The sequence below is a fragment of the Lotus japonicus genome, chromosome 4 (assembly GCF_012489685.1).
Source record: "Lotus japonicus ecotype B-129 chromosome 4, LjGifu_v1.2".
Classification (NCBI taxonomy): domain Eukaryota; kingdom Viridiplantae; phylum Streptophyta; class Magnoliopsida; order Fabales; family Fabaceae; genus Lotus; species Lotus japonicus.
The window spans coordinates 61,124,888-61,269,066 of NC_080044.1; the positions used below are offsets into that span (position 1 = coordinate 61,124,888).

Genomic DNA, 144,179 nt, shown 5'->3' on the forward strand with positions numbered 1-144,179 from the left:
GTGATACTCTTGTGCTGTTGGAGCAGCGATGTGTGTTGTGAAGTGTGTCTTTTGTCGCAGAATCGACTTTGCCTTAGGGTAAGATTTTAGAGACTTTAATTTACCTAGAACACGTGGCGACGTGTCGAGTGAGATCGGAGACGTTGGTTGACTAATCATCCTGCATTCATGCAACATTAATGGGGTATTAACACAGGACGTACTCTGGACCTCGTCGGATTCCAAAATGGTCATAAGACCCGGATTTCCGTGATAGAGCGTCTGTAGACGTCTCTTGTAGCAGACCGAAATGGCAGACCTACGGGTTACGGCTGATCTGACTACCGTTGTTGTTGGAGTAAGAGGCACGCGGGCCGAAATGGCACCACCGTGGCTGGTGAAGGGCTGATCCGTTGATGTCCATCCGTTCCGGATTGCATATTGGTTGACTGGGTTAACCTGCATACATATCATGCAACATGCATACTAATTTAGTTGTTGAGTGTGATTGCTATTTGATTATCTTACTTGTAACATGCTAAGTGTTATTATTGCGTTCATGTTATTGTGGAACCTGCAACCCTAGGAATGATATCTTTAGCTATAAGCCTAAGTGGCTATCTATTACTTGTACCTATTGGGTTTATTATCTACATAGTTCTTTAGAGTTGACCCTCGCGTCTTCTGTGTGTGTTTTGGCGGACAACGCTTTTTGTCAGATGAACATTGCGGATTGGTTCGCAATGGTCCACCCTTCGGGGGGGATTAGGTACGAGATGATCGACCAGGACGACCCCGGGTCGTGGGTGGTTGACCCCGCGAGCCACCGAGCGACGTATTCGGGGCGTATCATGGAGGACCACGTGGATAGTGGAGGACTCTTGAGGTCAGGAGTGTTGAGGCGATGCTCTATCAGCTTCAACTTGCCACCGGGCGTTCACTGTGGACCGGGTCTTGGAGGAGCACCGCCGCCACCGTCATCTTCAGAGGAGGAGGATCCCTCAGAGGAGATTCCAGCGGGAGTGCCTTCGGCAGGGTCTAGTGCACCCTCCGTTGCGATCATTGATGATCAGGGTTCGGGCCCTAAGCCCGTGAGTCCAGCATCGGAGAGCGTTGCAGGAGCGAGGGGAGGACGGATAGGGTTGATAGACTTGGTCGTTCTGGATTCTGATTCAGACGACGATCATGCTAGCACATAGTTTTGAGTGTTGGTATGAGCTCCTCGAGTTAGGATTAGTGTAGGAGTAGAGTTTTAGCTCTGACAGTCTTGCTTCAATTGTTACTTAGGGGACAGGGTAGATCCGCCTATAGATTTTTGTGTGGTTTCCTTACGGGAATCACAGAGAGTTGGTTGGACTTAGGAGGTCTTATTTTCAGGCCATTGGGTCAGCTGATTCTCAGTTTTGAGGGATGGTGTTGCGGGCACTTCACCCTTTTCATTTGGTTTGTATATATTGCCTACGGGCGTTGCACTTTTCTTTCCGTCACTGGAGGTTACTCGTGACGAGGTTATTACTTACAGCGGGGGCTGTTTATATATTGTATATTAGTTCTATTGCTTTTCGTTGTTGGGTTTTATTTAATTCCGTCTTGTCTTAATTATTATCAAAAAAAAAAATATTCACGTTTTTCCGCATTAAGTTTATTTTGGTTACTAAAGTGACGCCACCGAAATCGGGGTGTTACATTTAAGCTCTTATTTTAACTAGCTTGGGTTTGGATGTTGCTCTATGTTAAATTGGCAGCAGAGAGTCCTTGGTTTTTACCCATAACTTGGCCTCTTCTTTTTCTCGTGATGATGTTTAATTGGCCTTAGCCTTCAATCTAATAAGGATTTTTTGTTGGTCAGAGTTATTGGGTACTTGCATTCTGTTATGTTGCATTTGCAGTCACAAAGGAAAGAGTTATTGGGTACTTGCATTCTGTTATGCTTCAATCACTCTAGTTTCTTGCAATTGCAGTCACAAAGGAAGAATTATTGAATCAGAGGAAAGAGCAAAGCAGGGGTCAAGGAGCCGCAGCCCCAGGAGAAGGTATGTCATGTGCTGTTTTAGTGGCTGCTGATTTTTGTTCTGAGAATTTTGGAAGTTGAAAGCACCAATTTCAAATTGTTTTTCGTTGTGATAGTAGAAGTTGGGCAGTGATGTTTCAGTTACACGCGATTTGTGTTAATTTCTGTCTCTATGTTCCAGATGGACACATTTTATAGCTGAAACCATCTCTGATCTTTGGAAATTTCACTGCTTAATTGAATGCATTCATTTTTGTTCCATCAAGCTGTTTAATATTTGTCAATTCTGCACTCCATGTTAATGTTAATTTTCATTTAAGCATCATAACTTGTTGAACCAGCAGCATTTTGTATAGTATTAATTAAGGTAGCCTCAGCGTGGCACCATGCTTATAGTTGACTTCACCTGATTCCTCTGCTGTTACTTTTGATGAAAGAATTAATCTTTTTATGCTAATTTTGGACCTGCTTTGGTTAATGTCTTATTCCTCAACCATCAGTATGAATGAAATAGACTGTAGATACAGACCAGCATGATTGGCACCATTCTTATGTATTCATTAATGCCTGAATATTTGCAGGCATCGTGATGATCACAGATCCAGCAGAGACAGGGATTACAGGAATTTTGATTGCACACTGTTTTCATATTTTAGATAGGATTTCTAGTTTTTGATTTCGGCGAACTCTTCCAGCCACTCCAGCTCCGGCGATGTCGGTTTATCAATTTCCTGAGGGTAATAAAAAAAAGACTCAATGGCTTCAGCCCAAAGTAAGTGTAGTGTAGATTATGGTTGCGTCTTGATGTTGCTGTTTATACTACTTAACACTGGCTGTAGTATGTACTGTTTTGATATATATTTAGTGTATAAAAATCTATTCATTTGTAGGCAAGGTTGCAGCCTAATGGGAATGATTGTGGATATTATGTGATGAAGAATATGGTTGACATTGTCTCTGCTAGTATTACTAAGTCTTGGATGGAGGTATTACAAATGTTTGTCTCCCTATTTGTCTCATTGTTTGAGTTTTCATCAAAATGTCACAAAATAGGTATTTTAACCTATTCTACAAATTATAGGTATTCAATGATCCAACGGCATTAACAGAACAAGAGTTGTATGATTTGCGAAACAGTTGGGCAACTTGCTTTCTTGACTTGTATAAACCTTAGAACTTATTTGGTATGTATTTAAAGTTTGTGCCTAAACAGTCTGAATTAAAGTTTGGGCAACTTGTTTTTTACATTATAACTTGGATTGTTGATCTCTGTATTTATTGCATCTGTTTGTAGGGTTCAAAGTTGCTCATCTCCGCTGCTCTCCTAATTTATGCTTATGGTGCTGGTGGCTTTCCTGCTTGGTGCATTAATTTGCTGAACTGTTGCTGTTTTGCTGAATTGTTGCTGTTTAACTATTTTGTCCTAATTTCATGAGCTGTTGCTGTTTAACTACATTTAAAGAACTAGAATTGCTGAATTGTTCTAGTTCTTTTAGGCTATTATGTTTTTTTTTTGCTGGGACCTTGGATGTTTAACTCACTTGAGAGAGTGTGTTCTCAAGTTCTCTTTTTATTTAATAAATTTTCATTAAAAAAATATGTATATTCAGGTCAAATTCGTGTAAAAAAAAAAAAAAAAGATAAAAAATGGTTGAGCATTCACATCGGTTTTAAGTCTAACCGATGTGAAAAGTGTACATTTCACATCGGTTTTTAGTCTAACCGATGTGAAAAGTATACATTTCACATCGATTTTACTAAAAACCGATGTGAAATGTATACTTTTCACATCGGTTGCTTGCCTCAACCGACATCAGTTGTAAACCCGATGTGAAAAGGTTAGGAGATACCACATCAACATTGTTTACATCGGATAAAAACCGATGTTAAAACTCAAAAATACCCGATGTGAAAACTAGTTTTTCTAGTAGTGTTTCTCATAGGTCATTAATTTATAGACCCCCTTTATTTAAAATAACTAAAAGACATGGAAGGTGAGCAGTGAGTTTGTGAATTTCCGAAGCTTCAAGCTCAAACATACTATCTTCGGTTCTATTTATAAGAAGCAAAAAAAATTCACAGCGTTTAAGAAATGTAGATAAACTAGTTAAAATGCATTAAATTTTTTTTCTTGATTTAGAATAAACTTCCAAAATTACCCTTTGTTAATGAGAGATAATAAGAGATAATAATTAATTAGACATATTTTACTAGTTACTAGTTAGAATTAATAAGGACATAATTGAGAAAAAAAATTAATATAACATAAACTTTCATTTAGTTCTTATAAAAATGACTAAAACTTTTCTTTTATTTGATTCTTATAAATAGGATCAGGATAGTATAAAGCTAAAATAAACTTTTATGTGTGAGAACGTGTTAAACATAATAATAAAAATATTTCGTATACCCACTACTCAACGACTTAAAATCATTAATGGACTCATATGATAGGTTTAATTTCCCATCGTGCATGATTTAGACAGGTAAGCAAGTTATAAAGAAAAGGAAAATCAGCTTTGGACACCAAAATGGAGCTGCAAAAAGCTGATGAACTGAAGACTGAAGAGACGGAAATTTTAAAATATGGCGGTTGCGGGAATTGAATTTGGATGACGATGTTTCCTCAGAGTACAATACACTGTTCTCTTCCTTAAAAATTGTGACGCAGGTGAAACAACTAGGAATCTTTCACTAACCTTTGGATTATAATCTGGTTTGCCATTGACGCGTGTCCATTAGCACTGTTCTTACGTCTTTTCGACACAGCCAGCCGTTAATAACGTACGGTGATGTTGTCTTTTCTCTGTGTAACTGTAGGTTATAGGAACCTTGCCCACTTGATAGTTGACACGTCGCATGTCACTGTGACTCCTACTGTGACAGTTTTGAGATGCTTCTGTTTGGACACCATTTATCGAGTAATGATATATACACACCTCATCTTTTAAACACTTCATTTCCACCTATTTTTATTTATATCTCTCTCTTCTTATCATCTATCACATCTCATACTTTCTCTCTTTTACTTTTTCTTTTCTTCATATCTCTCTCATCTTCCACCTCCTTCCACCTCAAAATGAGGTGTGAAGAAAACATTTTCCCCATTTATCTACACATCTTCGTATGCTTTATTTTCATTTCCTTAGCTTGGATTTGGATTCTCTCTCTAGGAGGAATTTATTATACACTTCTAAAAATTTGTGCATTGTTGCACATTTGCTTTTTAACCTGCAATAGTAAGTTTAGTAGGTTTTTATTTTAAATAAAAAAACATAACTATTTTAATTTTTAATTTTTTTATTCCAAATTCATTAATTTACATTAAAACTTAATTAATAAACAAATTCCAATTTAATTAGATTAGATTGACCCAACACCTTCATCTTCTTCCTTTTTTTTTTCATCGGCATACTACATTTCAACTTCATCTTCTTGAACATAATTTCACCATGAAGATGCCGATCAAAAACAATTTCACCATGAAGAAAATAATTGTCCAGACCACCAAGATTTTGCAGATCGACCTCAACCTCCTCTCTAACTGGCACACATCACAACAACCACCACCCACCACCTTCTCTAACCACCGCTATCACCCATCAGATCGAAGAGAAGATAAGAGATCGAGAGGATGGATGCACGAGATCCAGACCTTGGGTTCACAGATCTGTCATGGGTTCGATTGGTTGAGGCTCGATTCTAACAGATCTGTCTTTTGATTCTAAGGGATCAAACTTCATCTCTTTCTTCTTTTGATTATGAGGTCGATTTTGTCAATGGATGTTCGAGATCTAGATCTCGGGTTCACAGATCTTTCATGGGGTGAGTTCTTTTCTGGGTTTCTTTTCTGGATTTCATGGTTGATGGAGCTTCTGGGTTGGGATTTTCCGTTTGGATGGTTCGGATTTCTGGGTTGAAGGAGTTCTTCTGGGTTTGAAGATGGACATCACGATGAAGATGCTGATGAATAACGGTGCAATCGTCTTTTTTCGCAGATCAAACCCGGATCTGGGTTTCCTCTTCTCAATCTGGGTTCCTTGTCCACATATGTTATTGCCCAGATCAAGCCCAGCAAATTTTCAGATCAAACCCAAAACACAACACAACAAAAGCTGCATAATTTACCATCCAACAATCAAACCCAGAAATGAGAAAACCAAAATAAACCCACAAATAAGGTCTTAATCTTTTGGATCTGCGACTTCTATGCTTGTGATGGTCTCACTTTTGAAAAAAAAAACATTTTTAAAATATTTATTAAAGATAAATGTTTAATTAAGAAAATATGAATTTTGATTTTTTTTTTAAAACCTGTTATAGTGGGTAAAAAGTGCTTGGTGCAACCTTACACAAGTTTTTAGATAACCATAATAAATTTTCCCTCTCTCTATTCCCTTTATCCGTCATAACTAATCTTGCTAATTAATGTATATGGGTCCGTTTAACGTGCACCATCTAAGTAGGTGGTGTACGCGTACTGCAGTGGGTTATTTTTATGGAGTACGCGTACACCACCTACTTGGATGGTGCACGTTAAACGGACCCAATGTATCTTGACCATTTTTGTCAAAAAAACACATGAACATGGTCGATCTAGATATTGTGAATTCTAAGGTGTCACAACAAAGATGAATGCATCCATTGAATGGATCCAATTGAACAAATGATCGCAGACATGAAATTGAAGAAGTATGTGAAGAAGGGTCATTAATAAAAAATTATTAAACTAATAGTAGGAGATCTCGGAGTCAATGATCTCAAGAGAGTTTTTGAAGTAAAATGGAACAACATTCTCCGAGAAAGTCTAGACAATATATGCTTCTCCTCTCTGTGAAAAGAAAGAAGAAAGTTCTAAAAAGCAGAGAAAGGATAAAGTTGTTCTCAAACAAACAATGTTAGAGAATATTGTTCTATTAAAAGAGTTGCTCATGTTTATGTCTCAATATTTAGAGGTGTTTTTAGTAGAGGGAACTCCTCAAATGCTCGCAATAATCATATAAAAGTTGTGCTGAAGATTGCCTACAACTCAAAGTGGTGCTATAAAGTGGTGCTATATAAGCCCTATAATCGTGTCAATAATTCAATCTTCACTTTTTTTATTGAAGACTATTAAGGAATCATATCCAACCATGATGTCCTAATGGTGATCTCGGTCACCATTGCAAATATAGAAGTTCGACGAGTGTTTGTAAGTTCGGGAAATTTAGCTAACAAGATGTTCTACAAAAGCTTTAAAGCTTTGGATTTTGATGATGGCGACTTAATCCCTTATGAGACTAATCTGGCAGAATGCATTTTTATTTGATAAGCATCTGGCAGAATACATAGGTGATAGAATTGCTCCCAAGGGCTATGTTGAAACAATAACGACTCCTGGAAAGAAGTAGCCTAAATGTTAAGGAAGCCCTAATATATTTTCTATTAAAAGGGATCCCGACCAAACCTATGAGGAGTCAGTCATACAGAGTAATCACGAATATCGATAGAGGATGAGTTGGAAGACTCCAAAGTTATGATTTATAGAAAAATAATTGGAGAGCTCCAGGAGAGGGCATTTAAGGATTAATCATTCTATTCTCTTTGTTGTGATGTTAGCTACTAGGATTTCGGTGATTTTCCTTTGTCTGATAAGCAACTAAACATCCCCCCTCTCTCTCTCTCTCACTCGATGTTTTGACATAGGGGATGAATTGAACCCGTGTTTATATATGCTTGTCGTTTAGTTTCTTAATCGTGTATGTTCTTTTCTACCGTAATTACATAGGACGTAATTAACTATATTAATAATAGGTTAGTTTACTCCTAGTAGGAGAATTAATCTATGGAACTAAAAAGGTAATACAATTTAGGGAACTAATAATGAGTCGCTCCTAGAGAAGGTTTTATGATTAATTTTATATGTTTTGTCAATGGCTTAGCCACTGCGAATCATGAACATCTCTAGGTAGCTCCTTTTGTTTAAACATTCAAGCAACCACTCTGCATGTGGATTATAGCTAGCTAGGTAGTGTCATTGGGTAGGTAGTTCGGTATAGTCTGGCAACGTATTGACACTTGAGAAATATAGTTGGCTCATATAGGATTCTTAGATAGCATGTATAAATCCGGGGAATATGATTCAAATACTTAACTATCTCGATACTTCTCTTATTTGCTTTCTTATGCTGTTTTACTTCTTATATTATTTCACCTGAAAGATTACAACAAACACCAATCTTATTTGTGTAGACAATGAGTTCACTTTTAGATTAGATGTACATACCCTAGTCCATTGGGTTTAATAACTGAGACTTCATTCATGTATTACTTTTGTGATAGAGTGTACTTACTCTTTATATGTGTGCTTTAAAACGCAACAAACTCTACCGCACAACTTGACGACTAACTTAATTACTTAAAGAACTTGAATATGCACGTTCAACTTGAATAACAAGAAATAATAAGATCCTACTCTTCTTGAACATGACACGTGTTTGGCTGAGTGTATGCCAGCATTAAAGTTTGTACTGACGAGAGTGAACACAACCTAGTAAATCCATATTTCCTATTCAAGCGTAACCTAAGTTCAATGAAATGGTAAAAATGTCAACTAGTTAGACTAAATTTTCACGTGTTATAATTGGCTTAGTTCAGGTGTGGCTAGCTAGTCTCTGATAAAAGATGAATGAAGTGGAATCAATTATGGAAAGTTAGGGACCTAGATTATATTTTTGGCTCCTCTTGTGACCCTATATATAATTGCCCTAAAACTGAACTATTAATTTTAACTTTTTGTGGTACTTAGATAAGGTACCATATATAACAAGGTATATGAGAAACCATGTCAAATTAGTATGCAAACATTGTTCCAATTTTTGACTTGGCTAACTGATTAAACATATTTTGGGACTACACAGTACAAATATGATATAACCATTTATAAGGTAACCTTTTTTCAGGGTTTCCACTTTTATTTCTTCTCTTGCACTATTGTTTTATCCCTTTTGGTACCCTAAGCAAAGAGGCCATTTAAGAAAGCATTCTCATCTCTTAACCAATACAGGAAAGAGTGCTCTAGAAAGAGAGAAGAAAGATGGGAAGAGGGAAAGTTGAACTGAAGAGGATAGAGAACAAAATTAACAGGCAAGTGACTTTTGCCAAGAGAAGAAATGGGATACTCAAGAAGGCTTATGAGCTCTCTGTTCTCTGTGATGCTGAGGTTGCTCTCATCATCTTCTCCAACCGTGGGAAGCTCTATGAGTTCAGCAGCACCTCCAGGTATATAGATATACACATAGCTTTTCCTTATTTCCAGGTCTAAACCTTCTGTTTCTGTTTTTGTGTGTGTGTATCTAGTGTTTGAATAAATGTGCAAGAGATAACATATTCATGTTTGGGCATGTTTGGGTGAATTTTGTGCAAGATCTGTGCTTCTTCTCCTCAACTCAACATTTTACTGATTGATACAAACTACAAACTACATATATATTACCTCCAATACAAGTTTTTCGCTACGCTTAGAGCGTGTTTAGAAGCTCTTCTTTAGTTGATTTTAAAGTCAGAAATAAAATTTTGGGGAGAAACTCATATGAGTAACTTCAAGCTCTCAAAATCAATTTTGAAGAAAGAAAAATTGATTAAAAGATGTTCTATAAGATAAGCAAGTCCAGCCTAAAAGGAATTAGAGAGAAGATATCCTTTTTGTCTCTAAATATATTTCTTCCTTTTTGATTCCCAGACTTGTGGGTAAAGTTTTGATCTTTCCACTCTGATTGTCTTCTAGAATTATTTGGATCTACGGCGAAAAATCATGGTGAACCAAAGTCAAGGTTGATGAAAAGAACTTCAGTTAGCTTATTTTAACTTCAACTTTGTTTTTCAGTGTCTAATAATCCAAACATATGCATTTATACACACAAAAAGGAAAAAAAAAACTTTGTCCCATTTAATTTCTACCCCATCTTGTGTAGATCTGAAAGCCCATGTCCCTATATGAGGAAGGAGTGTCAAAGAAGGAAAATTTTCTTTTTTCTGTCTCAATCAGAAGTTGTTTTTGTTAAGCTTTGCTGTGTCTATTGGAAGATGGGTTTCATGTCTTCTCCACTAGGGCAAGATCATTAAAGGAATAAAGAAGAGTTCAAAAGGAATTAATCATCTGTTATAAAATTATTTTAGGGGGTGTGATTGGTTACCTTTCATTCCTCTCAAAATTTTGCCAAAGTTTATAAATTTGCTTATTTTGGGTCATTTTTGTTGATGAAGATGAAACCATGAACTAGCCCTAATAAGAATCTGATTTGATGTTCTTTATTTTCTTTTTAATTTCTGGCCTACATCGTATTAGGGATAGAGCATGCCAGGATTTACTGTTATGATTTGGTGTCAGAGATGGGATGTCTGATTTGCAAACCTGTTTTACTTTGCATTACAATTTAAGGATGGCAAAGAGAGAGAATGAGAAAAAGAGCATCTTTAGCTTCTGAGGCAGTAAAACAAAGTCTATCCTTCAAACCGTTGAGGAATAGCTGGTTTGATCAAAAAGTGAAAACAATACATTGTTCTCTGTCATACAAAACAATTATTTCCTCGATCATGAGATATTTCATTAACTCTGAGATTTGGATGAATGGTTAAAAATCACGGTTAGCTGATTTTAATTTTGTTGTGATTTTTTTTATGTATCCAAACTTTCATATAGTTTTTTTTTTAGTTTTTGACCTTAATAACTCTTTGTTAAAATGGTAAAGGCTTGGATTTTTTAAGGGCAATTTTATGTCAGAATCATGTTTTTATTTGTTATATTAGATAATTTTTAGTACATGTTATTGGTTAATTCTATTGAATAAATACTAATTCACCCATAAACTTATTTTTATCTATAATAAAATGTAATACTTAAAATATGATATTTATAATGCACTTTTTATGAGCTAAAATAAATTTGTAAAAAAACACTTTTAATTTGTGATTCTCAGTCTATCATCGTAGACAAAGTCAATGTTATTTATAAAATATTTCTTACAACTATTTTAATTTACAATAATGTTATCTTCACACCTCTGTTTGAGGTGGAGAGAGGTGGAATGAAGAGAGAGATATGAAGAAAAGAAAAAATAAGAAACAGAAAGTATTAGATGTGATAAATGATAAGAGAATAGAGATAGAAATATAAAGAGGTGGAAATGAAGTGTTTCAAAAATGAGGTGTGTATATATCATTACTCTTTAATTTATGAACTAAGTTTTTCTTAATTGATGGCAGATAAAACCATCTTTTACATGCCACGAGATTAATTCCAGCACACAAAAAATCCTACAAATTAATAATAAATGTGCGTATACTAATAGTATGCAAGTTTTTACACATACACTTAATTAGATTTATTCTTTTACCACATTATAATTAATTAAATTTAAAATAAAATAAACAAAAAAGATAGATGCCTGTGCAAATTTTTTTCACCTTTAGGGAATTATAATTAATTTCTTAGTGCATTAGCAAAAGGGTTTGGTGTTCATATTACAGAATTTGCTTGGTTGTTAGAAAGTCTTGTCCTTGGCTTTATGACTTTGATTATTAACCTCAGGTAGCCATTTTGACTTGGTGAGTACATAGTGTTTTAACTTTTAAGTATCTCGATGCGTCTTGGTTTTGTGAAAATATTGTCTCCAAAAGCTCCAAACATTATATTATCCTCATAATCATCTTATTATTGGATCATTATGATCTCTAAAAAGTTTCAACATTTTTCTAGGTTTTTGTAAAAAGAACTTATTGAATTAGCTCCAAGGAAAACTGCAATGAGGTCATCCACATGAACCACCCTATAAGGACATTATAATGAAATCATACAACCAATCATATATTAAATTAAACCATCTTAGACAAAGATTAGAAGCAAAAAATTGGAGTATGACATATACATGTTTTTTTTTTCCTTCACATTTTTACAAATTTTGGTTCAAAAAGTCATCAGTTTTCTCAATTTCAAATCAAATGATTCCTCATTTTGATTGAGCTTTTCATCATGTGATCACAGCATAATGAAAACACTGGAAAAATACCAGAAGTACAGTTACAGTGCACTAGAGTCCAGCAGTCCAACCAATGATACTCAGGTAATTAACTCTTCAGTTAATTCCAGAAATAATTTTGTTTTTCTTTATGTTCACCATCAATTATATCAATCACTTTTGCTTTGGTGAGATTTTCCATCTATGTGATTATAGCTCTACCAAATATGAAGTAACTGCTTTGTAATATGTATGAAAATCTATTTAATAGTTAATATGTCCCTGTGCAGAACTACCAGGAATATGTGAGACTAAAAGCAAGGGTAGAAAACCTGCAACGTTCACAAAGGTAATTAATTAACTTAAAGTAAGATTCTATGAAGATTAATGCACCTAGATACTACCTTATGTTTTTAGTCCTCAGCTATTTTTTGTTTTGTTTTTTGAGTTAAGTTAAATAATACTTTAATTTATTCAACATATCATAGGAGTAATATTTTTGAGCTAATGATTCTAAATGCTGAAGGAACCTTCTCGGAGAAGATATTGCTCAAATGAATACAACTCAGCTGGAGCAGCTTGAGAATCAATTGGAGGTAGCATTGAGGAACATCAGGTCAACAAAGGTAACATTGGTTATTTTCAATTTGAATTATCAGTGTTTTGAGTTTGTTTAAGTTAAAGAGTGCCATAAACTAGTCTCGCTTACTGATGAAGATAAATTCTAACTTTTACATGATCTGACAGTTCTGTTATCTCAACATTGAGTCAAATCCCTGGTCCCAATGCCTTTTTATTTGTCAATTGAACTGGCATAGGAAGAAGACTTGTAGCTAATTTACTATTCACAATTTTACATTTGGAAGCCTAGAATGGAGGACATCCTCTACTGCAAAATATAGGGACGATGCCAAACCATAAGTTTGATGATGACTGGAATTCGATGAACAGGAAAACATATAATGGAATATATTTTTGTTGTCTCATTTGATTGCATAAAGTACGTGAAAATTTGATTATAGAATATTTCAATTATTCATTGGCCATGAATTAGGTGATTGGTATTTGGTGTATTTCCCAAGATGTAGCCCGGGGGAGATTGTTGTTGCGTCTACACCTTCACTTATTGACTCAAAAAAGTTTATAAAGGGACATGTACTTGGGTCCCGTTTGGAAAAACAACTTAATTAAGCGCTTGTGGTCATAAGCGTTTATTCATAAGTTATTTTAAAAAATTAATCGAAATAAATTGAAAATAAGCTATATATAAGCATAAGCTCTTTTTCATAAGATATCTTGAATAGCTTATGAAAATAAGCTCAAAACAGCTTATGACCATAAGCTGTTTGAATAAGCTCTCCTAAACACTGACATAAGCGCTTATGTTGTCAGATAAGCTCTTCCAAACGGGGCCTTGAACAATATTTGAGTGTTCTTCTACGCTAGCTCAGTGTTTTGCTCATTTTCCCTTTGTCATGCCTCTTGAGAACCCATGCCTCTTGAGAACCCATGCCTTTGGCTCCAACTCCTTCAAAAGCGACTAACCGTCCTCATCAACTGCCTATGACCCCTAAGAAGCGTCCTTGAAATCCATTGATACATCCCACATATCAATTGAACATATTGTCCGCCTTCTCATCGAACATTAGTGTTGTAAATGTGAACGCTAAAACATAGGCTGAATATGTGTTCGATCCATTTCAAGTTACCGTCTGCCAGACCAACGCTACAACCATCCTCATCAACTGCCTATGACCCCTAAGAAGCGTCCTTGAAATCCATTGATACATCCCACATATCAATTGAACATATCGTCCGCCTTCTCATCGAACATTAGTGTTGTAAATGTGAACGCTAAAACATGGGCTAAATATGTGTTCGATCCATTTCAAGTTACCGTCTGCCAGACCAACGCTACATTGGCTAGTGATTTAGCATCGAAGAAGTTGACGCCTGTGGCAGCATTGAACAAACATTAATTGGCGTCGGTCTATGTGACACAAATTTGAATTTTGACGTATTGTGTTGACTTAGTGCAGATAGAGCGACACTAAATAAATTCTTTCTTGTAGTAACCATGAAGTAGTACTCCCAACTCTTTAGCTCCCAACCAACTCATGTATCACCATAACAGCTTACATGAGTATTGGGTACTATGCTTTAGCCAATCCTTTTGAGTAGAATCTGCATCTTTCAATAACTTGTTGTCTTGAGAACTCAATATGTTGATTATTAACTAATTTAGAAGCTATATCTACTCTAAAAGGATTGACACATTCTCCTTTCATATCATTGACATTATTTCTATCACATTCTCCCCTTTTTAATAAGCTAATTGATAAGCCATATAGCTGCAAAAGGAGGAGGTTCCAGGGGTAATTGTTTCCAAAGCTAACAGTACACAATTGTAAATCTTGTAACTAGCTGCTTGAATTAGTGTTCTTTTTCTTTGCAAATACTTTCACATTTCTCTCTCTTTTTGTTAGCTAGAGTTTTAACATATGTTAGATTTTTTCAGACTCAATTCATGCTTGACCAGCTCGCTGATCTTCACAACAAGGTATCTCCAAGTTCCTTTCTTTCATTAATTAATTAGTAGACTCCGATTAATACTGCATGTCCTGTTCTTTGGTGTAACCTTGGCTTTCACTAATTCAATGCAGGAAGCAGTGCTAGTCGAAACTAATCATGTGTTAAGGAACAAGGTAACAATTGTTTCCAAACCCAATGCAGATCTTTGATTTGGACCTTAAATCAGCATATAGATGGCACTCATGCGTATATGCTCTTCCTAAACTTCAATTGTTAAAATCTTTCTGATATATATTTTTCTCTAATAGGCAACTTTTTTTGTATATTGAAAGATAAATTACACCCTCCTAGGATTGATCCCTCCTCTCCAACTCATATGTCTCAAGATCTTACCACTTGATGATCTATCCTTCAGGGACAACTAATAGGCAATTAATGTAGTTTAGCTATTACATTGCTTCTGATCAAAATTCTCTCTGTTGAAACAGTTGGAAGAAAGTAATAACTCACATAATCCAGTGGTCAGATTGGCTTTGGAAGCTGGAGTGCCTAACATCCATTACACTCGCTTCCCTCCTCAATCAGAGGGGTTTTTCCAGCATATGGGAGTGAATCCAAACTTGCAAATTGGGTAAAGTCACTGATCTAGTCATAAAAATACTTCTCTGTTTGTTTAAACTAGATGTATAATCCATTGCGTCAATCACATAAGAGTCCATGAGAACCACTATGAGTGACAAAACTCTCTCTACCAAGTATTTAACACAGCTGCATTCACATGGATACAAACAAATCTGCTTAAGCTAGAACAATTCCGGTCAATCCCAGTGTGTGTTTTGCTGTAGTACATTGCAGTAAAAGGTTTTATTTATTATATGCAGGTACAATCCCAGCCATGATGATGTAAATGCTGGAGCTTCATCCTTAAATATGCATGGATTCGCCTCTGGGTGGATGCTGTGACAACATTGAGTTTACTTGCAACATAGACAAAGAATGGTAGTGGATTTGTCGACCATATAATTCCTTAAAAGTTGATATATATGTTTTAGTTTTAGTTTTCTTCTGCATCATTTATCAATGTTTAAATAAATAAATTTTGCAAGTAGTATGGTCATAAAAATTTGAACCTGAAAAGTTGTATATTTGTACTGAATTCAAAACTTGTAACCTTTAATCATATGTGCATGAGATTAGAACCTTGTATGTGCTATGATATAATAATGTCAAATCTATGTATGATCACCTTTTTATTTCATATCCTCTTTTTTTCTAAATTAGTTGTGAACCAAGAGTTATTTTAGGTAAAATTATCTTGATTTAAATAGTTCAACCGTTCAATAATGTTTTGACATGTATCTTAAAAAAAAATACTCATAACATATGTCAATATTATTGGGTCACCTAAAATTAGAGTGATTTCATTCAATATTTATCTTGGTTTATTTAGAAAATTGCATACCTAATTCCTACCTGTCAAAGAAACATTTATATTTTTTTTTTGGAGAGAGTAAATTAGATTTCAAGGAATACTACATGGGCCTTTTTCCCTCTTTTTACTGATAGGGAATTCACCTTTGTTAATCACTCAGTTGGGAATATGTATGCTGGGCTTCTTTAGGTTTGTATTCTATCTATCCACCATGCACAAATTTAGGCCTGGGAACTTTTTTTGTTTTTCTAGTGACTAGCCTAGGAATCTTTTTTTGAAGATAAAAAGTTGTTGTCTGCAATGGTGGATGTGTGTGGCCCAATAAATCATGGACAGGGGTTATATTCTACTTTGTTTGGCTGGCCATTGAAAATTACCGAATGGAATTTTTCCATCCATCCCATTGTTCCTCTTTTGAATTTGTGACTCCTCATTCAGGGCATTCATCCCAACTTTCTATCCTAAAGGCTAAAGCTTTCACTTGAAAATCAAATCAAATTAGAAAATTCAAGGCTTAGCTAATCAAGATCTTTTGGATAAAAGTCGACACATATGAAGGTGTACTCCTAAAGGGGGACAATAAAGTTTTAGATTGTGTATTCATCTCCATTAACCAAACACTCCAATGTGTTAGAGTATGATGGAGAACCGAGAAGAGGGAATCAAAAAATGGACTTGATTAATTGAAAAAATTATATTAGTGATTTGACACCACATTTTAAACGAGTCAGGGATGGACCTATTGTTTACACGGATTTTTGGTAAACAAATATCCTCTTAGTTCGACTAAAGGAAGTTTAGATTTCAGGGTCCTTTTGAGAAAACGCTTTGCCAAAGTGTTGTGTGTGAATGAATGTGTTTTCGACAACAACGAGCAACTCAGGTGAAACTAGATTTCATTGAACACGAGTCAATTACAAAATAGTCAAATAAACTAAAATAACATGAAAACTACATGAACTGCAGATTTCGACAAACGAACTACACAAAAGAACTGGAAATCAACAAGCTGAAATGCAGGGAAACTAAAGTGTCGGTTCTGCAACATACTCCTCCATCATCACGTTTTGCTCCTTGAGTCTCATTGATGCGGACATTAGAGCTTTCTGGTGAATTTTTCAGAGTTTGAGTTGGGAACCATGTTTCTGAATCGGATTCTCCTATTTATAGAATTTCATGCTCTGCGTGTCCTTGACGGTTTTCTCCTCAGTGGATGGGTTAGTGGGTCTGGTTTCTCCCACGATCTGATGCTTGCTCCGGAAGTTCTGCGCATGGTGGTGGAGATCGTGTGCTTCAACTGCTCCAACCGTTTCCTGACCACGTTTCCTGACCAAGTTGCTTTACCACCAACTCAGAATCCCCTTTCACGACGACGTTCTTTGCCCCCAGAGCTAGCAGGATCTCGAGGCCTGATATCAACGCCTCATACTCGACTTCGTTGTTCGAGCAATTACTCTTGATCCTAAATTTGAATTTAGTGGGGATGCCCTGCGGGGACATGATAAACATCCCGATTCCAGTTCCATTCTTATGGCTGGAACCGTCGAAATATAACTTCCAAGGCTGTATGCCCACATAGGTTATGATCTCTCTAGGCATGGTGTGATCTGCCAAGAAATCGGCAACCGCCTGCCCTTTAATCGCTTTTAATGGGACGTAAGTTAATGAATATTCGGTTAGGGCCAAAGCCCATTTACCAATTCGACTATGCAAGATTGATTTGGATAACATGTGCTTTATTATATCATAATGAGAAAAAACCATTACATCTATTGGCTTTATGTAATATTTCAACTTTACACAAGAGAAGTACAGGCATAAACACAACTTCTCGATCATAGTGTATCGAGTTTCTGCGCCATTTAACACCCTACTCAAGTAAAATATGGCCCTTTCGTTGCCTTCTTCATCTTCTTGAGCCAGCATACTCCCGATGGTTTCATCTGTGGCGGAAATATACAGCTTCATTGGCCTCCCTTTGATGGGTGGCACCATTACAGGTGGATTGGACAAGTACCTCTTGAGCTCATCGAATGCCTTTTGGTGCTCTGCCTCCCAGCGGAACACACCCTCCTTTTTTAGTCGGAGAAGCGGAGAAAATGACTTGGTCTTTTCACTAAGGTTGGTAATGAATCTCCTTAGGAAGTTAATCTTTCCCAATAACGATTGTAGTTGCTTCTTGCTGGTTGGTGGACTTGTGTCGAGAATGGCTTTAGCTTTATTTTTGTTGATCTCGATGCCCTTTTTGTGCACCACGAAACCCAAAAAATCACCTGCAATAACACCAAAAGCACATTTAAGGGGATTCATCTTCAAGCATATTTTCTCATCCTCTCAAAGGATTTCCTTAGATGCAATAAATGGTCATCCCTTGATGGGGATTTCACCACAATATCATCAATGTAAACCTGCATGAAAGTTTCGATAAAATCATGAAAAATGGTATTCATTACCCTTTGGTAGGTCGCGCCAGCGTTTTTCAACCCAAATGGCATGACCACCCACTCGTATGTCCCCAAGGCACCAGGACATCGAAAAGCTGTTTTCGACACATCCTCTTCTGCTATGAAGATTTGGTTGTAGCCTGAGTAACCATCCAACAAGCTTAAGTATTCGTGACCAGCAGCTGAATCCACCATCATCTCAGCAATAGGCATGTGATACTCTTCTTTTGGGGTGGCAGCGTTAAGATCTCGAAAGTCAATACAAACTCTCATTTTCCCGTTCTTCTTGATCACTGGAACCACGTTGGCTAACCAGTCCACATATCGAGCCGTCCTGATAAATTTACACTTGAGGAGTCTTTCGATTTCTTCCTTGATTTTCACCAACACATCTGGATGGAACCTCCTGGGTAATTGCTTGACTGGTTTCTTGTCTTCTTTGATGGGTAACTTCAATTCCACCAATTCTCGACTAAGGTCAGGCATTTCATCGTAGTCCCAAGCGAAACAGTCTTTGAATTCTTTGAGTAATTTCACCATTCTATCTTTTAATTCTGGGTCAATAAGAGCACTGATGTACGTTGGCCTCTTTTCTAAGCCATCACCCAGGTCCACTTCTTCTAAAGGGTCTTGCGCTTCCATTTTCTTGGAAACATCGACCACTGGCTTCTCGAAGCCTAATGGGCCGTCATCGTAGATGCAATCTAGCCTCAAATTGCAAAGGTCCTCGAATTCGCATTCATCGGCACTCTGCTCGTTTTCTTCTATGCACGTGTTATCCTTATTTGTTGTTGCCTCCTCTCGAGATGTAATTTCGACAGGCAGAATTGAGGCATTGACTTCGTCAGTAGCCATTTCTTTGGCTATTCTTGCGGCCTCTAGGGCCGTCCTTATTCTGTTTTCGGCTGCGTAAGCCGAGATTCGAGCCAGGCTCGAATTAATCATCTCTAACATCATTTTGCCACTCAGTAATGGCATCCTTTTCTTCATCACTGTGCCATCCACTCATGGCATCAGGTTTGTATGCTTCATTAAGGTTTAATCCCCTGATGGGATCCAACGTCACCGAGTACTCTGAGTAAGGGTTGAAATATTGACTAGCCACTGTGTCTAGAGGAGCGATTGTGGCTAAACTTTTCTCGAAATTCTTTTTGCCAACGTAATTTGTCTCCGCTAAGTAGTAGCTCTGATCTGCTTGCACGTTCTCGACAACCCCATCTGATTTCCAAATGGAGATACGTTGGTGAAGGGTTGAGGGCACTGCCCCCACGCCGTGGATCCATTCTCTCCCCAATAGCAGGTTGTAGTTGGCTTTTGAGGGTACCACGATGAATAATGTGGAACGGGCCACCGTTCCTACGGTTATGTTCAACATAATTGCTCCTAAAGAAGAGTCTGTCTTCCCTTCATAATCGGAAAGGACCATGTCGTGAGGGATTAGGTCTGCCTCAGTTTTGCCTAACTTCTTGAGCATAAACTTAGGCATTAAATTAATTGTGGCCCCTCCGTCGACAAGAACTTTATTGACCCCTTTTTCGTCGACCTTGGCCCAGACGAATAACGGCTTCAAGTGGCTTTTCATCTGCTCCGTTGGCCTCTGGAAAATAGCCCTTTCGTCTTCGACGGATCCTTTTTGCATTACGTAGTAGCACAAGGGGTTGTCATCTGGCTCTTCTTCATCGTAGTAGTCTTCTTCACTTTCGGTGACCTCTGAGATTCTGTCGAATTCAGCGGGTAAGATAGACACTATGCAGATGATGTTAAGATCTTCCCCATCACTGTCGTCGAAATCCTCGAGCATGTCTTCATCCTCATCTTCGACAACCTCCTTCCCTTTCTCCTTGGCTGGATTTGGTGGCACGGTTGTTCCTTGTTTGATGGCGTGATCCAGTTGATTAATAATCGACGCCACACTGGGTTCATTACGAGGGTTGTCTTCTGGCTTTATGTCCCATAATGAACGGAACTTGCCACCCCTTTCCCTTTCCGCTTTCCTTTTCCTCAGGAAACGTCTGAACTGAGTGCTGGTCATTTGTTCAGGAGCATAATAATTCCCAGAGCCATAGGAATAGTTCCGCGACACGCGGGAATTGTTGATGTAAGAAGACCCCTGGCCTAAGTCGATTTTCTGCCACTTGGGGTATGGTTTTGGCCTTGGAGGTGCTGGCTTGAACCATTGATTTTTTGGTAACCCAGCATCAGGGACATAAGTCTTGTCCTTGCCTCTTAACTTTTGGCCTTTATGGCCATCGAGTTCTTGATCTCTCTCAACCCACTCCTCGTGGGGATACTTCAGTCTCCTGGATACAGGAGCTTTCTTTTGGTAATGCCTTTTCATTTCTGAATCTTGGTAGGCCTTGGCTGCAGATTTGTCGAAAACGGCGCTGCATCTAGGGCACAGCATGACTTCTTTCTCGCCATCTTTGCTCCGGGATAGAAACTCGACAAGAGTTTCTCCAGCCTTGGGGTAAACCTCTTCTAAGCTCACCTCTTTCGCGACCTCTGGCTCTTCGACAGCTACGTTTTCTTCTTTTGCCTCTCCAAGCGTCAAGCCCAGAATTAGCTTTTCGGAAATGTCGACCATGCCAATGTAGAAAGGCTCTACATAGTTGGCCTCAGCTATCTGCAGTGGATCAGAGTCGATCTTCATTTGACTCTTGGCTTTTTCATCATACTTGAGTCTCCCTGAGTCCAATGCCCCTTGCACAAGGTCCCTGAAACGAACACACTGTGAGGTCCAATGGCCAAAAAAGTTGTGATATTTGCAATATTTCTTTCCTTTCCTTTGTTCAGGAGAAGGAAGTTTTTGGTTTTTAGGGACCACAAGCAAACCATCAGACACAAGTATATCATAAATTGCATCACATTTGGTCACATCAAAAGTATAAGTTTTCACAGCAGGAATTGTGTTCTTGGGGTGTTCGTCCCCAAGCTTGTTTTCACGTGGTTTCAATGCTTTACAAACATAAGGATCGCCTGGCTGAAGTTCAGCCAGATTGACATCGTTTAATTCGACGTCTGCAGGGACTTCGCGATAGACACACGGACTTTGACACACTGGATCAGCGTCTAGGTATGCTACTTTTTCCTTCTTTGGCCACTTAGTAGTCTTGGCCCTCTCCTCAGACTTCTCGGCCTTTAGTAATTCGATGTGCCTCACTCTGTCTGCGAGTAGAGACATATCTCGAATATACTGAGTGTCGATTTTCTTTCTAATAGAATACTCTAGACCACCAGTGGCTAAGACAACTAGCTCGTGTTCGGGGACATGAGTAAAGCATCGAGATTTAAGCATCCTAAACCTGTTCAGATAATCATCAATAGACTCTGCTGGCTTTCTTTTAACACTCGCCAGATCCTTCAAACTCACTTTGCACTCTCCCCTAAAGAACTGTTCATGGAAAATTCTTTCCAACTGGGCCCATGTGTGGACTGACCTAGGAGCGAGGGTAGTGAACCAGGTAAATGCATTCTTAGTTAAAGAACTCGGGAAGTACTTCATTTTTAAATTTTCATTGATGGCTAAGTCCCCTGCTTCGATTTGGTACCTAGCTATGTGTTCTACAGTGGACTCTCCTGAATCCCCCGAGAACTTAGTGAATTTGGGGACCTTCCAGCCTCGAGGAAGTTCGGACTCGAGAACCTCCTCTGTAAAGGCCGACACAAAATGGGGTCTATTTGCGAAACCTACGTTGAAACCATGTTGGTTCAACAATTGTTCCACTACGGCAGCAACATTTTGTTGCCCCCCAACATTCTGGTGTCGAATTCTTTCTAGCACACCATCAGCGTGTTCTTCCCTGTTTACCATATACACATTTTGCAATGGTGGCTGCACTGCCTCGTACAAAGGGTTTGCCCTCATCTCTTGGTGTTGCGGCGCCTGATAGAGCACAGGGGCAGGGACGTGGTTAGGCAACGGGATTTGGTTAATCCCTGATGCCGGTTGGATTTCGACTGGTGCCCCCAGGGCTGTCGTCAAACGATCCATCTGTCGTGCCAAATGCTGATTATTGGCATTATTATTTTGGAGCACAGGGTTGATTAGCTCACCTATCTGTCGAGATAGCATGTTAACCATTTCATGGTTACTATCATCTACTTGCTGCCTAATGGCTTGAAGTGAACCAGTATTCATACCTGTAGATAAATAAATTTGTGAACTAGATCCAGGAATAGGAGGGCTAACTTGGCTCCCTAAATTTAGCATTGTTCCATTTGCCCCGAAGGGGGGTATGCTAAAAGGAGGGACATTCTCGGGGAATGTCGAATATGTGCCCTGTATGCCTTGCATTATAGACACGGGCATACCATAAGGCATATCTCCTCTCGTAATAGTTGGAACAATTTGTGCCTGCACTGATGTAGATACAGGCATTTCTGCCATTGCAGAGACTGCCGCATTCTGGGTTGGCATAGTGATGCCAGGTCCCATCCCAGTAGACACTTCTTCATTGTTATTACCACTACTCCCCCCGGGGCTACCCTGATTGCCCACGTTAGACCCTTGGGGGGAAGTTCTTCCTCGATTGCTTGTCATACTTATAGTCTTACCACTTCTCAGGTGCATATAAATCACAATCAAGGCAAGTAGCAAATACCAAATAGCATGCAATAAACTTAAACACACAAAACGCTTCTGTAAAACTTAGTTTTCACAAAAACGGTCCCACTGGGCGTGCCAATTTGTTTACACGGATTTTTGGTAAACAAATATCCTCTTAGTTCGACTAAAGGAAGTTTAGATTTCAGGGTCCTTTTGAGAAAACGCTTTGCCAAAGTGTTGTGTGTGAATGAATGTGTTTTCGACAACAACGAGCAACTCAGGTGAAACTAGATTTCATTGAACACGAGTCAATTATAAAACAGTCAAATAAACTAAAATAACATGAAAACTACATGAACTGCAGATTTCGACAAACGAACTACACAAAAGAACTGGAAATCAACAAGCTGAAATGCAGGGAAACTAAAGTGTCGGTTCTGCAACATACTCCTCCATCATCACGTTTTGCTCCTTGAGTCTCATTGATGCGGACACTAGAGCTTTCTGGTGAATTTTTCAGAGTTTGAGTTGGGAACCATGTTTCTGAATCGGATTCTCCTATTTATAGAATTTCATGCTCTGCGTGTCCTTGACGGTTTTCTCCTCAGTGGATGGGTTAGTGGGTCTTGTTTCTCCCACGATCTGATGCTTGCTCCGGAAGTTCTGCGCATGGTGGTGGAGATCGTGTGCTTCAACTGCTCCAACCGTTTCCTGACTACGTTTTCGACCATCGTGGGGAGAATTTGACTTGGTCAATGTGGCACATGTTACATGTGCCTGTGTTTAGCAGTAATTGTTGTTGTCGAGTTTTGCTGCCCCATTAACTTAGTGCATTTCCCTTTTCCTTCCTTTTAGTCAGAATTCGACTACTCTGAGTATTTTGGGCTGAATGCGTTTTTTTCTTTCTTGGGCCAAAATATTGGGCCAACACCTATATATATATATAGTGATTTAACGCTTGGTTTATTATGAGGAACTTTGACAAAAAAAAATAGTTCATAAAAAAATAGTTTTCCAAAGAGAGCGAGCATGTGTTTGGTTTGTGTTACTGTAGCCCAGAAAGTTTCTGCTCATGAGACCCATCTACATTAAGCACTCTCCCCAAATAGCGAAGAGAGGAGTTGATATGTTTTTTTTTCTTTACTAATTTGTTCTCACTATTGACTTTCATAAACAACCAACAGTTATTTTAATTTGGCAAAAATGTCTTTCAAAACATAAATTTCTCTCTATTTTATTTATTATTCACATTATTATTTTCTTCACATTCGAATATTCCAAATGACATACAAAATTATTATCTTCTTCACATTTTTTTCTTTATTCATCTTTTTTTTTATCTTCTCTCTTTTTCTCTCCTTAACCAGACAAAAACGTAGGGGAGGCCATCAATAAAGTGAGTACTAGAGATAAGTACCTAAAGTTTGTGTGAAGAAATGATGATGTTTCATTACACATAATTTATCAAAATGGGAGAAGAAGACGAAAACATTCTAGAGTTTTTCCCCCAAATTAACTAAATTCAAACATAAAAATAAGAATGAACATACTATTATAAAACTTAAAACAAAGTACGAAATTTTAAAAGCGGCTACATTAATAGTCGTGTCCAGAAGGATATCTCAAGTGGTAAGAGCTAGAGACATAAGGGTTGGTGGGATGAAAAGTGAATAATTCATTGTTCGAACCCCGAAGAAGACTAATTTACTAACATTACTAACAACTAACATTTGTCTATAAAAAAAATTAAAATTCGTAATTTTATTACACACTTTTATGATCAAATTAATCATAACTGGTAAAAAAAAGATTGCTCCCTGATCATGTCGTTCAAGTTATAAACTCAAAAACAGTTGAAAACAAATTTTAAACGATTTTATCTCAGGTAAGAGATTATTGAAAACAAATGTTAATCTCGAACCGTTTGAAGTGATTAGTTATCTTCAAATCCTTGCAGGACTAACTATACTTAAAAAAAAAATCACACGCAATTATAAATGAAAATATTGCAATATATTAAGCCAAATAGAAACAATTTTGTTGGTCCAAAACGGGCAAAAGCTATACGGCAGAACTGTACAAGTTAAGCCATCAACAACTTATACTGAAAAAGTAAAGACATGACTCACCTGAGCAGGAAGGGATTGCACTGTTTTAGTGAATGAGTTTTCATCAACTGTGCATAGCACAATACACTGAACAATATTCAACAAGAAAAAAGGAGAAAAAAACAAAACGAGAAAATGGAAGAAAGAAAAAATGGAGCTTGGCCTTGATGCTTTTATTTCAATCATTCATCAAAGTAGTGCCTGAAAAAGAAACCCTTGTAGAGAAAGGCCTATACCGTCTCATGTCCACTTTAGGTTTGATTGGCCAATCTGGGCATGGAATAAAGGGAAAACTTGTGAACAAAAACTGAAAAATTAATTGTTGACTGTGTGAAATTATAATAAACACAGTATTTTACTTAACAATATCATATCACTTAAGAGGATTTTAGTTCATTTATTATAAACGATTCACATCTACATTTTAGATGTTTGCTACGGTGAATTAGATGATAGCTCATTCACCGGCGCATGAACACTCATAGTCACCCGTTCAATTTATTACTTTTTAATAAACGACCACAACCTTTTATTCATTATATGTTATATGGGATTTTTTTACGAGATGAATCTATTGACTTCAGGAGTAAATTAAAAATAGTTCTCCAAATCTATAAAATTTCATTCTAAAATAAAGGATTTGATTAATGCTCAGTAAACTCCCACGTGACTTCGAAAACATTTGATCACTGTTCACATACTTTAAATTGCTCACTCTCGACCGTTCTAAGCAGTAACCCTAGATTGGAGTTATAGTGCTTAGCATGGTCACATTAGGGGTATTGATTGGCTTGCACGAGAGAACCAATTTAGGGTCCTCCAAAATTTTAGCAAATGATGTAAGTCATCACCGAATTTACATAGAGAATTACAACCAACAAGCTAAAGGTAATGTACATAACATCAAGGAAATCAGAACATACTAGTACACTTATTCTTATAAATAATTATATCAATATATTAAGCCAACAGAAGATTTCAATTTCAAACAAATTAATCACCACAATATCAAAGTAGTGAAGTACATCACACATAATTGTAATTTAACATAAGAAAAATGTTACATGCTAATGAAGTCATTAAAAGCAACTGACTAGTAAATGGTTCTACAAGGACTTAAGATCAGTTATGAGTACACTCCACACCAATTACTATGGCATTGAAGGCTAAAGAACATCCTCCTCAATCTGAACTTTAGGGTTCCTTAGAAAAGAGGAATCGAGATAGCTCAGAATGTTAAAATTTAAATTGAAAGTACTCATGTCATATCTCATTGGATATTGGCAATACTCTTGAAGAAGCTTCCAATTGATAGGTTAGCAGTGCAACCATCAATGAACAACATGATGAGTCTGATTTGAAATTCATGATTTTTTCCAAAATCTTAATGTAGTTTCTCCACCTTTGTTATGTCATGAATTACAAGAAGATCACTCGTGTCTGGACTGGGCGCTCCTACCACATATCTCAATTTGGGCGCTCCTACCACATATCTCAATTCTTATATTTTTCACTCCATGTTATAAGAAGTTCACAATATACTAAAAACATTAATTGACCAATCAATCATCATAGGATATGTGCTTCATGGAGTGTGCTTCACTAGTTCAATTCGGTTAGCAACAACCGAAGATGTGATTTTAATCTCTCTCAGATAATTTTACTATTGAAAAAGGAGATTCATGATCACCCATTTCAGTATATATGGTCTTTACTGATCCTAATAAGCAATGTAACCGAATATAACTAGTTCTTTCTCTCTATCAATGAACTCTTACTATTGTCATGAAAGTATGACTGTAATGCTCAACACTATCTTATAACCACATTTCACAATAATTAGCAAGTATATGTGATCTTAAGACAAACAATCATACTTATAGTTGTTTCATTTCATCAAATAAGTGACGCGATGAACCCAACAACAAAGACCAGTAAGAACTTGGCTAAACGAGTTTGGAGATCAAAAGTTGAGTAGGAAAGGTGAGGGCTCCAAAGCGCAACACAGCATGAGCGACGACAGAGGGGATGGAAGGTGATGGCAGTTACAACGACGACAATGGTCAAACAATGACGGAAGTAGTGAGGCTTCACACATAGTCACGACGGCGAGGCAGTAAGATGGGTGGTGGAGGGAGGAAGCAAATTTGGTGGCCGGAGGAGAGAGAGTGGGAGAAGAAAAGGGAGAGAGCGAGTGCGATGAAGGAAGAGGACAAGGGAGGATGGAGTGGTGTCTCCAGCGGAAGGACGAAGAGGCCAAGGGTGACAAGGAATGAGGGATGGGCGAATGAGGGTGAAAGTGGCGAGGAAGGAGGGATGTGCTGAGGGGGATGGTGATGAGGGGTAGGGGTAATTAGGTGGCATTGACAGAGAGAGGAGGTAGAGGGTGAAGGTGGCAGAGAATGAGGAAGGGCGACATAGGGTGTAGTGCTTATGAGGATTTGAAGGAAAGAAATGAGGTAGAGAAGTCAATGAAGACTAGCCAACACAAAGTCGGGCAGTGAAAATAGCGTCGACGTAAATCCTCTACTAATGTACATAAAATGTCTTTTGGAACTAAACTCTGTACGATTCGTACTACGTGAGTTTCAGTGTAATGCAATAATTATTATTTTTAACTATGAAATAAAATTTAATATAGTATAGGGTTAACTAAGCTTTTGATTCTTGTAGGCGAAATTTAAATATATTGCCTCTCATCAGAGTAAAGGTTGAATATAATTCCTAATGTTTGAGAAATTACCATGTTCCGGTCCTCGTCGAAAAAATGAACTTCGATGATAGTGTCATGTGTACGACGGCGTTGACATGACATGTCACATACTTTAACCTATACGAGGGATCGAAATCAATTTTCCAGAGAAGTTATAGTTATATGAGCTAGCAATGACCCAAAATTCATTCACTTATTCACTTTATTTTCACTCCACTTTTTATCGATTTCACTCTTTCCTTTCAATTATATATTATCTCTACTTTATTTCCACTTTTTAAAGGTGAGTGGATTTATATTATACAATTTTTTCTTACATCAAAGTGGGAGATAGAAAAGGACAAAAAGAGATGAATTCATGACATAAAAAACTGATAAATTGTAATTGAATAAATGTGTAAAAAAAAATTTATAGTGTTAGTACACGTTAATTAAACTTAAACAAATGAAGATATTGTTGTAGTATAAAAAATTGTAAAAGTAAAGAATAAACGCGCGCGGTGATATTTTGTAAGAATAACTTAGAGACTAGTGTGGGACAGTGGGCCTACATAATATAGGACAGTGGTTCTAGCCAATCACATGTCGACAACATCTTTGATGAAACCACTCAAATTTCTCAAAACCACCATTTTGATCCTATAGCGGTTTCCCCCCCGAATATTAATACTGGCCAATCATATTCCCTTTTCTTTTTCTTTTTATCATTAAAAACACACATAACAAGCAACCAAACACAACAAAATGCCTTGACTCTTCATTTCCCCTATCTTCTTCGATCGATCAATTTCTCCATTTTCTTTGCTTATCCAACAAACACTGAAATATGGTTATGATGTGTTGATTTAAGTGTAGAAGAAGGAGTTAATTTGAAGAAAAATGGGCCGGGGAAGAGTGCAGTTGAAGAGGATCGAGAACAAGATCAACAGACAGGTAACATTTTCAAAGAGAAGGTCTGGTTTGCTGAAGAAAGCCAACGAGATCTCAGTGCTTTGCGATGCTGAAGTGGCTCTCATCGTTTTCTCCACTAAAGGAAAGCTTTACGAGTACTCCAGCGACCCCTGGTACGTTGTGTTCATCATCACCATCATCATGTTCATGTTCATATTTCATATCATTAGTTAACTCTTAATATTTTTTCATCTCTCTGAAATATATATTTATTTGTGATACGTAAATATCAAATTAATAGTAGGCTTTCGCCTTGCAATCTTCATACACTTTGCACTTTTGTCAGCAAACAGTAGCTATGTACTCGCTTTTATCTTATTTTGGTTAACCAGAGGTGTCAAGATAGAAAGGACGGGGAGCTAGGCCTTGAGTTAGCTTAGATTGATACCATCATGGAAACAAAAGCCATCCCAGATATATATGATTTGGTTTTCTTTCATTCAATTGATTTTGTTTTAGGTTTAAATTCAATCTAAATTTCAAAAAAAAAAAATCAATCTATTTTCATTTCAACCAGTGTAAGTTGTATCTTAATTTTTTTTGTTTTTTGAACTTAACTAATAGGGGTTGTGTATATGATCCATTGGGTCAAATTTGTTAAAAAAATGCTTAGTTGCATAATTGGTGCCCCTAGCTACCTTTTTGGAGTTAATTAAGTCCCTTACTTTTAAAATTAAAAAAATGTCAATTTTCTCAATTTTTATAAGCATTAAAGTATAAGTTTTTCTTTTTTATTTTTGAATTGGTAGAGTTTATAATGGATTAGAAATGTGTGGTACAATTTTAATAGGTTATTAGTAAGAAAATTAGTGAGATTTTGATTTTTTAAGCATTTCATAGGATTAAGATTGGATTTTAAAGATGTGGGAAATTGAGATTTTTTAATAATTAAAATTTAATATTTTAACTACTGAGTTTTTTACGAGACTAATGTATACAACGATTAAATTAATTCAATTTCCTTTCGGATGTACCAAAAAAAAAATTCAATTTGTGAAGATTTTTCTTAAGAGGTTTGAGAGTATTGAATAGAATAATAATGATAAATGAACTTGAATATTGTAATAATTAAAAAATTGAAGGCGTTAATCTGAAAAAAATTAATGACGGCTAAAATCATACATTGTCGAAATTAGGTGGACCAAAGTGCGATTAAGCGGAAAAAGAAGTTTCACAAATGCTACTGTTTTATTTATACTTCAACTCTACTATATAATTTATAGGCCAATAAATTAAAATTTTTTAGTAATAAATTATGATTAGTTTTTGACTTTTTGTCACTTAGATTTTACAGCAATGTTTGATAAAATATAGTTTTCACTTGAATGTATTTTTTAAGTCTTTAATTGCACTTCTAACCTATTAGTTTGGACTATATGTTTGATTTTAATATTTTGATTTTATTTTAGATAATTGAGTAATTGTTTAAAATTCAAGTTGATTTGATAAGTATGTCAAGTGGCATATATATATATATATATTATTTTTTTTTGAAAAATAAAGGATTATGTATTATCATCCACACAAAAAAACCCTTAAGGACAAAATCCTTAAAGGGAGAGTACAACCCCAATAAAAACGAGCCAGCTTGACAGTACAACCCCAATAAAATTATACACGATATGCAAGTGTCATATATATATGTACGATTCTTAAATTTTCATTTAAAAAAATTCAGGGTTTATATATTGGATTGAAGATATGGAATCATTTTAAAAGTTTAAGGTTAGAATTTAAGTGAATTTCAATGAATTTTGAAAGATTTGTAGTATATGAGGTTAGGGTTTAAAGATGGAAAAGTGGGATTTGTAATATTTTTTTGTAATTTAAAAGCTGTTGAAATATAATATTTTGTTAAATTTTGAGCGGAATATATAATAATTATTTTGATTTAATTTTTCATGATTTTGCTTAGAAAATATAAGTGTGAGAATTTTAAATAGGATTAAAGTGAATTTCAGTGAATTTTAAAAGTGATTAAAGTGATATGAAAGGAGATGAGTGTTCTTTGTGACGATTGATTTCGATAAAATTAATTATAATAAAAGTAAAGTAATTTATGTTTTGAGATATTTATAAAAAAATAAATTTGTTGGAAAACGGTATGAAATTGAATTGTAAATCTCATAGTTAATTTTATTTCGGAATTAATTTCAACTAAACTTTTCAAACATTAATATTTTCATTCAAAGTTATACGCGATGCAATTAATGTTAGGAAAGGCTCAATGCATAACACTACTGCATGAAATATCTATACCAGCTGTGTTTCTTGCTGGCTGCTATAGCTATGAATTCGCCCACACACTGACACTTTACCCACCCAGCTCTGTGCTCTATTTGGTAGCTAAGCAGCACCTGACCTCACCTGACGTTCTTCTCTGCCTATGTCGGTAGTATCTATTTTATCGAAGATAAATGAAGAAATTAACATTTACTTTCCACATTCTTTTTCTAATACTGTTTGTTTAATTGGATAAAATCTATATAGTTCCCACTAAATTAGGTGACTCAATATAATTTAATGGATTTTCTATGAATTTTATCCCATGAGAAAAATAATATTAGAAAAAAAAGTGTCGAAATAATCATTTTTCTCTTTTATAGCCATTTTTTGCTCGTAAGTCATAACGTTACCTTTTACTTCCCAAGGTAGCTAGTATCATTCACCTCCTTAGTTATGTCACTCATTCACCCAGATTCTGGAATTTGAACCCCTAATATTGCGGGTAAAGTCTGTGTTGAGTCATAGGTAGCGTTTGGTGATAGAATGGAATATGACAGAACATAACGGAACGGGACAGAACAAGATGGAACATGACAATAATGTTCTGTGTGTTGTGTTTGGTAACTCTAAGTCATTAGAACAGAACCATGATTTTAATTACGTATATAACCCTTCATGTTTAATACTCCCTCCGGTCCTATTTATAAGCAATAAAAAAAAATTCACATAGTTTAAGAAATGTAGTTAAACTAGATAAAGTGCATTAAATTTGTCTTGAATCAAAATAAACTTCCAAAATTACCCTTTGTTATTAGTATTTGAAAGTGGGAAAGAGAGAGAATAAATAATGAGACACATTTTACAAGTTATAATTAATAAGGGCATCATTGGAAAAAATTAATTAATATAGCTCAAACTTTCATTTGGTTCTTATAAAAATGACCAAGATTTTTCTTCTCTTTCATGCTTATAAATAGGACCGGAGGGAGTATTTGATTGAGTAAAACAAATTGAACTCAATTAAACATTTTGCATAGAAACCGTTTGTTATTACTTACTTCATGAAAATAATCACTTATTTCTTTAAAATAATCACTTATATATTGTTTAAGTTGTTTTAGTATGCTATTGAAAAAAAATAACCGAATTATTTATTTAAGCTATTTAAGTGCGTTTGTTTAGATTAAAAAATATTAATTTTTAACTATAGTTTTTTTTATAGAGATTTTGAGAAATTCATAAGTTGATTCGTGTTTGACTATTCTAATTAAAATCACTTTTTTTTAATCTTCTCTCATCTATCATCATAGATTTTCATGATAAGCTAAAGCAACTGTTTCAAATAATCTGTTTTCAGTTGAAACAAACACAAAAAGTGATTTTTTTATTTATTTTAAAAGTGATTTTTTGATTAAAAAGTGATTTTTTTGATTAAAAAGTGATTTTTTGATTAAAAATTGATTTTTCCAAAATAAGTTGAATCAAACGCACTCTAATTGGCTCATTTATCATTGCTTACAAAAAGTGATTTTACTTTTGAAAAAATAATTAATTTATTTTAATTGAGTTGATTCGTGTTTGACTACTCTAATTAAAATCACTTTTTTTTATCTCCTCTCATCTATCATCATATATTTTCATAATAAGTTAAAGTAACTGTTTTCAAATAATCTGTTTTTAGCTTCAGCTGAAACAAACACAAAAAGTGATTTTTTGATTTTTAAAGTGATTTTTTTATTAAAAAGTGATTTTTCCAAAATAAGTTGAATCAAACGCACTCTAATTGGCTCGTTTATCATTGCTTACAAAAAGTGATTTTACTTTTGAAAAAATAATTGATTTTATTTTAAGTGATTTTTTTTTGAAAAAATAGATTTTCATTTAACTTTGTCTACAAATATAATAAGTGCTTACAAATATATATTAGAGATATTTTTGACCGTGCAAAAATTTTAAGAGAGTGTTTCGTTCTGTTCCCTTCCTGTTCTAGGAATGGACATTGAAGAGAGGCATAGTACCTAGAGGTAGAGGGATTGTGCCAAGAGAGAGTGAGAATGAGAGAGAGTGCTGAATTTCAAGTGTTATTTCATCAAATGAGCCAAAAGTCCCCTCCAATTGATAACTACCCCCTATTTATAGAGCTTGGGTACTACCTATTGGGCCAATTGGGCCTCCGAGGTCAAGGCCCAACTGAAGGCCAGGGCCCCGCCTCAGGGCGGGATACATGCTGGGCGTTGCCCCTCTAGGGGCTCGCCCAGTCCACTAGTCCACAAGACACCGAGCTCGAGGTACGAGAGCTAAGGGTGTCTTTTAAATGCTGTTTGTACACCGGAATCTACACTGCCAACATGGCTTGAGAAAAGAGAAGTTAACTATACCGCCAACATGGCGTGAGCAAAAGGAAACTAGCATTTTCAGTTGCCCAGTCCACTGACTTGACGAGCAAACCAAGCCGAGAGCACCAAAGCTCCCAAGAGGAGAAGATTGACCAAAGCCTCCTCCAACGCCGGCACATCCAACCCTGGCGCTCAGCCCACCACTGCTGCTGCGCCTAAAGGCAAAAATGTCGCTGAAGCCTCTGTCGCCGCAGCTACCGAGCCAACCGCCGTACCGGCTTCTTCTCCTGCCTCCGCCGGTGCGACCGCTGCTGCTGCCGCTGAGTCCTCTATTGGCGCCACAGTCGCCTCCGCCGGCGTTAACGCCACAAAAGCTGCTGCATCTTCCGACACTCCTATTGGAGATAAGGAAAAAGAAAATGAAACCCCAAAGTCTCCTCCTCGCCAAGATGCGCCTCCTAGCCCGCCCTCAACACATGATGCGGGCTCCATGCCTTCCCCGCCTCATCAAGGGGAAAAATCCTGTCCTGGCGCTGCCACTACCTCTTGAAAGAGTGTCATCAAATACCGTACCCGCTCAAGGTACTTGATCAGATTAGGATCTTTGACCTGGAAAGTTCCCTTCACTTGATAACTACCCCCTATTTATAGAGCTTGGGTACTACCTATTGGGCCAATTGGGCCTCCGAGGTCAAGGCCCAACTGAAGGCCAGGGCCCCGCCTCAGGGCGGGATACATGCTGGGCGTTTCCCCTCTAGGGGCTCGCCCAGTCCACTTCCGTTCCACCCTTTTTTAGGGAACCAAAGTGTCCCGTTCCTGCAGTCTTTTGTCTTGTTCCGTTCTATCTTAAATACATGACAAACACAGAAACGGAACTCATATGTCCTGTTCCGTTCCCTTCCCATCTGCCTACAAAACGCTACTATAGTGTGCTTTTCTTTGATTCATAGTCTGCTTTTATCAGAACTAGGCGCCGTTGCATAATCTCATATTATGATACTTGTCAATGTAGTTGTTATTTAGTCTAAAACTCTTAGTCCAAAAAATTTCATTTTAATTCTGATTCAGCCCAATTAATCCTTTTTTATATTATTAGTTATGATTTCTTATTAATTTAATAATAGAAAACCAAAATTTTCAGAAGTATATAAATATATAAATATTTAGAACCGTATATTGGAACCGTATATTGTCAATTCCCATTTTTCTAATTGTAAAACCAAAATTTCCGAGAGCTGTAATGTTTTCATTTTTAAATGATGTATAGAGATGACTATAAGACTATATGCAAATAAAGAAACATATGTGAGCTGACCACTAAAAGACAAAGCTATTATCCCTTTTGCTGCTTGCATGCAAAATGCTATCCTATTGGAAACCTTTATTAGTCTGCTTGTGTAAAGTAGATTTCTTCCTCCAGATACTAATGTGTTTATGGGTTGTTGGTTACGCATAGTTTATGGCTTATTCCAGAAGTTTAATTAAATGTTAAGATAAATAACAAATGATTTTATACTATATTTAGGGTACAGTTAGATTTAACTTATTGGAGACTAATGTCCATATATAAGTCATTATATATTTATTCCTACAAATTCCACATTTTAGTTGTTCAACCCGAGCTTGAGAAAACGTGTTGAGAAGCCGCCACATGACTAGAAAGATGACCAAAATTCTTGAATCCTAATCAAGCTTTGCCTAACTTAAATTCTAAATCACAGTTATTATTTGCTTTCTTTAAATGTCTTTTCATTCAAACGTTAAATAATGTATCCTTTTATTTTAAAGTACAAAATTATATTTATTTTTCAGAATCTCATGAGATATATCTCTGCTGACTGTTACTTTTATTTCTTTTAACAGTATGGAAAGAATTCTTGAACGGTATGAGAGATATTCATATGCAGATAAGAGGCAGGCTGATGCAAATGATCAGGCTCCAAGTGTACGTCTTCGCCTCCTTTCCATGAGTCTTGATTTTATTTTTCTTTTCTTCCGACCGGGTTTTGCTTGGTTTACTAATTGATGTAAATTAGAGATTATCCTATCCTTTCTCTAACAAAAGTTTGGGACAATTTAATGTGCCCGTTTGGATGCAAACAAAAAAGCACTTATTAGAGCATATTTAGTGTTTTTTAGTAGATAAGTTCTAATTTTAATAAGCACTAATAAGTTGCTATCCAAATAACTCTTGCGGCTTTCCTATAAGTTGTTTTGAGTTTACTTTTATAAGTTGTTAAGATTAGCTTATGCTTATCTTATAACCTATTTCCATTTTATTTTAACAAATTTCTCAAACCTTATGTGATAAGAGCTTATTTCTATAAGCGCTTAATGAGTTGTTTAACAAATTTTCACATTCATTCATTCAAAAGCGTCTAAAAGCTGTCTTGAGTTTATTTTTATAAGGTGTTTAGATTAGTTTATGAATAAGTATTTATACTTACCTGTATCTTATTTTGGGTTTATTTTAGTAAACTTCTCATATTAGCTTATGAATAAATGCAATATGCGATAAACACTTATTGACAATAGCGCTTAAGCTCTTCACTCAAAGATATTTGGTGCATACATTCCTAGAGAAGTTTCTAATTCATGAACTACAACACTCCCTTTAATTTACAATTCAAAATCAAGAAGGTATATGTTGAGTACTGATTTCATTACCTGAATGCATTGTTAGGAAAATTGGGTTCTTGAACATGCAAAGCTTAAGGCTAGGATGGAAGTCTTACAGAGAAATCAAAGGTAATAAATATGTGCGAGCAAGGGCTGCTAGTGTTGATTGTTGTGTATAATAAATTATGCAATGAGTATGACAGTGTAAGTGGATTTGTTTCAGGAATTTCATGGGAGAAGAGCTGGATAGCTTAAGTCTCAAGCAGCTTCAGAATTTGGAACAGCAACTTGATTCCGCTCTCAAACACATTAGATCACGAAAGGTAAAGTAAAACTTTGCTACCCACACAGTTTTGGCGATGTAGTTTTGAGGTTTGAACTTAATATCATAGTCATTATGGGGGTATGCAGAACCAAGCCTTGTTTGAATCTATTTCAGAGCTTCAAAAAAAGGTCAGTCTTTCTTGCCTGCATCTATGTTTTTATTGAGTATATATTAGGATCAATGTTGTCAGAATTGATTGTGAATGAAGTAATTTTAGATCGATCAACAATGTTGGAACTGATTTTGGATAAAATGGATTTTGGTAAAATTTATTATCCTAAAATTGAGTTGAAAGTGAAGTTATTTATGTCAGGTTATGTTTATGGCAAAACTGATTTCTATAGGATAATGTTGTGAAACTCAATTCTCTAAATTGATTGACAAAATCTATATAACCACCCAAAGGTGATTCTTGTCAATGAGAGTTGATTCCAAGCAGTGTTATAAAACTCGGACCGGACTGGCCGGTTCGACTGATTGAATCGGGAATCGGACCCCTAACCGGTCCGAGCCATTAAATGGATCGGCCATGCAATTCAACTGTTATGAACCGGTTTGGACCGGCCGGTTCAAGGGATAAACCGGTGACTCGGCCGGTTTTTATTTGGATCGGTGATTTTTTTTTTTGTCAAAACTGTTTTTCCTTGTGATAAATATAATTTAACAAAAAGTATTCCAGATGGAATTCGAACTCAGTCCCATGAGAATATAGGCAAGATACATAACCACTTGACCAAGTTGCTCTATGGTCAATCTTGTACACATTAAATTATTAATAATGTATAATTATAAATGGAAAACACACAAACTATAAAAATTTATCATACCTAGGAGTTGAACACAGGACCTAGAGGGAGGAAAGCTATCAAAATTTCCACTAAGCCACTTTGCTTCTTATAAAAGAAAATGCATATTATTTTATATATATGCTATGCTAAGGTTAGTTTTATAAATTATATGATTTTTTAATATGAACCGAGTTAAACAATCGAACCAGTGACCCAGTGGTTGAACCATTGACCCAGTGTCTCGACCGAGTCGATCACCGGTCCGAGTTTTATAACCCTGATTCCAAGGCTTCTGAATGTGGTACCAAGCACACACTATGTAAACTTCAAAAGCTAGGATTTACAACTTCATCACAGAATTGATTTTGGAGTTAGTATAATTTTGAAATGATCAACGGCCTAAATGAGTTCTAACATCTGTGAGCTGAACAAGACATGCAATGAATATGGCATAGCATACTATCAATTACATAAGTGATAAGGAACAATATTTCTTTGTCCTCTCCTTTCCTTTAAAAAGAAGAATGCAAGATTGGCTATAAGGTTTTTATAAAAATTTGGGTCAGGTTTGACTCTAGTAGACGTCAGACCTTAGCACATACTTTTCAAGTCCAGAACTACACATCTAGAATATCATATTAGAATTTGAATTAAGCCAAATTCTACTCGAAAAGCTAGCTCAAATGTGAGGGTTGCTATGCTTTATAAGAACTTATTTAGTTATATCTAGTCAATGTGATACCTTGACAATTTCGTTACAGTAGTATGAATGATCTGCGCATTTCCAGTGAGAGTCGCTTTCGACTATACTATTTGCTAAATTACTCTTATTAGTGAAAACTTTTAGGTCAAAACATTGGCAAATCAACTTGGATGTTGTAAATGCTTGATCGATGTAATATTTCTAACTTCAATTTTAACGATATGTACACAATGTTTTCATTGACAAAATGTTTTAGATTGATCAGCTGTTAAGTCATACAAGTACTTGTGTGAAATGATGCAGGATAAGGCACTTCAGGAACAAAACAACTTGCTGACCAAGAAGGTACGTTTTTGTTTTATCACAGCTCAATTATGCTGTTTGGATTCAAAATCTCACAGTTAATGACAACATGATTTGAGTGAAAAGCAGATAAAGGAAAAAGAGAAGGCCATCACCACCCAAGAGGAGCAAGAGGGGCTTCAAAATAGTGCAAATGTTGCCTCTGGCCTAGTAACTCAACCATTGGAGTCCATGAACATTGGGTTAGTGTCTTTTTCATTGATGCATGCATGAAATCTTAAAGGCTTCAAACTGACCAACTCTCTCTGTTACCTGTATATGCTGTAAGATGGTTTGAATGGGTGAATCCTCATTCATCTGAAATAGATATAAATACAAAAGCAATACAATCAAAGTCAACTAGCTAATTATGCACGACATAATTATAGGGATCCAATTGCTTAATTACAAGAAAGGAATATATGCATATCCTATTCTATCACACCCCCGCAGTCGAAGCGGGAGGTTCACTGACGCTGAGATTGGTCCGAAAATCATCAAATAGAACTCGAGGGAGACCTTTGGTAAAGATATCCACAATCTGGTGACGAGAAGGAACATGAAGGATGCGTGTCTGACCACGAGCGACCTTCTCTCGAACGAAGTGAATGTCCATCTCAATGTGTTTAGTACGCTGATGCTGGACAGGATTGCCGGATAAGTAGATGGCACTAACATTATCACAGTAGACCAAAGTAGCCTGAGAAAGAGGAAAGTGAAGTTCCAAAAGCAGGTTGCGTAGCCAACATGATTCAGAAACCACATTAGCAACGCCTCGGTACTCAGCCTTAGCACTGGACCGGGAAAGCGTGGGTTGTCTCTTGGACGACCAAGAAATGAGGTTGGGACATCCCCCCCAATCTACATCAGTGTAGGAAATAAGCTTCTCGATAGGAGAAGGATGAAGATGCACACCAAACTGTAAAGTGCCCTGAAGATAGCGAAGGATGCGCTTCAGTGCAAGCATATGCTCTGTGCGTGGGGCATGCATGAGAAGACACACCTGCTGAACTGCATAAGAGATGTCAGGACGGGTGAACGTGAGATACTGCAAAGCCCCAGCAAGACTCCGATATAAAGTAGGATCATCACACGGAGTACCAGCAGAAGTACTGAGTTTCTGTTTGGTGTCAACTGGAGTGGCAGAAGGATTGCACGATGCCATACCGGCTCGAGCAATAATGTCACGTGCATATGTGCTCTGACTGAGAAAAAGTCCACCTGCATGTCCGGTGATGACAATGCCAAGAAAATAGCTCAACGGTCCCAGATCCTTCATAGCAAACTCTGAGGCAAGAAGGGCCATGATAGATTTGCGAAGGTCATGAGAAGAGCTGATGAGGATGATGTCATCAACATAAAGCAGGAGGTAAGCCATGTCAGAGCCTCGTCTGTAGATGAAAAGAGAGTGATCAGAGGTGCTATGCTGAAACCCAATGGTGGAGACATAGTCGGCAAAACGCTGGTACCAAGCGCGAGGCGCTTGCTTCAACCCATAAAGAGATTTCCGCAAGCGACACACATAATCAGGATGAGTACGGTCACGGAAACCAAGGGGTTGATGCATGTAGACTGTCTCATGCAGATCACCATGGAGGAAAGCATTCTGAACATCTAGCTGGTGAATGGGCCAAGACCTGGAGAGGGCAATGGTGAGAACTGTGCGAATGGTCGCTGGTTTCACCACAGGACTAAAGGTCTCATCACAATCAACACCTGCAATCTGTGACCGGCCATCACCTACAAGACGAGCTTTATAACACTCAAAACAACCATTAGCTTTCGTCTTATGACGAAAAATCCACATGCAGCGAATAATATTAACATCACTAGGACGAGGAACCAAATCCCAAGTCTTATTTCTAATTAAAGCATCAAATTCAGACTGCATTGCGGATTTCCATTTCGGGTCTGAAAGACCTAGCTTCGGGTTTTTGGGAAGAGGTGAGATGGTGGGATCATCAATGGTTACAGAAAGATTGAAGAGTTTTCCGGGTTTGTAGATACCACGCATGCTGCGAGTGGCCATGGTACAGATAGGAGGTACAGGCTGAGTCGGTGAAGCAGGGGAAGGAGAAGATGGGAGGGAGTCAGAAGAGGAGGAAGAGGTCGTGGGGAGTGGTGGTGTGGTCACGGATGGAGGGACCACAAGAGGGGGGTTATGGTCAGGACTAGTCCACTGGTGAATGATAGAGGGATGTATAGGATCTGAGAAACAGTCATACTTGGAGGGAGGAGGGGTAGTCATGGTGGCAAAGGGAAACTGAGTCTCATCAAAGATGACATGTCGGGAAATAATGATTTTTCTGTGCGACAAATCAAAACACTTATAACCTCTGTGATGAAGTGGGTATCCTAGGAAGACACACGGGGAGGAGCGTGGTTGTAGTTTGTTAATGGTAGTGGAAGGAACCAAAGGATAACAAAGACAACCGAACACACGTAGATGTGTGTAAGACGGGTCACGACGATACAAAAGTTGAGTGGGAGAGAGTTTAGACAGAGATTTCCGGGGAATGATATTAAGTAGATAGGTAGCCATTTGAAGGGCATGATGCCAAAAGGACGGAGGAACAGACGCATGAACGAGAAGAATGCGAATCATGTTGTTGATGGTGCGTATTTTGCGCTCCGCCTTGCCATTTTGAGATGATGTATGTGGGCAGGAGAAGCGAAAAATAAGACCATGAGCAGCACAATAAGCATGAAAAGAGTTCTTGTCAAATTCTCGTCCATTATCACATTGAAGACATTTGACATTTTGGGAAAAGTGCGTGCGAATTTGATTCGACAGAGAAGTGAACATTTCAAAAACTTGAGATTTAGTACTTAAGGGAAACGTCCACAAGTAATCCGTAAAATCATCTAAGAATAATACAAAATACCGGTGACCAGCGGAAGATAAAATAGGCGAAGTCCATAAATCACTGTGTAAAATGTCAAAAGGCATCACAGTAACATTATTAGAAGAAACAAATGGCAACCTAACATGTTTTCCAAACACACAAGACTCACAAACGGTGCTAGAGTTCAAATGCTCATAACTAATGAACTTATTACTACGAAGAGACTGCAAGGCAGAAGAGATGGGATGACCAAGACGATTGTGCCAGAGACTCTGAGCTAGACCAACAAATGGAAAGGACTGAGTGATTGGGTATAGGTCGCCAGGACTATTACATCTCATGAGTGGAATCCCCGTCTGAAAATCATTAACCGAAAAGCCATATGGGTCAAAACAAACAGAAACATTGTTATCGGTAGTAAGTTGTCGCACAGAAATCAAGTTTTTAACAATTTGTGGTGTGTGCAAGACATGGGAAAGGGTCAAAGGCTTGTGTTTGTGGGCGGTGGGGAGGGTGGTGTGTCCAGAACCCTGAATTGGAATACTCTGTCCGCTACCAACATACAGTTTCTGATTAAGATGACTTAAATTAGAATAAGGCGTGAGATTACCTTGTGATGCTGCGACATGAGATGATGCTCCAGTGTCCATGTACCATGTGCTGTCCGGAGGGGCAAGTGTCATGGTGTGCATGGCAGTGGCAATGTCAGTGGGCACGGGTGAGGCCGAAGCAGCATAAGCCTGAGGACGCTGGCCCAGAATGCCGGGTTGCCGAGGAGGAGCAGAAGGACGAGTCCACTAAGAGGTAGGGTATGGGCACGGAGGTGGGGCCCATCCCTAATGCTGGTATGGAAAGTACTGCGGATGAGGTGGCATCGGAGGAGAGGTGTCACTGCGGGATCCGCCAACGCTGCCACGATTCCCACCACGACCCTTAGAGTTGTGGGATCGAGAACGGTTGGAGGACCGACGATCAGAGCCCTGAGGAGAGGCATTAGAAGCACGCGATTGAGTAGCAACATAGGCAGCAGGATGCTCAACATGCTTCATCTTAGCCAGACCGGCTTCCTCCAGAGTAAGCATGGAGCAAGCCTGATGAAATGAGGGGAGGGGATTGCTCTGGCGAATCAAAGTGGCAACACCCCTGTAAGCATAAGTAAGGCCAGAGATGAGCTGCAAAACCAGACAATGATTAGTCACAGGAGCACCGACATCACAGAGCTGGTTAGAAAGCGTCTTCAGACGCTGACAGTAGGCGGCGACATTCGAAAAGGTGACCATCCGCACACTGGAGAACTCCTGCTCTAGAGTAACCGCGCGTGCGTTCTGATTACCCTGAAAAAGATATGCCAAACGCGTCCAAGCAGCGAAAGCAGTGGAGTTAGGCTCCATGATGGTGGTCATCAGATCGACATAAATTGTGGAAAGAATCCACTGAAGGATCGTGGCATCCAAAGTGGTCCACTGATCATAAGTAGGGTCAGTGACTGGTAGTCTAGAGGAGGTTTGTCCGCAGCAGGGACAATGTGATGAAGGACTCGGTGGGAACGAGCATGAATACGGAAAAGCTCCGCCTAGGTGCCATAGCAGGATTCGAGGAAGATGTGGAAGACATTTTTTTTTGTGTTGTTTTTTTTTTAACTAGCCGGTCTGGGTGAACCGGTTAGAGAGGCCGGTTCAGGGGACAAAGTGGTCCTGGCTGAACCGGGTGTGTTGGTCACGTGTTGGTGACGGGCAGACAGATCTGCTGCGGGTTGAAGGGACCCGATTGGAAGGAGAGGTAGATCGGGGTGGTTGGAGGCGGCCCGAGGGCGCGGTTGCTTGGATGTTGGCAGGCGGCGGTGCAGACGGCTGGCGAGGGGCTGGACGGCAGGTCCAGAACGGAGGAGGAGAAGCGGAAGTGGCGCGGCGTAGCTGCTCGCGCTGTGGAGAGAAACGACGCGGTGGTGGCTCGCGCGGACAACAGGCGGCGGTGCGGTGGCAATGTCGGCGGTAGTAAGGATCTGAGGCGTTGGCACGGGCACGACGGCTGCAAAAGGAGAAGCAGCGGCGACTGAAGGTGGAAAGAGGAAAAAGGGAAAAGAATAAAATAGGATGAGGAACTAGGTCAGAGGATCTTAGTCTGATACCATGTAAGATGGTTTGAATGGGTGAATCCTCATTCATCTGAAATAGGTATAAATACAAAAGCAATACAATCAAAGTCAACTAGCTAATTATGCACAACATAATTATAGGGATCTAATTGCTTAATTACAGGAAAGGAATATATGCATATCCTATTCTATCATATGCATCTGCACACGTTCATTTTTAATTGATAAGGATCTTCTGTCCTCAAATGTTGTCTCAATTTCTTGTTCCACAATTAAGACTTGAGTGCGTGGGATAGTTATAAACTTATATGGTGGTTTTAAATTCACATCAAAACTTTACTAGTGGAACATAGAAGGATACAATTTGAAGATTCCAATCTCTCCCTTCACCCATGTTTCTCTTTGTTGAAAAAATCTTCAATCCTCATATTTTCATACACCAATGTTTACATTCCCTTTACATATTTCTTTATCACTCTATTACTTAGTACCCATCTTAATTCTTAAGTGTTATTTTGTATTGGTGAGGAAAAAATACACCAAGAATATGTTGGTTATTTTTTAGAAAAGTGATTTGTTGACATATGTATTGTGTAGACATTCAACAAACATCCGGAGTGAAAAATAAAGTGAAAAGAGTAGTAATAACTATGCTATATGATAGAAAAAAGAGTTAGAGAGAAAATAATGAGGTATTTATCGGATGTTTACATTATTTGTATGTCTGAAATTTAAAATGAGAAAAATAACATTTCAACCAGCAAAATAGACCCTATGTAGTGTGTACTCCTCACTGCTTGTTTAAGTTTGTTACTTTTTAAAGATGAGATGATTAACTAAACAGGCACAAAGGCAACATATAGCCATATGCAATGATGCATCAACCAAGCAAGCTTAGAGGCATCACTCATTTTAACATGCACTACATTAGTTCTATTCCTACTTTAATTTGCAACTCAAATTACTAATTAAGTCATTTATTGATTTGATTTTGATGCAGAGGCTCCCCAGAAGCCAGATGTGATGAAAGAACTCCAACTCCTACTCCTACTCCAACTCGAGCTAACACCATTAATCTTCCCCCTTGGATGCTTCGTCCTACAAATGATCAATAGAAGACTAATTAATATATTACATTGTACAACTTTTCATATTGATAAATTCAAAAGCATATATAGTCAATCAAAATTAAGGCATTTGATTAGTGATAACTATACCTGGATTCCGATCTGTATGTATCATGTCTCACTGCATTTCAATGCTGCTGGGCTATATCTAGGCCTCTATATATAGTATAATAACATTTTCCTATCAGCCTATGGCATGGGAACTTTTGTATTTGTTATTTAAATTGTTTTATAAAATAATTCTCTTGGAAAACTTTAATATTAGTGATTAAAGTCTAATTTTTTTTGGTGAATGGGAAAATAAAATTTTAATTTTTTTAAGTCATATTAATAATAATTTTTCTTTAACTGTAATATTTTTATGTTGATTGCATATTTGCCACATTAAAATATTTTTTAATAATTTCAATTATTTCTCAATGTGTTTTCTAATTTGTTTATGATTATTAACAAAATAAGTTTTTTCATTACTGTTCAAATAATGTATGTTAATTATTTTCCGATATACCAAAAAATAATTAATGTTTTGTTTTATAAATATAACCATGCAATAGTTTGGAAATTATAAAACAAATGTGAAAATATAATACATGATACAAATTGGCATTATAATATTTTTTATACTTTAATTTCCTTATGTATAATTATTTTTAACAAAAAATATTTTTATTGATTAATGGGTTATTTGAATGTTCAACTTGTAAAATTTTTGATAATACTATTCATCTTAGAAATATTTAAATTTAATATGATAAAGGAGAAATTACAATTACCTCCCTCAGGTTTATTATTATTGCACACTAGTTTGTAAAATGCATTGATTTCTCCTCCTTCATATATCTATTGAATAATTTGGAGTTAATGTTATAATAATAAATCTTATGGGAGGTCAGTGCAATAACAATAAACATTAAGGTTGTGTTCGGATGAGAGATTGTAGAAATTCAAGGGATTTTAAATGCTAGGGAATCAATTGAATTCCCTTGAATTTCAAATTTTATTGTTTGAATAAAATGGTGAAATCCCTCAATTGTAAAATTCTTTGTTTGGGTAATATAATTGAATTTCCTTCATTTAATTGTTTTTTATCTTAATATAATCGGTCGAAAACCCGAAAGTCGTTCAAAAACCCTAAAAATCAGCCAGACTCTCAAAAATCGACTGAAAACTTAAAAGTAAACACAAAACCCTAAAAAGTGGCTGAAAAACCGAAAGTCGGCCGAAAACCCAAAAAATAGGCCCGACTCTCAAAAATCGACTGAAAACTCAAAAGTCGACACAAAACCCTAAAATTCGGCCCAACTCTAAAAAATCGGCCGAAAACTCAAAAGTCGACACAAAACCCAAAAATTGGCCGAAAACTCAAAAGTTGATACTAAACCCTAAAAAGCGGCCCAAAACCCTAAAATGGCCAGAAAACCCTAAAAATAGGCCGAAAAAGTGAAAGTCGGCTCGAAACTAAAAAATCAGCCCATAACCCTAAAAATCGACCCGACTCTTAAAAATCGGCCTAAAACTCAAAGTCGGCACAAAACCCAAAAAATCGGCCCGACAATGAAAAATTGACCCAAAAACCTAAGACCCGACCTTTCGGGTTTTGGGCCGATTTTTAGGGTTTAGGGCCGATTTTTAGGGTTTAGGGCCGATTTTTAGGGTTTGGGTTGATTTTTGAGTTTGGGTACGACTTTCACATTTTCGGCCGATTTTTAGGGTTTTGTGCCGATTTTTGAGTTTTCGACCGATGAGCGTCGGGCCGATTTTAAGGGTTTTGCGACGACTTTCTGGTTTTCGACCGATTTTAAGTGTCGGCCTGATTTTTAGGGTTTTGGGATGACTTTCTGGTTTTCGACCGATTTTAAGTGTCGGGCTGATTTTTAGTGTTTTCGACCGATTTTAAGTGTCAGGCTGATTTTTAGGGTTTTGGGTCGATTTTTTATTTTCGGCCAATTTTTAGGGTTTTGGGCCGATTTTTGTGTTTTTGGCCGACTTTCGAGAATCGACCGAAAACTTAAAAGTCGACACAAAACCCTAAAAATTGAGTTTTCTGCTGATTTTTGAGTTTTCGGTTGATTTTAGGGTTTTGGGTTGATTTTTTAGTTTGAGGCCGACTTTCACGTTTTCGGCCGATTTTTAGGGTTATCGGCCAATTTTTGGGGTTTTGTGCCGACTTTCGAGTTTTGGCCGATTTTTGATATTATCGGCCGATTTTTAGGGGTTTGTGCTGATTTTTTAGTTTTCAGCCGATTTTTGAGAGTCGGCCTGATTTTTAGGGTTTTGTGCCGATTTTTGAGAGTCGGGTCGATTTTTTGGGTTTTGTGCCGATTTTTGAGTTTTCGGCCGACTTTCGAGTCTTTGGCCGTTTTTTGAGTTTTCGGGCGATTTTAGGGTTTCTGGTTGATTTTTGAGTTTCGGGCCGACTTTCACCTTTCAGCCGATTCTTAGGGTTTTGTGCTGTCTTTCGAGTTTTCGGCCAATTTTTTAGAGTCGGGCCGATTTTTAGGGTTTTGGACAAACTTTCAGTTTTACGGCCGATTTTTTAGCGTCGTGCCAATTTTTAGGGTTTTTGGCCGATTTTTGAGTTTTTGACCGACTTTCAAGTTTTTGGCCGATTTTAGGCGAGATTAATTTTTTTGACTGAATTTAGATAAGGTTAAGGAAGAGATGAAGAATTTGAAATTCCTTCTTATTTTGAGGTGATTTCTATTACCCTAAATCCTATTGAGTAAAATACATTATTTAATTACTAGTAATGTGATATTTCCCTACATTAGATATTCAAACAGAGTTTTTTAATTGAAGGGATTTGAAATACCCTCTAAAATTACATTCCCCTCAAATATTCCTCCATCCAAACACAACCTAAGAGAGATTAGTGTAACGTGTCCAGCAAAATAAGGGCAGTTATATAATATCTTGTTAAATGATAAATGAGAGATTAGTGTAACTATAATAAACCTGACGTCAGTGCAATTTTATCATAGATAAATTTACAGTACCACACAATTGCTACCAAACACCAACCTGAATTAATTAATAAAGACTTTTTGCTTTAATGGACTATTCAGTACTCTGAACTGTAATTGTATTTGTCTACTTCTGATTTTTGGTCAATGTACTTTTAATTGTCGGTCACAATAATTATGGTTTTGTTTTTTTTTTTGAGTAAATAATTATGGTTTTGTTAGTCTGTACGCATTTGGGCTTTTTATTATTTTGCACGAACACATTTGTAATTAGCGTACGCAGTAATGAATTTTTTTTCTTTTCTTTTATGCTGGGCCTCAACACGCTCAGAATAAAGTTTATAGGCTCATACAAAATAAAATTAACTATTTATTGACAAAAAAACTATTTAATAGTTTTGTAAAAAAAGAATTGTATTGTTTTGACTGAAAAAGGATAAAGAAAATAACATCTTGTTCTATTTTAAGTTCTCACAGAAAGCACTCTGTATATAGATGTACTTTTTGCTTACGGGGATCATGTTTCCTCATAAGTGTTCCAGGGAAGAAAATGTTTCTTGCGAATTCTTCTTTCACATATTTAGTTTAGGTATTTACCTAATATAATTCTCTAAAAGAATTTCCAAATTTACACCCCTTAATTTAATTTATTATAGCAAGTTACATAATTTTTTAAATAAAGAATAATAAGGATTTTGATTTCTTCTCCTTGAGGGAGTTTGAGGCGGGTTTCACATGATTGGACCAAATGCCCTTTTGTTCATTTAGAAAGTATCATGATACAGCTGCGTCCCTTGTCCTGATTTTTGAAATCATACAAGAAGGTGGGCATGGGCGATCTGAGCATTGTTCAAATCGAAGATAAAATATAGAAAGCTAAGAAAACCTCATAAATGGGAGCTTTATGCCAAAGAAGTTTATGCCTTTTTGTTAAGATATGGCCAGAGAATAAGGGAAGTGAGCTAGAATAACAAGGGCCGTGAGAAAGTGGTGGCGAGAGGGAGACAGTGGCAGAAGCGACAAAGAGGAAAGAACAAGTGTGTGGATAGCAAAACCAGACTGAAACATAAAGGGGTTTATTATTTTATCATGTGATGTGTCTTCTAAATTGTGTTCTCACCCTCGTTGCTCGGGTCACCCCAAACAAATAGGATTTGACCTTAGTTTTGTTTTCTCCTTAATTTAAAGTTTGAGTTTACCCATATCCATCATACTCCTCTGCCTCACACCTTGGAGTCTTTGGGCTTCACCACCTCTTTTTTTTTTTTGGTCAAAGGAAGTTATATTGAAAAAACAAGGGCCAAGCCCAAGAGCCCAACAAGGCAAAAACAAGCACCTCTTTATATATGCTTCTTTGCCTTGCACATTGGGTTTTTGGGCTTCATCATTTTATGTGTTTAGTGTTGCTTGGTTAGAGGTTGACTAGTTCATGAGTTGAATAGTTTCTGGGTGGAGGAGGGGTTTGGGGAGCTTGAGGTCGCGAGTGAACCGAGGAGGCCAGAGGTAGACGTCATTGCCCATAAGGGAAACCTTGAATGAGGTTTGAGAGAAACCAGAAGAAGATGAAGATGATGATGGAAGCCATGGACGAGGTTTGAGCCAAAGTCAAGGAAAAAGAAGAAGCCTCCATGCATTTGAGTTTTCTGGTGGCCACCACCTGCATGTATCATTTTCGATTATCTTCGTCTGTTTTATGTTGTGAGATCACCTCCATCGTGACCCTCGTCACAGACCCTTCCAACCCCACTTAATGAATTTCCTTCAGCGAGTTTTCCCTTCGCCATGACATTCATCTACTCATACAGTTTCCTCTTACCCGCAACCCAAATATGGTTTTGTTTCTTTTAAGAATATGTTGGTATTATATTAAGTTTTTTAATAGATTTTGAAAAAAAAAAAGTGACTTGCTATATCAAGTCAAACTGAGAGGTGCAAATTTGAACCTCTTTTTAGGGGTCCATATTAGGTGGACCTTTCTTATAACTTTCCTAGGAATAATGTATTTTTCTTAGAAAAAAAACAGTATTAAAATAATTTGTACCCTTCTATTATTTAATAAATTATATATCAAAAAATTAAATTGATATTTACTCAAAAAGAAAAAAATAAAATAAAGATTAAAATCTTTCCTTTTATCCAATCGTTTATATTTAATTGTCCCCGAATGATAGTTAAAGTGGTAAGAATTGATGAACATATGGGTTGGGTGGAGGAGGTCTAGAGATCAATCATTGAATGGTGCAATTATCTTTTCGATGTACCAAAAAAAACATTCATATTTAAAATGAAAATAAGTTTGTCCATTTCATGGAATTTCCCCCCAAGGTGGAAATATTCAAGTTAGAGTCCTAATTAAATACTCCCAAAAAATATTAAAAAAAAATTATCTATCTTTATCTATATCTATTCTTTCTATATATTATGTATAAAGGGAAAGTTTTGGCAACTTGGGGGATAAAATAGGAATTCAATAAATCATTGTACATGAACTAGACTTTACCCATGGATATTTCAGTAAATCTTGGTATAATAATCAAAGATGAAATCTTGGCCATCTATTACTTTCAATCTTGACCGTTTAATTCCTCTTCCACATTCAACAGTTACACACTCTCATCAACCTTTTGGGCTTCAACAATCTTTCCACCATCGAACGAATTTACTTTGTATTTAATGGGCATTCCTAAGATCAAATAGGTTGGCATTGTTTCTTCCTTTTCCACCTTCTCAAGTTCCACCTGATCATTTATCACCTACCTCTTCAACTTCAACTATCACCCTATAAAATCTCTTCAACATGCTTTCCTCACATCAAAGCACACAAGCAACAGAGAAACACAATTCTACCAGCCCTCCGCAAACCTGAGCCGATTTCAACATGAAGGTATGACTCAATCACTTTGCTTCAGTCATTTGATTATTTTCAATTTCCTAACTCAATAATATTTTTTCCCTCAAGGTCTTCTTCTCTTGGGAGGCTGTGATAATGTCAATGTTATTTCTTTGGTTTCATTTTTGTTTTATTCATATTTTTAAGTGATTATGGTTTTCTTTCGTTTTTGTTTTATTCATATTGGTTTAATTGATTATGAGTTCTTTCTTAAATTGAATGCCAAATTATGATATTGTAGGTGAAATAAGTATTTTGCAAAGAAGGATCCATGTAATCCCAGGTGGGAGAAAAAAGCTCAAATTCACAATTGTGTTTTAAGAAAAAAATTGCTTGAGGATAGTTACAACTGTTTTTGTCAAACAATTTTCTGGGATATATGTTGAGTCATTTTCTTTTAGTTGGTGAGTTCATCAAATAATATGTGAACCCATAGCTGGATACTATGTTTAAATTTCGACTTTTTAAAATTAAATTGTTTGTGAATGGGGTTGTTCTTCATGGTTTTTTTTTTTTTGCTTATAATAGATACACTAGCAATTTGAAGCGAGTGAGGAAAGTTAGAAAAGTTTCATTTGTATCTGTTTATTAATTCTTTCGGAAGATGAGTAATCTCCGGAATAACTATTTATGATAATATGCAATTTGTACAGCCGGATGTACAGACAGTATGCATGGGATTAACCGCTTCAATGGGATCTTTTATTTTGGCATGCGGAAAAATTACCAAACGTCTAGGATTCCCTCACGCTTGGCGCCAATGATTCTTTTTTTTTCCGAGAAAAAAATGAATGACTATGCCTGCGCCGTATGAATATCAAGTAATAATAGCATGACACTTCGAGTTCAATATGCAAAAATTGTTTTTTTTACAAAACATTCAATTATGTATCGGAAGGGTAGTATGAACAAGGGAGTATTTACGATTTTATACATATGATTTCATATGTGATTTTTCAGAACCGTTGGATATTCAGCAGACTTTTAATCTTAGTCGTTCAATATTCCCCTTAAACTTTCTTCATCAATGTTAGTATATAATTTTACACTATTAAGCTCAAAATTATTTTAAATAAATTTATTATTATTTAATTTATATGGGTTATGGAATGTCATAGGTCAAAATTAATATTAAATATGATATTAGTTGTGAATTTCGTAAGACACAAATTATTGGTTCATATTTGTTGATATATTAATCAACCAATAATTAATATTAATAATAAACTTTAAAAGTTAAAGGTCACTCAATAAAAAAAACTCATATCGCTTCATTTTGAACTTCCTTCATCAATGTCATTCTATAGACTTCTACTATTAATTCAAAATTATTATAAATAAATTTATTATTATTTATTTTATATAAGTTATGAAATTCAAAAAGGTATGCTGAATACTAAATAATAAGATCTCACCAAAAGAAAAAAAGATTATCACTAAATGTTTTGCCTACAACTGTATAAATGAGTGTCAATACTCATTCAACATGTGTCACATATGCTTTGTTATGGTATTTGCTTTTATTTTCTCAAAGGCTCAAGCTTCAAGACATTTTCCCAATGACATATATCCAACGACTAACTATTGATGTACTAGACATGTGTTATAACATGCTTTTTATTTCATGATGATCTTCAACTTGATTTCATCATGTAAATTGAAACACCTAAAAAATTATTATCTCTTTGATTTGCTCAACTTTTTGTTATGTAGGATGACTCAAACTTCGCACAGGTACCCAATATTTTCGCAGGAAAGATCGAATGGAAGATTAAAGTTCGTGTGCTCCATGTGTGGGAAACAAGATATTTCAAAAAATCTCAAATTGTAATAGTACTGAACTGCTCTTAATCGTTGAACATGTATTTTGATTTCTTTGTTTTCCTACTTTCATGGTACCTAATTCAAACTATTTATTGTTACCATAACAAACGTGAAGGTGGTAACAATCCCCAAAATACATATTGCAATATCCAAGCTTTCTTCTGACCTAACTTTTAGGTGTCCATTTTCACAAATAAGTATTTATAATTTACTACTTCTCTTATTTTTTTTTATAAAAAAATGGGAAGGTCCCAATTTAGTTAGATTGTGGAAATTTTATCTAGACGAGTTTAACTTGATTTAACCCTATTTTATATTATGTTTAATATGAACAAATTATGAATTATCTATTTTTTACATATTTATTACTTTCCGGTTTATATATCAACGTTAATATAATTATAATTTTTACCAATACTTAATTTCTTGATAAAGAATAGCAAAATCTAATACTAACAAAGTACAAAATTTGTATTTAGGCACATATATTATTGAATATATTATTGAATTCATATGAGTTATAAAATTTCATAGGAAAAAATTAACATTAAAACTTAGGAAATTCCATAAGACACACTTTATTAGTTTAAATTTGTTAAATCATTAATCAAGTAATAATTAATACTAGCAATACTTTTTTTTCCCAAAAGCAATAACTATATTGATGAGGAAATTGACAGGATATACACCCTCCTCCAAAGGGAGCAAAAGTCAACAAATACAAAAAGAACCCCAAAAAATATAACAACCAACCCAAGATACCTAAAGTCTATACAAAGCTATCTAAAAGCCCTCACAAATCCTAAAAAAAAGCCCTAAAGATACCTAATTAAGCTCCCACCAAACCCAACAAACACCCTCTTCTAAACTAAGGCTAATTGTGCGCCATGATTTGAGCTGCAATAAACTTCCTCCATTCAATAAAAAAAACTTCCCCTATATATTTCTCTTTGAACTTCCTCCATTAATATTAATTAGTCTATAGTTTTCTACTATTAACTTCAAAAAGTTATTTTAAATACGTATATTACTAGATATTATACCCATGTGTTGCACGGGTTTACTTACAACATTTTTAACATTAAATAACAATGATTATAGTTTAAATTATTACATTGATATTAAAATAGTTTTTATTTTAAAATAAATAATAAAAATAATTGTGTTCAACATTTCAATAATTTAAAAAATAAAATACTTTTCAATAAATAGTATTGGAGTTCTCTTTGTAAATAATTAATATCACTAAATTTTGTTTTCCAATGAAGCTAAAAAAAATTACTAAAGTTTAATAATTAATATTTAATAATCAACATTGAATCATTTAAAAATTTTAAAAATTTATTTATTTAATAATGTGAAAAATAATACTGTCCATTTGAAAAAAATTAAGCAATAAGTTTTTAATGCCATCAACAAAGTTGTTTTACCATTTATGTACTTTTTACCGAGAAAATCATTTTTTAGGAAGGGCAATCACAATTTCCCAAACAGGTTTACACATGTTAAAATCGATAAAAATAAAGCAATTTTTATAGTAAATTTATAGTAAATCACAATTTCTCAAACAGGTTTAAGTATTATATAGTAAATTTATATTTATTCAACTTTGGTCATAACTTTTTTCTCCATTAACCTTGCTCAAAATCGCTTTTACTGATATATAATATGATCATAAAATTATAATGAGGTTGCTTCTTCAAATAAAACACACATACGTTATAGTTTTTTTAGAAAATGGAAATTTATTTGAAAAAAAGATGTCTTGAGAGCAAAGCTCTCACAAGTGAGTATAATAGCAACAGGAAAAAACAGAAATAGATAAGCAAGAAATACCTTATAGCGTCATTTTTAAATTTAAACAATTTTATCTAAATTATTTATTGATAACATTATTTTTCCATTAATCAAGTTTAATTTTAGTTATTTTTTCCTAATGCAAAATTCAAGTCAATTTTTATGTTTATGAATATTGATATTCAATCTAGGTAGTTGAATTACTTTTGATAATACAATTTTTTTTAGTTTTTGATTTTATTATTTAATATATTAATTACAAAGAAATTTGCTATTGCTTCCTTTACTTTAATACAAAGGCAGGAGGATTTACTGCTTAATTTATTTAATTAATTTTTTTATGATAATTAAATTTAAAAATAAATGACTATGACTAATATATTTTAAAAAAAATATTTTTGTATCTAATTAAATATTTTATTAGATCATTATATTAACTCGTATTAACCTTCCTACCTCAAATAATAGTATAGTTTTTCTTTATTAGAGTGTCTTTTTTCATTTTTTTTCCACTCTTTTTTGGAGAACTAAAGTGTTATGTTTCATGAGTCTTTTGTCATGTTCTATTCTACCTTACACAACAAACATGAAAATTAGTTGGTAGTTGAATAAATAATTGATTTGAAAATTATATCGATAAGTTTTTAGTTTATATATGTTAATGTAATAATACAAAGGAATTTCGTATGATTGTACATATGAATTTGCTTTGAATCAAATTACAACCCAAATTCAAGCGTGTATGCCTCCTTAGGGGTGGTGATTGATAGTTGGTGTTTCTGATCGGAGTCGGGTGCTTTATCCTTTGTTTTGGTCTTTGAGTCTTTCTGGTATGTAGCTTTTGGGCTTTTATTTTTGGTTGGGTTTAGGGTCTTTGGATGTTGTATAGTTTTTTGTTTGCTTTCGTCTGAAGATCGTACTTCCTGGAGGGGTGATTAGCTTTTTGTTTCTACTAATCACCCCCTTGCTTGTTTTGTCTCCTTTTTAGCTTTGTTTTTCAAAGCTGTGAATAATACACTCTTTTGCTTTCTAAAAAAATACAAAAGAATTTTTGTTTTTGTTTTCTGGTGTATTTATAACAAAATTTCAATTGAGTTATACATTTTAGTAGGTAGTTGAATAGCTAATGACTTAAACAAATTTATTCATTTTTAATATTTTAATTTAATTTATTTAATACAAAGGAAAATGCTAATACAAATGTTCAGAGTAACTTTTACATTTTAGCAGGTAGTGTAAAAATAGTAATAAGTTTTATTTGTTATTTTTTAAAAATTCAATAATTATTATTAAATTAATGTGAATTTTAATATATATATAAACTTAGAAAGTTTTACAATTAGAAAGAAGTATAAAAAATTACTATTAACTATCTAATATTGTTATTAATGTAAAGTTAGTCAATTTCAATTATTATTATATATTACTTAAAAATTTCCCTCATGTAGTAATTAATAATTAAAATTTAATTTAAAATATCAGAAATTGAAAAAGTTTACCAAATTATATTCAACTTTCAATATACATCCACTTATTATTAATTATTTCAATATTGTTTAATGCATTTAATACTCATAGCTCAAGTGAGCTTTACATATATATATATATAGAAGATTGTTTATTTCATATGAGTTCTGTAACTAAAATAGACAAACTTAATATTAAATAAAATCTTACAAATAAAAAAGACTTCTTTTATCTATAAAGTAAAATAAAATTGTTATATCAAAAGAATAAATCTGAAGCATCAATTAGATAAACAAGGACAAACAACACAAATAAAAAAATCAAATACACTCATAAAAAAACCTACGACAAAAAAAAACACAATAAAAAACATAAATTAACAATTCGACAAAAAATCTAATTATCACAAAAAATATTATTTTTTCTCCTTTACTTACGAATAAATAATTTAAAAAAATTATAAAAAACACAGTATAAAATAAAAAATAATGTCCCGTGCAACGCACGGGTAAAAAGTACTAGTTTATACATATATCTAATGATTGATTTATCGCCACATAAGAAAATAAAGCTTTAATTTTATTAAAATGGAAAGAAATTTAACTATTTTTAAATATCTGCTATTAAATCATGGATGTTAGTGAAAGATTTTTTACACTAATATCAGAATTGAACTCTTTTTAAAATACAATACCAAAATGAAACTTAGCAATTTAATACTCCCTCCATTCTAAAAACGGTTGCTATTTTAGAGATTTTTAGAGATTATTAATTGATGTATAATACTAAAACACTTTTTATTTAAAGTGGAGTTGTATTGAATGGAATGATAGTTATTAATTAAGTAATTGATTTTTTTTAAACTGTCAAGTAATTGGTAAAACTTGTAATTTGTGAAAATATGAGCTGGTCAGTGAGAGATACAAAAATGTTTAGTGTATCACTCAATAATATTGACCACTTTTTAACACCTCAATTTGTGGCGGTTAAAAACTTCCACAAAACGCGTGTCAAAATGTACAGTTTCGTGGTTCAGGAATCAACATTGTGAGAGATATGCTATTAAATGAGGATATTAATATAAAAAAATGTTATAAATAGTTTTAAATTCTAAAACAACAACGATTTTGAAAAATAAGTGAAAAGTTAAAATAACAATCATTAAATCAAGCTCTTTTCCAGAATCGCGCCTTCTCGGTGGTCTCCGTTCTCCGGCAGGCAGGCAGCGTTGTGCACTCATGAGCGGGAAGCAGGTGGTGGGCAGGTCGAGGGACAGGTTCAAACTCGTGCAGCTTGGCGTTGCCCTGAACCTGGTATCATTAAATGTAATTTTGATGCATCCTTTCGAGAAGGTGGCATGGTGGGGCTAGGCATGATTGCTCGAAACAGCGAGGGTGAGGTGATGGCTTTTGTGTGCTCCTTTCTAGTTTCCATTAGTTCACTGTCCTTGTAGAGGCCTTGGGGGATGAGATGGACCATGCAGTTAGCTGTAGATTTGGGCTTTCGCCGGATATCGTTGGAGACGGATTGTTTGCAGCTTTTTAATTCATGGAGGACACATGAGGATGGACACTCGTACTTGCGCTCCATCCTTAATGACCGTCGTATGTTAGTTTCAGCTTTTGATTTTATTTCTGTTTATTTTGTAAGACGCATAAGTAATACCGTTGCTGATTTTTCTGGCTAGGAACGCGGACACTTATGCCGATATGGTATGGGTGGAAGATGTTCCATTAGAAGCTATTTCGTTGGTGGATACATATATATGTATTGAACCTTTTGCAAAGAAAATGTAAAAAACTAATTGAATTGGGTTAATATAGTTACTTACCATTTAGTCCCTTAAGCAAGTGTGGTGTTCGGAGATTTCATTGTTCTAACCACAAAACACCCTCAAGGAATTTGTCCTTACTTCTAACTTCACCGGCTTGATTTCCAGCTGTGTATAATCTTCCTGAATCCTGATGTTTCCTCACACAGAACCTTTTCACGACCAAGAATCAAAGTATGTTTTGTGACATTTGTATAACAAGAAACGTGTCACCAGGTTTCAATCTTTAAAAATTCCAATTGAACGTGATCCCCATTACTCCTCTAATTGAAAATACATAATTTGCCTAAATGATTAGCACCTACAAGTTCATTATATTTTCCTATTAATTCGTGGCTGAAATCTTGAAATATTATTCTTACACGCGTGTGGAAGCCATTAAAGAACTCATGTCAACATTGTCAACTCTTGCCCATATAACCCAAAGTCTTCATGGTTGCCACGTTCTATATAGAAGAACCCCACAACGAAGAAATCACACAAAAACAAACAAAGAAACCATTAAAACATTTGAAAAAAAATCATTGAAAAACAAATTGCAGAGTCAAAGGTCTTAAACTCTGTTCAGTGTAGCTCAATGTGTGTCTTGTATATATATGATGATATAGAGTTATAGACACAGCTTCAAGTGATATAGAACTAACAAAACATGGGAATTAGGCCACGTATCAGGGTGCAAAGTTTGTGCTTTGGAGTTGCCACGCCTCGTGTTCGAGCCTGTGCTGCTGCTTCCAGTTTTTCTTCCAAGTCCCCAAATTCAAATAGAACTGCGTTTTCAAGCAGAGGCCAAGACTATGGAAGAGGCAAGGGTGATAAGGGGGATCATGAAAGTGGAAATAAAGTAATGGTGGTTGTGGATTCAAGCTTTGAAGCTAAAGGGGCTCTTGAATGGGCACTCTCTCATGCTGTTCAGAGTCAGGACACTGTTGTTCTTGTTCATGTTGCCAAGGCCAGAGAAGGTGAGAAATCATTCCACTATTTCTTTTTGCAATTATAAATTAGCTACTTACATTTTTTATTGGTTTTTATATGTATTAAATTACATGGATTTCACACTCAATTTTCATATGAGACCCACAAAATTTTTGACTAATAAAAATGGAATGAATGCTCAATTTCGTCCATAAAAATGTAAGCGTTGAGCAAGTTAGTCCCGGGAAGAAGAAAACACTCTAATAGTCCATAATTATGTTAAATGTTGGTCAAGTTATAAATTTTCTATCAAATTAGTCATGTTTAAGACTAAATGGAGCGACACTTGACACAATCATGAACCGTAATTCTTTCTTCTAAGGACTAGCGTGTCTGACCCTTAATTTTCAGGGACGGAATTGAGGATTCAATCCATAGAAATGCTTATGACATACTAATAAATTGAATTTCTAGCATATCTATAGACAAATGTAAAAGCGAAAAGAAAGTTGATTAATTCAACTATGCTATGTTCCCCAGATGCAGAGTCTCCTGGGAAGTTTAATGTGAAGGCATATCAACTACTCCTAGACATGAAAAGCATGTGCGAGATGAAGAAACCTGGGGTAAGTTCCAAACATTTTTAAACCTTCCCTCCTCAATTGAATCTTCTTTCTGTTGGGATAAGAGGTAATTAACATGTTGAGTTTTGGGGTTTCAGGTGCTAGTGAATGTACTGATGCTTGAAGGAGAGGAAAAGGGTGCTGCTATAGTGCAAGAGGCAAAGCAACAAAGGGTTTCATTATTGGTTGTGGGACAGAGAAAACGTTCCATTTTGTGGTGCTTTCTGAGGAGGTGGACACGGAAGAGATCATCAAGAGGTGGAGTTGTGGAGTATTGTATACAGAACTCGCCTTGCATGACCATTGCAGTGAGGAGGAAGAACAAGAAACATGGAGGCTATTTGATTACTACCAAACGCCATAAAAAGTTCTGGCTTTTGGCTTAGTGTGATAAAATGGGACCAGGTGTTAACTTGTTTCTGAAGTGCATAAGCAACAATGTTTTTCTTTATTTTTTGGAAAGATGCAATGGTGTTAACTTGTTTCTGAAGTGCATAAGCAACAATGTTTTTCCAAAATTGAGTGGGTTAAAATGCACTTTAAATTAAATTAAGATTACATATACATACTGATGTTTTTTTTTTCTTTTTTAGTTTAGTGGTAAGTAAATTAAATTCTAGATGAAAACACAAATTTAAATTGTCAGAAAAACAACTGTTGTGAGAGATATGCAACCGTTTTTCGAATAGATAGTAACATATGTCAACAACAACAAAAAAATGTTGTTTTACCTAATATAATCATACTTGCTTTTTATTACAAAATAGAGTCCTCAATAATAGCTCAAGTGGTAAGAGCTATGACACATATGAGTTGGGTGAGGGAGCTCCAGGGACCGGATGTGAAATTTATCTTTTTAATGTAAAAAGAAACAAAATAGAATGTCTCTTAAATAAAATTGACCAAAAGCTGTTTTCGTCAAAAGTCCCAGAAGGAGTTATGGCCTAACTTTTCCAGCTACATTGAGCCCTATTCCAGCAAATTGGACCAAAAGTCTGGAATCAAGACAGAACACAACAAATGTCTTCCTTTTAATTATGGAGAAACATATCGACCTAAAAAAAAATTATGGAGAAATCCAACATGCTGGGGCAAGGAAAGGCCTGAGAGTCTCCTTTATTAATAAAAAAAACAACAAAAAGGGCAAAGTCTTCTTATTGTTGGGTCCTATTAGGTGCACACGAAATTAAAATTAAGGGAAATCATTTTAATATCATCTCTAAAGATATTTATGTTATTCATTTTCATAATTTTAATGTACAAAATATATAATTTGTGTTCAGCACTTATAAGTACTATGTGTTATTAATATCGCGTATATAAGTGAATGTCTTTATAATGAAAATAAAAATAGAGGTGACATTAGAATCCAAAGGTGAACATTAAAATGTCTTTATAAACACTCGCATTAATTTGTTATCTTATTAGGAGTGAATGCATAGTTAAGATAAATTAGACTATGCATGAAAAAAAATGAAATTATGAAATAGTTTGGGAATGGCGATAGGTGGTGAGGATATAATTATAGTAATTAGTTAAGTAATTGTTAATGAAAGTACAGATTCAAAAAAAAAAGATAAATATCTACCAAAAAAAAAGATAAATGATCTTAGATTTTAATACAACCAAGGTTTTGATGAAAAAAGGAAAACAATAATAAATAAAAAAGATTAGGAAATAAGATAGTATATAAATGATATACTAACACATGAAAAATTAAATATCAGATCAGAACAAAGGGTGGCTCACTTGGTGAGCTAAGGGAATGAAGGGATTTGCAGGGTGAAGGGTCATTTTCTAGCGCATCTATATACTTTAGAAAAGAGGAAGGCTGTGAGCCCCACCTCCATGACTTGGCATTCCAAGACTCACTCTCCACCACCCCCCTCTTTACATGACAAGTGTCACCTCCTAATTATTTTGGACCTCAATTGTAAAAGCCCAATTACGTATTTCAGTTTTTAGCCCATTAATCAAAGATTGGTATTCAAGTTTTAAATCTGTTTTCAGCGTGTTGTGCATATAAATCCTTTGATTATAGCCCATTAATCAGTTTTTAGCACAATTATCAACGTATTTCAGTTTTCAGCGTTTCAATCATTCCTTATTTACACCACCTACTACTATAATAATTAAATGGTTCGCATCCACGTTATTTCAATTGAAAACAAACCTGGTATTTACCTTAATTAGCTCATCAAAATTAAATTCCATTAAAGGACCATTCTATTATGAATCATAACAAATAATAGTGAGATTGACCAATATGATTTAAAAACAAAAGTCAAGACTGATTCAGAATAACATTCCGTGTGTTGATTCAGGCCGCACCAAATATGGAGGTGGACTGCCATTATTTTTTTTTCTTCCATTTTTAGAATAGAGTAACCCTAATTCTCAATTTCCTATATAAATAACCTCATGTTCATCCTTCAAATTCATCTTTTATTCCCACCAACCATTACCTTTGAAGATTTCTTTGTTCTAATGGCAATCGACGATCTCTCAACCATCGATGCCTCTAAAGAGAACTGGTGTATTGTCGCAAAGGTGAACCGGTTGTGGCTTAGTCCAAGCCTATATGGATCCAAGCTTCCATTTTCCATGGACATGATACTCATGGATGAGAAGGTAAATCACTTTTCACATAAACTATCTTTTTTTACGTCATTTTTGTTTAAATTATAAATTCTTACGTTATCCTTTATTTGAATTTCAGGGTTGTAAAATACATGCTTCCGTTCGGAGGACTCTGATATACCGATTCCAATCTTTACTAAGTGAGGGTCGTGTATATCAGATTTCGTTCTTCGGCGTTGGAGAAAGCGGTCGTGATTTCCGACCGACCTCGCATCCTTTCAAAATTAACTTTGATATTCATACATCTGTGCGCTTGGTTCCCAACAAGACCATTGACTTGAGCCCGTACAATTTTGTACCAATATCTGATATAATGTTCAAGGATCTTGATACGTCTTTTCTGATAGGTATGTGAGATTAATTTAGATTTAAATGCAAGACCATTGACTAGAACCCGTACAATCTATATACTATAGAAAAGAAGAACACTGTGAGACTCACTTAGATGAGTTAGCACTCCCAGGTTCACTCTTATCCACCCTCCCTCATTAGCTGACAAGTGTCAAGCTCTAAATCATTCTGACAAATTTATGGTGAGACAATTTCTCCTTAATTTTGGTTTTGTGGCCCATAATTGACAATCTATTGAATAATTATAAAAAATCTCATTAATTGTTGATTAATTTTTTTAACTGTCCATTTATGCTGAATCAAAAGTCATCACCCATCATTAACTACTTATGGAATAGTCATTCAAAATATTATTAATTGTTGTTTAATTTTTTTTAAACTCTCCATTAATGCTGTAACAAAAGTCATCACCCATCATTGACTACCTATGGAATAATCATTTAAAATCACATTAATAGATGTTTAATATTCTTATTCATACATAAGGCTTAAAAACAAAAACTTTCTCACTTTTGTTATACGTATTTTCCTTTTTTTTTTATGTGATTAAAACTGATTTTGCTAACCTTTCAAAAAGTACGTTTTTGACATCAAGATTCAAATTTTAAAATTTTGACAACCTATAAATTCAAATTTTGAATATTCTTTTTGGAACAATATTCTCCTTCCTTTTTTCACATGCAAACAACATAAACTCTAATTGTTTTCATCTATATAAACTCTCTTATGTAATTCTTCTCCTCTATCATTCCATTATTTAACCATCATCTAAGAGTTTTGAAATAACTATTGTTGTGATGACTGGAAAATTGAGAAGCAAATGTTGAAAAAGCAAAAAAAGTTCAGGTATTGCTTCTGATTCAACCAGTTTCTTGCCATATCATAAGGGTATAGTTACATTTCTATGAACATTATGAAATGATCTGCAACGTGTGTGATTTATTGAAATGATTTTGATTGGAGTGATGCTTTTTTACTTTTTCTTTGTAATTTCATAGGCCTCATCACCATGGGACTTTTATTGTGAATTGGAATTGGGGATGGTGAGCTTATATGGAAGATTCTTCAAGAGTGAATACAACATGTGAGGTTTTTGCCCTCTTCCTACTTTCTGTTAGATTTCGCTGAATTTTTTTGTTTGTTTTTCCAGAGTGGCTTGGTTGAGTTTTGTTCTACAATTAAAAACCAAAGAAGAGATACGAGGAAGGAGAGGTAAGCCTTATGAATTTTTTGATTCACATTTATTTTGAGCAAAGCATATTGAAACATATAACTCAGGAAAACATATACATCTTTATATTTTAGGCATGAATCTTCATCTACTGTCTACTGACCTTGCTGCTTGATTTAATGTTTAGCATGTTACAATTTGGTCATACTCTTTTTCTTTTGGTGTTCACAAATTTTGGTTGATGATGACAGTGTTGAACAGTTGCGGCTTACATAATTAGTATTAAGTGATGTAAGTTAAAATAAAATTAAATACTATTATATATGCACATGCTATCACTATAGATAGTTATGTATTGTGAATTTCAATTTTTACTCTTATTTCAGGATAGTTCAGATCCGTTCATGACAACTACTTCTAGATTAAAGGCTGATGCATCTTCTTCCAACTTAGCAAAGATTGTCGTTTTATGTTGTAATTTATTTATTTATTTGTGCACTTTGAGTTATTTACTGTTTTGCGTTTAGATTATGGTGTGAATATTATATTTTTTAGGTCATATAGAATTTTTTAGGTCATAATATTATATTTAAGTTAATGGAGTTCTTTTTTTATAAAATGTAAACAAAAATTGAGATTTGAGTTTGAAATTTTAATTGAGTACTAAATAATAGTAATTGGAGCCTAATTTTCAGTCAGATTTTAAAACACTTGATACTTTTTTAAACAAAATAAGCAAATCAATAATAAATATAATGGGTAGAGATTAACTTTCTTATGCAAAATCAGATTTAGTTTGTGATCAATATAAATAAGAGAAATCCGTTTATTTAATGAAAAGGAAATGAATAATCAATTTAAAAAAAATCATTTTGATTGGGATACATTTAATTTCAAGGTAAAATAAATTAAAAAATGTCAATTCTGTTTTAGTGAATAAATTTGATTTCTCCTTTAATAATAATTAATGGAGTTTCTTTAACTTTTTTATGTAATAAATATAAAATTTAGAATAATTCCATAGATTATGGTGTGGATATTCAATTTAATATTGAAATTTGAGTTTGAAATTTGAAATTGAAAATTGGTTGTGAATAATAGTACTTGCGTCAAAATTTATGGTGTGATATTAAAAAAAATGTAAACGCTTAATCCTTTAGTTTTAATGAAAAAAGAAAATAAATATTGAATTTAATGAGTGCAGTACATAATCAACTTTCTTAAGCAAAATCAGATTTAGTTAGTTATGAGTATAAATAAGGAAAAACCGTTTTTTAAGTAAAAAGGAAATGAATAATCAATTTAGAAAAAAAAAAACATTCTAATTGGGCAACATGAAATTTCGGAGTGGAATGATGAAAAAAAGAGTCAGTTCCGTTTTAATGAGTAGATTTTAATTTTTCCTTTCATAATAATTATTGGGGTTTCTTTTACCTTTTTTAGAAAAAAGGTAAATAATGGAATGATCTCATAGATTAAGGAGCGAATATTTAATTTTATTTAATTAATTTATTATTTTTAAAATTGAAAAAATAATTTTGCGATTTGAGTTTGAAATTTAAAATGGGTACTAAATAAAAGTAATTTGATCCAACTTTTCACTCGGATTTTAAATTATTATGCTCAAACACAGAATACGCTTTTCTTTCCACCCTAAATCATTTGTAAATTCATTCATAATAATTAATTAGGTTTCTTTTAATTTTTTAAGAAATAAATATAATTTATAGAATGATCTCATTGATTAATGAGTCAATATTCAATTTAAGTTAATGAATTTCCTTTTTTAAAAATTGTAAAAAAAAAATTGAGATTTGAGTTTGAAATTTAAAATGAGTACTAAATAATAGTAATTGAGGCCAAATTTTCAGTCAAATTTTAAAACATTTTTCTTAAATGAGTACTATATACTTATGATTAGATTACATGGTAAAAAAGTTCGACAGGGAAAAACATTCTACACAAGAAATAGTTCATGTAAAAACTAATAATTTTTGCTAACTCTTCATTCCCATTCTTCCCTTATGGCTCCTAGCTTTTACCACTATTGCTAACTCTTGGGAACAATTTTTAATCTAATTTAAGTATATTTTTTATAATTTTAAAAATATTTAGAATTAAATGTATATAAAGTTTTTGTCAAATTTTGCAAGTTGTGTAATACTCATTGTGATTTTGTTTGGTTGAATGCTCATTTTTCAATTTTTCATATCTTAATTCAAGGCTTAATAGCTTTTTTGGTCCCCAATAAAAAAAAATTAGCACTTTTGGTCCTCCACATTGCTTATTTATTTGCAAAAATGATCCCTATTTAGACGAAAACTGTAAAAGTGTGTAAATATGAGGGATTAATTTTGCTAATTTTTTCCTAAAGGGACTAAAAGTGAAAAATTGTGATAAGTGAGGGACCAAAATAGCCATTAAGCCTAATTCATTAATCGTGCTTAAATAATGAGATCAATATTCGCCGTGCAACGCACGGGGTAAAAACGCTAGTGTAGTTGAAAAGTGTTCATAACCGATTCAATCCCATTAAAATCGATAAATGGATCTAAATAAATCGAAATCCAATCAAACCGGAAAAAAACTGATTTTTTTTATTAGATTTCAGTTTTAATTTCTAAAATCGAACCAAACATTTGCATATTTATAATGACACATGCATATTTATAAAAGAGTTTCAAATAATTATTTGAATAAATATGCAATAAAGTGAACAAACATAATTATAAATTTTAAATTATATTAATTATATTACAATTTATGAATTTTAAATTGATGATATGTTATTATTTTTATTAATCATTATACATTTTTAAGGTTTATACACTATAATTTCAAAGGGAAAAAAGTTATAAAAAAAAAACCGAAAATCCAATCCAATCCAAACCGCAATAGACTGGATCAGATTGGTTTGGATTTGAACTTGAGACAAATCCATTGGATGACAAAATCATAAAACCGAAGATTGGATCGGATGACATTTTCCTTCAAAATTGAATTAATCCAATCCGCGAACACCCTTATGTAGCTCTGTGAGCATAGGATCATCTTCACCCAAGCCATCAGAAAAGTCGTACCATACAACCATCTTTCACCTGCATCGCGCAAAACACCACGAGCTCCCATGGAGTTTTGCTACTGCAGACAACTTTCATCCTCATATAGGTGAACCAAGTCGTTATTAGTGTTTGTTCGCAACCTTTGTTACGGGGCTAAGCTTTGCCTACCATTGTGATTCCCGGATCGATAAACACTTGTCACAGAATAAAATCTAGGGACCATCTAGACTCATAAAAAAGAAGTTATTACACCACTTCCACGACCACCAAAGGACTCGTACCACTAAAATGTAGTTTCACTATTGCATCATCATTGGAAACCATCGAGAGAAAACAATGGCATCTGGAACATAAGGCAGCGACGCCCAGAAATATGCCCCAACAACCATCGATGAAGAACATTTCCGAAATAGGCGGTCCAAATCTTCAACATACTCTTCGCATCTGCTACACATTACAATATTTTACAAGGTACACATCACACAAGCTTCTTTTCACATCGGTGAGAAAAGCAATTTTACAAATCAACCCCAGAATATATAACCTTCTTCGCTGCACAACATCTCCAAATCAATTTTGATAGCCTGAGCGTGTAACTCTCATCATTAGCAAGTCAAGCATAGGGTGAGCCAACGCAGACTCCATCATAACATAGTAATGATATCTATGAGTATGATTTATTTTCAATGTATCTCACTACCAACACTAATCATCTAATGTGGTGAAATCACGTCAAGTAGTAAGTCTCTCCCAACAAGAATATAATTTATGTTAGGTATGACACTGTAGCATCTCTCACTCACATGCGATCATGTGACGGCTCTTGCTGCAGCTTAGCTTAGGTTTCATCAGGTGTTTTGTTTATAATATATAATATAATTTTTGTTTATTTTCGTTGTTTATGCAAACAACATTTGTAATTATTATCGTGCAGTGAAAGTGCATGCTTCTCCCTAGCTTCTTTCCCTTATAACCTTTCTCATTCATTCAGTCCTCATCGAACAAGCGTACCAACTCTCCACTCCTCTCCCTCTTCTGCTCCACCTTTCCATCCATTTTGTCGGTGTTCTGTTCTACACATTCTTCTCTACTCCGATTCGATTCAACACTCATGAACCAAATCGTGTGATTGAAGCTTGCGCGAAATTGCAACTGGCCTGAGCTCGAATTGGGGGTGGCAGTGAAGGTTGCGGTGGTGGTGACGAGTACAGTCGTGCGGCGGAATCGGCTGAAAAATGCGGCGACGGGCTGCCGATTATCGGCGCCCGGTTCGGCGGAGGTTATCTGATTGGATCTGGATTCTCCTTGCCTTCTTCTCTGTTCTCGGATTGCTTTTGTTCGTTCTGCACCACAATCACCAACAAGATCCGCCTCAGCATCCTTCTCCGGTACGCTAACACCGCCTATTCCCTTTTTGTTTCATTCATTCATTCATAGATAAACTGAATACTGCTTTTTAAGATGCTGAATCGGTTTTGTAATCTGACTCTGACTTGTTTCAATCTGGATCGACTGTGTGTCATATCAATTGTTCGAATCGAATCTCTATGCTGTGTGTTTTTCCTTCTTCTGCAAGTTTAGTATCATCAATGCTCCTTTTTCTTTAATTTTTCCTGTTGTGAAATCAAGGTAGACTAGAGTTTGTGTTCTTCAATTTTTTGATGTAATTCATGCTTGTGGCTGATAGTCCTGTGAAGTCTGAAGTGAATTTGTCTATAAGGAAGGGTGTGTTTCTTTTGAATTTTAGTTGCTTAAGATTGCAATACAATTTCAAATGAAGAATAAAGTGGAAATGGAGTGGGTAGAAGAGGGAGAACCTTATAAATGTGTTGCAGAACTGCAGTTGTATAGTCTGCGGCGGGATGAGTCCCTGACTCTACCAGGGTTTTAAATTACAGCTGCGACGTGGGTTGAAACGGCCGCAGCTGTCATTGTTATACTGCTACCGGACTTCAAAACGTTACGGTTCAGCCGCATTTGCAGTGCAGACTGTAATTTAGAACCCTGGACTCTACTCATGGTCTGAATTTGTTTACTTTTGTATTTAGTGCCTTATGTTTTGCATGATAAAACTATGTTTCATTGGTAGTTATTCCTATTGAGAAGGGAAAGTAAGGAAAATTGTTTGTAATTTAATTAACAGTTACTAGTATTGAACAAGATATGATAAGTAAGGAAAATTGTTCAAGGAAAAGGTTTATGATAAGTATTGAACAAGATATCTTTTGATTACTATTTTGCCTTTAAAAGGAAAACAACTGAAGAACAAATATTGTTGGTGGAAATCATTTAATGATGTATTTACTAGAATGGGAAACAGGCACTATACTAGGCTTGAACACTGTTCAATGTTCACTTGCATATCATTCCTCTTGCAATGGTTCACATGCACACCCTCCAATCTTCAGATATTATACCATTGTTTTTCAAATTGTTGTCCCCAACCGCAATTGCGGTCACAACGTAAAGTATTTTCCGACTCTCCGCATTCGCACATCATCAACCCGCGTTTGTCCGCATTTCCACAACGCAACTGGAGCCGTAATTTAAAACCCTGTTTGACTGCTATGCAGGATCCATCCATAGTTTCTCATGTCAGAGCCTGTGAGTTGTTTCTATGGTCATTGATTACTTTTCAACATCAATCTGTTACCCATTGGACTGTCGTTCTGATCATGTATATTATGTATCTCCCATTCATTTGACCTGTTCCTAGAAATCTAGTTACTGCACAGAGATGATCTTCCTCTTATCATTCTCTAGCAACTTAATGTTATCTTGTTAGTTATTTCTCCACCATCCATTACTTTTGTGGTAATCTCAATTTCTTTTAGTTCATCCAACATTTAGGAAAATATATAAAACCATGACGTTTTTCTTAGGAAGTTTCATCATATATATGTTGCTAATTTTGTTAAATTGTTTCTGTATGGTTAAATGATACTAATGAATGAATTGTACACTCAAGTTTCTAGATAACAGATTTACAGTTGCATGTGAAAATCTTCGAAATAGCTATTGAAATGAAGGATGGCAATATCTGTAAACAGCTTATCCTTTTCAATAAACCACTAGAAGCAATTTCATTATAGCTGTTGATACTCGACTTGCTCACACTGTTGTGACAGTTTTGTTTTGTGGCCTGTGGCTGATTTACTGGTGCTTTTTTAAGTTGATATCACTATTTGTTGTTAAAAGGTCGCCTTTTCCCCCACCTTCTGGGTACTTACAGAGCAACTGACTTTCCTTGCAGGAGACAAATGCAAGAGTTGAACATTTTGCCAAGGACAGTCTGAATTTTACTGAAGAAATTTTAAGTGTGACATCATTTTCCCGCCAGTTAGCACAGCAAATGGTGCTGGCCAAGGCCTATGTGGTGATTGCCAAAGAACACAATAATCTACACCTTGCATGGCAGCTTAGTTCAAAGATCAGAAGTTGTCAACTCTTGCTTTCAAAAGCTGCCATGACTGGGGAGCCTGTCACGCTGGAGGAAGCAGAGCCAATTATTAAAAGCCTTTCTCTTCTAATTTTTAAGGCACAAGATATGCATTATGACATTGCAACCACCATAGTGACTATGAAATCACATATTCAAGCTCTTGAAGAGCGTGCCAATGCAGCAACAGTTCAAAGCACCGTGTTTGGTCAAATAGCAGCCGAAGCACTACCCAAAAGTCTTCATTGCCTGAATGTGAAACTCATGTCTGATTGGCTGAAGACACCATCCCTGCAAGAACTAGCAGATGAGAATAAGAACTCCCAAAGGCTCGTGGACAACAATCTATATCATTTCTGCATATTTTCAGATAATGTACTGGCGTCATCTGTAGTAGTTAACTCAACCGTCTCCAATGCTGATCATCCAAAGCAGCTGGTCTTTCATATTGTAACCAATGGAGTCAATTATGGAGGAATGCAAGCATGGTTCCTTGGTAATGACTTTAAAGGAGCCACCATAGAGGTACAGAACATTGAGGATTTTAATTGGTTGAATGCATCCTATTCTCCGATCGTCAAGCAGCTCCTTAATCCTGACTCACGAGCATTCTATTTTGGACTATATCAAGATATGAATGTTGAACCGAAAATGCGGAATCCCAAGTATTTGTTTTTGTTAAATCATCTTCGGTTCTACCTCCCTGAGATTTATCCGCAACTTGAGAAGGTTGTTTTCCTAGATGATGATCTTGTTGTCCAGAAGGATCTGACCTCTCTTTTCTCACTGGATTTGCATGGAAATGTGAATGGTGCAGTTGAAACTTGTCTCGAAGCATTTCATCGGTACTACAAGTATCTCAACTTCTCTAACCCAATTATAAGCTCGAGGTTTGATCCGCAGGCGTGTGCATGGGCATTTGGTATGAACATTTTTGACTTGGTTGCATGGAGGAAGGCAAACGTGACCGCAAGATATCACTATTGGCAAGATCAGAATGCTGATGGGACACTCTGGAAGCTGGGGACACTTCCCCCTGCTCTTCTATGTTTTTATGGTTTGACAGAACCACTTGATAGAAGATGGCATGTCTTAGGATTGGGTTATGATCTTAATATTGACAACCGCCTCATTGAAAGTGCAGCTGTTATTCACTTCAATGGGAACATGAAACCGTGGCTGAAGTTAGCTATAGGCAGGTATAAGCCTCTATGGGACAAGTATATAAATCAAAGTCACTCTCATCTTCAACATTGTAGCCCAAGTTGAAATGCACAACTTCTCCATTGCTGACTGATTATAAAATCTGGGATTATTTTAAACTCTTGATATGTGGTTTCCTTACTGTAGAGTCAGAAGTAGAAAATTTTGACTTCGATAGGAATTTGTTTTCTCCCCCCTTCCCTTCTCTCTCTTCTCCATCTTTTCTTATGAATCATTCTTGAAAGAGAAGAAAATTTCTTATACAGTAAAAGGTTTATATGCGCTAGGTGAAGAAACATGGGATAATCCATTTTTGGCTGGTGTGATGATTGTTCTTTAATTAGCCATTCTTGTAATAATTTATCAGCCCTCTCAAATAGCAATGTAATCTGAATGGAAACATGTTTTTCCTTCTTCTTCGTGTTATGCATTAATGAGGCGTGTGTTTTGGTTTGTGATGAATCCAATCCAACATCAATCCACATCGAACATAGAAGAATAAGGACACACTTAATCTTATAGCAACTTCGTGTTACTAGCTAAACAGATATTTATATGCTAAGTAGGATATGGTAGTCCTTTAAGGTATGTTTAGGCAAAGGGTTTTAATTTTGATATATAAAAATAAATTTAAGGTTTTGACATTAAATTTATATTAATATATTATTTTACTTTTTTGTTTTAAGATTAATTAAAACGATAACATTTAGTTCCTTTTTACCTCATAACCTTTTGGTACGAATATGCATGACAACTAGGTAGGGTCAGTTTCTCCCCAATCCCAACTCACGGGTACAAGAAATGAAGAAATCCAAACTCATCCTTGTCCCTATCAAGGTTGAGGTTGTCCCTATCAAGGTTGAGGTGGGCATAGATATTTGCACCCTAGGGCCTAGCCTATCTTTGCCCTATCAACTATCAAGGTTGAGTTCAATTTTTTTTTTCTTTCTAAATCTTGTTAAAAACAAGTTTTTCTCATTAAAGCCAGATCATTTTACGACGATCACGAGTTTTATTGTCATGCCTAGATATGACATACTCAGATTTGGATCCTCTCCATCCAGCTTCTCTCCATTTCCTCTCCATCCAAAATCTGAGCCATTGATTTTGAATTTTAAAGGTAAGGATTAATTCATATTTTCTTTCTCTTCTTAAATTGATCCAAGTCTTTAAATACAATTCATTTTTTTCTCACTTCTTAAATTGATCCAAGTCTTTAAATTTCAAAATCAATGTCTCAGATTTGGATGGAGAGAAGTTGGATGGAAAAGATCCAAATCCGACATACTCATACAATTTAAGGTATGCATTATCTTGTATCCCATAGTGAGTATTAGTGACTCTTAAATGTCTTAAAAAATTAGCAAGTTTTATTATTATTATTATTATTATAATTATTATTATTATTATTATTTAAAGTTTCTTTTTTTGGACAAATGTTTCATTTCAAGAATTTTATTTTGGAAACTCATGTCAAGAACTTTAAGTTTAAGATTCTCTCTGCCATGTGCAAGATCCAACCTCAAGATTGAGTGTGTGTTTGGTTGTGCGTTTCAAACGTGGATCTGGGGCTCAAAATCGGATCTGAGGCTGTAACGTGGATCGTTGGTGCAAAATTGATGTTTGGCTACTCGCGTCTGAGAACCGATTCAAGGATGGAACGTGGATCTGGCTGAAGCAATCCAGGGTTGCTTCTCCGTGAGATGATCCGATTCTCTCCAGATCTGAGAAGCATCCGAAAATCTGATTCCCTTTATACCCTTCCCTTCTTGCACTGTGATACAGAGATAGAAATTGCAAAAAATATATCTTGATGAAAGGAAAAATAAAAAACGGAAGAAGAAAGGAGAAGGAGAGAAGGTGGCTGCGCAGGAGAAAAGAGAGAAGGAGACAAGGGTATTAGGGTTTTATTGTTTGGGGCCGTATATATATATTTATGTATTTTTGCCATTTTTAATTTCTTATTTAATAGAAAACTAATAGTGATACTAATAATAAATTTGCTGGGCCAAGGAAACTCGGATGGGCCAAGTCTAGATACTCAAGCAAGTGATAACCATTGAAAAAAAAAACCATCAGACACTCTTTTTAATCTAATCTTCATGTGATATTGTAAAACATTTTAATTTTTTTTCATGTCTCAGTTTTCTTTTTTACGTCAAGTGAATCAATGTTTTATTATCATATATGTTTATTTATTTATTTATAGATATCAAATTTGTTATAAAATATTATTTAATACTATATGAAATATTTAAAATTAAATACTATTCAGTTAAATACTAATTAATCTCTCTTGTAAAATATTTATACCCCTTTTAGTCATTACACACTCAAAAGCAATTCTAATACTCCCTCCGGTCCTATTTATAAGCATGAAAGAGAAGAAAAACCTTGGTCCTTTTTATAAGAACCAAATGAAAGTTTGAGCTATATTAATTAATTTTTTCCAATGATGCCCTTATTAATTCTAACTTGTAAAATGTGTTTCATTAATTATTCTCTCTCTTTCCCACTTTCCAACACTAATAGCAAAGGGTAATTTTGGAAGTTTATTTTGATTTAAGACAAATTTAATGCATTTTATCTACTTTAACTACATTTCTTAAACTATGTGAATTTTTTTTTTGTTGCTTATAAATAGGACCGGAGGGAGTAAAAGATATCCAAACAAAATTCTCTTACTAGAATCACGTTCTTGTAACTGTATCCAAACATAAATCACGTCACTCAAACTCACGTTTACCAGATCCAATTCTGACCAGATCTAATTCTGCTAACGCTGATCCAAACACACACTGAATCTAATGACTTCTTTCATTAAGTTTGCATATTCTTTTCCTGTCTCTCTCTTGTAATGTGTAGTTAGACTTCTCAGGCTAAGGGTTGATGAAATTTCAGTTCAAACTCTGTAATCTTTTTTTCTTCATCTAATTCTGTTCTGAATTGTTTAGTTTTTCTCTTAATGCTCTTTTGAATACCCCAAACTTTGAAATTTTGCTTGTTCTCAAGCAAATCAGGTACACCTAAGCAAAATCTACGGAAATATTTCCACATTTGTTCCAAGAGATTCACATTCCACTATAAAAATTGTCATTCACTACTAAGTGCTTACAAATTACACAAGTGATGCACAAATCACATGATTGTAGCAGACATAATCTGAGACCAAGAACGACTGCAAACACTTTTGAGACAAAGACATGCATTAGATGAGTTACTAGCTGAGGATATGACATCCCTCTCCTCAGAGTTGCAGGAACCCAAGAGTGCCACATAAAGGAGTTGATCTTGGTGAAGCCAGTGAGTGTAAGCTGCAATTGGGGTATTTGGTACAGGGTGTAGCACCTATGAAGACGAAATGACATTTTCTTTTACCAAGCTGGGTAATCGGATCCTTCGAGTTTGATTGGTAGCTAGGTAACAGTGTTAAATTCAACAAGTTGTTTTGAGGAGGAAGCTGCAGTTGAATAAAAGGAAGTTGCAGATGTGTTGGAGGCCATGGTTGGTTTAAAAAAGGCTATTAGGAAATATGAACTTCTAGTACCATATTTTTTTTTTTTGATAGGCAATTATAACTTCTAGTACCATATGGAGTAATACAGGAAAATAGTGTTTATTGGCTGACAAAATGATATTTACAGATACACTTCAAATATAAATATATACATGAGGAGCTGAGAAAAGCTCACTTACATACATGATACAACAGAACACAAGATAAGAGAGAGTGTTGTTACAAAAGGATAGTAACACATGATTAAGTTAGTGATTCTACCGATACTAGGTAGAAGGTGATCAAATTCGAGATGCAGAAAAACTATGAAAAGCATGCAGGATCATGGATAATGAGGTTCTCAAGAAGACTATGATCTGAACCAAATAACAATCTGTACCTTGAAATGCAAATAGATTTCCTTACGATATAACAATGCGCACGAAGCATACAAATGTCACAATACATTGAGTTTGGAAATCTAAAAAAGCCTCTAGATCACTCAATTTTAGCAGCAGGCCAAATTGCAATCTCTGAAAAACCATCTTCAGTAGCGCTAGCTCGGAACATGCCTGTTGTGTTATAAGACATTGCAACTTCTCCTGCAGCAGACACAGCAACCAAACCAACAGTGCCTTTTGGCGTGCGCTCGTGCACAACACAATTTGCAGCTTCAATAAGAGAAAGACCCTTGAATTCCATCAGAGCAGCCACATCTCTTGCTACTGTCCCGCGTATTATTGATTCACCTTTGCCTGTTGCAGAAACTGCACAAAGTTCATTGGCATATGTACCAGCGCCAATGATAGGCGTGTCACCAATTCGACCAACCATTTTGTTCACTAATCCACCAGTAGATGTTGCTGAAGCTAGGTTGCCATGACTGTCAACAGCTACACACCCAACAGTTCCAATTTGACTATCCCCATTAGCAAATGGTGTTTCCTTCTTAGTATCATTTTGGATGGGTTGAGTGTAGTCAATCTATATATTTATGAAGAACAAAAGTTATCAATATTATATAGGAGGGGACAAAAATTAGGTGATTGATGCAACAAATATTCTATTATTCAGCCAAAGTCAGCATACTGCAGAACCACAAGAACAGAAACAGAACTAGGCAAACTGAAATACCTGGACCCTATTGGCTTCTTTTGCCTGCTGCAGTCTTTCAATATTTTCTGCAGTAATAAAATGGCTTGAGTCTACCATCTCAACACCCTGTACAATAAGGATGTGCATGATCATGAATTAAGATGACCCACAAGCAACAACTATTCAGTTGAAAACAAAAACAACACCAGCAATTCACAGTGGCTAATTATATCATAGTGATGCTTTGTTAGTTTATTACCAATGTCATTGTTTCTGGAAACTATATCTCAAAGGGAGAGAGACAGAACAGTAAAAACTAAAAAACACACTTTCTTTTTATATGCAAATCAGGGATGGCAAGTAGGTCAATATTTGAAAACACTTTTATAATTGATTCTGAAGCCAAAATCCATTCTAAAGAGAAGCTTCTATAAGTAGCTTCTATGTTTCAGAATTGATTCTGATTAAAAAGAACCTGATTCAAACATGCTAATACAAGGGGCCAAATCCTTCAGCACCACCAGTTTATTTCCCCTAAAGTGGATGGTTGACACTGGTTTTCAAGTGTGCATTTTAGACTTTCGTTGAACTCAGCGTAGATCCACATTGAACTTAACATGGTAAAATCTTGCTTGATTGTGCTTCTCCATTTATACACTGGTATGTGTATTTCCCTTTACATCGACGCGAACAGAAAACCAAATACACACTAAAGCATAATTACTTCACACATGCATACACACATGATATCTATAATTAAGAATGAGACTCAAAATGCAAGAAACAAGATTGAAGCCACACACTAAATCTAAAACTAGAGATTTCATATAGTAACAATCATATTCACAAGATTATATAGTACATATTAAAAGAAACAAGAAGAAATCATTATCAACAGAACAGACCTGTTGTCTTGCAAATTCCTCTGCCCCATCAAAAGCAAGATAAATATGAGGTGTCTTCTCCATGACCAATCGAGCCAAGGAAACAGCGTTGACAACAGTGGTAAGGCCAGAGACAGCTCCACATTTCATGGTGTTGCCATCCATGATAGAAGCTTCCATTTCAACAGTGCCATTGTTGGTGAGCACAGATCCCTTACCCGCGTTGAAGTGTGGAATGTTCTCTAACTCACGAACCTGTAAATTAGAAACATCATCAGCGATTCAGAGTGATGGAGATTGAAACTTCACACAACATTGATCGATGATATATTTGATGTGAATGCTTACAACTAGCTCAACCACGTCCAGAGGAGGCATGTTGGCCTGAAGAGCTTGGACGCCGACATGGAGGCAGTGGCGGAGGGCTTCCTCTCGTGGCTGGCGGCGCTCCGGTGGGAGTGAACGTGGGATGTCGCCGGCGCCGCCGTGGAGAGCAATTGCCCAACCCATTTGTTTGTTACTGCCACCAGTGTAGTGGTGTGGTTTTAGCGAGTGTTAATTAAGCTTTTCTTCACGACTTTACCACGTCATATATTTGTCTTTTAGTGATGAATCATGAATCTGAAGTTGGTGTCGTTATCGCACGCCACCACTAATATATTGAGATTCTCTCCAGATACTTCTGTCATTATAAACATTTATTTTCTTGCAATGGGGGATAAGAATCAAAAGATATAAGTATTTTATATCAAAGTGGTTTGGTGTTCGATTTCTAACTCTAACAAATAGGAAACACTCAAAAGACGATGCTAGATTCTTTGCTTTGTCTTTCGTTAGGAGGTATAGTAATCAAGCGGCTGATTTTGTTTTAAAATTGGCTTATGATTCAATTCTCCGGAAGTTATTTGGTTGGAGAATGTGCCTCCAAGTTTAGTTACTTATCTCAGGCGTTTCCATGTTTGTTTTTTTTTAATATAAGCTCGTTTCCATTCGGAAAAAAAAAACAAATTGGACTTTTCAAAAAAAAAAAATTGGAAACACTCATTGGTTAGCCTCTTACCGCCTCATGTATTGATAGTGAAGCGAGAAATCAGTCTCATAGTTATTTGTCATGGGAGAATAACTTGATTAACACTGGAAAAAAATATAATGGAGACGATATAAAACAAAGTGATCTTTATCTAGAGATGATAAATTTGATTTGTATGAGATGTTTTAGAAAGTTGAGAGACTCGTGATTTGAAAATTAAAAATAAAAACATAAAACATATTTGAGGTATTTTAGAGTTATAATTTTTTTAATAAGTTTTTTAAACATTTCATTGAACTTTTCAGTTTTAATAGTTTTTAAAACTATTTTCCGATGTAGCAAAAAAAATAGTTTTTAAAACTAGAAGCTATTTCCACTACATACTCGTAGGGGTTAGGGGTGGCAATGCGAGTAATTCGCGTAAGTTGGCTTATTGGTTGACTTGTCTTGTGAAGGGCTTACTTGCACAAGCTAGCAAGTCGTAATTGTCTGGCGAACCTTCCTTAGCTGATTGGTTGGCGGGTCGAGCCCGTTTTGCCACACTTAGTTAAGGTCAAAGGAGAGACATGATATTTTTTTCACATTGCATAATTGTTTGGACTATGCACATAAAGTTTATATTTTCTCATAGAATTTTTTTTGCTAGCCCTAATCTATTTACCGTACTAAAGAGTGAATGCTCAATTTTGTTCCTGAAAGTCAAAGCGTCGAGAAAGTTAGTTCGTAAAAGAAGAAAGTACAGACGGTTCTTTTGACCCGGTTCAGTTGAGAATGGGATGGGAGGCCTAACTAGAGACACTTCCGAGGAGTGGATAGCAGGTTTTTATGCTCATCAGTGTGGCCAAAACATCTTGTGGAATGCTAATATTCGTCAGGCTATTTGTGAGGTGAATTGTTCAGAAATTGTGGATGCGATTGGAGCATTAGTCTCGTGCACATCTCTAGATATGCGAATGAAGCGACTGATTGTCTTGCTAGGATTGGAGCTAGCTCTTAGTGTCCTCTTAGTCGCCTTCAGGCTCCGCCTCATCAGTATACCCCCATCCTGGCTAGGGATGTGTTAGCCTTGTAGTCTTTTAGTTATTTTTTTCCGTTTCTGATGTACAAAAAGAAATACCCTCATAATAATTAGTGATTGTGTAGAATGTCAGTCAAGTAAATCTAAATATTAGATTTATGGAGGACAAAACTTAGATGCAGTTTTATATGCAATTTGTACTGTTATCTAATTAGAACATGACATGTGGGCTGAAATGGGAAAATTGAAAAAAATTATCAGACACTCATGGGCAGCCATACAAATACCCCATATGTAAGTTTTATCCATTTATGATCGGCATCTATCATAATTCATCCGCTAAAGGAGAGAAAACTCAAATGTAAATTTGAGTTTCAATTTCACTGCAAAAAAAATTGACGAAAAAAAAAACTGCAAATTTGTTTTTTCAAATGTTCTTTTTGCAGTGTCTTTCAAATTAATTTGAAACTAAGTATAGAATAGCATACCGTCAAAAAAAGTATAGAATAGCAATAGCATAATCCCATCTAAAACAAAACGTGATCATAGTCCAACCTATATAACTGAAAAATAGCACATTTGATGAGGAATTTAAGGCCTAAATTATGTAGCATCTGCTCGTAATTTATGTCTAAATAATGGCATATAATGCCAGTTTTTAGTTCTGCTTTCATTTCAATTTCAGGTCAATTCATTCAATTATTAGCAAATAAATAAGACAGCTGTTTTTGTCATATATTTCTCACATTTTCATGTCAACAAACATAACGGTTCACTATTCATTGCAGGTTAAATACTGTCACCCTTAATGAGCATTTCCAAATCCATATACTAAATTCTCCTTTTTCTGATCTGTGCCTCAGAGAGTCAGAGTCATCCTCTGCCTTCCTCTACACAAAAAAACAAAAGAGCAAAACAAACAAAGCATAGCAAAATAAGCACAATGCCACGGCTTACTAGATTGATAGTTAGGGACTGGAGTTCCTGTTTCCTTCCTCACAAGTTACCTTTAGGTAAGTGAGATCATGGCTAATTTGTTTTAGTCGTTTTTCTTCATTAAACATATTAAGAATAAGAACATCAGAAATGGACAAATTTGCACTTTTAAGCATCAACTCCATACATACCATGCCATATTGATTCTAACCTGGTCTACTTTTCTGAACTCTCTGCAGATGATCATGGAGTGGCTTCAGCCCCACGTGTGCCAGTGAGAAATTTAGCCTTTGACAAGAGAAACCAAAAAAGGTTTAACATTATCCACACCAACACTTTGTCATGGCCAAGCAAAAAATCCAACAACAGCAACACACAACAAAACAAGTCAATGGTAAAGGAAAAACAAGGGGTTTCAGTTGAAAACAGGATTGATGGTTCAACCTGGTCACTCTCTCTTGATGAAGATTATATAGTATTCTGCTTTGAAGAGAATCAGGAATTTGGTGCAGTGAAAGATGAGAGAAGTGTCAAGTCAGAGAATCTCATGAGAGGTCTCAATGTAATGCATAAAAATTCAAAGCCTTTGAATAGTAAGGTATGCAATTATAGTCTTTTTTTCATGATTAGTTACATACTCTGTTATGCAATACTAAATTCAGATAATAGAAAAATGAATGAATGATCTAATCTAAATTGAATTATGTTTGTGTTATTTTTTGTGCAGGTGAAATATGGTGAGGGTGCAAAAGTAGTTAGCAAGCATAACATACTTGTGAAAAGACCAAATGATAGTAAAGAACACGACCAAGATTGTTATAGAGAGGTGCACTTTCATCACTCTAAACTTTCCAGTCTAGGTAACAAATTTTTTGTTAATGTTAATGTTTCCTTTTTTGCAGGACATGGAAAAGGAGATGGTCCACACGAGTAGACAGAAAAAAAGAGACAGCACAAGCAGTGTATGCCAGGTTGAGGGCATTGAAGACTGTGGTGGGATGGTGTCTGCTGAATCAAGGAACTCTGTTCAATCTGAAGGAAGTAGAGGTTCTTTTGCGTTTCCTGTGTAAGTTAATCATATCCGTTGGTAAACCATGTAAATGTAACACTTTGTCTAATGTTGTAAAGGACTTGGTAGTTTTCTTTCTTTCATTTTTGTCTAAAAGGTTTTTCTTTGAAATTCACAGATTAGGTTGGGAATGGATTGGAAGTCCTGTACACATGCCCAGGGCAGAAGATGTGCACCTCAAGAATCACAAGGCCAGCTATGTGGGATTTCAGTGCTGTATGTTCTGATAGCAGCACCTTGTTAACATTTTTAACATTTTTTTGTTTTCTATTACCAAATGTGAAGTCTTTTGTCCTGAGAATTATCAAAAATGTCATTCACCATTTGTCATTGCTGTCAAAACACAAAAAACCAGTAACCAATACTTGCAAATTAAGGAGCTATTCTCGTTAAGTACTTATTTAACAAATTTTCAAGTGTTCAGACTTTAGCCAGTCTAATTATGTAGCCACAGTGTGTATACATGAGGCAGCCTGATATCAGAGTAAATCAAATTCTAATAGATTTTGTGCAGAGCTTCTTTCTATGCCATATTTGCCTTGCTAGAAAAGCTGACTACTGGTCTACCACTTAGTTTGTTTACATATAATGTAAACAATTTTCATCTCAATCTATAAGAAAAGTTTTATTATTTTTTACTTTCAAGCGCATGTTAGCAGTGAAGTCAACGGATATCCAAATATTATCTTATTCATCAGTTTTCTCATTTCAGATTATTCAAATTACGCTTATCTGGGAATATTTTTTCATTGTGCTATTTGAGGTTCATGATGTACTAAAATGTTGAGAATTTTAATCCAACAACCCCCACAAAAAAAATTAACATTTTCATTTAATAATTTACAACTGACAATTTTCATAAAGACTCTTTATAAGCGCACTCGCTATTTCTCTTATTAAAGAAAAATAGGTAACCGTCAACTTGTTACCTGAAAAAACGTCAAACGGCTACTTATTACCCTGGATCACTCTGCAAAGTTGCGTTTAATTATTCTCATCACAGAAGAGCATATATATATCAAATATCAAATACAGAACAGGTTTTCAACTTTTCATTAGAATTTATACAAAACATAGAAGCACAAATATCCATGACCCCATAATAAATAACACAAGATTCATATTGTGACTATTCTATATGAACCAGAAGATAACTTGGGGACCAAAGGTGGCATACACAGACACATACAAGCATAACAGACCTCATTGAACAAGCTTTATTATGTGAAATGGCAAACCACAAATAAATCTCTCTCCCACACAGGATAAGTGCTTTACAATTTGGGACTAAAGAACCTACCGTGTAAACAAGTTGAATAAAACCATTGAAATCACAGGTTACAACTTTTGGATTTGAAAATGAATGATTGAAGGTGTAACCTAGCACTGGCAGCAGCAGCAATAGATTCTTCATCTCGTTTTTCCTTGACAACAGCAACCGCAGAAATATAAGCCTTTCTTGCTTCTTCCATTTTCTGCAATTCTATCTCATCCAAATCATCCTGTTCAACCAGAAATGTTTATTTGAAAGGATTAGATACGACCGCAAAATTACACAATTATGTTCTTAAAGAAACAATGATACCCAATATTCAGACAAGAATAGTCCAATAATATGCCATTCACTGTTTCACTTATTTAACAGATTGCCATCTCCTGAGAGAAAAGAAGTTATAGGAAATATGAAGGGGATCTATAAATGCTAAATCACTGAATTTGAATGCATGCATGCCCAAGTTATTGAAATCATAAGAGGTTATCTCTTAAAACAAGATGATCATCCAAATCATAGTGTTGTATTGAAATCGTTGTCATATATAGCAATGCTTGCAAAAATAAGCTGCATATATTGATTTGAATATTCATAAACTTACAATATCAGCCCGCTGATTGAAATCATAAGGCTTGGTGTCATAATCATCAGTGTATTTCACAGTATCAGTTTTTGTCAAGCTTTCAAGCAACAACGTGAATGTTGAAATATCTGCTTGAATGGAATCTAGCTCGCCTTGGAGTTTCTCCACTTTCTTGTTGGATGTCATTGTTTCCCATTGTATCTTTTCAAATGCAGCTTGTTTATCTGCAAGCTTAATCTGTGGAAAATGAGACCTGTTAATGCTTAATCAAACATTCAAAACTCCCCCCCCCCCCCCCATTTTACCCATCAGATTCCAGAATAGGACAAAACAGTATTAAGATCTGAACACAACATTTAAGTTTCTATGCATTCTGATCAAGATTAAGGCTTCATAAAGTCCAAAAAGGAACATATACTAACAACTTTGGTCAGGTCACTCTCCAAATTTTAAACCATAATCAAAATTCAAAAGAGCTGATAACAACACTAATCTTGAGTAGAATGAAAACAAGAAAGCTATGTTAAAATTAAACCCATTAAAATTTGAAACCTTCCAACATGCACTTCATACACAATTACTTAAATACATTATAATTAGAATCAAACTTTCAACAACTATCAAAAGCCATGCCTGTCACATTCCAGAGAATTGTGATAGTATGTATTAAGTGCAAAGGTATCATTACTCATAAATTGCAAAAAAATGAACTCTGCTCAATTGTAAATGATTTTGCAACTTTTGCCAAATTATTAATGAAAACACAGAAGTAGATCAGTACCTTAGCATCAGAGAGCTGTTGTTGTGTATACTTCAGTAAAGAGTCCTTTTCTGAAACCTGGTGTTTAAGCTCATCAAGTTTTGCATTAAAAGCATTCATCTGGTCTCTTGAGTTTTCTGCCGACTTTAAAAGTTCACCTTTTTCCCATAATTGTTTCTGAAGTACCTCTACCTGCTCCTTCAATATAGCTAACTCTTCTCTGTCCTTTTCTGAAGTCAAAGCTCTAGAAGAAAGCATAGAAAAGCTATCCGCATCAGAACTATTGCAGCCATTTTTTCCTTGTTCTTTATCTTCAGGGTCCCTTTTCTTTTTGGCAGGAATAGATTGAGAAGTATTCCTGCTTTTTGAATCTGTTGCCTACCAGAGGATGTAAATGATTGAGTATGATGATCATGGAAAAGAACTTCAGTCATAATGCTATTTGCACATAAAATTTAACAGTTATACAAGAGGTCTATTTTTTTCTGAAAGAATGATTTAAGATTACCATATATCTGAACGGTACAAATGAAAAAAAGTCCATAACAATGATAGTGAGGAAGTTCAATCTAGCATAAGAAAGTCATACAGTTATTTGTGAAAATATATTAGAACATTTTGAAGTAAGAATGAAGCACAAAGTACCTGGGCTACATGATACAGAAAATATGAAGTTAGTCAAATAAAAAACCAGTAGAATTTCTCTTGTAAACCATTGATTGCTACATTCTTTTTAGTGGAAAGTTGGAATAACAAAATTTTAAACCTTCAGAGTAATAGCAACGGGCCTATTAATCTTTTACTCGTTTTATGTAACATTGCAGAGTCACATTATAAACAAAAGGAACTTCTTGCCAATCATCTTACTGAGGGTTTCCAGCCCAAAGCCTTATATTAAAGAAGATTATTCACAATGAGTGGGTAGCCGTGGTGGTATGCAGGGTCAAAACCCCGGAATGAAAACAAGAGTTCATATTTCAAGAAAGCAGCTCTTGTAGGGAGGCAGCATAACCCTCATGCGCCCTAGGCAGAGACAAGTCTCAAGGGAAAATCAAATGAACTGGACCTATAGGAGTACCTCACAGTTTCACCAAAATGAAGTTCACTATTCAAACAAAGAGTTTTAATTAAGTGAATAAGTATGTAATAGGTTATAACAGACAGGCATTGGACATATTCTAGAGATTAATGTGAAGAAGGGATAGTCAACAATGCAGTGATACTTTTCACTGGACCGAAAATATTGAGAATTTATATCAAAGCAAGTGATTGAAGAGACAACAGAAAGCACAGAGAACTTATGTCACTCATTGAGTGCATTCACTAGAATAGCCATCATATACCAATCCATCCACATAGTTTACCGAAGTAGATATGGCCAGATTTTAATTTATCACTAATGACATGTGTCTAGCACACATTTAAGATGCAATAGAAAGTATTCAATGTAGTATCATCATAGAACTAAGCAGGGGTTTTATGGTATCCATGCTTCAGAAGGAAACAACTTAGTTCTTCAATTTTGGCTACTATTCATAAATACAACCACAAATGGAAAAATCATACATCAATAACACAGACTCAAAATTAGATAATACAGCAAACCTACCATGAACAAAAAGTTGAGAAAAATTCAAATCAACAAAGGTGGAAAAGGAGGCACTGTCTTACTCTTTTAAACAAAGCTTCTCTAGTTGGTGTCTTGGTGTAAACCATGGAACCACGCCGAGTGAATGAACGGCTTGCTTTACGATCCTGATCCTGAATAAACAACAGAATTCAGAAAATTTGACATTGAAATTCAAGACCCATGACCCCATCAAATGCAAAAGGGGGGAAATGAGTCTAACTAGCTCTAGTTTTCGGATTCACCAGCATTCAATGTTACTTACGATGAGGGATTGAACGAGAGGGACAATTTCGACGAGGTCGTTGAAGAGGACGCGATCCAAATTGGCGTTAGCGGCGGCGGAGCTTGGGTCGGCGAAGCCACCCGAATCCACGAAATGCTGCATTTTTCTCTGTCGCCGGGAAGATCGGGCACGGTGGTTTGGGTGAGAAGAAGAAGAAGAGTGAGATGGAAGATGAGATGAGACTCTGATGACTGAGGAGAAGAAGAAGACTGCACTTTGAAAAATGACCCATTTCTGTAGTCTTTTTGCAGACAAAGTAACGGATCTTCTATTCGGTTTCTGAAATGACGGAATTACCCCTATTAAATATAACATTAAGTCAAATAGTTTTGGTATTTACTATTTAGAATTCAATTTCAATGCAATTTTATTTGGCTTCTAGTAGGAGCAATATACTCTTCCTATAGCCATTCTTTGGTGATTGTGAAAAGGATAACTCTATTTCTTTAGGGGTGAGATTGGTATAAAATTTTGTTCATCGTTAGATTTTTCTCATAGTTCAAGACTAACGGAATTGGAGTTCATAGCGATCACCTTCTATTGTGTGTGTTGTTGTAAATTCAACTAGGGTGTGCCTCACATTGGATGGAAGCTGGCTTCCAAGTGCGAACAGGATCAATGTTGGAAGGGGCCCTTCGTGATTTGAATGGGGAATGGAATTCAGCTTTCTCGGGTGGTTTTGGTGAGGGGATTCGTTTCTTACAAAGTTACTAGACGTGGAGTCTAGTCGTAGGCATGCTTAGGGATTCAAGCATCGTGATGTTGTTTGTGTATCTGGTTATAAGGAAGCAGTAGATATTCTCTTTCTGACAATAGAGATGTTCATAGCTACTTGACAAGATCTTCTTGTTTAGTTTGTTTTTTCTTCTTGTTAGCATTGGCAAAATTTGGAGAAGAAAATTAAGTGAAAATTAAAATATTTTTTATCAATGCATGAACATTTGAAAATGTATTATAAATTAGGTTAATAGTATTAAAAATTTGCTCTATTTTTTTCAATTTTGCATTTTCCACATATTTTCCTTTAAATGTCATTTTTTTTATTTACATTTGAATGCTTGCAGAGCATAAGTAAGAGGTCAGAACTTATCTCTCACATTACTCTTTAGTATCTATTTACTTTTTCCATGAAGAATGATATTTGAATGTGTTCTAAGTTACGCTTAGAGGCTTAAGACATCACAAATGACATGGTTATAGTTTAGCATTTACATCTAATTAAAGCTCAGTTAAAACTTAAAACGGTCACTAAATGCATACATAAAAAAGGAGTATGTATGTTTACTTGATACATGTACATATGTTTATTTTGGTATCTCCTAGACTATATGCCAGACAATTCTACCTGAATTTCCACCATCATATAGTGATCGAATGTGGTCATAGCATTCATTTGCCCAAACAGTCCAGATGAAATCATAGAAGCTTTGTTATGACTCTCTTCAAATGTCTTCTTTACAAACTCAGCACCTGTTAGTGGTTTCCTGTCAGTTGAGCATGTTAACGATTTCTCACTCGGTGCACTACCAATAATTTTAATTCCATGAGTAGAGGTTTTAACTGAACCAGCACCAGACTCAAATTCTTCTCATGCATCCCTTGTAATATTCAGATCCCAATTTGTCGTGTTCGAATGAGACTGTGATGTGTCACAACTATTTTAGCATCCTCGGGGAGGGAGATGTAACCGGCTTCTGGTTGGATGACTGGCTAGGCTTTGGGATTTGGGGGGCATTTTCATAGGTTGTATAATTTGTCTAAAAAAAATATGTTAGAGATAGGGGAGTGGATTAGTGGCGTATGGTGTTAGAAGTTTAGCTCGAGGTGTGGTGTGATCAGTAGCCTTGAGGCCTCCCTCTTACCCACTTTGTAATGAGGTAGGGGAATGTGGAGATCACCTTTTCTTTTCCTGCTCCTCTTTTTCTGTTGAGGTGTGGAGGGTGATTTATTGTTGATTTGGTGTCTCAACTGTCTTGTCATCATCTGCAAAGACTCATTTCAATCAATTCCCTTCACTTGGCAGGAACAAGGCCCAGAGATTGGGTGAATTGGTGGTGCGGATGGCGACGGTCTAGTCGTTGTAGATTTTAAGGAATGTTATTATATTTAAGGACGGACGTTGGATAACACTATTTTAGATTTCATTCAGGCTCGCTCTTAGCATCGGATCAAGGAAAAAGCGGGTGGATTACATAATTCTTTGTTTGAATGGAAAACAAATCCAATTGTGTGTCTTTCTAGCTTGTAATTTTGCTACCTTCTTCGCATGGTTGCTGCTAGTGTGCTTTCTATTGGGTTTGATCATGTTTTGCGAATGGGTTTACTTGGGATTGGTCTTGGTCTTTGTCATTTGTTTGGCATGTGCTTAGTTGGTGGCATTGATCATTTTGTATGTTTTGTTTGAACTTCTAGATTATTTGTTTTCTCTTCTAGTGGTGGCTTTTTGCTACTACATTTTATTTTCTTTGTATTTGAATTTTAGCACTCCTTGTACTAAGGTTGAATACTTTTTTTTGGCATATAAAAAATATCATGCTAGTTTTATGTCCATGGTAAAGTTGCGCATGAGATTAAAGATCTTAATGCAACATTTTTTCAGTCTTTCTTACGAGTTGTGATATATTCACACTCCTCTTTCTCTTACAATTTATTTTCACCTTTTTTTCTTTCTATTTTTCTTGATACTTCCTATCATATCACTTATCACATCACTAATTTCTCTCTCTTTTCCTACAATTTCACTAGGGCGGAGGTGGATTTAGAATGTATATGTAACATTTTCTCTTTCTTACACAAGATGCAATTGAGAAGCAAATTATCATCAAGACAATACGAGTTATGGTATATACACACATCTCCACTTCTTTTCCACCTTCATTTATATTTATTTCTCTTTTCTCTATCAATCAAATCATCTATCACATCTTTACTTTCTCTCTCCTTTCTTTCTATCTCTCTCTTCCTCCACTTCTCCACACCTCATTTTTAAGGTGTGAAGATATAATAATTCAGACAATGAATTTTAGAGTTTTTTTTCTTTGAAAGATGGTTTCACTCATGAGGCGCAACAGGGCAAGGAGAGACAATACAAATAATAATTCAGACAATGAATTTTAGAGTTTTTTTTCCTTGAAAGATGGTTTCACTCATGAGGCCCAACAGGGCAAGGAGAGACAATACAAATAGGGCCCAAGAAGATAGACTAAACGACAACCGGCCTGCTTCTTTTACTAATAAAGAGCAAGTTAAAGATTGAGAAAGAGCTTTGTCCAAAAAAAAGATTGAGAAAGAGCTTTGACAAAAACAAAAATTGAGAAAGAGCAATACAAGACCTACTACATGCATGTGACCAACCAGAAGTGAATATGCTTTCATTCTTTGAATCTCTCCATACATGTAAATATGTAATGCAAATTTAACCAGTATATAAAGCTTGTCTTTGTAAATGGCTTGTGCTGCAAGTAGTTCCTTCAATTCAATGCTCTTGGTAACCCTTAAGAATATGCATACTGTAAGAAGAGCCCCCCAGCCTAACACTTATGACCTACAGGGGTAAAGAAACCACGCAACACCATATTGACATATATTGCACGACAAGGTCAAGCTGAGCATTAATAACATTTGACTTTGATGGATGCCAATTGACAATGGTGCCAATTCTTTCGAACATGAATTCGGTGGTACATAGATTTTTTTTTAGTGTGGTACCCCATGTAATAATTTAAGTTATAATTTGATTATTTTGTTGAAAAAATGCGAAAGGACTTATATATTATTGTAATTCTAAAAAGTTCAATGATCGACTCATTGAATTAATAATATTCAGTTCTTAAGTTTATTTATGCATTGTAATGCACAATTTGAAAATTAATTAGGTTTTTAGTCCAACTTGCGACTCTGAGAGATCATCTAAATTTATTTCATGTCAGAAACCTCTTTCTTCATGCTCCACCTATATTGAACCTCAAATCTTCTTCCATCGTCTTCCTCTAAGTTTAAATTGTATAATTTCTATTAGTCTATAACATTTAGGGCTCGGTTGGTGGTCAAGATAGGATAAGAGCAGGAGATGATGGATGATCGGATAAGGACATGATATGTTAAGAGCAGGATACACTCTTATCATATCCTGCGTTTGAGGTGGATATGATATTGATAAGATATGATATTATTTTGAAAGATAGGATATGATATGATAGAAACAATGAAAAATGTATTAAATTTTCCTTTAAAATAAAAAATTCATAATATTCATAAACTGATATCATATCCTATCAGGATAATTTCTATCATACTTCTCCCCTCAAGATAACTTTTACACATGATAGACAGGATATGATAAGGGACAGGATAGTGTTATCATATCATGCTGGCTTAACAAACAACATATTACAGCAGGATAGGATTACTGTTATCATATCCTGTCCACCAAACAGACCCTTAAGGTACATACCTTGATCTAGCTTAAAGTATCAGAGCAAGCACCTATTTCAAAATATAGGATTCAAACTATGTTTAGATTATGGTGAGAAAGAAATTAAGTAAACAAATGTTAACATTCACCTTCAAATAAAAAAGGCAAAAGAAACCATTTTTATAGATTAACAATCACAAACCATGTTCACAATATGAGTGTTTGCTTTTTAAATACGAGTGGGAATATATTGGACTGAGATAAACTATACTTAAATATGTCCAACCTATATATAAAAAAAATTTAAGGTGCAAGTCTAGTCTATTACTCTCTTCGTTCCTAATCTTTTGTTGTTTAAATTTTTTGCCTAAATTCCAAAACTTATTGTTTTACAATCTCAATGCATTTTTTCTCAATTTATTCCATGTATACCCTCATTTAATACTTTATCTCTCACCCACCACTCTTATGTTCACCAATCAAAATCATAACAAGTCTTTTAACCAATAATTATCATTCTCTCTTCACTACAACTCAACATTACATAAGATTGTTTATGTCAACAAATATATCAATGACTGCACTCTTAAACAATGTGCATAACCTTAAATAACAAAATATCAAGAACGGAGGAAGTACTTTTCATAGCCCCTTCTTTTTCAGGTCTAATCTAGCCTACCTAAGAGTTTGACACATAACCTGATAGCGTGTTTAAAGACATTTTTAACTTTTAGTTTTATTTTTTTATTTGACTAATAATATTATAAGCTGAAAAAATGAAAGTAAGCTAAAACACATCTTGGATTTTTAGGCTCTTAAAGCCTATTTGAAATCATGCTTCATAAATCTATTTGTAAAAACTTATATCTTTGAATTGTTATATAATTCAACTTGCCTAAATATATATAAAATGTAAAGAAACATATGATATTAAAATATTATAATAAATCTATAATATAATAACAACAATAATAAAATGTATTTATACTACACACATTTATTTAAGTATACTAACTTATTAGGTTTATAAGACATTTTGAGTAGACTCCTATATATTTTATTTAAATAAGCTTTAAAAAAAGTCGAGATATTCTCTATTTACAAATTTAACTTAATGTGACAACTTAGTCATAAATTCCTATGAATAGTCTTTAGAATAGACTGACTTATTCTCATCCCTATTTCTAAATGTGAAAGTTGGTTCACTGAACGCAATAATTTCTTCCATTCCAATTGAGATGCATTGAAAATCAAGAAATAATTTCTTCCATTCCATTCACATTGAGATGCATTGAAAATCAAGAACGTGAATGACAAGGCACAAATGTTGTTTGTAACTTAAAACCACACACACTAGTTGAGGAATCTAATTGTACTAAAACCTCGTCCAAATGATACCACTCCCGTTGAGCAAAGACACTCGATCCATTAAATACGGAGTGCACAGCTATATCTAAAGTAGCAGCACTAGTACGCAATTAACAAAAAAGGCAAAGATCGTAGCAAATCATCATGAGTATGCAGCAGAATATCAGTCATTCCATACATTAACATCATCACCAGATTCACCAGATTCAGTTCCATTGTCCAATATAATGAAAGAAAGTAGTTGAATTATGATTTGTACGCCGTGAATGGAAAGATTGAGCTAGCTAGCTATAGCTATGAGCAATAATAATAAAAATATTAATAACGTTTGCAGAGGCATAACAAGTTGAGTTTCAGACGTAAGTTTTGAATAGGGGCAGGTATATATAGCTAGCTAACTATGACAACTCCATGGCACAATAGCAATCAAGGACCACGAAAACCATGTGCCTAGTTCTGAGTCCCTAACATGGGTGGTGCAGTTGCAATCCACGCTGCTCTGTCACATTAAAAACACTACGCCATGGACCAGTTCTATCTCCACTGTAATCCATCCTTTTTTGGCAAATGATATGGGCTACTTCGTAATAGTTTGCTTACCATTTTCTCTCATCTTTTTGCCCCATCGCTCTGTACCATTTCGTCCATGTTTCCTCTTTTGTACATTGCTTTTTTCTTTATCTTTCACCTTCCTATATTTGCATATATGTGCAATGCTACATTCATGTCGAATATATACAGGGAAATTGGTCGGTCGCTTCGTTGTCAATTGAAATCACCATTTCACGCATCCTTATCACATAATTAGTAGCACCCGGACAACAATAATTAACTTCAAATTATTGTTGTAAGTCAGGTTCATCACTTCATCATTTAAATAGTTCTAGCTGCCGAGAGAAGGGTTCATGACTTAGCATACATCAAACACAAACCAGACTAGGCCAAATTAATAAATAGAAAATGCCTTAAGTTTTTTTAAAAGTTTATTTAATTAAAAAAAACCAATCAAAGAACCTTATAAAACTAATAGGCCACGGCCTATTTAAATAAATAAAATTAATATAAATTGTTTTATTATTTTTAATATATTTATATGTTTAAACATGTTAGACTATATAATTATTTAACCATGTAAATCTCTTTAGAAATGATAAATGACCTTTTTATTTTGACTTAATTAGACAATATATTAATACTAATATATTTTAGTTTGTTAGCTTATAAATTTTATGACGAGTTTACAAATAGATTTTTTGATCTACTTAATTGTCGTATAATAGCATATGGCAAGTAACAGGTTAAGCTCAAACCTTGAATTTTTTAAAGTATGCCTTAAGCAAAGCCTAATCTACTTTAACTAGAGGTTTCGATTAACAAGCCTTGTAAACGAAAAAGTTTAACCACCTACATAGTGCATTAACTGCAAGTATGGATTCTCGACTCACGACTACACCTGCATCATGTGTGATACTTTGGCTAAGACTAAAAAAAATCCCAAAAATTAAAGCTTAATTACACTTTTAATCCTCTTAATTTGGACAATGTGTTGTTTTACTTATTTTAGTCCCCCCCAAACATCTTTGGCGACATTTAGTCCCTCAACTTAAAAATTATCGCAAATTGAGTCCCTCACTCAACTTCAAACTCTCAAGGTCTATTATCATCAAAATGTTACATTTTCCTAAAAATAAAAAATCTCAACTTCTCATATCTTTAAACTTACAAAACTCTTCAAAATGATAAAAATTTCACTAATTTTTATACTTTTTAACCTTAAAAAATGTATCCTATATCAAATTCATCTTGAACCCTAAAATTGTTGAAGAGAAAATGAAGATTTAAATATTTTATGCTTATGAAAATCAAGGGAAGGACCAATTTGCAATAATTTAAAAGTCGAGGGACTAAATAAAACAAGGGACTAAATAACACATTACACAAACAAAATAAGGGAACAGAAAGTGCAATTAAACTAAAAAATGATTTTCAAGTACAAACATATTAATAATTATTTGTATACTCCCTACTATACTTCTAAGATGGTCCAAAGCAAGGGTGGGCATCCATCATGGCCATGAACATAACATAACAACTGACAACACATGAGTAGACACTCCACTATCAATATAATGGACTCTAACTTGTCCACCACTCCTCCATCCATCCAGATCATATCTTGAGTTTTTCCTATGTTGAGTGATGAGAATTGGCCAAATCCACTATGGCAAAGGTCACCCCACAACACAACACAACCCAACCTAACCGACTCATCACATCACATTATTGTTTTTTGTTACCCTAACCCACGTGTCTCCACTCCCCCCCTAATTCGCATTCACCATCGACCTTTCCTCTCCCCGCACGCGCTCTCATCATCATGATCGCGCATGCAACCATATCAAACCCCACCATTCCCCCACCCCAACTAACACTCTCCCAATTTTCTAACTCATTACAATTAATTCGTTCACACTCTAATTTCACTCAAATGTAGAAACAACAGTTATCCCTAACTCTAACTCAGTTTCTTAATTGTTTCTATTGGTTAATAAGATATTAGAATGCTGCTATAATCATACACATTAATTAATATATGGAAGGATTAACAATTTAACAACACAGAACAAGCCAAAGTAAGATTACAAACCTAAACAGCAATCAAATATATAATAAAACACTGCTGATGCTGTTATATTTTCTCTGTTGCTCTAAACAATCAAATTCCAAATACACATATTATATAACAATCCCAGAAAATTAGAGAGGGAAAACAAACAGAAACTAACATGGAAGTTAGTTGTGCATGCACATCATCACTAATTAAAAACCAAGCTCAATAATCACCTCCCAAATTCAAAAAAAAGGAAAAAAATATTATACACCTCATGATTAATTATATGAAGTCCTTCCAGTTTTTCTGTTTAGATTTTGAAGTTTCTTTGCTTCTTGTTTCAAGTTAAAATATTATATATAATTAAAAAGGAGAAAGGATTTTTTTCTCATCATGGAAGATGAAAGAGAGTGGAATTGTCATGATCAGACCAGTGAGTGTGATTCCAGTAAGCCTGATCAACTGTGTTAGGAAGATCAAACAAACCTTGATGATCCGCACCACCGCTATGCCAATCCAACGATCCAAATCCTCCGCCGTTGCCGCCGGCGGCGGCACTGAGAATATTCCCCTGCAACTTTAGTTCTTGTTCTCCTGGGTGATGGTGCTGCCACTGAAACGACGATGCATCAGGTGGAATACCGTTGTTGTTGCCGAATCCGAAAGCCAATGCATCGTTGGTGGTGGAAGATGAAGCGATCAAGCTGGTGAAGTTCCCAATCTCGGAGAAAATACCACCGCCGCCACAGTCCCCTGTTCCTGCTTGTTCCAGAGCATTCGCATCCAGAACAGAGTTCAACAATTTCGACTCGTGCATGTTGTTGGAATTCGGGTCGGAGTTCAACGCCGGAGCTGAAACGGCTTCCGTTACGGCGGCGGTGAGGCTGGAGCTCTCGCTACTGGAATGAGAGTTGGAGTTGTGCTCTGGCTCTGGCAGCTGGAGATCGGTGGTTTCCGACGAGGAAGAGTTTTTGGGCTTACTGGAGCGTTTGGTGGACTTCCGGCAGCCACCGCCGACGGGGACGTTGCGGAGGACGCCGCCTTTGGTCCAGTAACGGCGGCAGTTTTTGCAGAAGTGGCGGGGCTGAGAGAGGTTGTAGTTGTTGTAGTAGCAGAACTTGGTGTTGATGGAGTCACAGCGGGGGCACTTGAGAGCCTGGTTGTTCTGTTGGTGGTGAGGTCGGAGCCTCCTGTCAGCACCGCCGAAGAACCTGCTTCCTCCACCACCACCGCCACCTCCTCCGATTGGATGTATTTCCTGCATTTCGATGTGGGACTAGAGAAACTCGTTTGAAATGAAATATTGGAAGCAGGGGGAGATTTTTTGAAATTAATTTATTGTGGGTAGTTGGGGAATTGGGTGGGAATTGAGGAGATTTTGTGTTATGATGAGTGTGATCAGATGAGAAGGTAGAGATATCAATCACCTGAGACAAGTGTGATTGATTGTGTCAGTGTGTGAAGTGGGAGGGGGAAGAGTGTGGTGTGGAGAAAAATTGCAGTGCAGAGCAGAGCAGAGAGAGCAGAGAGATGAAGAAACTGGTTCCATAGGAGTTTCTGAGTCTGTGACTGACAAATATCCTCTCAACTCAAACGTACTCTATCTACATTTTCTATTATTTTTCAAACTGAATTGACCCAACCACCCCTTTAACGTACTCATAACTACGTTCATGGCCCATGGGACTTGCTTGAATATACCAAAATATCCCTCCCCCTTCATATCCTTATTCCCCTCAAACTCTCAAACCCCTCTCGCCCCTTTCACAGAAACCACCTTCTGCCACAAGCTCTCAATCTCGCCACATAAACCCCAAGCTATAACATCAACATCGAGACCCCACCGCTCGCGGCCACCACCACCTTAACCAACGCTAGAACTGGCAAGTTGTCGTCTCGACCCCACACTTAAATTTTGTTTGTCCTCAAGCAGATGCACATAATCAAAGCCAGTTTTCTAAGGGATTAGTCTAAGAATAGTGTGAGTTACCCCTGCAGTCTAGTGGTCCCGGCAGTAAAGCCTTGGATAGGTAGTGAGCCCGTTGGTTTAGCTAGATTGGGAAGAAGCACGAACCTTGGTACAAACCCCATTAAAAAATGGCAAGATTAATTAAAACCTTAAGTGAGATAAGCTTGGGAAAACCTAATAATAAAATGATAATCCCACCTTCAGCCTCTAGTACAGAGGAGATCAATAGATTGTCTCAACAAGAACTAGAAATAGCCTCTATAGAAAGAGCCCTTCAAAACTGGTCAATACCCATAGTCAAGAAGAAAGAAATTTACACGCAATATACTTTGTTCAATAGGTCTGACGACTCTATTTTTACAATAGAATGTTGTCAGCATAGTTCTGATCACAAGAGTACTATAAAATTGTTAAATGAAGATATTTTAGATCAACATATAAAAAATGGATATAATTTTATTCACATAGGTTTAGTGCAAGTAGCTGCAAAACCTAATTTCCGACCAGGAATTAATTCTCCAATAATTGTCATGTTGAGAGACATGAGATTGTTAAAACCAAAAGATTCTTTAATTGCTGTTTTAGAATCAAACCTTCATGATGGTCCTGTTTTCTTTAATTGTTATCCAAACTATGCCATGAATCTACAAAACAGTTGGACTAAAAATGCTTTGCAACTAGATTTGTTGGCAAATGATGACATATTTGAAGAAGAAAGTGATCCTTTTTCAATAATATATAGAGTTTATTATAAAGTTTCAAAAATTAATTATAATTTTAAAGCCTTAAGATCATCACCAAAACAAGAAACTATTATGTTAGAAGCAAATCTAAAGAGATCTTCAGTACAAGTTCCGAAGAAGCTTACTCATGATGAAATTATGAGTAAGGTTCCTGAAGAATGGGTATTCAAGAACTCTTTACCTCAACAAAAAGTTCATAATACACAAGTACGAGAACTAATTCAAGAAGGGACAAATCTAACTCTAAGGATGAATAGATCAAATTCATTTGCGGTTAGAACTCCTGAACAATTATATAAAGTAGACATCCCCAGAACTTCTGTATCCTCAACAGAATCAACAATAAGACTCAAAGGGTTAGATAATAGTTATCCAAACCTCTCTCAACCTGTTTACCAGACAAATACAGGTTCTCCTGAATATTCTCCAACCGCTTCTCAAGTTTTAAACACATTAACAAGAGAGTACCCTTTCCAAATTGACAAGAAGTGGATTAAAGAAGATTTTTTAGCGGATTACAATAAGCCAAAAAGGGATTGGTATTTTGCAACCTTTCCTAAAGAAGAAACAGAAAACTATAGGACTCTATATTACCAGTCTATGGAAGATCAAGAACTTAACTATTATTTCTTTGACTGGTTTGAATCATTCTGTATCAAAACTAATATAGATTATCCTTTCTCAAAAGAAGTTAATCCTCTAGGAAAAATAAGTTCAAACTGGAAAACTATTCAAGATAAGGTAGTAACCTCAGAATATCCACCCCAAGATGGAGTAAAAATCCAAGTAGGAGATCAAGAAGTCAAAGCCTCTCCGTACAAAAAGATAAATAAAGAAGGAATAGTTGATAAAGAAGACATTGGTAAAATTCATCAGCAAATGAATTATTCAAACCTTATGTTAACTACCATGACCAAACAGTTAACAAGGATAGAATCAAAGGAAGAAAAAAGTATTCCTAAAAATCCTATTCTTTCCATGACAGGAAAAGGTTTACAAAGCCCTATTCTGAAGGTCCCTAGCTATACAAAAGAAGATCTAAGTTCTATCAAGATTTCTAAAACACAAGACTTAGAAGATATTAAAATTAAACTGCAAAAACTTACTATAAGGGATCCAATAGTAAATCATCTTGAAAAAGAAGATTTATCCATTAATAAGATAAAAGGAAACCAACCACATTATCCCAAGCTTAGGAATTATTACAATAGACCAACCTATCCAGATGTCCAATTTGAGGAACGAGGAGAACTTGTTCAAAATCATTTTTCAGGATCTGGAATTAATGAATGGAATCTAGATGACATGAGTGAACAAGCTATTCTTGATTTAACAAATCAAATGGTTATGGATGCTATGGCTTATAAGTCAAAAAACAATTCTGATAGAGCAGCTGCCTTGGTCATTACTCAAGGCTTCACTGGTCAGTTAAAAGGTTGGTGGGATAACTTAATAAATGAACAAGATAGAATGGTAATCCTAACCAAGACAAAAGAAAATGGTGAGGAAGATGTCGTTTCTACATTAGTTTACACAATAATATTACACTTTGTAGGAGATCCCAATATGTTAAGAGAAAGAGCAAAAAACCAGCTCGTCAATCTCTACTGTCCAACCATGTCTGATTACCGTTGGTATAAAGACATGTTCCTTTCAAAAGTTGTATTAAGAGAAGATGGGTCCAGTGCATTCTGGAAAGAGCGCTTCATAGCTGAGCTTCCCAGATTAATGCAAGAAAAAGTCTACCAAACCATCCAAACCTTCAGTGAAAGTTCCCCTGATTTTAACTTATTAACTTTTGGACAAATTCATAATGCAATAATTCATACGGGTTTGCAAGTTTGTACCGACTTCAAACTCCAAAATAAAATGCAAAAAGAAGTTTCAATAAGCAGACGAGAAGTAGGAAACTTCTGCCAACAATATGGAGTAGAACCCATTAGAGCTCCTACCACACAACACAAAAGAACTATCAAAAGAAAAGCAGCTTAGAGAGACTCCTCAACCAACAAGAGACCTTTTAGGAAAAGATCTAATTTTCAAAAACCAGAACAAACAAACAAACAAAGGCTTTAATAAGAAGCCTACTAAAAGTTCTAACAATAATAAGAAAAATGTTTGTTGGAAGTGTGGAAGACCAGGTCATTATGCTAATAAATCCACAACTCAACAAAAGATTAATAATCTTAAACTTGAAGAAAATATCAAACAATGTTTATTAAGTATTTTAATAAATACCGAAGAACCTGAAGACTTGTCTACTTCAGAATATGAAGAAGACGACGAGGTCAATCAAATTGAATACTCTAATGAAACAGACTCTAATCTTTCTGAAAATGAAGAAGAAGAGTGTATAGGTCAAGATGGAACAAGTCCTTGTGGTTGTTCAAGTTGTCTCAGGCAAGTTAACATGCTCTCTAAAGATCAAACTCTCAGTCTAATTTCCATAATTGACAAAATGGAAGATTCGCCTCTTAGGGATGAATTCATAAGCCAATTAAATGTTTTGGTCGAAAAAACTGAAAAATTTAAAATTGAAGAGGTAGACCCAATAAATATGAATGAGATCCTTAAAAGGTTTAAAAAACCAAGTAAGACTGTCTCAATAAAAGATCTTCAAGGTGAGATCAAAATGATTAAAGAAGAGATAACTACTCTAAAACAAAATGACATTAATTTAGAGTATAGGTTAATGGAATTAGAGGGTAAGGAGATCCTAAAAACCCAGAATTACAAAGCTAGTTCTTCTAGGGGTGAAGACCTCGACAATTCAGATAGTAATCAGCAAACATATATTAACATGCTCAATATAATTACCATACACAAGTGGCATTGTGAAATAACTTTAGTAATCCATGAAGAAAGATTTGACATTGTGGCTCTAATAGATAGCGGAGCTGATGTAAATTGCATTCAAGAAGGATTGATTCCTACCCAATACTACGAAAAAACTACCGAAGGAGTTAGTAGTGCCACAGGATCAAAACTTAATATACGATATAAATTATCACAAGCAAAAATTTGTAAAAACAAAATCTGCTACACTACCTAATTTGTTCTAGCAAAAAATATATCAAACAAGGTAATATTAGGAACACCGTTCATAAGCTTATTATACCCATTTGGCGCTTCAAGAAAAGGATTAATTACAGAAGCTCTAAGACAAGAAGTTTTCTTTGAATTCTTACAGCCCCCAAGGTTAAAAGAACTAAATCTTCTACAAGATGCGTCAATTTCAAGAGTTAATCTAATTCAGCGAAAAAGAGATACTCTAATTGAACAAAAGAGAAAACATATCAAGATGTTGAATAAGGAAATTCAATATAAAGGAATTGAAGAACAGATTCAGACTCCAAATCTTCAAAAGATAATCACAAAATTTCAAGATAAAATAGAAAGGGAAATTTATGAAATAAATCTTATGGCTTTCCATCATCGCAAGACTCACACCATTACTTTACCATATGAAGAAGGATTTAACGAGAAAAACATACCTACAAAAGCACGTCCTATTCAAATGAATCAACAATATCTAGAATATTGTAAAAAAGAGATTCAAGAATATTTAGACAAAGGTCTTGTTAGACCCTCAAAATCACCATGGAGTTGTTCAGGGTTTTATGTGCTCAACGCTTCTGAACAAGAACGTGGTGCTCCAAGGCTAGTCATCAATTATAAACCTCTTAACAAGGTATTAAGATGGATCAGGTACCCAATACCTAATAAGAGTGATTTAATCAAAAGATTACATAACTCTACTATATTCTCAAAATTTGATATGAAATCAGGATATTATCAAATTTCAGTGGCAGAAGAAGATAGATACAAAACTGCATTTGTAGTTCCTTTTTGCCATTATGAGTGGAACGTAATGCCTCAAGGTCTCAAAAACGCTCCCAGTGAATTCCAAAATAACATGAATGAAATCTTTAACCCCTATATGGAGTTTGCAATAGTTTATCTAGATGATGTCTTAATATTTTCAAAAAATATTAGTCAACACATTCAACACTTAAATAAATTCATTGAAGTTATCAAAGAAAATGGTTTAGTAGTCTCGGCCAAGAAAATGAAAATCTTTCAAACTAAAACAAGATTTCTTGGTTATGAAATTTATCAAAGCACAATAACCCCTATTCAAAGATCCTTAGAATTTGCTGGAAAATTTCCAGATGAAATCAAAGATAAAAACCAGTTACAAAGATTTTTAGGTTGTGTAAATTACATAGCCGATTTCATTCCAAACATTAGGGTCGTATGTGCTTGTAACACCCCAATTTCTCAACTGAGGAGTCACATTAGTTACCTAACAAAATCTAAGGACTATTTCGTAATCCTAAGAAAACACAATATATTTTTTTCCTTTTCGAAACAACTGAACATAATTGAATACATAACATAGACTTTATTCAACAACCCGTTCCCGACATATAATAATAGTGTCATACAATATCGTAAGCAGGTTTCCAAAATAAGTACGCTCACTGGAACAGTGGCGGAGATAAAGTTTAACAACAGAGTTTTCAGATGGGGATAGAAACTCAGACATAGTCCACCAAAAGGAAGAAGCAACTGCCTCATCCACCTTTACACGACTGCCCACGGTCACGGTCTCCAACTCGAACGGCTAAGCTTCAGCGGAAGGCTCACCATCGCCTAATAGCGTTAAGCGCCCAAACAACAAGTAGCAAATAGAAAGGGTTAACTCCATGCAATTACCATGTATGAAAGAGAAAATCATGCTATTCAAATTTAATTACCTATCATGGTAAATGAACTAGCAACATAACTAAACTCGTATATAAGCTAACAATATAATCAAAGATAGATATCAATAGAAGCAGCAACATAGAATTAGACCAGGTATAAACAACTTCAACAATATAGAATCAAATCGTATGACAATAACCTCAAATCAGATATAAACGATATCACTACATATCATCAAATCATATATAAACAAAATCACATCTAATCAGATATCAAAAACCTCAACAATATAATACCAATAGACCAAAATCCAACAACATGGGGTCAGGTGTTAGTTCCCTATAATGCAACTATATGCTGCTACCAAAATGGATCGATCAATAGTGTCTCTCAAGACGGGACAGAGCGGGAAACAGACTCCCCTGAACTATCACCAAATAACGCCCATAAAAGACGGGACAGACGGAGAACCGAACTCCCCTGAATGCCACTTAATAACGCCCATGAAAGACGGGACAATCACGTGGGACAATCACCACCACACTGCCACCTTAGGACATCCCGAAAGATGGGACGATCACGTGGGACAATCACCACCACACCGCCACTTTATAACGCCTTAAAAGACGGGACAATCACGTGGGACAATCACCACCACATTGCCACTTCAAGTTCAAGCCCTAAATGCCAAGTCAATCAACAACTCCCAAATCCAATAACCAAGTCAAGTATCAACAATAACCATGTCATATCCACTAGAAAGCAGTAATGACAGAAACCAGTAAACGACTGAAGCCTCTCAGAAAACGGAGACACACGTCTCAATAAGTTCACTCGGCCGAAGCCTTCAGAAAACATTTGGCACAAGCCTTAGAAACAGTCAACATAAGCAAGCATACAACATTGCAAGCATAATAATCATAATCCAATGTCAATCAATATAAACATCTTCATCTCAAATGCATGCAGTGCGATAAAAGCAGGCAAGACTCAAAGACACGCTAAAATTGAGTTACCCTTACCTTCGTGAGTAGAAGTTGGGCATGGAAGTTGTGAACCTAGAACAAGGAAACACAATCATCAACACAAGCCCTACTAGAAGTAACACTATCTAATAACGCTAATCGAAACCGGAAAGAAAGCTTTTAAAGCTTCAGAGTTCCTCTTAAGGCACGAATTGACAACAGAACTTCGTTCGCTAAAACGAGCATAACTCGAGCTACAGAACTCGGAATGACACGAAACCAGCGCCAAAATTTCAACAATCGAAAGAGCTACGCAAAGGTTTAGGTCATAGAGACCCAAAAATTATTTTTGGACACGGTACCCTAAGCAATAGGTTTCGGCCACTATGTAAAATAGGGTTTCCGATTTTTTTCTTCGATCTAAATCGATTCCTAGGTATTCTTAGGCAATATCTAGGCCAGGGAAACTCTCAGAAAAATTATCGAATCGAAAACTGTCGCAGGGGTATTTTGGTCAATATTTTTAGCTCGGAAACTCAAAATCAGAATTTCGAAAAACAAATTAGATGGGGTCGATACCAACGACGATTATGACGACTAATCCTACTAACGCTAAGCTCAATCGAGAGTTTTTGATTCAAAAAGCGGAACCTTTGTCAGAAATGGGTATTTTGAGCAGAATCGAAACTCGGCGGCCTTTCGGCAACATTCGGCAAAATGTAATCTGCTAAACATGCTCAGGGGCACGTAGGGAATAAGTTTAGACACTAAAATCAAGCTATTTGGACAGTTTTACAAAAAGCTCAAAACTTGGAGCACAGAAAGACATAGAGAAAAACGACATAATTTAAGATCAGAAGAAAGAAATAACATCAGTACCTCGAGGCCTACGCGTAGCAACGAACAGAGCAACGATCAGGCAAGAACCGGAAAAAATCAAATCTCCTCCTTTCCTCCAAGAAGCTCACGGCCGTGTGTGTGTTGTGTGATTTTTTTTTTTTGATTTTTTTCATTTTTTGAAGTCCTATTTATAGGAAATTGAAAACGTGAGAAAATGATTATTTCGCGATTCCGATTTTTCCTACTGATTCCAACGTATTTTAGACACGATATTCTTCCCGCTGAATCTTCTAATTCTTCAAAGAAATATCAGTATGATTTTTGGTTTTCGAGGCTTGTTTTTTGATGTTTACCGGCTTAAAATGCACTTTATGATTTTGACCTCGGATGCAGAAACTTCCTTCTGAAGAAAGATTTGGAACGTCGATTAGAGTGGGCGTGTGGAATCTTCGTTTGAAGCTCCGAATAGAAAAAGTCTTCATCGTAGGTTAATTTAATAGCTCTAGAAAAACCAGGGATTCAGTTTCGGCAAACCTCCCGGTAACGGAAATGAGTGTTCGTAAATTTCAGGGTTTCATATTAATCTGCTTGCCGTAGGAAGGTATACGAGCAATTCTGTATATCTCCAGAATTCTTATGACTTAATTTCTACAGTGTTTTAAGAGTACTTTGGCTCTCTATAAACGCTCTCGTTCTAAGACAGTCATGTAAATGAGTCAAGTTATCGACTTTGATACAATCCTTAGCCTTTTCCTGAACTTTCTCCTTCATAGATTTATTCCATTCAATAAACACTTGTTCAGGTTTTTCCTTCAGGATACATCAAACCTAATCGTGAATAAGAATTTTACTCACCTATTCTAAGCTTAAAACTTGGGTCTTACAGTGCTCCCTTGTTCAAAAGGCTTAGAAAGGACCCTCCACAATGGGATGAAGAAATGACCATAGCCATTCAAAAGATAAAGGAGTCAGTTAAATATCTTCCTTGCCTAGGAATACCAGACCCTGAAGCCTCTCTAATAGTAGAGACAGATGCCTCAGATCTAGGTTATGGAGGAATCCTTAAACAAAAATGTGTTGATTCTTCAAAAGAGCAAATTGTGAGATTTTATTCAGAAATTTGACATCCTGCCCAACAAAAGTATTCAACTGTCAAAAAAGAGATTCTGGCAATAGTTTTATGCGTTACAAAATTTCAAGATGATCCTTTCAATAAAAAGTTTTTAATCAAAACCGATTGTAAAGCAGCCCCTTCTGTTTTACAAAAAGATGTTAAAAATATGGTTTCAAAACATATTTTCGCCAGATGGCAATCATTACTTTCCTGCTTTGAATTTGATATTATTCATATTAAAGGAGATCAAAATTCTCTCCCAGATTTCCTAACAAGAGAATTCTTACAGGGAAACCATGAGTGAGAAACCCACTTCGAGAGATCAATATGGTCCCCCACTGGGATCGTCCTGAAAACTACCAAGCTCAATAACTGGATCATCAGCCCCAGTGGCAGTAACCCCTCTCAAAACAATTAAGCCTCCTAGCCCATCAACACCAACAAAATCATCCCAAAGGCCCACTGCCTCTCAAATAGTGCAATCTCCCGCAAAATCAAAAAGCTCATTAGTCCCCTTATCCAACAAATATTCCATACTAGATTATCAAAACACCATTTCTTCAAAAACCCCAGGCAAAACAGAACAATATGAGTATCAAGAGAAACCAGAATGCCTTCCATCAATAATGATCGAAAAAGCTTGGTTTAACTGCAATCCAAGGGAAATCGCTAAACAAGTATTTCCCCCAAACTTTCATTACATGCCAGGACACCCTTCAAAAGGTAGACTCTTTTATGAGTTCATCCTAGTAGATACCGATTCAATAGAGGTCACTCATAATAAAGACAAAAATGGAGAAATCATCTACTCCAAACTAAAGATTCTCAAGGTTCTCAATATGCAAGATTGGAAGCACCCTCTGTTCCAATCAAAACAATTCTCAAGAGAATTTACTCCAACGGGTCATAAATACTTGGATTACATGGATGCATGGTATTATTTCCTATTTCTCCGGCCATTCCAGCATTCATGGTTCTTTTGGTTCAAGAAGGGCATCCCTCTAAGATTCCCACAATGGTTCAAACTTTGGTTTCATCAGATAGGGCTAGATTTTATCATTTTTCCTGAAGAAGTTCAACCTCTGTTCAATTACTTTGTTCAAAAGACTCATTTCCAACCTGAAGAAAGGCTTTTATACTTCACTGCCTCACAAGCCATTTCATGGATCATGACTTGGGATTGGTGTTCGGTTCAGCTCTATAATGACATTAATCTCTATCATCTTCAAAAGTCTATCATAATCAAATGGTGGGCTAAGTTCGACGTCAGGCTAATTCAAAAGGGAAAAATTGATGAATGGGTCAAGAGTTACTTTCTTACCCAGAAAAGTCAAGACCAGTTAACTGGCACTCCCTCTACGCCTCAAATCAACCAAGAGGCCCTATTTTTACAAGAAAAATCAAAGATTATGGCTGAGCTAGCTTCAGCTACATCTCAAGAAGAGTTCAAATCAAGATTGGAGTTAGTCTCTGGAAGTCAGAAATCTGATTCACTAGAGGACGAAGCTTCTTCCAATTTGCAAAATAATTATCTTGAAGACAATGAAGATGATTGCTTCAACATGGGATTCCACTCTTTTTACTAAAGTGGAAAATATTATTGCAGAAAAGACAAGACATACTGTTCAAGATCAAAAGCAAATCATCAGGCGTGGCCGACAAGGTCTATCAGCCATCCATCAAAAGAAAAAGACGACAAAAGAGTCATCAATAATTTTCAAAAAAGTAGAACTCAAGTTATCCTAAAAAGTAATCAGAGTTAATGTAACCCAAGATACAGTAGTACTCTAGGTGTATAAAAGGAAGCTTACCCATGAGGGAAAGGCATCCGAAAACTCCATCCCCTTATTTCTCCCTTGTAATATCTCCTTGTAATCCTTATTCTGAAGTTTCAAGCAAAAGCTCTGTTATTGTAAGTATTTTGATCTTGTATTTTGCAAATTTCAAGTTTCTGTTTTCAAGATTCATGTTTTAACTCTGAATTTATTATGTTTAATTTTGAATTTATTATGTTTAATTTTAATATGCATATGTTTCCAGCTCTGGTAAAGAATGTCCCAAAATATCAAAATTGAGAGTTTTTTTTCAAACGAGGCTAGAAGCCCAAAAGAAGAGGAACTAATTACTCCTCATCAAAATTGAATGTCTCCATATATCAGAGTACAACATATATACTATGGATGAGACCCTCAATGAAGTAATCACCTCTAGCTTTGGTCACACACGTCTTTTTACTAGAAGAAAGGTCTGCTTTAGAATAAAAAAAAAGTGTCAGCCTCAACATGAATACTAATTTTTGCTCATTTGCATTAGCTAGATCGATGCAACTCTGACAAAAACTATCGATTTTAAGTTCTATTATACTTAGAGAATAGCCCTTGCTAATAGGCCATTAGCATCATTTGCAACTGACACTTAAATCACCAACCAACTTAGTGTCAGCTTGCCGTCCATTTGCAGTGGTTTTTGTCAGACTTTAAAATCACTGACCACGTTAGCGCCGGTATTGACTGCGCTTATGTGAAGTAAGTACGACTCATCTCGCAGACCCTCAAATTAGCGCCAACAAACTTTGAAGATTTCTCTGCTTGATTGTTCTTAAAAGCTCTGTTCCACCCCACCCCCCCACCTTTTGGAACCTTCACACTCTTAAAACCTAACATCTTTACCGCCCTCCCCCTTCATATCCTTATTCCCCTCAAACTCTCAAACCCCTCTCGCCCCTTACACAGAAACCACCTTTTGCCACAAGCTCCCAATCTCGCCACATAAACCCCAAGCTATAACATCAACATCGGGACCCCACCGCTCGCGGCCACCACCACCTTAACCAACGCTGGAACTGCCAAGTTGTCGTCTCGACCCCACACTTAAATTTCGTTTGTCCTCAAGCAGATGCACATACTATATACTATATATATATATATATATATATATAAAGAATGTCCCAAAATATCAAAATTGAGAGTTTTTTTCCAAACGGGGCTAGAAGCCCAAAAGAAGAGGAATTAATTACTCCTCATCAAAATTCAATGTCTCCATATATCAGAGTACAACATATATACTATGGATGAGACCCTCAATGAAGTAATCGCCTCTAGCTTTGGTCACACACATCTTTTTACCAAGTTGATCAGGCTCAATACCTTGAAGATGAAAATTCAGAAAAAAAAAAACCCACTAGTAAGGCCAATGAGTCTATCTCATCAAGTAGTCACATCTAAACTGAGATCATCTCTTAATATATTCAATCCCTAACAACTCCATCTAGAAAAGGTACAACCTTAACTCTAGGAAATCATACAACACTCCATTAGGATTCATTCTTAACTTCTATCTCTCCTTACTAACATATCTCTACAAAACAACTTCTAGGCTTAGAAACATCTCTAAACCCTATACAACTGTCCTAATCAGAACACAAACATCAGTCAAAGGAATGTGCCTAATGCATACTCCTTTCCCTGTCCAACAACATATAGTCTCTACTTGGAATACCGTATAACAAAGCAGGAAAACAACAAGTACAGTAAATATTTTTGTGGGGGTACTAACCATCTAGTCAAAAGTCAAGTGGTTAGTGCTCAAGACAGCAACAACAAACAAGAAACATATAGTAGACAATATAAACAATTATCATATAATACATAAGGTAACACTCTGTCAATCGATCAACACCCAGCCGATCAATTACAGAGTTGAAACAACCTAGCACAGAATACCTATTCCCCAACAAGCTCTGGTTTCTCAACCAAAGCTCTGATACCACAAATGTAACGTTCCGAATTTCAGGGGTTACGGTAACAATCTGATAAAATAAATATGCAATGTTTTTCAAAAGGATTTATAAAACGAGTATTATTTTTTCCTCTCAAAGTATTTCCGAAACATGTCATGCATACTCCCAACTGAAATCAAATTACATCTAGTCTTGAACAAGGTGAGTACCCGAAACCCCAAATATAAATTTCTAAAATCATTATGCAAGCTTAAACCAATAATTTGGTAAGCTTTCTAACCCAATGCTCTAGCCCTACACCCGACTCTATTCTTCGAGTCTTCCACAGTTCTTCAAGTCCTCATCTCCACTCGCACAAAGGTTAAGCTCCTTCGAAGATTCTCCATCGCCTAATAGCGTTAAGCGCCCAAACAACAAATAACAAACAGAAAGGGTTAACTTCATGCAATTACCACGTATAAAAGAGAAAAGCATGCTATCAAAGTTTAAGTGTGTAACATGGCACATAAGCTAGCAACTTAATTCAAGATAGATAACGACATATATCCAACAACCTAAATTTAATTCAGATATCAACAACATAGATTTAAATCAGATATCAACAAAATCAACAACATAAAATCAAACCAGATATCCACAACCTCAACAATATAAATCAAATCAGATATAAACAATCCTCAACAATACAACATCAATTCATATATCAACAACTTCAACAATATAACCTCAAATCAGATATCCACAACCTTAACAATATAAATCAAATCAAATTAAATCCAATATATAAGTGCCCTGTAGTACAACTATGTGCTACTACCAAGACATGTCAAATAAAAAACGTCTCGCAAGACGGGACAGTCACCTGGAACGAAAACCATTGATCTTCCACTTAATAACGCCATGAAGGCCACACAGTCCGCCACGAAGGCCACACAGTCCGTCAAATCAAAAGCGTCTCGCAAGACGGGACAGTCACGTGGAACGAAAACCACTGATCTGCCACTTAACGCCACTATGGACGGGACAATTACGCAGAACCATCGCCACTACATTGCCACTTTAGGACATCTCGAAAGATGAGATAGTCATGTGAAAATATCCACTCCACTACCACTTGATAACGCCTCGAAAGACGGGAAAGTCATGTGAAAATATTCACTCCACCACCACTAAGTAACGCCTCGAAAGACGGGATAGTCATGTGAAAATATTCACTCCACTACCACTTGATAACGCCTCGAAAGACGGGACAATCCCGTGGGACAAACCCACCTCATCGTCACTTCAAGCAAACCAAAACATCTCATCCAACTCAGTGGTCACTCAAACAACAATCTCAAATTCAATAATCAAATCAACATAATCACATGTTATTCATATTATCAACAAACATACGTCTCATCAAAATGCATACTAACTCAACTCACTATTTCAACATAACAACAATCAAGGTATCAACAATAACCATGTCTTATCTACTAGAAAGCAGTAATGACATAAACCAGTAAACGGCCGAAGCCTCTCAGAAAACGGAGACACACGTCTCAATAAGTTCACTCGGTCGAAGCCTCCAGAAAACATTTGGCACAAGCCTCAGAAACAGTCAACATAAGCAAGCATACAACATTGCAAGCATACAATATTTCAATCAACGCCAATCAAATTAAACATCTTCATCTCAAGCGCATGCAGTGCGAATAAATCATGCAAGACTCAAATGACGCTCTAAAACTGAGTTACCCTTACCTTAGCCAATTTCTCCATCCAAGCTCAACATCCCAGTCCAATCCAAAATAAAGCTACCGAATTCAGCAAGTTCCCCGGGCGTCCTCCTCAGTTGTGAAACTTCACCAATTGCACCAAAGTCTCTTTCCTCAGCTCAACTCGTTCCAAACCTTAAGCAAAGTATCATTGCTTAGTCGCTAAGAAATAATACAACTAATAACACTATCATAATCCGAAAAGAAGCTTTCGAAGCTCTATAGTTCGACATTTAGGCACGAATGGACAATAAGACATGTTTTCGCTAAAATGCGCATAACTCGAGCTACAGAACTCGGAATAACATGAAACTAAAGCCAAAATTTTGATAACAGAGAGGGCTACGCTATGGACCAGGCCCTACAAACCCAGAAATTATTTTTTGACACGGTACAGCCCCAACAGGTTTCGGCCACTACCAAAGAATATGGTTTCCCGAACTTTTCTTCGATCTAAATTAATTCCTAGGTATTCTTAGGTGATATCTAGGGTAAAATAATGCTCGAAAAAATTTTAGAAATTGCTATGCTACTAGGTGCTTTTGGGTCCAAACTTCAAGCTCAAAACTCAAAATTAAAATCTTTGAAAACAAATTTGATAGGATCGTAGATCAGGGCATTTATAGCAACTAATTCTATAGGCACGAAGCAAGATCAAGACTTTTTGAATCAAAAAGTAAATTCATAGAGAAAATGAGTTTCGGGATTTAAAACTCATATCTACGGCGACTCGGTGAAAATCCAAACAAACCGAGAGCGATTATAGCTTGTTGGGTTAGTGGGGAAGATAGTTGAAAAGAAAAATCAAAGCTATCGGACATTTTGACATTTTTCTCCAAACTTTGAGCATAGAAAGACATGGTTTAAAGCTACAGAAAATAGAAACAAAGGTATGAAATAGCAAGATTACCTCGCTGCCGTTCCAAAGAAACTGAAATCGGGTCGATCGGACAAGAACTCGCGAAGAAATCCTCTCCCTCTCTCTCTACAAACCCGCGGCCTCTCTCTCTAGTTGGTGGGAAATGAGATATTTTCTCATTTCCCGCCTTTTATCGCGGACGTCGAAAAAGTAAACTTCGAAGTTTTCCGAAACCGGTCGTTCTGATACTTCCGTCTAACAATAAGAAGTGAATATCTGGCAACAGAATGCCATAACTCAAAATGAAGTTCTCAAAATTGAAGAAAACGATATAAACGCAGTATTGGCCAAAATATGCCGGAAAACTACTTTTTGCAGTTGACGTCGGATGAAGAAACTTCCTTCTGAAGAAATGTCGCAATTGCTGAAAGAATTGTGACACAGCGGATAGAAACTTCGTTAGAAGCTCCGAATAGAAAAACTCTTCATTTAGGGTCTTAATTAAAGTCCCCGAGAAGTTAAAGTGTAGCTTCGACAGACTTCCAGGAAGCAAAACCTAACAAGCGTACAGTCCAGGGTTTCGTATCGAAACACTGGTCATGGGAAAAATACCTAGAGGTTCTTATTCTCTCTTCAATTCTAAAATTCTCTTAAACAGTGCTTTAGGAGCGGATATAGCCTTCTTCAGACACTTTCGACCTTAGTCGGGTGCGAATATGGCTCGTGCTATTACTTAAGCTAACTACAGTGTCAACCTTAAACATAATCTGAACTTCATTATTATATAAATAGTTTTCGTGACTCGTAATAGGTATCGAGTCATGAAAATAACATAAAACAATAAAATATAATTACTTAATTAATCAACACGACGAAAGTAAATAAATAATCTAATTATTTAATTCGGGGTCTTACAAAAACTATCGATTTTAAGTTCTATTATACTTAGAGAATAACCCTTGCTAATAGGTCATTAGCATCATTTGCAACTGACACTTAAATCACCAACCAACGTAGTGTCAGCTTGCCGTCCATTTGCAGTGGTTTTTGTCAGACTTTAAAATCACTAGCCACGTTAGTGTCGGTATTGATTGTGCTAATGTGAAGTAAGTACGACTCATTCTCGCAGACCCTCAAATTAGCGCCAACAAACTTTGAAGATTTCTCCGCTTGATTGTTCTTAAAAGCTCCGTTCCACTCCCCCCCCCCACCTTTTCGAACTTTCACACTCTTAAAACCTAACATGTCTGCCGCCCCTACCTCTTTCGTATCCTCCCCTTCATATCTTTATTCCCCTCAAACTCTCAAACCCCCTCTCGCCCCTTACCCTGTGACTGCCTTTCACCAGAAAGCACCTTCTGCCACAAGGTTCCAATCTCACCACATAAACTCCAAGCTAGAACATCAACATCGGGATCCCACCGCTCGCGGCCACCACCACCTTAACCAACGCTAGAACTGCCAAGTTGTCGTCTCGACAGCTTTCGCTTCACACCTTCACCCAAGGTCTGGATGTATCCCCACCGCCCTACCTTCCCCCACCCTCTCGCCTCACTCTTAGTCCCTGTCTGATAGTGTGTTTGATTTTCAGTTGCATCAATCCTAAAAAACGTATTTGTATTATTCCGATGTAAAAAAGATAATGAAACTAAGTGGTTGGATTAAGTTAATGTGGTTTCACATTTTATAAAATGTTTAGAGGAACACTCTTAAACAAATAAAATAAACTTGATTTAAACCTACACATTTTTCTATTTTCGTACAACTTATGGTTTTGCCTTTACAAACAAATCATTACTTTAGATTTCGACTTTCAAGTTTGAATTGAACAAGAGGGTAAGCGGACAAGAACAGTAGGGTGGAGATGGATGTTGTGAAATGAAGGAAGACATGTCACCAGTAGAAAAGGGGCAACGTGGATGAGGCTACACCATTTGTTTGACACAGCGAGGCAGTTATGGATAGATATGGTACATATCAAATATCCGAGGGTGGCCGACAAGACAATGCGTCGACAGACAACTGGTGCATGCTATAGTGGATTGCACCTCCCAACCACCCTTCACTCTCCTCCACGTGCCACCGTACACTCCATCGCCTTCTTCCTCGTCATCTTCAACTCTCTCACTCTTGACTCTTCCGATCGAATCATAATTATTCTTTTATTAAATAATTAATAGTGCTATATCATCTTCTTCATACATTTATAGATTATGTTCCCTAATAATAGCTCAAGTGGTAGGAGCTGAGGGTCATATGGATTAGGTAAGGGGAGGTTTAGAGACCAATTCTTGACGGGTGCAATTTATTTTTCTGATGTAAAAAAAAAATCTTGATGAATTCTACACTAATTTGTCAAAAATAAAAAATCACTCCATTGCTTAAATAAATCATAGAAAAATAAATAGAAACAAAAAAATAAATGATACATGTGGTATGATGAAAAAAGAATACTTTAGAAAAAAATATGTACCGCAAAACGCAAAATGTATGTACTATTTAGTTATATTGACAACTAAATGACCTCTTAATTTTTTACCTTAACTATCGCGCTGCGATATCACATTGCATTATATATCAATTTTTTTAACAGCAAAACAGACTTATTGGCATAAAAATACACTGAGAATATCTCACTCTCAGCTGTGATACATCTAGAACACACATCACAATCAATTTTATGATTTTTTTTTTTCTAATTTCTGAGTTTCTACCATATATTTTCTCTTTCTTACAACTCTATTTAGCAAAATGTTAGATAGATACCTAGCTAATTAATTATGTGGATAATTAGAGTGAGAAATAAGAAGATTGAAAATCCTCTATCTTACATATTCATACGATTGAGTTCTTGGATTTTCAAAATAGTGTAGGCTTGCTCATTTCTTATTTTCATTTTCTAAGTTTTTTCTTAACAGATTCATTTACACAGCTGTTTATCAGCATATAATATCACTTTTTTCTCATTGTGTAAAGGTTCTGAAGAGTGAAGATTAAACTGTGTGGAGCTAGAGGTGAAGAAGAGAGAGATAGGAATAAATGAGAGAAAATAAAAAAGAGAAAAATGGATAGAAAATGAGGGTGAAAAAAAAGGTGGATGTGTATATATATCATAACTCGTAATTATGGTATAATTGTTTCATTGTTTATCTATTGATGCATGAACCTCTCCGTCATTGAAATTCTCTGTATAGCTAGGTTGTATAAATCACCAAGATTTCAAAGAATCTGCAGCAAATAAATACAAAAAAAAGAAGATGCTTGCAGTTTTTTATAAGTCTAGATAGGATTCATTCAGTCAGCAAGAAAAGTTAATAATAATTTTTTAATCTTTTCAGATTCGTATAATTGACAACTAATTAACTTATAACCTGTTTACGGGATGCATGCATGCACGGATACAAATGGCGAGGGTGCATATATGTTAGACTAAATTCTGATTTATCCCGTCTCATTTTTTATTTTATTCCAATTTCACTTGCATTTGTTTTTTGTTTCTGCCTTTTTTTTCATTTAACATCAACTATCAGTTTACATATTTCACTTTTATATTGATATCTCTCTTATAGCTGGCCGGGTGTGAGTGAATCAGAGTGTATCTGTGTATGGATTATTGTGTAAGTTGGCATACTTTTACAAGTATAATTTGTAGATAATATTTGAGTGACATGTGCATTAGTTCTCTACTCCTCGTTCTTTTTTTGTGTCAAAATTATTCTTTAAGTTTCTGTTTGTTTTGTTTATTTTCGTTAATATTAAGAATATCGCGAGACCATTTCTTCCCCTACGCGTAATAAATAGAACATGTTGAGTCATACTCATATACTCATAGGTGGTAGGGGTGTTCGCGGATTGGATTGGATCGGTTTTGAGGAGAAAAATCATCCGATCCGATCTCATCGGTTTTATGATTTTGTCATCCAATGGATTTTTTACTAAATTCAAATCCGAACCAATCCGATCCAATCTATAACAGTTTGGATTGGATTGGATTGTTCGGTTTTTGTTTCACTTTTTTATACTTTGAAATTGTGTTGTATGAATTTTAAAAATATATAATATATGATAAATACAATGATACATAATTTATAACATTAATATAACATTCATAAATTATAACATAGTCAACATATTTTAAAATTATGATTATAATTGTTTACTTTGATGCATGTATATAGTAAACTTTGATGCATGTGTGATATAATCAATATATATACAATAAATATGTACTATGTAAGTGTAAATGGAATGATATATGTATAACTAAAAGTATACATATTTGTGAATGTTCGGTTTGGATTGGATTGGTTCGGTTTTGGAAATCAAATCCGAAATCCGATCCGATCCAATAAATAATTTCGGTTTTTTCAATTTTCAGTCCGTTCGGTTTTCGGTTTGATTGGATTTCGGTTTTTTTGGATCGGTTTGTCGGTTTTGTTTGGATTGGTTCGGTTATGAACACCCCTAATAGGTGGTATATTGGATAGGAATTAATTTAGATCAAGAAATTACAGTAATCATGTTACAATTGAATTGATAATCTTTCTTTTCCCGCTGTAAGCATGCACAAGGACCACTATCTCCCAACTAGGGGTGTCCACCGGGCGGTTTCGGGCCAAAACCTCGGTTTTGGTCGGTTGAAACTTGCAACCCACCAGGCCCGCCATCGTCCGCTCAACGGCTTCGGTTTTTTCGGGTTCGGTTTATACGGTTTGCGGGTTTGTCGGATCGGTTTGTTCGGATAAACAAACCAGAAGAAGAAAGATGGAAGGATGAGAATATAGATATTGATTTCTGCTTTCCAGTACAGAGAAATTTTACACCAGCCATATTACAAAAGACAATTATAAAAAAAAAAGGAAAAAACCCTAATGTAATACAAAAGATGACGTTTTTACAGGGAGATGAAGAGGAGGAAAATGAAAAAACCGAAATCCTATCCCAAGAGATAGTGAGATCAACCGTTACCAACTTTCTTCATCTTCATCGCCTTCTGCATGCATCAAATCCCAACTCCTCTCTCGCAAATCCAGAGGGTTCATGGCCCATGATTGCTTTTATGGACGACGACAGTTGCACATCGAAGGTTCCTCGCATCAAATCCTTCACTACAACATTTTTCACTTTAGACCACGCTATATTTTTCAACGGACAAAAAACCGAGGCCGAAAGGTACTATGTGCCACGGTTTCATAACTGTAGACAGTTTTGAAAAAATCTTAAGCACAAACATAATAAACCATGGCCTAGAAATTTTAAACCACGGTTGTGGAACTGTGGAAATTTTATGGCCAGTGTTTCAAACCGTGGAAACATTATCCCACTAATTTCTAACCGTGGTATATAAATTTACATTTTGGAGCCCATAAAATTCCTGTCTGCCAAAATTTTTAGTGTTAACCGCGTTTTATCTTTTAAATTTTCACAACTCAAATATTATTTTTTCTTAAAAAAAGCCATGAACCAAAAACTAAAGATAACAACCATAAACACAGCGTTGATATACACATTGAATTGAACCCTTGTGCCCTAGCTCCATTGTGGATCATCTTTCTTCTTCCCCCCCCCCCCTTCTGTTCGATAACAACCATCACACAGGAGAGGAACTGACGCAGCGGCAGCACCCAAGATGAGGACAAAATCAAGGAAACACCGCAACCTCCACCGGTTATTGTGCCTCTCTGGAACAACCTCGACAACTAGCGCCTCAGAACTCATCTTTCGTAACTTTGAGAATGCTAACAAGGTGTTGTGAGCCGCGCCACCAGAGGTCACACATACCACTACTTCCTTCGCACCGCTTTGTCCAGATGAGGTAATTTAGGGTTAGGGATTTGGGGTTAGACCAAGTGATTTAGGGATTTAGGTTGCACCAAGGGATTTAGGGGTTTGGAAGTCCTTTATTTAGGGATGAATATAAAATTCAGCGGCCTCTTTCTTTCCAAATCGATACATAACAGAAATGTTGTAATTTTGGTTTCAGTGGTGAGAAAGAGCTCAAATGTGTGTAAGATGCTTCTTGGGATACAAACTTCTATTTTTGTTGTGACATAATGGAAGAAATGTCCTCCCAATTAGCTGGTAAGATTTAGTTTTTGTTCTTGTCTAATTAACCCAATTCCTTCAATTTATGATAATTTGTTCCCAATTTGCAGGTTCATTTGGCACATCGATCTTGTTATGTTGATGGGCATTGCCGCATTGGGGATTTTAAGAGAAGTACTCTGTTTGGAATAAAATAACTTAGATGGTTGTAGTCATCTAGTCCTTTTGGTCTTTTAGAATATGTATTTGAATATGTGCTTACTTATTTCCTGGATAAGATTGGTATACCGTATATGAACTGGTCATCTTTGAACAATGCTCTTTGCATAAACTTAATATATAAATATAATTATGGTTTCTCTTACATTTATGTAGCCAATTCTTTAATTTTTGTAAAGCTGGTAGCTTTATAATTCTGCATCACTTGTATCCTTTATAATTCTCCATCACTTTTATTCACTGGTAGCTAAATTCCCTAATGACAAGGGACTAATGATAGGGCTGTTTAACTGCTATGTTCGTGAGTACTAATTTGTGAAGTAACATGTTTTCTTTTTATGTGTGTGTGTGTGTGTTTATTTATTTTGTTTTATGTTATTTTTATAACTTCATCCTGTTCTGTTTTATGATTGGCAGACAAGCTATTAAAATGTACAAGTTTTTTGAGAAGAAAGGTTTCTTCTTTGGACAGTTTGTAGCACATCCAACTACATGTATTTCCACTTCTTGACTCAGCCAGAGATTTCTTATTACAAAGCATTAGACATTGTCAATATGGTTGTTTGTGAAATAAGCTTAATACTTGTTAATTGTTATTCACCTTTTTCATTTGAGACCTGTAGAAATGTAGAAGTGATAGTATGAATGTGTGATACTTATTTCTCACTAATATCCTGCAATCAACTTAAATTTTAGGCTTATGTTTCATTAGCTAGTTAATGGTTTCTCATTCACAATATCTCTTTATCAGCCTTAACAAAATTCTCATTTGTTTGATTCAAAGTTACAGGCCCTTCGAATGGAAAAGTTGAGTCATTGCCCTTTAAATTAAGATCAGAGTTCAGATATAGAACTGCAAATACCTTTTCCAAGTAAGAACACTATCCTAATTAAATAACTAATTTTACCATTTGTTGATATATTGACTTTTCACTTTGAAGTAAGATGTTGCTGTTTTATCGTTTCTTACCCCGGCCCTAATGCCTTCAGTTTCATGGGATTGTTGCTTTGTCTTTGCTCTTTTTTGGTCTCTTTATAGTTGATTCAAGGTGTGGGGAACGAAGCCTGGCTCCTGCATTAGACTTGATCAAGTGGTTGTTTTAGGAGCCTTATATGTTTCTCTGTTTCAGGTCCTGTATGAGGTGCTGAAGGTATGCGTGTTGGGAGGCTGTTCTATGGAAGCGGTGGCTTGGAGGTTTGCAGTTCCCTTTGCTATGTTGTGGCTTGGGTTCTGGGTTTGGCCTTTGGCCCCCTTTTTTGTTTCATATTTACTTAACTCTCCAGTGCTTTTTCTGTTCTTTGTATTGCGGGTAAGAGTACCCCTTGTATTCTAGTTTATAATACATTTTGGCTTATAAAAAAAAAGAGGCTTTGGTTATGTATATGTGCGGGATTTCAATGCTTAATTTTGAAAAGGTCTCATGGGGTAGAAGAATGTTAAAAACGGTGGCATGTTACAACGGTTAGTAAACCGCAGCAAAATACAACCGTGGACCTACCTGGCTAGATGAAACCGTGGCTGAAAGATGTATGGCCACGGTTTAATATTTGTGGTATAAAGCTAACTGCGGCCTTAAGTCTTTGGGCAGACCGTGGCATAAACTTGACAAAACCGTGGCACTTGAGCTTGGCCACGGCCACATACACTACGACATTGAAACCGCCGCAAAACCGTGGCATATGCTTTTGACCACAGTTTTTTCGCATTACACCGCGACTTTCTGTGCGCGGCAGAAAGCCAAAAATGCTGTAGTGCTTGTTGTTGGGGTTGAAGGCTTGAAGCGAGGCAAAAGAAGTTTGAGGCTAATAGAAGATGATAAGGTTTGTTGGGTGATGGGAGAAGGAGTAGTTGTGCGGGGAAAGGAGAAGAAGCGTAGGGATTTTGCGTGATGGGAGAAGGAAAGCAGAGAACTGTGTCTGCAAGGAGATGAGAAGTGATGGTGGTGGCTAGGGTTTGCAAGGTGTGAAGGTGAGAGTGATGGGGAGAGAGTGGCTGCTGATTGGATTCACTCCTCTTCAGTTCAGGGTTTGTTTTAAAAGGGTTAGGGTTAGGTGATGTGGGCCGGTGGTGTTTAAAAGGGTTTAGAATAGGTTGGTTTTTTTTTTTTATTCCTCCCTCTTTCATTCTTCTCTGGGCTGGGCTGCATATTTTTTTTTTATATCTACTTCGGTCGGTTCGGTCGGGCAACAGCCCAGACCGAAACCGACCGTAAATAACCAACAAAAACCGATTTTTGACAACCGTTGGACCCGTGGGCCGAACCGAACCGCCCGAAACAGCAAAAAAAAGGCCGGTTTGGTCGGGTAATGGGCGGGTTCGGTTCTGATGGACAGGCCTACTCCCAACATAAGTGAACACGTTGAAATGGTTGTACCCTAAAATGATTTATTCAAGTGGATAACAGATTCAAATTTGCTAGCACTGCTTGTGTTATCATCGTTGGCACAGTTGACAAGTTTTTGGATAGCCGGGGACACAAAACAACCGTTTAATTAAACACATTGGACACCCCTCAATTATTGCAACTAATTTGGACAAAAATTGATTCATGGACCCCTATTGCTCTATATACATGTACTATATTCTAATTAATTAAAGTCTGTACTCATTTTAAATTTTCCGCAAGCTAAGTAGTCTTAATTGCCCTGCACCGCATATATACGGGTCAGCAACATGTACCTGCTATTTATTCAGAGTAATGATATATACACATCTCACTTTCTCTTCCATCTCATTTCCACACATTTTTCTTCCTATTTCTCTCTACATTTCTGTCACATCACAAATCATATCACTCATTCCTCTATCTTTTCTTCTTTTTTACATGAGGTGGAGGTGGAAATGGATTGTTGAGATAACATTATTCATTTATTCAAGAGTTAGCTAATTGTTCATCCTCATCATCACATAATCAACGTGTGATGTGATTCAAGCTTTCATAGATCACCTTGCTAGCTAGCTAGCTGTGTGTTATGATTATTAGTACGAATCTACAGAACCGACCATTGACTTACATAGTTCCTTTCACTCAATTTGGAATATAATTTCGGGTCCAAATTAATCAAATATCACCTCCATAGCATGATCGATCATTCGTACCCTCTTGTCTAGAATTAATAGGTAGGAGTAGCGTAACCTCTTTTGACAAAGTGCGTGAGAGAGACACACACTAATGATAAACAAGACACAAATCAAGGCTTAAATTGATTAGCTATAAATGATGATCAATTGATGAACAGGCTCAATGCTAACTGTGTTTGAGGGCGCGCGCTTCAAACAAAATTAATTGACTTCAAAATCTATTGTACATAATAAAGACATTTTAGGTGACCGATCTAATGATATGATCCAATTGATGAATATACCCTCCAGTCATTATTATAAGCAAAAAATAACATTTTAGATTTATTGAATAAATGATGTATCTAGTCATTATTATAGACTAGATACATCATTTATTGAATAAATTTAAAAACTTATTTTTTGCTTATCATAGTGACCGGAGGGTGTAAGTGTTAAGAAAGAAAACGCATATTATAATTTTCACATGAAACTCTCTACATCTTGATAAATAAATGGAAAAATGCAAACTACATTATTCTTTTACTGATTGGTTAAAATTTAAGGGAGATCCATAAATTATATGGTCTCACTTCCAACTTTATAAGTCGATAATTAACTTTTAAAAAAAACTTAATGAGTCAATCTACATGAATTTTGAGCAATTAATAAAATATGATAGTATTAAAAAAAATTATTGCTAGCATTCCTCAAATATATCTACACGATATTTTAGGGAAAGAAAATTTCCACCCAAGAAAACTAGGCAAGATAATTTAACCCAAACTCATGGCACCGACCCGATTGAACATGACTCGAGTTGATGGAGAAAATCTGCTTTGATTGGGTTTGGGTTTGACCTAAATTTTAAAATTGGATTCAGATTTAGGTTTGGTATGTGTGATACTCACGCTTGAACCTTAACCTAAACCTGCTTAATATGATAAAATTACAAAACTACCCTTATTTTTTGTTATATGTGTAGAATATTAAGAATTGCATAAAATCCTCAAGTATTGTAGCTTCATGTTTGATGAGTGAATAGTGTTAAAAGACTATATGCCCTCATGTAGTGTCAAGTTTAAAATTTAAAATCATTGTTTTCACAAAAAAATGTGTTTTAAGTAAAAATAAAATAAAATCGTGTAGCTTGTTCTTTTTTACTCTTCCAAGCTTCATACTTAATGAATCCATAAAATTATGACAGAATGACTAAAACATGATTATTTTGTAAAAGAAAATTGCTTTTGGGAAACCTAGTTCAGAGCATAAGTTAGAGGTTGAAGTCTAAACCGAGCTTCGGTTTAGGGAAACCCGACGAGTGTGAGGGCGGCATATGTTTTCTAAACCCCATCAATTTCAGGTATGGGAGTTCGTATTTGGGGAAGGAAAACCTGCGCTCAACCCACCTTGTTGTCATCTCTATAAAAAATTTAAAATTGCTTATTTACATGCATGCATATTTTAAAATAATTGTACAATTAATTTTGAAATTAAATATTAATTGCTTTGAATATGTTAATAATGTAAAAAATGATGGATAGACCACACAATATTAGGTCACAAATCGTTGAGTTTCAATGAGTGTCTGTCAGAGTTTGGAGAACGTAAAACTCGCTCCTAACCTGACCTGTTGTCATCCTTATAGAAGATTTAAAAAGCATATTTTAAAATCATATTATACACTTAATTCTCAAATAAAAAAAATATGAAAAATTGCCATTTTCTCTAAATATGCTAATGATGTAAAAAATATATGTCACACATTGACACAAATTTGTGGTGAGTTTTTTATTACAAATTACAAAGTTTGAATGAGTGTCCACTAGAATTGGTGTACACCCAATCACCCATAGCGACCCAAATAGTATAGTGCGAGACATGCAAGCCAACGAAAACAAAATCGAGTGAAAGCGTTGGGCAACGAGTGTGATGGGTGGAGTAAACAGGTAATATGATGGAAACATGTTCACATGCACATGGGACGGTGGGGGGCTCCAATTTAGGTCTACCGGTACTTGTCCACATCTCTCTCTTTCTCTCTGTGCAAAATTTTGATGGGTATCTTGTTGTTTTGTTTGGTTATTACAATATCAAACTATAATGATCATAATGTCCTGTACGTGCAAGCAAACAAACAGTAACTACTACATGGGCATAGGATTGTTCTGTTCCTGAGTGGAATGAAGCAAATTAGGTTTCATATACATGGAGTTTTTCAAATATGTGCAGTAATGCATATATATAGCTTTCAACATATACATCGTTGAGATTGGAAAAAAGATACGGTGTGTGTGTATTCGATGATTCTTCTTCTTGGTATATAGCACTAGCTTTGCTTCTATTTCTCTTCAATTTTAATGGGTGTGTCACCATCACTAGCCACCAACTATGGGCTTGCTTGGCCCACTGAGGCTGAGGCCCAGTCGGTTGGAGTGAAAGCATCTCTTCCTCCATTGGGTCCCATGCTAGACCATTGTGTTCTGGTGGTCCCCACACTGGAATCCCAAATTCTTTCTTCGTACCGTACACACCAGGAACCCGCACAGTGCATGATTGACTGTACCCTGTACCTATTTTGTATATCTGCACTTCTCCATCCCATTCTCTCTCTCTCTGGCCGATATATTATTTTTTTAATAAATTTAAATTTCGTTTTTTTATTGCATTTAATATGTTTCACATAAGACCATGTACAATGGTCTGTTGAAACTGATGTTGAATGTTGTTGAAACATGTTTAGCCCTTGCATTGGTCTGTTGAATGTTGTTGAAGTTGGGAAAATGTTGAAACCGTTCAACATTGTTGAGAGGAGCATCCGGAGCCACGTGGCAGCTCCGGATTGGAGAACGCTAGGCGCGTGCAGGACACGCGCCGACAACGCGCGTGGCGTGTCAGTGGGAGAGGAGAGAGAAGACCGAGTGGGTGAGGATGGGACGCGTGGCAGCGTCCCATTGGCCAGCCGGATTTTTTTTTTTAAAAAACTTTAAACTGAATTATCTTGTTGAAATTTTTTTTTTTTTTTTTTATCAAAATTCATAACTTTTTTTTCTCTATAAATAGAGACTTGGTTTGATAGATTTGGACACAGAAAAAAAAACCAAGTTTTTCCCCATCTTTATTATCTCTCTCACCATCTTATTATCCTTCTATTAGCATTTGTTTTGAAATGGATCCCAACAATCACCATTACAACACCCAGAATTCTTCAAGCTACCCAATTTCCAACCAAAATCCCAACAACTATGAAGATCCAAATCAATTTTCTTACCCACGTCCTCAAAATCCCACCAATTATCAAGTCCCACATCAATTCTCCAACCAACGTCCTCAAAATCCAAACTATTTTCAAGTCCCACATCAATTCTCCAACCAACATCCTCAAAATCCAAACTATTATCCAGATCCAAATCAGTATTCGAACCAGTCATCATTTGTTCCAAACTTTCATCCATCTTATGGATCTGTGAGATATCCATCTCAAACACCCCAGTCTAGTGGTTATATGCCAATGGTTCGTGCAAATTTTCCTAGTGTTGATGGACCAGAATTTCCGGAATTTTCAACACAAGTCAATCTTGGTGACGGGTCAGCTGATAATGAAGTCAATGAAGTCACTCCTAAGAGCAAAAAAACGCATGCACCCGCATGGAACACTGCACAAAATATGGTGCTAATTAGTGGGTGGATTAACTGTGGAGCAAGCAGTGTTGTGGGGAAAAACCAGAAAGGAGAAACATTTTGGAGAGATATTGCTGAGTATTGTAATGAGCATTGCTCATTCGATCCTCCGCGTGATGGAATTGCATGTCGAAACCGTTGGAATTATATGAACAAAATACTGGGTAAATGGATTGGCGCTTATGATGCCGCTAAGCGTCAACAAGGAAGCGGTTGGTCGGATAATGATGTTTTGGCAAAAGCGCAGGAATTATTCGCATGTGGGAAGAATGTTCAATTTACTTTGATGGAAGAATGGATCGCTCTCCGTGATCTACCACGTTTTTGTAGTCAAGTAGGAGGAAATGGTGGCTCAGCAAGTAGTGGATCTAAGAGATCTCACGACAGTGATGCATGTGGCTCAACCACTATAGGATCAATTCCTCGTCCAATGGGTAGGGAGGCAGCTAAAAGAAAGAATAAAAAGAAAAGTAAAGAACCTGTCGTTCAGGAGAAGGGGAAAGTTTGGGTTGAATACAAAGATTTGAAGGCTCAAGAGATTGCACGAATTGATAAGCTAACAATGGTGCAAGAACAAACTAACCAATTGATGAAAACCAATTTGTATCTCAAGCTAAGTTCTGAAGAGGATCTCGATGACCGTAAGAAAGAGCTGTTGAGTAAGTTGGCCCAAGACCTATTTGGTAATTAATTTCAATCGAGTATTTGTCTGTATTCGGTCAAACCCGCCAGTGGTGTCAAGTCTGTGGTGTTTGCTTTAACCATTTGTCAGTGTTGTCGTCAAGTATGTTGTGTTTGCTTTAATAATTTGTCAGTGATGGCAAGTCTGTAATGTTCGGCTTTAATGTATGAGTTATTGTGTTTGAATATGTTCCACTCAATTCGAATCTACTCCTTTTCCGATTATTAACTCTAGTGGGTAACTTGTTTCGAATCTGTCAGTGGTGTCAAGTCGGTGGGGTTTGCTTTAATAATTTGCCAGTGGTGTCAAGTCGGTGGGGTTTGCTTTAATAATTTGCCAGTGGTGTCAAGTCTGCAGTGTTCGGCTTTAGTGTATGGGTTATTGGGTTTGAATATGCTCCACTCAATTCGAATCTAGTCATTTTCCGATTATTAACTCTAGTGGGTAACTTGTTTCGAATCTGTCAGTGGTGTCAAGTCGGTGGGGTTTGCTTACATATGACGATTCAATGTTTCGTCGTCGGTACCGGATGCAAAAACACGTTTTCCTTCGAATCGTTGGGGACCTTTCAAGTAGTGATAACTACTTCACCCAGCGAGTTGATGCAGCCAACAATGAAGGTATATCACCCTTAGCAAAATGTACCACAGCAATGCGAATGTTAGCATATGGTGTGGCAGCAGATGCAGTCGATGAGTACATCAAAATAGGAGGTACTACAGCACTGGAGTGTTTACGTAGATTCTGTAATGGAATCATACGATTGTATGAGCACGAGTACCTGAGAGCACCAACTCAAGAGGACCTGCAAAGAATACTACAGGTTAGTGAACAAAGGGTTCCCAGGCATGATCGGGAGTATTGACTGCATGCACTGGGAGTGGAAAAATTGTCCTAAAGCATGGGAAGGTCAATTTACTAGAGGGGATAAGGGAACCACTACAGTTATTCTTGAAGCAGTTGCATCTCATGATCTATGGATCTGGCATGCCTTTTTTGGATGTCCGGGAACGTTGAACGACATAAACGTTCTAGATCGATCACCAGTGTTTGATGATGTGGAACAGGGAAAGGCTCCAACTGTGAGTTTCATTGTGAATCAACGTCCCTATAATATGGCATACTATCTAGCTGATGGTATCTACCCTTCTTATCCAACTTTCGTCAAATCGATCAGACTTCCTCAAAGTGAACCGGATAATTTGTTTGCACAAGTTCAGGAGAGATGTCGGAAGGACATCGAACGTGCATTTGGAGTTCTTCAAGCTCGTTTTAAAATCATCCGTGAACCAGCTCGTTTGTGGGACATAGCTGATTTGGGTATCATTATGAGGTCATGCATCATATTACATAATATGATTGTTGAGGATGAACGAGATACATTTGCTCAACGTTAGACCGATTTTGAGCAATCTGGGGAAGGTGGATCTAGTACACCGCAACCATACTCGACCGAGGTGTTACCCGCTTTTGCAAATCATGTGCGTGCTAGATCCGAGTTGCGTGATTCGAACGTTCATCACGAACTGCAAGCAGATCTAGTGAAGCACATATGGACAAAGTTTGCAAATGCTTCGTGATGGAAGATGATTTGTATCGTACTAATTACGTTATTTGTGTGTTGTGTGCTTAGTTTGTTGTCTTGCATTTTAAGTTAAGAAAATAAAATAAATTATTGTGTGCTTCGTTTATCGTCTTCCATTTTTTAGTTAAGGAAATAAAATAAATTATTATCTATATTAAAAAAAATTAATTCGTTAAGTGTTTATTATTTAATTTAATTTAAAATAATAATTGTAATTTTATGTAAATAAAAAAAACAAAAACATAAAATTAAATAAAAATATGAAATAAAAAGTGGTGGGGTAGGGTGAGTGGTGGGGTAGGGTGTTGAGAGAGAAAACCATTGGAGTGGGTATTTGTTGAAAGTGTGTTGAATTGGAGAGAGAAGATGATGTGGAGCGTTGGGAAGATAAAAAGTGGTGTTGAATGGGAAAAACTTGTTTACACCATTGTACATGGTCTAACACGCGAACTTGATTGTCCCATGAGGGTCAATTTCTCCTAGCATACTCAGTCAATCTGGGATGCTGCTCAATTGTCCAAGCTGAATTATGGGGAATCTTTCATGGTTTGAGGATTGCCTTAGCTAGAGGATTCTCTCAAATCCTCATAGAATCGGACTCCAAGCCGGCTATCAATCTCCTCATAAAGGGGTGCCCTCCTTCTCATTCTAGTGCTCCTCTTATAAGGGAAATCAAAGACCTTGTGACTCATTGCTCACAGTACAATTGGAAGCATGTCTACCGTGAGCCGAACTCGTGCGCTGATGCGTTTGCAAAGAATGGCTTAGGCTTGCTTATGCCTATGAAAGTTTTTGATAACTTACCTTCTTTTTGCTATGTTCCTTTTAGGTTTGACTCTTGTAACACCCTCTATGAGAGAGGTTAGTTGGGCGCTTTAAGTCCCGAAATTAACCAAAAAAAAAAACTTGAAAATAAAATTAGATGAGTCAGGTAAATAGTTAATTTAGTCTCTGAAAATTGAATTGGGAAAATGAGGTTTTTGTCATTGAACTTTCAAATTGGCTCTCCTAATAATCATTGAAAGTGACAAACGTCAATCTTCAAATGAGTTTCACACATGAAAAAATGAAAAAACTTAATAATTGTTAACATTTAGGATGACATAGCAGATTATATTATCTTCCATGTTGGACCATCTTTCAAACTTCAATTTGGTTCCTCCGTTGAAAAAGCTAATTTTTTTTTCATTTCCTTTATCAATTTGTTCCCTTATGACTTGGACACTACCACCACCCTTTTCTCATCCTTCTCCCCCATCACCACCCCTCTCTTCCTCCCCCTCTACGACGGTTCCTCCATCTTCAGGATAAGAAGATGCAGCAGAGATCCTTTCCTCCTTCAATCCTCAACCAACCCCAACAACAACACGATGGTCGCAATCATCAACGGAGCCACCAAATCCCTAGTAGTTTCAGCGATTTTTCATTCGACGCTCACCTAAACCACAAAGTTCGTGTTTGAAAAATTGAAACCAGTAAAAATCCTAACCAACGATTAATCAAATTCCTGAGACGCAGAGCATTCAAATTTTGGCAAACCTCTGCCCAACTTATGACATATTACAATCATTCTATGTTGCTGACGGTGAAGGCCAAGGAATCGAGTACTTGAGATACAATGGTGTTTCTGTTCCTCCCTTATATGAAGAGTCATTAAATAAGGCAATACTTACTTTCCAATATCAATAAGCAAATGCTTCACCTCCTCGTTATTTGCGTTGGGGCCACCAAATAGCTTAATTACTCCTCGGATAAAACCTCGACACGAGTTTACATCGTCGTAGGTGAAGAGTAATCATTAGATGTGGTTATAAAAAAAAACATAAAGGAACTAAAACTGATATGAAAAAGTTTATGTAGTCACCTCAACTGACCAAGTTCGCCACATGAACAACTGACCAATTAAAATTAATGACACATAGTTGTAAGGACTTAATTTGATTAACTTTAACATTTAAATGATATTTTTTCAAAAATTCAATTTGATCCCCTTTAAGCCTAAAATATAAATTAATCTCACTCAGCTCAAAGAAGACTACTATGAGCGTTAAGTATTATGGGAATATTTAACACAAGTGTATTAATGGCTTAAATTCAAGACTAGTTTAGTTGGGTAAGGTCCTTGTTAGCTAGACTCCGCTTGCATTCGTGTTTGAGACTCAAAATACGTGCATTTTCCTACACCTATAATTTGAAGTGTCATGAGTTACGCGCATCTGGGTGGTAAGGACGCTACCCTAAACTGACACTTAGTTTATTGATTTTTTATATGTTGTAATTGTTTTTCAATGTTTTTTTTTAATTAATTGTTTTTCAATGTTGTTTTTGATTGAGTATCCTAGTTTTGTTTTGTTTTATGAAAGTGATTATCCTAGTTTCATATGTGGAAATCCCAAGATGAAGGGCCTGTTTGGATTGGCGTTTGAGAGGTCAAACGGGCGTTGCGTTGAGATCGACGTGATTTACCTACTGTGATTCACCGTTTGGATATGCGTTTTGTTAAACGCAGCAACGCTGATTCCTGTCATAATCGCGTTTTTCTGGAAGCCAAAAATTGGAGCTGTGGCGTTGGGCGTTGAGCGTTTGGTGTTTGATTTTTGGATTTCACCAACTCACCTTTGCAGATCTGTGAAGAGGCGGTCGATGTTCATGCTCGGCCGTTCGCAGACCTCTACGCTGGCCACTCCAGATCAGATCTGTGCCACTCCGGCCACCGTTCACCCTCCGCCGTTCGCGCTCAGCCTTCCACCAGCCCGCCGTTCTTGCTCCTCCTTTCCCATGGAATTGGTGTCCCTGATGAACCGCTGTACCTCTTTGTTTAGATATGTGTACTCGCATAACACTGAACTAATTTCTCCATTCTCCATTTGCATACCTCTGCTCGTGAACTGGTTTATCCTGTTCTCTTGGGTTTTTTTTTCTTTTTAATAAAAAGCTCTTGCTATTTTTTTTTATTCCGTTGATTTGTTTGCTGTCAAAAAAAATGTTGATTTTGTTAATTTTTTAATTCAACCTGATGGACATGTAGTATCTTTTTTTATTAAAATAGTTTAAAAACGTTTTTTTTTCTAAACTCAAAATAGTTTAAACATTACATTCACTAATTTCATCCAAACAATATTCATTTTTTTAAATCACGTTTGTTACAAATCAGCCAAACATAAATCACGTTTATTCAAACATAATTTACTCAAAATCATTTTAACAAAATCACGTTAATTCAAACACCACGTTTCTAACGGGATGCCAAACAGGCACGAAATAGTTCTTTTGGAGTATACCTTACATCGAGTTCCTCACATTGTGAATTTTAATAAAAAATAAAATATTTATCAAATTAAAAAAAAGAATTCAAGAAATATACACTGATTTATTTGTATCATATTAACTATTTTCATTTACCAAGTTGAACATTATGGTCTTTTCGTCACTTTATTATGTATTTAAAAACTGACATCCCTAATTAGTAATTAAAATCAATGAAGTTCAATCCCTTAACTGGTTTAGCCCCTTATAGAAAACATCAACAGCTAAGAAAATTATTTTTTGGGTCAAAGGAAAGAAAATAAACTTGTTTTATGAAGGACGCTAAGAAAAATAAGCTGAAAAGTAAAAAATAATTAAAAAGTATCTAAATAAGTAGCCCAAATCTTAATACAACCGGCCCAAAAGGCCAGTTTTTGTTTTTTTTTTGCTAATGCCAGAGATGTTTTTGAACGAGAAAGAAAACCAGGAAGCAAATAACTTACTATATCAGCATCAGACTAAATAACTTTCTAATGCAACACTAGGTTTCTTGTGTATCAATTAAAGAAAGAAAGTGAACTTCTTTCTCAAACCAAAATTATCTTCTAGTATGATCATGTTGGGTTTAATTATGGTTTTAAGGTGGGGTTGTTTGTGGAAGAGATAAATATCCTTTAAATTCTTGAACTTTCGGACACAGAGTGATAGGTGTCAACCAAAATTATCTTCTAGTCTGGACATGTTGGATTTAATTATGGTTTTAAGGTGGGATTTTTTGCGGAAGAGATAAATATCTTTTAAATTCTTCAACTTTCGAACACAGAGAGATATGTGTCAAACCAAAATTATCTTCCAGTCTGGACATGTTGGGTTTAATTATGGTTTTAAGTAGGGATGACAACAGAACCCGAACCCGTGGGTCCCGCCCGAACCCGATTTTACGGGTAAAACCCGATATGATTTGGTTTGGGTTTGGTATTGGTGAAACCCGCACCCGAACTTGAACATTATATATAAAATTGCAAAACTACTCTTACATATCATGTTAACAACTTAATTTTTTAACAATTTGAACATTAAGGTATCATATTTTTTGGCTAAAAAGATATAAAAGGTTTTTTCACAACAAAATAATACAAGTTGCATTTTATTTTGCAAAAAAATCAATACATCAAATTAGGTAAGAACGTGAATTTGAGGGCTACAACGGGTTTGGGTAAAACCGAAACCCGATGGGTTTGGGTTTATATGAGAGTTTGAGTTTGGGATAGGCAAAACTCGAGCCCGGCCCGGCCCGACCCGTTGTTATCCCTAGTTTTAAGGTGGGGTTGTTTGTAGAAGAGAGAAATATCCTTTAAATTCTTGAACTTTCGGACACAGAGTGATAGGTGTCAAATCTTAAGCGTGCATAATTAGAAGATTAATTTCAATAATTTTATACCATTATTCCAAATATATATTGATAAGTCAAACAATGCATTCAAAGCTAGCACAACAACCCCGTCAAAAAAAAAAAAAAAAAGCTAGCACAATAACTTAGATCTTTAACCGAAAAGCAATTGAGTTTTATAACATGAATGGGCCAATAACTTTCATATTTGGCAGTTCCACTGTATGACTGGCCCAATATCAGTAATAAGTATGAATTAAAGAAAGAAACTGATTGACAAAAAAAAACTGAACTTTGGGCCTCTTGTTTGTAATCATGGGCCGTTTGGCTCGAGTGCCTTTGGGCCTCTTTTCAATGAAAATGAAACTGGCAAAAAAAAAATGAATTTATTTTTCAAACCAAAATTATCTTCTAGTTCTGTCATGATAGAGTTTAATTATGGTTTTAAGGTGGGGTGGTTTGTGGAAGAGTTAAATATCCTTTAAATTCTTGAACTTTCGAACATAGAGTGATAGGTGTCCTAGAAAATAAATGAGCTTTGAATTCTAAAGAGAATATGAATATGTGCAGGCATTTAAAATTTCAGATGATTGGCCATTAATTTTCATATTTGGGCAATTCTACTGCATGAATGACCCAATTATCATATTTGAGATTCTTCATCGGACAACCCAGGGGGAAGCGTTCTTGAGGATCTGGGGTCATCTAGAAGGTAGGGTTGAGTTTGAAGATTGTCTCCAAGTTTGTTTATTTGGGTGTGGAACAATTTGAATGTTAATTCATTTTATCTTATTATATTTTATGAATGTCACTTTCACTTCTGATGAATCAATGTGACATGGTCATCAAATCAAGATAGTATCATGTATCGCTAGACCATAATTTTGTGTAGCGAGTCGTATCGTAAGATACAAACACAAAAAAGTTCAAGACATAAATTGAATAATATAGTTCAAAATAATCAAAGATACAAGCCTTTAAGAAGAAAAATAATCTCACAAAGTTCAAGTTCAACCTAGTTCCAAGCTATAAGCCAAACTAAATGTCCCACTCCCTAATTTTTAGGAAAAAATAGTTGAAACACTAAAGAAGAAAGTCAACATTGGTTGGAGGCAGAGAGATTGTGTGAATAAGTGAAACTGTGAAGAATAGAAGAAGAAAACAAACATGGGCAGCAATAACAATTTGTAGGTTTGTTTTTAATAAAATTAAATGTCTCACTCCCTAATTTATAGGAAAAATAGTTGAAACGACATTCTTGAACCAGTTTTTAAAAAGGAAGAAAAAAAAAGTATCTGAAACGTTGAAATCATGAACCTAGTCGCGAGACCCAACCCCGGGTCCAATGAATTTCAGATCGTGTTCGACTCGTGCGATGCGCCCGCCAATACACTTGCAATATTGGACGCGATACGAACACAAAAAGATACTCTTATGAAATACGCATCGTTGGGATGATTTTCGTATTGTATCGCGATACGTACGATATTGATAAACATGCAATCTGGAGTACTTCATTATTTTGCACATAGCTAGCTAGGGACATCGAACTCCCGTTGAACTTGTAGATAAATCTTAAGAAAGAAATTAAGTTAACTAGTTATGTACCTATTATGTTAGAGTTGTTGGCTGACTTGTGATGGTTTTGTGATGGGTGGGTAGATTAAATTTTCACATTCTTATTTCGTTCTTGGTATTGATGGGGATTTCCCTTATTTGAAGATGGGTAGCTTTGCGGGAGGTACAAGGGAATCACACTTGGACATGATAGTTTTGTTAGTTTTAATTCATGAAAATGTTTAAGTTAAATAACTCATAATCCAATCACATTAAAAATATGTGAGTTAGAATTTCTATATTTTATTTATTAAATAATTTATAAAAATTTATAGTCAATTGAGTTGTGGGCTAGTATATATCCTACATGGGTCATTTACACAATCTCATAACTTTAACTTATTTTTTAGGAAAATTAAAAAGTCATAAGAACCATTGATTAGCTCCTTATCAACTATTACCGTTTTTCAACCATTTTTGGAAGAGGTTTTTTGTTCTAATAGAAACCATCCGGGTACGCATCAACCCCAACAAAACAAGGGAAAGACAAGACATAATTCGCCATAAAATCCACGGTTAATTAAATTGTCAGACCCACGAACATGAAACAAAAAACAAGAAGCAAAAGAACGCAAAAATAATAAACATTCAGCTACTACCAAAGCTAAATACGAGCAATTACCTTGAAGCTATCTGTCTCAAAGATCACATGATTGTAACAGGTCCAAAAATATATGCCTAGCCCATCGCAGTGCAAGAGCATCCCCAATTGCAACACTAAAGGACCTCCCATGCCTACTTGATCCTGAAGCCACACTAAGAGGTTTTCGTTCTAGCTAATAGATCTTGAGGCTAAGCTATTAAGGGAAAAAACAATTAACACGGAGAATGGATAAGCAAGCGCTCACATCCAAATCTCCTTGAATTAAGGAGAATCACTCGGTTAACACAAATATATTGGATTAATTATACAGTAAGAAAGTTTTTCCAAAGGATAATTCAAGTGGTAAGAATTTGGGAGACGCGCGCATGAGTTGAGGAAGAGAAGATTTCGGGATCAATCTTTGAAGAGTGTAATTTATCTTTCTGATGTACAAAAAAACATAATAAGAAAGTTTTAGAACAAATCAAAACATATATATTTGATTTTTTAATCTAAACTTGAGCCTTTTTTTCCTGCAGCCTTGTGGATCTCTTGATTTTTCTCTTGGGCCGTTGGTTCTTGTTCTATATTTACTGAGTAGGCCTGCTATCACATTCTTATTTCATTCTTAACATTGATGCTGATTTTTTTCTCATTTTGAAGAGATGTAGCTTTGTTTGACCAAAAAAAAAAAGAGATGTAGCTTTGCAAAAGGTTTAAGGGATCACACTTAACATGATATAGTTCGAGTTTTGAGTTATTATAGTTTTATCATGGTTTTAAAACAAATTCGGTTGTGAGTTTGTATTAAAATCATTCAATGGTGACCCCAATCGTCACTAAATGACAATCATTTCGTATGTGTTCATCTATGGCGATTTCAACCACTATCACATGCACACGGCGTTTTGCCGCGGTTGTTCTACCGGTTTCCATAAACTATCTTAGGAAGAGTAGCAACGGTTATAACAGAGGCGGTTTATGAAGCGCTGCGAGATGCATTTAGAGGATGTTAAAACTGCCGCAAAACGATCCTATAACCATCGCAAAAAGCAGAATTTGTTGTAATGATCTACCTCAATTCGTGCCATGAGTTATAAATTTAGTTGACTAATTCTTTAAATATCTCCTTAAACTTTATATACCTGGTGGGAAGGTGGAGAGTTGCTCTTGAAGGGATGGAATTAGGAAAATGTTGAAACTCGAAACATGCATTCCAACTTGGGATCTTGCTCGTATGGGGCAATTTTTTTTATTCCGGGCCTATTAGATTAGGCAATGCTAGCTTAATGCTATTCAAATATTTTGATTTGCCTTCCTCATGCATGATTAAGATCCTTGCATTACATGGGTTGATTATGTTCACAATATTGGTCTTTGTTAGCTGAATTGCAAACTCAATCTCTCCTCATGCCCCCCAATTACGGGCTTACTAGCTTTAATTGGTATCTCCACATTTAAGCATGTCGCCCTGCTCCTTAATCGTGTCGTGATCTTGTTCTTGTTCAAATTGATAATTTGTATCGACCCAAACATGTGAAAGTTATACATTATACTATTTTGTTTCTATCTTAGATTATATATTTGTTTACAAACTTTTAACCAATGAGTTTACACTTTAATGATTATGTATTCACCCTCCTCCTCCTCGAAACATAACAATTGGTGGCTATGGTAGAAGTGCATTTTTCAACTTGATGAGGAGACGATGGCAGCGGTGGCGCGCTGCTACCTTTGATTGCTGCAACAACGCGACACAACTCAAAGATTGGGGGAACGTGATCAAACAGGGGAACGTAAGTGGAAGAACACTGAGGAGGAGGCAGGAGCTTTAATTTTGCAATAAAATTTTTCGGAGATGTCTAAATGACCCATGCTCAATTTTAGTTTATATCACCCATGACTTTGTTGTACCAGTTATATTGTGACACGTGTCACGTTATTATCCACATCACTTGTAATATTTTATTTTCATAATATATATTTTATTATTTAATTTAATTGCATAATAATCCCTACCAATTTATTTAATAGCTTAGTACTTCTTTTCTAAAAAAATATATCCCCGTTCCCCTTTCACGTTTTTCCCTTCCGTTTCAGAAAAAAAGAAATCGTTCTTCTTTCCGCCGGCGGCAACGGCGACTTAGATCGACGTGGTGCGGTTTGGTAGCTGCTTCCAAAATTTTAGAAGTGATGCTGGATAGGTGTTTGTTGCCGAAAGCTTCTACATGGGCCATAGTTGTTCAACAGCCCTGCAGACCTAAGAACATTAGAAAAACCATTAGTGAGTGTTGGAGTACGTAGACTGTACGTGTTGCTAGCTAATACAGTATCTTGTAAGATATGTTATGCTACTACAATTTCCTTGATACAACCTATTTTGGATGAAAGTCCTCAAACAGAAAGGCCTGAAACGAAAGGGAAAAACAATTTCTTTTTTTGAAATGGAAGGGAAGAACGTGAAAGGGGATTAGGGATTTTTTCAAAAAAAATAGTACTAAGCTATTAAATAAATTGGTAGGGGTTATTATGCAATTAAATTAAATAATAAAATATATACAACGAAAATAAAATATTGCAAGTGATGTGGATAATAACGTGACACATGTCACAATATAACTGGTACAACAAGGCCATGGGTGATATAACTCAAAATTGAGCATGAGTCATTTAGACAACCCCATATTTTTCCATTGAGTAACTTAAGTGGACATTTTAATCTAACCCATTTATTTTAATCTAATGGCTGAGAATCATTCTTATCATTCTCGTATAAGAGAAATTTTCTCATAAATTACATCATCAATATATAATCATTGTATGTGAGTAATTTAATGATTTTATTCAATATATTTTCTCTACTGAGAAATCCAATTAATTGCTAATAACTCACTGCATTGAACTTTGCATTTCCTTGTAAAATCGGATAAGTTCGCATTCATACCATCACATATGATGTAAGTGATTGCTCACCCAGGCCATTTCATTATTCTTGACTTGTGAACAAAATTGGAATACTCAAGTTTGAGTTTGACAGATCCATTTCAACAAAACAAAGTCAAATTTTGAGTTTGTTAAAAAAGAAACGTGAACTTGATTTGTTTATTTCATTTGTAGCTTTTTTGTTTTATGAAAAATTTCTTACTTTACATTTTAATTAATAATTTTATTTAGTATTTAATAAGTATATTAATACAATATGTTGGGATGAAAGGAAGGGAATATCTACATTAGAAAGCAAACCACAAGTGATTACACACCACATCTTTCACGAAATATTTTAAAGCAAAGCAATATGAGTATATGTGTTCTATCACTTATAAAGTACTAAACACTCTCCTAATCATCCAATATGAGACTTCATACTCATACTTAAATTTCGAACAATCTTTCCCCTTGAGTGAGTTCATCTTAACCGGAAGCCTTCAAGTCCTTGCATCGCCATTGTCTGATCCATCAACAGAACATGCCGCCTAGCGATCATCATTAAGAAGACTTTCAACATTGAGGAGCCTGTCACTATATATGATCAAATCAACAACCGACTAAAATACTATTGTTGTGCAACAAGAGACATAAAGTTTCAAGGGATCTCGACATTGGATTAAAGAGAGCAAACCACAAGTGAATTGGAAACCACATCTTTCACCCAAAATCTTAAAGTATTAGGTGTATGAGTTTTCTCACTTTTAAAGTGTTCAACACTCCCTAATCGTCGAATGCTCACAGTTAAATTTTCAACCTACTAGATGATAAACTAAAAAATAGAAATATGTGCATGACATGTTGTATGTGGAATTCAAAGCTTCTAAAATACTATATTTTCATATTCCAGTAAATAATATACAAAAACAAACTATTTATGAGTAATTAATATCAAGTTTGTAAAGATTGCATTCAACCCCATCTTCAAGCTTCGATTTACTTATATGAGATTGGGTATATTTTAACTAGCAGAGCTCAAATAAATGTATGCTTGAATTCACAATAGAAAAATCACAATAAAACCTAAATCTTAATTGGAAAAAATTAAATAACTTTCCTGGTTTTATAATTGTTCTCCATATGTTAATTTAGCTCATTTAAATCCGTATATAGCGCTTAACTACGTGCGTTTGCACTCAATCAAATTAACAACTTCCACGCAAATATAACCAGGCCTTCTTCACGAGTATCATATCGTCACATCAAAAAAGGTTGTTATCACATTATTCATACATGCATCTGTCGACGGCACAAAGAGTATAACAATGTACTGCATTTTTTAAATTAGTGATACATCAAAGTCCTTATTAATTTATTGAATATGATTATGGATTATTTATGTTCAATAAATCTTACAAGTAGCACAACACATTCTATCATCTTCTTGAAACTGCATGTGTACTATCCCAATTTTGTGATATTTCACCAGCAACTGAAAATGATTCTTCTCATTGTAAATAGGTTGCCTTACAACAAGAAGTACACGAAAATTCTCTCAATTATTCGGCATGTAGATAGGCACCGGAGGCTTGAAAATATTGTCATTTATGAAATTGAAACAGCTATTTTATAACACACTTTAACTAGGGTTAATTTAATTGAGTAATATAGTTAAGAAGAGGCGATTATTTCACAAAATAAATAAAAACAAATTTGGTCCACTTTCACCACCTCGGCACTTCCCTTCTCTAAGATCCACGTAGAGAAGATGTATGATGCTTAGTTGACATGAAAAATACTTTATTATTTTACAATAAAATGGCAACATTTGTCTTTTTTTAGTATAGGTTGCTTATAATAAAATGTAAATTTATTATTCGTAAACGTAGTGGTTTATTTTTTTAAAATACAAGTTGATAAAATAGAATGTAATAAAATATTATCATTAAAATTAAATTAGAGTATATTCTTTTTTTGGATTTAAATTAGAGTATATTCGAACTTGACTTAATTTCTAATGTTTAAAAATAAAGTGACGCACGTTTTATTAAAAAAATAATTATATAAATACTCTTGTTTTTTTAAGGGGCAAATACTCTTCATGTTAATATTCGTAAATATTATATAAATTAAAGAATTGTGCATTGGTGGTGTAAAATTTGTTTACACAAACATTCAATTGATTTCTGTGAAATTATAAATTATACTTTGATTTTAATTAAAATTAAAAATGAACTTGTTTTCTTTTTTGAAGGGAACTTGTTGTCCATCTAACGTACAGTAACATAGTATAATTGAATGTCAACATAAAACTAACTTAAGGTGCACATCATTAAATTCGATTGTTTTCAATTTGAAATATATGTTGTTTGTTTTGAAAAAAACAAAAACCAAACCTAACAAAATTTTAAAAAGATTTTTCGGTCCATTTATTAAAATAAGAATTTCCAAAATAGTTAAAGAGAAACGATGGATGAGTTGGGAGGAGGAGCCACCTAGATCTTATAGGGCCCAGCATCGAGGATTCTGATGGGTAGATCAGTCACCGTTGATGGGGTATGTGGGTCTACAAAGGTAGCCTGCGCGCGAGTTAGGATACCGACACGTGGCCAGAAACCACCATCAAATGGTCAAAATTAGTGGACCTTCTTTGGTGAGAAGTCGGCGGCGGAGCCAACACCGACGGCGGGTTTGGCGATGGGCACCGAGAAAGTTAGGGAGAGTTGTAATGTCACTACGAACCCATACACGATACGAATCAAATTCATGATCTCATATCGCCAATAAATATACCATGGTGTACTAGTAAATTATTTTTTTCTTATTTTGTAGAAGCAAATTAAATAGAGGAAATCGTATGGGGTATAGTGTTACACAGTTTACTTATCCCAATCCCAAGAAACTATGGTGAGAGAGAGAAGCTTTTACATGCATTTCATGGAAGTTTCACATGTGAAGTTCCCCTTCTGACAGTAATGGAGATACCCCATCTTCAACTGGCTAGTTCATGATCACAGATCACATGCATCGTATTGTTAGTATTTGCTTTTCTAACGTTTTCATGTTGCAAAAAAAAAGTGCTACTACATGGTTAATACTTTTAACTCGTTTTTTACTACTTATAGTAGTTTTCTTCATCAAAAGTTGTACTTTTCAAAATGAAACATTAATTGAGGTAGATGAGAGGTAAAAGAAAAAAAAAACATGAGACGCTAATGATAAACTTAAAATTTCACATCTATATACTGCGGATATATTAATACAAAACATGTTATAAGTAAATGAACATGATTTTAGAGTCTAAAAATTACAGTTAAACATGCATTAAGTGATGATGAACCATCATGCTCTTTAGTTGAAAAATATCTCTAAACACAATAGAAATTATCAATTTAAAATTACAAGTGTTTTTTACCCGCGCGTTGCACGGGAATATGTCTATTGTATTTGATACATCAATTAATACTTTGATTATTAAAAATATATTAAACAACGAATGAAATATAAGAGTCAGAATTGATGAGTAAAGTGGACATAAGGACTTCTCTTCTAAGCCCGATTGAGACCAACGGGAACTCGTTTCACATTCTCCATAAATATGAAGACGATAACACAAATCATAGATATAAGAAATTACCAACATATTAATCTTTAAAAAAAAATGAATGTGACAGTAGCACAAATCAGGATTGTGTAAGATAAATCATAAAGTATAACATTATTGTGTTTATTCCAACTAAGTAGGGATGAAAATGGGTAGGTACTATAGTACCATCCCCATACCCGCGTTTTTAAAAATTACATATACTCGTCCCTATACTCACGTGGGTAGCAACTCGAATCTCTCCACCTTTAGACAATTCAATGTCATTACAGGAAGTTATCAATGTTTGACAAAATCTAAATCTAGGGATGACAATGTGTCTCGAAATCATAGGGTACCCGCAAAAAATACTAACTATGGGTAGGGTAAAAAACCGCTAAAAGGGTATGAGGTTGGGTATAGGTAATTACCCGCAAAAAATAGTGGGTATGGGCACTATAGTACCCAACCGGCTCATACCCGCACACATATATTATTATCATTATTATTATTATTTGGGAATATATTAACAAATTAACTTAAGCTATAGCTTTTAAACTCACTCTTTTTAAAAAAAGTTATATGGATATATTAATTAATACTTAAAAAATAAATAAAAAAATAAATTAAGATAAAATCAAGAAATAAATCACCTAAATCCTAATCAAATCTAAAATTTAAAAATGTACTTTTTTACTTTAAAAATAAATTAAGATAAAATCAAGAAATAAACAACCTAAATCCTAATCAAATCTTTAATTTTAAAATGTATTTTTTTATAAGAATTAACCTGAGAATGACACATGTAATTTTTTTCCAATAAATGAATATTCTGCACCCCAAAAGATTTTTCTTTTCCTCAATCCTTTTGCTTTTGATTAAGAAGAGAAAAACATGAATCCTTGAAGCATATGATATCTTACAATTAGCTGAAGAACAAAATCAATTCATGAAGAAGATTGAAACAGAAACTCAAAATGAAGTCTTGAAGAACAAAAAACCCTCCTTCACCAATTTAAAAGGACTGTGGTGAAAGAATTGTATCTAGTGTATTTGTGAATCTTTGGGTGGAACCCTTGTGAAACAAAAAATCAAAGACGCATATCAGTCAAAAGGAACAAAAAATGGTGTAATGGCCCAATTGTGCACACCCCAACAAATTATCTATATATTTGAGAAAAAAAAATTCTCCCACCCAAAATAATTGTGGTTACTTCACCAATGAACTTATACTAACAATCAATTTAAATTGAACTTAAGGAAATATATAGAGCAAAGTAAGATAAGTCACCCAATTGGCATACTAAAACATTATTATATGCAAAACTAATGAGTTTGAGGAAAACATGAACAAACCTTAACAATGGGCTAAACATACTCATGAAGATTAAATATGAGCTCTTCAATTTCATCAATTTGACTGACCTGTGCATCATAAAAAAAAATTAGTAAGTTGTGCATCATTCACATACAGTGCAAAAAGTATGCTTATACACACACAACTCAAACATGATGAATAAAAAGGAGCAAAATTTGAGAAATGAATATAAATTCAGGCTATCCTAAGTTTCGTGAACTTCTATAAATTATACCAAAATCTCGTTTAGAATGACTTCACGCGCATGGATTTCTACAAAATATACTAAAATCTGATTTAAAAAAATACAAAAGCGGAAGGAGAACAATAGAAAAAACATTACATAAGAATCAAAACATTACGTCTTCAATAATAATTCGTTAAAGGGTCTATGCAAAAATTTGTAAACTTTAGAATCAAAACACACAAAATATGTGAAATTTAAGAATTCATGATTAAATTACGAACAAAGGATAAACTAAAATGACACAAATCATCAATCACAACATGATAAACTCTAATTTACGTAACATCATCTTACGACAAACCTCTGTCCTGATCGCGACATGTGGCAGAGGTAGAAATAACAGCTATCAAATCTTTGCGTGCCCATGGTAGCTTTGTGGACCCTCAGCACCAAATTAACTCCTTTTTCTTAGAATTAGCATTAAATAAATAATAAGATAAATTAAGATAAAATCAAGAAATAAACAACATAAATCATAATCAAATCTAAACTTTAAAAAATGTACTAAATAAAGATAGATAAAAACTAACAAAATCACAATAAAAAATCATAAAATCCTGAATTAAATAAAAATATGAAAGTTCAATAAAAATTAATTATTATATTCTATCAATAAATGTAAAATAAAATAAAACATTTCCCGGACGTAAAATTAAATATTAAAACATATATCAATTGAAAATTATATCTTCTAAAATAATATTAATTAATTAGTTTAGAATATATAAAATTAAAACATATATTAATTGAAAATTATACCCTCTAACAAATTGACACGTGGAATAATTTTTAGGAGAATTAATCTGGTGCTGACACATCACTAAGAATTAATCTGGTGTTGACACGTCACTATGAAAGTTCTTCTTTTCTAATATATATTGATATTGATATTGATATTGATTGATATTGATTGATTGATATTGATTGATTGATATTGATATTGATATTGATATTGATAATATAATGACAAATTTATTAGAGAAGGTATTCAAAATTAATACAAAAATAAATTTTTAATTGGAAATCTTCAGAATCAACAATTTCAGACTAGTTAGATTCGGCTGAAAATATCGCGATATAATGTCGGCGCTTTTGGGATTAAATGACGAAGCTCAAAAGATGAGATGCATATCACCTACCGCTTGGAATGGGTTTAAGTATAAACATATGAGGTTAATACATGTATAAACCGCCGCGTGTCCCACCTCATTAAATACACGTCTGAAAAATAATTCTCCTGGACCCAGAGATATAAACACACACACACACATAAATTAAATTAAATTTGAATCTGATAACCAGTTTTTTTTTGGTACATAATTTGATAACTAGTACTCCCTCTATCTTATTAACTTATTAACTGTTAGGAAAAAATAAAAACTAAAGGATCTAACCAAATAACACACCTTTTAAAATATTCTGGATTCACCAATTAGGTTTTCTTTTAAATGAGTGGTTAAGAATGAAGGGGGTTGGTTGACATTCACCACCGTTATCAAACCTGGGAGGAGTCATTGCAAAAATACTCTGATGCCTAAATTAGTAACTGAGTAGTTTGGGGAAATTCTTTAAGACTTGGAGAAGGAAGACTACTTGATCCATTTGTCCTAACCTTTTATACATGTTCATATGTTAGGGTAGTCTAAAAAGGGGTGTAGTGAGTGCCTAGAATCCGAGTGTGTATTGGGCGTTGGATCTTCTGAGCCACCAACTGTTTACAGTGATCCAACGACCAGGCCGCCATGGGCTCCTCATTAGTGGGGACTAGACCTTGAGCTTCATGCATGTCTACCCCTACAATCAGGTCATAGAGTCAAAGATGGGACAAGTGAGGCGATAAGGTTCCATCCTTGGTTGTTTGGTCGAACAAGCTAGATCGCTCTTGAGCTTGGTTGGCTGGAGATGGTCTTCTTTAAGTTTGATCAGGTGAAGATGCAATGTGATCAACCCAAGGGGTGATTGATTGGGGAATCTTCCGAAACAAAGTCACCTAACTCTGTTCCACAAATATTGTGAAATTTGAGCTAAGAGTTATCCGACCGTGTAAGGAGGCAATGAGATTGATCCATGGGGTGATTTGCATGGAGTACACCATAACAATTTCTTCATTTTACTATATTGTAATTAAATTAAACAGAAAAGTATAAAAAAATATGCTATGTATGTATAAAATTATTTACACTATTATTGTATACTTATTAAATTCTTTTTATATCCTACAATATTTTTTATATTAATAACTGCATACAATGCAGTGATCCAATTAGGTTTTCTCATCTTACATATTATAATTAAATTTAAAATAAAAAAATGGAATAGATAAAATAAAAATTGAAAAGATGCTATAAGATGATTTACATTACACTATATTTATTTTGTGTGAAATCAGGGTAAAACTTCTGATAACAGTAATTAATTCTCTGAACATATATATGCTGATATTTAGAGGTAAATGAGTCATCATTATGTTCCACTAAATTACAATGTGAAAGTGTAGTTATTAAATTCTTAAAACTTTCAATACAGGGTTAAATCCGATATAAAAAAATAAGTTGACAAATTTTTGAAAGTGCATGTAATAAACCAATTCTGTGAATGAAATGTCAGTGTGCACAACACAAGACTACAAGAGACCCTTGTTATAAATACAGCTGGGTCTGGTTCATACAGTACTGGTACTGGTGTGGGAGTGTGTGTGGGACAAGCCAAGCCAAGCCAAAGCCAACCAAACCAAACCAAACCAAACCCTGTGAGCTTAACCATGGTTAAGTCAGCACGGGTGTTTGTGACCATGTGTCAACCCCGAATGTCTTTGTGTTTTTGCGTTTCATTATTCTCCATTTCCTCTTTTTCCCACCCCCTCCACTAATCAACTCCGATCACTCTCCGCCGCCAGCCACCACGCTCCGCCGCCGCCGCAGCATTCTCAATTCTCCCCTCACACGTTTCCATTCCACGAAGATCCATTTTCTTCTGCGGTTACTGTTTCTACAAGCGTTGTTGTGGTTGTTCTTCGCTGAAGAAGAAGAAGAAGAAGAATCATCCCTCACCGGAGAGAGAGAAAAAACAGTGTAATGCGCGTCGGAATTCAACTTCGTTGATGCTATTTCTTCTTCTTCAACTGTTGGCATTGGCGGATGATACTATTCTCCTGATTCCTGAGTTCATCGATCCGGTGTCGTTTCGGGGAAGCTCGGATCTCGCGGATTTCCTTGATTGAATCCACATTTTAGGGTTTCTGGTGCGGTGAGATGTGTAGGCCGGAGAGTAAGAACAACAGGTGGCAAGATTTCCGTTGGATGGGTACGAAGGTGGAGAAGGAGAGAGGTGGACCAGGTTCAGGGTCATCGTCATCTTCATCTTCTTCATCAAGGTATAGAATGAAGCTTTGGTTGATACGCGGAACCGCATCGATTTTGTTGTGGACTTGCATCGTGCAGTTAACCGCTTTTGGTGATATGGGGTGGGGGCCGAGAGTGTTGAAAGGTTGGCCTTCTTGTTTTACTCACGACGACGAATCTTCCGCCGTCAGGGAAATCGACAGCATTGAGCTTCCATCTTCACGTCCACCACTTCTCCCTCCTAAGAGTGTGTATTGTATTTCCCTTCTTTGCTGCTTAATTTCATGCTTTTCGAATTTGTTTTTACTTGATTTCATGGTGTTCATGTTAAGTTTTGTTTTGTTGTTGTTGTTGTTGTTGCATAAATTGAGGTGTTTTTGTTTTGTTTTTCCCCTGAAATCAGGACTTTACAAGAACAATGGGTACCTTATGGTGTCGTGTAATGGAGGATTGAATCAAATGAGAGCCGCGGTAAGTGTTTGACGCATCACACATGCGGTTAGCTTGTCTTGTTTTCCGGTTGCTTTTCTGATTTGCTGATTCAATTGTATAGATATGTGACATGGTGGCAATTGCAAGATATTTAAATGTCACGCTTATAGTCCCTGAATTGGATAAGACATCCTTTTGGGCTGATCCGAGGTGAGTCTCGCCTCCTTCAATCAGTTTATGTTTCAGAATTCAGAGACAACCTTATCGATGTTGGTGGGATTGAAGGAATCCTGCCCTTTAATGTTGAATGAGGATCAATTCTGAATGATGTTTGTTACTTTTATGTCTCAGTGAATTCCAGGACATATTTGATGTGGATCATTTTATCACGTCCTTGAGAGATGAGGTGCGGATATTGAAAGAGTTGCCTCCTAGAATCAAGCTGAGAGTGGAACAGGGGTTACATTACAGCATGCCACCGGTTAGCTGGTCTGACATATCTTACTATAAGCACCAGGTCAGTTTGTGGTATCCCTGAGCCAATTAGAAACATGCTTTAGCCTAAACAACTATTAGCTTAGCTTGTGATTGCAACTTTTGGGCCGTGTAACTCAATTATGTTTTCTTACAGTTTCTCCTTTGCTAACTTAAGGTAAATGACATGTTAATTCTTGTAGATTCTACCCTTGGTACAAAAGTACAAAGTTGTGCATTTAAATCGAACTGATGCTCGTCTGGCCAATAA

At 35.6% G+C, this 144,179-nt stretch overlaps 10 protein-coding genes across 11 annotated transcripts in view; 7 read left to right on the forward strand and 3 right to left on the reverse strand.

Annotated features, from left to right (window-relative positions):
* Positions 1-8,844: 8,844 nt before the first annotated feature.
* Positions 8,845-15,764, forward strand: LOC130711505 (agamous-like MADS-box protein MADS2). Of its 2 annotated transcripts, XM_057561172.1 has the most exons (9): positions 8,845-8,916; positions 9,036-9,250; positions 12,012-12,090; positions 12,276-12,334; positions 12,512-12,611; positions 14,504-14,545; positions 14,649-14,690; positions 15,006-15,148; positions 15,399-15,764. In XM_057561172.1, the coding sequence occupies exons 2-9, from the start codon at positions 9,066-9,068 to the stop codon at positions 15,478-15,480; spliced, it is 732 nt and encodes a 243-aa protein (XP_057417155.1). In that variant the 5' UTR covers positions 8,845-8,916; positions 9,036-9,065; the 3' UTR covers positions 15,481-15,764. The 2 variants fall into 2 exon arrangements, with proteins under 2 accessions (XP_057417155.1, XP_057417154.1); XM_057561171.1 differs by lacking the exon at positions 8,845-8,916 and having other exon boundaries at positions 8,972-9,250.
* A 12,697-nt stretch (positions 15,765-28,461) lies between these two features.
* On the forward strand, positions 28,462-44,382 carry LOC130711504 (truncated transcription factor CAULIFLOWER A-like). The gene is made up of 8 exons (XM_057561170.1): positions 28,462-28,824; positions 35,137-35,218; positions 35,957-36,021; positions 36,116-36,215; positions 36,304-36,345; positions 38,012-38,053; positions 38,141-38,253; positions 43,992-44,382. Exons 1-8 carry the CDS (start codon positions 28,640-28,642, stop codon positions 44,104-44,106), a joined length of 744 nt encoding a protein of 247 aa, XP_057417153.1. The 5' UTR covers positions 28,462-28,639; the 3' UTR covers positions 44,107-44,382.
* A 13,118-nt stretch (positions 44,383-57,500) lies between these two features.
* Positions 57,501-58,989, forward strand: LOC130712005 (uncharacterized). The gene is made up of 3 exons (XM_057561824.1): positions 57,501-57,849; positions 58,343-58,428; positions 58,524-58,989. Exons 1-3 carry the CDS (start codon positions 57,540-57,542, stop codon positions 58,809-58,811), a joined length of 684 nt encoding a protein of 227 aa, XP_057417807.1. The 5' UTR covers positions 57,501-57,539; the 3' UTR covers positions 58,812-58,989.
* Positions 58,990-60,912: 1,923 nt separating this feature from the next.
* On the forward strand, positions 60,913-62,995 carry LOC130713081 (uncharacterized). The gene is made up of 6 exons (XM_057562881.1): positions 60,913-61,056; positions 61,145-61,412; positions 62,234-62,262; positions 62,415-62,459; positions 62,567-62,628; positions 62,974-62,995. The coding sequence occupies exons 1-6, from the start codon at positions 60,913-60,915 to the stop codon at positions 62,993-62,995; spliced, it is 570 nt and encodes a 189-aa protein (XP_057418864.1).
* Positions 62,996-66,584: 3,589 nt separating this feature from the next.
* Positions 66,585-70,705, forward strand: LOC130711812 (hexosyltransferase GAUT11-like). Its single transcript, XM_057561564.1, has 2 exons — positions 66,585-67,037; positions 68,903-70,705. Exons 1-2 carry the CDS (start codon positions 66,885-66,887, stop codon positions 70,355-70,357), a joined length of 1,608 nt encoding a protein of 535 aa, XP_057417547.1. The 5' UTR covers positions 66,585-66,884; the 3' UTR covers positions 70,358-70,705.
* A 3,460-nt stretch (positions 70,706-74,165) lies between these two features.
* LOC130714661 (isoaspartyl peptidase/L-asparaginase) lies at positions 74,166-76,323 on the reverse strand. The gene is made up of 4 exons (XM_057564583.1): positions 76,115-76,323; positions 75,788-76,021; positions 74,922-75,008; positions 74,166-74,771 (listed from the first exon to the last, which is right to left on the reverse strand). Exons 1-4 carry the CDS (start codon positions 76,274-76,276, stop codon positions 74,286-74,288), a joined length of 969 nt encoding a protein of 322 aa, XP_057420566.1. The 5' UTR covers positions 76,277-76,323; the 3' UTR covers positions 74,166-74,285.
* A 2,181-nt stretch (positions 76,324-78,504) lies between these two features.
* LOC130715408 (protein BREAKING OF ASYMMETRY IN THE STOMATAL LINEAGE-like) lies at positions 78,505-80,414 on the forward strand. The gene is made up of 5 exons (XM_057565507.1): positions 78,505-78,827; positions 78,990-79,348; positions 79,478-79,576; positions 79,653-79,816; positions 79,938-80,414. The coding sequence occupies exons 1-5, from the start codon at positions 78,758-78,760 to the stop codon at positions 80,044-80,046; spliced, it is 801 nt and encodes a 266-aa protein (XP_057421490.1). The 5' UTR covers positions 78,505-78,757; the 3' UTR covers positions 80,047-80,414.
* A 435-nt stretch (positions 80,415-80,849) lies between these two features.
* On the reverse strand, positions 80,850-84,580 carry LOC130715256 (protein MICROTUBULE BINDING PROTEIN 2C). The gene is made up of 5 exons (XM_057565336.1): positions 84,328-84,580; positions 84,107-84,196; positions 82,457-82,813; positions 81,694-81,912; positions 80,850-81,321 (listed from the first exon to the last, which is right to left on the reverse strand). Exons 1-5 carry the CDS (start codon positions 84,448-84,450, stop codon positions 81,151-81,153), a joined length of 960 nt encoding a protein of 319 aa, XP_057421319.1. The 5' UTR covers positions 84,451-84,580; the 3' UTR covers positions 80,850-81,150.
* Positions 84,581-92,772: 8,192 nt separating this feature from the next.
* Positions 92,773-94,453, reverse strand: LOC130711390 (dof zinc finger protein DOF5.4-like). Its single transcript, XM_057560981.1, has one exon. The coding sequence runs from the start codon at positions 94,003-94,005 to the stop codon at positions 93,133-93,135; it is 873 nt and encodes a 290-aa protein (XP_057416964.1). The 5' UTR covers positions 94,006-94,453; the 3' UTR covers positions 92,773-93,132.
* A 47,896-nt stretch (positions 94,454-142,349) lies between these two features.
* LOC130711987 (rhamnogalacturonan I rhamnosyltransferase 1-like) overlaps positions 142,350-144,179 on the forward strand; it is a 3,770-nt gene continuing 1,940 nt past the window's right edge. Inside the window, exons 1-5 of the mRNA XM_057561803.1 lie at positions 142,350-143,249; positions 143,406-143,473; positions 143,556-143,644; positions 143,786-143,951; positions 144,112-144,179. The exon at positions 144,112-144,179 is cut by the window's right edge and continues 222 nt beyond it. Of these exons, the coding sequence (XP_057417786.1) occupies positions 142,913-143,249; positions 143,406-143,473; positions 143,556-143,644; positions 143,786-143,951; positions 144,112-144,179 (728 nt within the window). The 5' untranslated portion in view covers positions 142,350-142,912. The remainder of the gene's footprint in view (positions 143,250-143,405; positions 143,474-143,555; positions 143,645-143,785; positions 143,952-144,111) is intronic.

Excerpts from the sequence above, each read along its gene's own strand:
- LOC130712005 (XM_057561824.1), top strand. The coding sequence starts at position 57,540 with ATGGGAATTAGGCCACGTATCAGGGTGCAAAGTTTGTGCTTTGGAGTT. Across the intron at positions 57,850-58,342 it reads TGTTGCCAAGGCCAGAGAAG|ATGCAGAGTCTCCTGGGAAG; the intron begins GTGAGAAATCAT and ends TATGTTCCCCAG. Across the intron at positions 58,429-58,523 it reads GCGAGATGAAGAAACCTGGG|GTGCTAGTGAATGTACTGAT; the intron begins GTAAGTTCCAAA and ends TTGGGGTTTCAG.
- LOC130711390 (XM_057560981.1), bottom strand. The coding sequence starts at position 94,005 with ATGCAGGAAATACATCCAATCGGAGGAGGTGGCGGTGGTGGTGGAGGA.
- LOC130715408 (XM_057565507.1), top strand. The coding sequence starts at position 78,758 with ATGCCACGGCTTACTAGATTGATAGTTAGGGACTGGAGTTCCTGTTTC. Across the intron at positions 79,349-79,477 it reads CAAAGCCTTTGAATAGTAAG|GTGAAATATGGTGAGGGTGC; the intron begins GTATGCAATTAT and ends TTTTTTGTGCAG. Across the intron at positions 79,577-79,652 it reads ACCAAGATTGTTATAGAGAG|GACATGGAAAAGGAGATGGT; the intron begins GTGCACTTTCAT and ends CCTTTTTTGCAG.
- LOC130714661 (XM_057564583.1), bottom strand. The coding sequence starts at position 76,276 with ATGGGTTGGGCAATTGCTCTCCACGGCGGCGCCGGCGACATCCCACGT. Across the intron at positions 75,009-75,787 it reads AGGAATTTGCAAGACAACAG|GGTGTTGAGATGGTAGACTC; the intron begins GTCTGTTCTGTT and ends CTTATTGTACAG. Across the intron at positions 74,772-74,921 it reads AAGAAGCCAATAGGGTCCAG|ATTGACTACACTCAACCCAT; the intron begins GTATTTCAGTTT and ends ATAAATATATAG.
- LOC130711812 (XM_057561564.1), top strand. The coding sequence starts at position 66,885 with ATGCGGCGACGGGCTGCCGATTATCGGCGCCCGGTTCGGCGGAGGTTA. Across the intron at positions 67,038-68,902 it reads CGCCTCAGCATCCTTCTCCG|GAGACAAATGCAAGAGTTGA; the intron begins GTACGCTAACAC and ends CTTTCCTTGCAG.
- LOC130713081 (XM_057562881.1), top strand. The coding sequence starts at position 60,913 with ATGGCAATCGACGATCTCTCAACCATCGATGCCTCTAAAGAGAACTGG. Across the intron at positions 61,057-61,144 it reads TGATACTCATGGATGAGAAG|GGTTGTAAAATACATGCTTC; the intron begins GTAAATCACTTT and ends TTTGAATTTCAG. Across the intron at positions 62,629-62,973 it reads AGAGATACGAGGAAGGAGAG|GATAGTTCAGATCCGTTCAT; the intron begins GTAAGCCTTATG and ends CTCTTATTTCAG.
- LOC130711505 (XM_057561172.1), top strand. The coding sequence starts at position 9,066 with ATGGGAAGAGGGAAAGTTGAACTGAAGAGGATAGAGAACAAAATTAAC. Across the intron at positions 12,335-12,511 it reads AACCTGCAACGTTCACAAAG|GAACCTTCTCGGAGAAGATA; the intron begins GTAATTAATTAA and ends TAAATGCTGAAG. Across the intron at positions 14,546-14,648 it reads TCGCTGATCTTCACAACAAG|GAAGCAGTGCTAGTCGAAAC; the intron begins GTATCTCCAAGT and ends AATTCAATGCAG.
- LOC130711504 (XM_057561170.1), top strand. The coding sequence starts at position 28,640 with ATGGGCCGGGGAAGAGTGCAGTTGAAGAGGATCGAGAACAAGATCAAC. Across the intron at positions 28,825-35,136 it reads GAGTACTCCAGCGACCCCTG|TATGGAAAGAATTCTTGAAC; the intron begins GTACGTTGTGTT and ends TTCTTTTAACAG. Across the intron at positions 36,216-36,303 it reads AACACATTAGATCACGAAAG|AACCAAGCCTTGTTTGAATC; the intron begins GTAAAGTAAAAC and ends GGGGGTATGCAG.
- LOC130715256 (XM_057565336.1), bottom strand. The coding sequence starts at position 84,450 with ATGCAGCATTTCGTGGATTCGGGTGGCTTCGCCGACCCAAGCTCCGCC. Across the intron at positions 82,814-84,106 it reads GAGAAGCTTTGTTTAAAAGA|GCAACAGATTCAAAAAGCAG; the intron begins GTAAGACAGTGC and ends ATCCTCTGGTAG. Across the intron at positions 81,913-82,456 it reads AACAGCTCTCTGATGCTAAG|ATTAAGCTTGCAGATAAACA; the intron begins GTACTGATCTAC and ends CATTTTCCACAG.